General features: G+C 39.8%; 2 protein-coding genes across 2 annotated transcripts; one reads left to right on the forward strand and one right to left on the reverse strand.

The window, feature by feature from the left end:
* Positions 1 to 8,639: 8,639 nt before the first annotated feature.
* On the reverse strand, positions 8,640 to 10,540 carry LOC309825666 (PHD finger protein 20-like; the record flags this gene model as incomplete). The annotated part of the gene is given in 6 exon segments (XM_082659303.1): positions 8,640 to 9,320; positions 9,353 to 9,505; positions 9,509 to 9,809; positions 9,811 to 9,980; positions 9,982 to 10,105; positions 10,182 to 10,540. Coding segments are annotated over 6 exon segments (1,788 nt in total).
* Positions 10,541 to 35,591: 25,051 nt separating this feature from the next.
* Positions 35,592 to 84,965, forward strand: SLC35F2 (solute carrier family 35 member F2). The gene is made up of 8 exons (XM_082660798.1): positions 35,592 to 35,716; positions 65,364 to 65,539; positions 67,700 to 67,827; positions 77,919 to 78,078; positions 78,943 to 79,099; positions 79,646 to 79,698; positions 80,739 to 80,893; positions 84,523 to 84,965. Exons 1-8 carry the CDS (start codon positions 35,607 to 35,609, stop codon positions 84,706 to 84,708), a joined length of 1,125 nt encoding a protein of 374 aa, XP_082516924.1. The 5' UTR covers positions 35,592 to 35,606; the 3' UTR covers positions 84,709 to 84,965.
* The last annotated feature ends 36,864 nt before the right edge of the window (positions 84,966 to 121,829 follow it).

Genomic DNA, 121,829 nt, shown 5'->3' on the forward strand with positions numbered 1-121,829 from the left:
ACAACCATTAAGTAAATACTGATTTTCTTTTTCTTCTTCTTCTTTTTTCTTTTTTTCATATTTTTTGGCCGTGCTGTGTGGCAAGTGGGATCTTATTTCCCTGACCAGGGATCAAACCTGTGCCACCTGCAGTGGAAGTGTGGTGTCTTAACCACTGGACCGCCAGGGAAGTCCCAAATACTGCTTTTCTGAGGATGCCTGAGATAAGGACTGATCATCCAGTCCTCTGGGCACCCACAGCGGTTTCAGACTATGAGAGGGAGAAACTGAGACACATAAAAGAATCAAACTGACTTAAGGCTAACTCCTTGGGGAGCTAGAATCAGAAGCAGCACACTACCCTGATCTCAGAAGGTTGTTCAGATCATATTTCATATCTGAATTAGACTACAAATAATGGGAAATTGTGCCTCAAAGCCAAACAGTCTGGGCTTCCCTGGTGGCGCAGTGGTTGAGAATGTGCCTGATAGTGCAGGGGACACAGGTTCGAGCCCTGGTCTGGGAAGATCCCACATGCCGCGGAGCAACTAGGCCCGTGAGCCACAACTACTGAGCCTGCGCGTCTGGAGCCTGTGCTCCGCAACAAGAGAGGCCGAGATAGTGAAGAGGCCCGCTCACTGCGATGAAGAGTGGCCCCTTCTTGCCGCAACTAGAGAAAGCCCTCGCACAGAAACGAAGACCCAACACAGCCAAAAAAAAAAAAAAAAAAAAGAAATATAAAAATAAATTAAAAAAATAAAAAAAGCCAAACAGTCCACTGATGGACAGACACCTATGGGGATACCAGCTGTTTATGTATGCTTGCAAGTGCCTACTTAATTGGGAATTAAAGGTAATCCTGCCTTGAAATAGTCAAGGTGGGGCTTTTTTTGGCATTCCCAAACTGATTTTTGTGTGCACAATTAAAGCGGAAGGTTAAGTTCTTACCATGTCAGTCAATCTCCTGGATCTCTGCCTGCATTGTCTACTGGAAACAAGAGTGGTAAGAGTTCTTTTTCTCTTTTCTAAAATTAGATTAACAGGAAAAAATATTTGTAAGGCTAGCTTCTTGAACTCTTTGACTTGGAAAGACATCTAAATTGTTAAAATTTAGAGAGCTCTCAAGTTAAACTATTGTACCTATTTTAATTTGTATGCAGAAGCCCCCAAAGGCTTCAAAATTCCAAAATAGCTTCATTGAAGGATTTATTGTAGCAGGCTAATGAAGGATTAATAATATAAAAGATACCTAAAACAAACAAAAAGCTTTAAGAGTGACATAACTCCTGCTCCACTCTATCCTCCTTTACTTGAGTACTCATTCTAGTGATCCTCTCTGAGTTGCCCTTCCACTCTGAAGAGACTTTCAAACAGTTACCTTTAGAAATGAGACCACCTGAAACTGTAAGCTAGCTTCTTCAGATCAAAGGCCATAGGTAAAGAATAGTTAAAGTATTTCTTAAACCCAGGGAGGATCCTCAAAAATTTTTGTAATTGGATTACCAAGATAGGAAGATACTGGTCTGACTTAACTCCTAACCACACCTGAAATTCAGAGCCTGATAGGATTTTTTTTTTTTTTTTTTGGCCTCCCCTAGGCTAAATGAGTGGGGAAAAAAATTTCAGTGTAGGTGGATCGGTATGTTGGTCCTTTGATGTCACTGAGGTGGCCACCTGATTCTTTGAGGAATTAAAAACAGTTGCCTTGGTTCTACAAATCTAGTCTTTACAGGACAAGAGGGGTGGCTCCAGAAACAATCCAAAGCCCAACAATCCTTTTACCACTCCCCAAACCTCCCCTATTTATCTTAAGAGGCTTATAAGTATTGAAAAATAAATCTGGCCTTAAGAGAACAAAAGTTCTTCCTAGGAGGAACTTGCATTTCTCTCCCTATGCCTTTGAAATGCAAATGTTCTACCTGGTCTTCTCCAGGAACTCTCATCTAGGTCATCTTTTTAAAATGCAAATTTCAGGAAAGTAACTCTTATCAAAAGAAAAAATAAAAGGGAGAAAATGTGGGACTTCCTGGCATGTGCAGTTGTTAAGAATCCACCTGCCAATGCAGGGGACACAGGTTTGATCCCTGGTCTGGGAAGATCCTACCTTCTGCGGAGCAACTAAGCCCGTGCACCACAACTACTGAGCCTATGCTCTAGAGCCTGCAGGCCACAACTACTGAGCCTGTGTGCTGCAACTACTGAAGCCCGCACCCCTAGAGCCTGTGCTCTGCAACAAGAGAAGCCACCGTAATGAGAAGCCCGAGCACTGCAACGAAGAGTGGCCCCCGCTTGCCACAACTAGAGAAAAGCCTGCGCGCAGCAACGAAGACCCAACGCAAAAAAAAAAAAAAAAAAAAAAAAAAAAAAGGTGGGGGGAAGGTAATTTGGACTAGGACAAATCTTAAGTGTCTTCTCCATAAATATTAGTAAAAAATGGTTTAGCCATCTAAACAGGTGACTTTGATTTGTTCCATCTGCCAGAAACCCAATTTGAACTCAACCTACTTGTAACTAATGGATTTTGTATTATTGTACCTGATTCATGGCTGAAGTTTTGCAATGGAAACTATGGTGTCAGTGTGTGTGTGTGTGTGTGTGTGTGTGTGTGTGTGTGTAGTATTGTCAAAATTAATTTGTAAAAGAACTCTATTTAATTGATCTTAAAGGAAATTAAGCATTTATATAAATACTCAGAAATACGAAAGAAATTAACCCAAATGAATTTCAGGATCATATGATCTAGGATTAAGTTTTATTGAATGAAAACAACTTTAAGTTTGTTGGTTTAATTAATACAGACATGTCTTTAGAGTCATCAAAAGTATAATATTTGTATAATATTATATAGTATAATATATAATAATATAATAAATTATAATATTTTATTGTACCTAGTTTTACTAGAAGTGAAATAAGATCTTATTATTCCTGGCACAAAATTTGTCATTAAGAAAAATAACTTGATATGATGAAACTTTTAAGTAAATTAAATGTAAATGAGATAAGACATTTTAGGTGAACACTTTGGGAATAATTATGTTTTAGGACTGTCTACTTAAAATAGTTTCTCCAGATTTTTGGTAAGTTGAAACTGCTAAATTAAGTTAAATGATGAGAATTCATTGGATATCCAGATCATTTCCAAATAGGATACTGGAACATTAATTGCTAAGCAAGACTAAGTTTACCTGCTTTTGCTTACTAGAGAAAAACTAAAGATGTTTGTGTTCATTGGACACGTCTTGTACCCCACTGAAGAAAGAAATTATGTTACAGAATATGTTCATAGGTTTGCCAGTCAAGAAATGCTGGTATGACAGTTTATAATTATTTGCTTCTCAGTTTTCACTAGAAAATTAAACTTAAAACCTCAGTTGTTTTTTTTTGTTGTTGTTTTTTGTTTTTTGCTGTATGTGGGCCTCTCACTGTTGTGGCCTCTCCCGTTGCGGAGCACTGGCTCTGGACGTGCAGGCTCAGCCATGGCTCACGGGCCTAGCCACTCTGTGGCATGTGGGATCTTCCCGGACCGGGGCACGAACCCGTGTCCCCTGCATCGGCAGGCGGACTCTCAACCACTGCGCCACCAGGGAAGCCCAAAACCTCAGTTTTAAGGTTAAGAATTCTAATTAAAATATGTAATTAAAACTATTAAAATTAATAAGTAAAACATCTTTGTATGCAAGGAAAAAGAAGGTATAAGGAACAGAAATACATTTTTTCAAGGGAAAATAAAGTAATTTTGTCCTAAATCTGGTTATTTCTAAATGGGAAAGAAAATAAGGGCCAAATTTATATGGATATACAAAGTTGTTCTACAAAGTTCTAGGTTTATGAGAAAAAAAAAAAGAAACTTTAAAAAGGAATCCTATGTGTGGTCAGGACTAAGATTAGAATAAATTTAATTGAGTAAATAAAATTTAATATTAAAGGTAAAGTGGTATAAAGCCTGAATTTGGTTTTCTCTCTGTTAAGAGGACAAAGTTTTCTTAGAGTATTAATCTGCTTTTGATAACAGATTGTAAAATTTCTTTAGCTTCTAAGTAATCTGTTTTAACTTTCTGTATTTGTTTTGAAATCTTTTATTGTCACTTTGGTTAAGTGAATATTGTTCCACAGTTATCTATCATCTTATTCAACCAAGTGTTCTGAAACTTTTTTGATATTTTTGACGAACTTCCCCAAAATCAAATTCTAACTGAAGTTCATTTGACCTCTAGCTAACTTCAAGATTTTTCCAAAGACTCCTGGAACACCTCAAGAGAATTGGGTTTTTTCTTCTTATCAAAGAAAGATAAACCTTATTTGGTACATTAAATTACATGGTAAGCATTGTCAAGTGTGTGGTGATAAACCTTCTTAAGATATGGGTAAATGTCATTAATATAGATGTTCTAGAAATTATATAAAATTTCTAAAATTGAATAAGTCCTGGTAAAATGCTACTGATTCTAGTTATTATCTTAAAATATTGTATGCCACAGCAATTACCAAGTTTCTTTGTCAACTGCATTGTAATCAAAAAGTCTTTTGTCATTCACAGACAGTTACTGCTTTACTTTGATGCTTTTGCAAAAAATGTTTCATCTTTAAGAAGATTCATAGAAAGGACTTTTTGACAAGTACAGGTTTCTGATAACTTTCAGATCATACCACTGAACTGGGTAAGAAATTAAAGAATTCTAGTAGAAAATCTGATGGATTCATGAAGCTGTTAACAAAGGATAAAAATCAAGGACTAGTCACATAAAACTGAGTGAACTGATAAATATGGTTATAATTTTTTCATTTTGTCTGAAATATGACATTTTAATATGTGTTTTCCAGATATAAGGAAACCATTCCCCTCAAGCTATTATGACTTACAGCAATTTGGTAAATTATATCTTTGTAAGTAGAACTGAAACATTTATCTTTTCTTTCTACCTGATTCCTTCAGAAATTGGAAACTCTTAGGTTTCTGGGAACAGCAGCCTTATCAGATGAATAAAAAATGCTACCTCCTAGCAGCTGCAGGAATCTTAAGATATTTTGGGGACCTCAAGCAGAGGAATCCACCAAAATCTATAGATTTCACAGGTGGAATCTGATGGCAAGCCCTTGGTGTGGCTTTCCTGGTCTTGAGAGACTTTTTTTTTTTAACACCTTTATTGGAGTATAATTGCTTTACAATGGTGTGTTAGTTTCTGCTTTACAACAAAATGAATCAGTTATATATATACATATGTTCCCATATGTCTTTCCTCTTGCGTCTCTCTCCCTCCCACCCTCCCTATCCCACCCCTCCAGGCGGTCACAAAGCACCGAGCTGATCTCCCGTGCTATGCGGCTGCTTCCCACTAGCTATCTACCTTACGTTTTGTAGTGTATATATGTCCATGCCTCTCTCTCGCTTTGTCACAGCTTACCCTTCCCCCTCCCCATATCTTCAAGTCCATTCTCTAGTAGGTCTGTGTCTTTATTCCTGTTTTACCCCTAGGTTCTTCATGACATTTTTTAAAATTAAATTCCATATATGTGTTAGCATACAGTATTTGCCTCTCTCTTTCTTTAAAACTGCAATTTGAGATTCCTTATAAAAAGGTCCAGCACAGCCAATTTTTTTTTTATTATATTGAAGTATAGTTGATTTACAGTGTCATGTTTAATTTCTGCCATATAGCAAAGTGACTCAGTTTACACACACACACACACACACACACACACACGCACACACATATATTTATTTTCATATTCTTTTCCTTTTTGGTTTATCACAGGATATTGAATATAGTTCCCTGTGCTATACAGCAGGACCTTGTTGTTTATCCATCCTATATATAATAGTTTACAGCTGCTAATCCCAAACTCCCAATCCTTTCTCTCCTCTTCCCCTTGGCAACCACAGGTCTGTTCTCTATATCCGTGAATCTTCTTTTTGTTTGTTTTGTTTTGTACATATGTTCATTTGTGTCATATTTTAGATTCCACATATAAATGATATCATGCGTTATTTGTCTTTCTCTTTCTGACTTACTTCGCTTAGTATGATAATCTCTAGGTCCATCTATGTTGCTGCAAATGGCATTATTTCATTCTTTTTTATGGCTGAGTAATATTCCATTGTATGTATGTGTATATATATATATATATATATATATACCACATTTTCTTTATCCATTAATCTGTCGATGGACATTTAGGTTGTTTCCATGTCTTGGCTATTGTGAATAGTGCTGCTATGAACATAGGGGTGCATGTATCTTTTTTTTTCTTTCTTTTGTCAAGGTAATTTTTTTTTTTTGCGGTACGCGGGCCTCTCACTGTTGTGGCCTCTCCCGTTGCAGAGCACAGGCTCCGGATGCGCAGGCTCAGCGGCCATGGCTCACGGGCCCAGCCGCTCTGCGGCATGTGGGATCTTCCTGGACCGGGGCACGAACCTGTGTCCCCTGCATCGGCAGGCGAACTCTCAACCACTGCGCCACCAGGGAAGCCCAAGGCAATTTTTTTAATAGGTGGATAGTTTTTCTCAAAAGAAAACTTAGGTAGTGTACATATTTCTAAATGGTAACATTAATTAACAGTAATATTTGCAAATAACAGTTTCCAGTGCTCCAGCCTGGGGTTAATTCAACTTGACCCAGGAATTGGGGATGGAGCCCCTCAACATAGCTTTAAATTAGGGAAGCACACGGGGGTTATCAGAACTTGGAGTCACCCCCTGCTTCCCTAAGGACAAAGGTCACAATGAGTGAAATGGGATTATTTCCTTTACAAAAAGCATACAGTAAACTCAATAATGGCCACTTGGCAAAATTAGGGTAACTCAGTTTCTTCTTTCATCTTGAAAAAGACATGAGATTGACTCCCTTAAAGTTACAGCTTCCCCAGAAGTTATGCTCAAATGTGTTTTCAGGAAAGAAAAATCAGTAATCTAATAAGTCACCGTACCTCACAGTTGTGGCTACAGAAAATCATCCTGTTTCTTCCCCTTTCAGACAAGCTTCACACAGTTCTTATAATGTGGCCGTCTGATAAATTATGCTAAACATAGATGCCATGCATACTCCTTGAGCGTTTCTTCCCACACCAGAAACACCAATATTAGCAATGGGAAACAACCTCTTACAGAGGAATTGTGTCAGCTTTATTACAGATGTCATAGCCACATGTATTCCCTCTGATGGATGAGCTACAGCAGGTTAACTTGTCCTAAATTCATTTTATATCAAATGGTGAGCTAAATTACTAGACAAAGCATACCCTGAAACAGATCTTGGTACAGAGGGCTTTGTGACCGCAATGACCTGTACCTTAAAGCCTAACCATCCCAAAGGTCACCGGAGATACTCTCATTGCTTATTGAGATATTGGCTACTTCACGTTTACATAGTAAATATTTGCAGCATATAACATTACAGATTCATAAACCCATAATTAACTTGTGAGTGTTAATGGATAGATGTGCTTTGATTTTTGCCTTTAGTGATAGGAAAACTAAATGGTAAAACGGGTCACTCCTCAAAGCATGGAACATTTTCTTTAACTTTGCCTAGTAAGGAAAAACAAAACAATTACATGTGGAACCGTAATCTGGAAGAGTAACAAATATTGTCTCAAAAGGTACAAACTGTACCTGGACCTTAAGCAGCATAATCACCTTGATCTCACAAAATAATACGAACAGGAAATTTAAAGTGTTAAAGTATATTAAAACAATTCTGAAAATGCCAACTACTGAACATATACCCTTCGGGGAAGGAGAAAAGCGGCAGCAGATGTAGAATCTGGTTTGTTTACAACAATACAAAGTAAGGTAATTCCCCAAACCACATTCTTTGTAACAAATATTTACAGTGAGAGTTCAAATTTGGGGGAACCATTTGTTGGACATTAAATAGAACTGGTAAGCTGTCAAGAAATGGGTAGAAAGTGCTGTCCTTTGGGTTCCAGACCCTGCCTGCTTCAGTTTGGAATTCCTCCTAGATTCTTATTACAGTGAGATTCTATTTCTTCCACGGGCTGTATGGGTTCTGCTACAAAAGACACAACCCAGCCAATTCTGGGGTGAAAGCATACAAAACTTGTCCCCGGTACCATGAAGTCATGCAACAGAGGTAGTGAGAAAGTGAAGAGTTCTAAGAAGGCAGGGTGGCCAAGGCCTCTGCTCCTTCCCAACCTCCACAGAATGGTGAAGTCACGACTTTCCCACGAAGCTGGAAAAATGAAAATGATGCCTGCTGCCTAAATCCATGCCAGGCAGAAAACCAGAAGGCTTGGCATGTGCCCCAACCTGACAGAAAAGTCAATTAAATAAGCTGCAAGTTGAATTTACAACTGTTTCCGACTAAACATTTTTGGCTCTCATTCCATTTATCATCAGTGGCACGATTTCAAGTGAAGTTTGTGCAAAAAGACTCACTCTCCATTCAACAATGTGCACAGAAGAAGGGAATTCCAAGAGTCTATTTGCTACCTTCTTGGTAGGCTTCAAGATCAGAGTGCCCTCCCTTCCAGCAGCCAAAACGGCCTCTTTGTCCAAGTCCATCACACCCCTGCCCAGATCCCTGAAGTCAGTCAGTGTCACGTGCATTTGGCATGCTAGGTTTATTTATTTAAATACGTGAAGCTCCTCCTGCAGGTGCCCCAGGATTGTTCCCCCATTAGTGTGGGGGTGCCCAGTTTCATGTTGAGCAACAGAGTGCGATCTGTTGCACCTTGCCCAGGTCCATCAGCAGCTGCTTGATGCAATGCTTGAGCTGCGGAAGGCTGGCCAGAGGCTCCGGGGGCTCCAGCTCCCCAGTGTAGTCCAGCCAGCTCTCCAACACGTCCAGCTCCTTCTCAATGGAGCCCATCCTATGCATAACTTCGTCCTGAAGAGACTCCACATGCGTCAGCAGGTTAAACTGCCACTGGTGCTGGGAGCTCAGCAACCCCTCTCCGCCTCTGTCCAGCAGCTTCCGAGCGGGGTCTTCCTCAGGTAGGACCTTTCTGGAGACATATTCCCTCACCTTTGGGGAGCTGGGTTTGGGGTCACTGTCCCCTCTGCTCCTGTCTTGTTCTAGAGGCCGGCGCAGGCGCGGAGAGTGGGAATCGTCACCATTCTCGTGGAGGGGGTTGACTGCATCGTCAAGGGCAGAGCACCGGGTCTCCACCACCAGCTTCTGTTCCACAGCAGGGTAGTAGGTGCGGGGCTTCTGCAAGGGCAGGGGCAGAGGCTTCTCCACCGCCTCGTTCAAAGTTCTATAGCTTGGGGCTTCCTCCCTGCTCTTGGCTTCAGTGACATGGATGTGTTTGGAATGAGATCTCCCCTCCGCCAGATGCTGTTTCCAAGGCTGACACCACAGCTGCAGATCAGGATGTTCCCGGCTTCTTCTTCTTCAGACTCCTTGGTACTGGATGATGTGTTTTGCAAAGGATCAGTAGTAACCGTATTAACCAAATCTGATACAACCAAGTCAGGATCTAGGATCTCGTGGGTCCCATTAGTGGACAGCCTGGAGGACCGTCTCCTTGATAGGTCTTTGTCAGTGTTTTCTGAGTAGTTTTTTTACTTTTCCTGGGATGAATTTTTGTCAAGCCGAGGACGTTTTAATGGGACTTCACTTCTTTTTGATATCTTCCGTCTTCTCAATTCCAATGTTATTGGTTGCAAAGTTTGAGAGTTTGAATCCACAGCAGTAGGAGCTATGGAAGGGAGTCTGCCTCGCTTTCTTTTTGGCTCTCTCAAGTTTTCTTGTGGACTCTTCACAATATCATTTTCAGGTTTCTTATCCACTTGAGCATCTCCAGAATACTCTCTGTCATTTTCTGAAATGTTCTCCTTATCTTCCTTCTTGTTCTTGAGAAGGCTCCTCTGACACCTTCCCCTTTTCAGAACAGATTAACTTTCCTTCTTTATCAGGTTGTTTGGGTCTCTTTTCTGTCTTTAAGGCTTTGTCCTCTTTGTCTTTCTTCACATTGGCTGTGGCTTTTCTCTGCTCTTTAAACTTCTGTCTTTTATCAGGAGATGATGAAAGACTTTTTATGTTCTGTTTCTTTAGGCCTAGCATTACCCACAATATTCTGATCTTTCGAAAAAGCTTTGACATGAATATGTTTGACAGTCTGAACTACTCCATCATAAAATTTCACAGTGTAGGTACCTGTGCTGTACAGTATATCCTTGTAGCTTTTTCTTCTATGAGTTTGACTTGATTTTCCCCATATTAAGTGAGATCAGTCACCATTTTAATAAAAATTGTCCATCCTTGTTAACAGCAGTGATTTTGGCTGGGTAAAAACGACAATCAGACCAGCAAGCAAGGACCTGCTCATTTATTTGAAATTCAGATGATCTTTCCTCTTCATGTAAGCCTGCTTTCCTCAGCTGTATTTTCTCTAAAGGGCGTAAATAAGGACTTTCCCAGCAGAACCATTCATCAGAATGATGGTTCCAACGCTTGAAATGGATGAGTACTTTTCCTTCTTCATAATCAATATCTTCTATGTGAGCTGGATACCAGTTTTTTAATTGGTCCCAGGCTTCCAACTGGCCTCCCACTTCAAAGCTGATTCCTCGTCTGTTAGGTGGATGCTTTGTCATTTTCAGTCATCAATGGAGGCTGCCTTTATTCTACTCACAGCCCCGCTCCGGCTGCTCCGCTCCGGGTCCAACCGACTGAAGGACTCTGCGTGCTGCACACCACGTGACCCTGGGGACGCGGCCAGGCAATCCCCCGCCCCACCCCCCACATGCACCATCGACTGCACCGAGTGACGCAGCGCCTCAGTTGCCCCGCCCTCGGCCCCGCCCCACCCGCGCATGTATCTTTTTGAATTATAGTTTTGTCTGGGTATATGCCCAGGAGTGGAATTGCTGGATCGTATGGCAACTTTATTTTTAGTTTCTTGAGGAACCTCTATACTAATTTCCATAGTGGCTGCACCAATTTACATTGCCACCAACAGTGTAAGAAGGTTCCCTTTTCTCCACACTCTCTCCTGCATTTCTTATTTGTAGACTTTTTAATGATGGCCATTCTGACTGGTGTGAGGTGGTACCTCATTGTTGCTTTGATTTACATTTCTCTAATAATTAGTGATGGTGAGTGTCTTTTCATGCAGTGCAGCCAATATAAAAGAGCCTGTAGGATCAACTTATGTAAATAATCAGACCAAGTTTATTGAAGTCAGGAATATTTTTCAAACAAATTAGTCTTTTTTTTTTTTTTTTTTGCGATATGCCGGCCTCCCACCGCCGCGGCCTCTCCCATTGCGGAGCACAGGCTCCGGACGCACAGGCCCAGCGGCCATAGCCCACGGGCCCAGCCGCTCCACGGCACGCGGGATCTTCCCGGACCGGGGCACGAACCCGCGTCCCCCGCATCCCAACCACTGCGCCACCAGGGAAACCCCTAAAGATTTTAACAAATGTACTTTCATTTACTTATTTATTTATTTATGGCTGTGTTGGGTCTTCGTTGCTGCACGCGTGTTTTCCCTAGTTGCGGCGAGCGAGGGCTACTATTTGTAGTGCACGGGCTTCTCATAGTGGTGGCTTCTGTTGTTGCAGAGCATGGGCTCTAGGCACGGGGGCTTCAGTAGTTGTGGCGCATGGGCTCAGTAGTTGTGGCTCGTGGGCTCTAGAGATCATAGGCTCAGTAGTTGTGGTGCACGGGCTTAGTTGCTCTGCGGTACATGGGATCTTCCCAGACCAGGGCTTGAACCTACGTCCTCTGCATTGGCAGGTGGATTCTTAACCACTGTGCCATCAGGGAAGTCCACAAATTAGTCTTAATTTGGCCATATTTGGTAGAAATTAGGGTATTTTAGAGATAAAAAAGTGAACGTTTCAGTGGACATTAAGTTCTACTGTTGCTGTCTTTGAGGTTTCTTGTATTTACTGCCTAAGACTCACTTCCCAGTTGGCTCCTTGTTACTACGTTACATTGTTGTAAAGTTTAATTGAATTATTAAAAGGATAGTCTAAGTTTGTTTCTAAAGCTTATCACAGCAATCTATCTTTGGATGAATATCAGATGCCTCATGACCTGCAGATAGGAGATTATGCAAACTGGAAAACATATCAGATAAAGAACTCTGTACAGACATTGGAAGGAGCCATATCAGGTCTCCTTTCCTGAACTGCAGCTCCTTTTTCTGACACCCAACTTCCACTAACTAAGACCAACACTACCAGACCAGGACGTCTGAAACAGACAGCTGACACAAGATCCCAGATCAGGCCTGTACACTAATTACTTTGATAATTGCTCACACTTTTGCTTATGAACCAAATGTATTTCTTCCTTGGAAGAAATCATAGGTGAGTTTCAAAAATCAATCCAGTTGCTGGGTTTGTGGCCAATTGCCTACATCCAGCACCCTGTGTTCCCAGGTAGTCTCCCATACAGGTACTAATCAGGCACGATTCTGTTTGGCCTCCAAGATCAGATGAGATGGGCCACATACAGTACTCCTGGGTTACTGGTTACTTGTGGATTTCTCTTCTTCAAGGCTCTAATTGGATTGCCCTTACAGATTTTATTTTAGAAGAAAGAAACTCTAGTACTCTGTAAGATACTGCTGCCACCAGTATCACTAAGTGAGACCCTCTTACCTGGCCAGTTAATGGCACATGTTCTGAACCTGGCCATAAATACTCCTTTTCACTAGATGTTAAATATTGGATGGCTCTTAACAGGACCCAGGACTTATGGAACAAATTTTGGCCTTGGCTCTCCCCAGGTTGGTTAGGAAGATGAACAATTGGTTCCCCTTGGTCTCAAGGTCACCTAGGGGTAGGCCTCCAATCTGACTTTAATGCAAGTGCACTGGGTTTGATCAGTTTTCCAATGCTATGATCATTTGGCCATGATATATTTTTCCTTCACTTGGAAGAGAAGATATTATTACTCACATAGAAGCTTTAACAAAATGTACTCAGCCAGCTTTGAATGATAGTAATCAAGTTATCAGCTTGCTCAGTTTGGAAGTTTCCATGATGAAAAAGTGATCCTACAGAATCACATGGCCTTTGATATTCTATTTCCCAAGGGGAAACTTGTGCTATAATCCATGCTGAATGTTGGGTTTTATACCTGATATATCTTCTGATGTAACTCATCTTATGCCACATATGAAGAATCAATTTCCACTCTAAATGATCCTCTTCCCAGTTTAGGTGAAATACTAGAAAATTGGTTTGGTTTAGGAGGATCTTGGCTTAAACCTTTATTAGTGACATTGTTACTCTTATTGGCAATTTTGATTATTGTTTATGTAACTTATAAAGTTATAGATTCTTGCCTTACACACTGTATATCACCTACTCCTACCAAGACAATATCTAAACAACTTGAAACTATTGATCACATCTGTAGTACTCTATACATCAGTGAACATGCACAATGCACATGCAAGGTAAAATTAGCATAAGTCCTATTGGACAACTTGGAATTGACTGCTAGTCCTTGCCAAACATCTTATTGGTACAATCCCCTGAAAGAAAAGAAAGCACTGGGCTATTAAGACCTGACAGTGAGGAACATGATGGACGCAGGGCAGGTAATCAACCATCGTGGCATCAAGGGACCAAATATTTGGTCTCTTACTGCTTTCTTTCAAAAGATTAATGATCAAAAGGGGGAAATTGATGAAATAAAATCCATATTTTATGGCAAGACAAGAAAATTTAAACATATTTTCTCTGGCCATTTGGGCCTCTGCCCTCCCCTTTAGTGTGTATTGTGCATCTGCATTAACTAGACCTCCTTAGGAGATAATATGCCTTCTTAATCTTGTAAAAGGTCATGATGATCCACTATTTGATAACTCCTTAGGATATAACCTTCATTTTCAATCTTGTAAGAGGGTCATGATGACCCACTATTCACCTTGTATGTGCTGATCTGGATTGTGTAAACTGTCAGTATGTCATTTGACATATAACTGTTTGTCTCAAAAACATATGTAACTGTGCTTTGACCTCTAAGGGTAGAACAGTCCTCAGAGCTTTCTGAAAGACTGTCTCCTGGATTATAATCCTCTAGTTGGCTTGAATAAAATTTCCCATTTCTTTCTTAGAGTGACTATTGATTAATTTTTGTCAACACGGATTACTAGAATCTGTTTTTACCCACAGAACATTTTTGACTCCAAATATGTGGATTTTCCACATTAACAATCAATTCTCCCACTCTCCAGACACCATCTGGGTGTTCTGTAGCTCAATTCAACACTGACACTAACTATATGGAGTGAGCACAGACTTCACAGGTTAAGGGATCAGTCCCACAAGAAACTTTCCACTTCAGAGGCCAATTGCAAGTCTGGGCCTCGCATACTTCTGCATAGTCAGCTACAAAGTCAGGGGATTCCCATGACCCCTCCTTAGGTGTGATAGTTTACCAGAAGGGCTCATAGGACTCAGGAAAATAGTTTATTTACTATTATCAATTTATTATAAAGTATATATTATATGTATTATAAATGATATAATAAATAAAATTTATTAGAAAAGGATAAAGGATTATCAACAACAGCCAAGTGGAGGAGATGCATAGGGCAAGATGTGGGAGGTGGGTGGGTGGGCACAGAGCTTCCATTCTCTGTCTGGGTGCACCACCCTCCCAGCACTCCTTGTTTTCACCAAACTGGAAACTCTGTGAACCTCACTGTTTAGTGTTTTTATGAAGGTTCCATTATGTAGGCATGGTTGATTCATTCACTGGCCATTCATGATTAACTAAACTTCCAGCTTCTTTCTCCTCCCCAGAGGTCAGGGGTGGGGCTTAAAGTTCCAACTGTCTAGCCACATGGCTGGTTTCTCTGGCAACAAGACTGTATCTTCTGAGAGTCATCACATTAGCATAAACTCAGATATGGTTGAAAGGGGCTTATTATGAATGACAAAAATGTTCCTCTTACCCTTATCACTCAGGAAATTCCAAGCCTTTTAGGAACTCTGTGACAGGAACTGGGGATGAAGAACAAATATGTATTTCTTATTATATCACAATAACACAGAGGTATTATTACATTTTTGTATATGTCATTGATGGAAATATGTATTAATTTTCTCATGGGTATACACTTGTCAGTGGGATATTAGGGTCATGTGGTATGCATATGTTCAGCTTTAGCTGGTATACAGTTTTCTAAAGTGGTCATACTTATTTATATTACCACCAGGAGTGTATGAGAGTTCTAGTAGTTATATAGCCTCATCAATATTTGGCATTGTCATTTTAAGAATTTAGAAGTTCTGTTGGGTGTATAGTGGTGAAACTGTGCAACTCAGATTGGGACTTGAATGCACACACTTGGACTCGAACCCAGCCAAAACCCAGATTGGTACATGAACCCACGGTCTTTTTTTTTTTTTTTTTTTTTAACATCTTTATTGGGGTATAATTGCTTTACAATGGTGTGTTAGTTTCTGCTTTATAACAAAGTGAATCAGTTATACATAAACATATGTTCCCATATCTCTTCCCTCTTGCGTCTCCCTCCCTCCCACCCTCCCTATCCCACCCCTCCAGGCTGTCACAAAGCACCAAGCCAATATCTCTGTGCCATGCGGCTGCTTCCAACTAGCTATCTACCTTACTACGTTTGTTAGTGTGTATATGTCCATGACTCTCTCTCGCCCTGTCACAGCTCACCCTTCCCCCTCCCCATAACCTCAAGTCCGTTCTCTAGGAGGTCTGCGTCTTTATTCCTGCCTTACCCCACCCACGGTCTTTTAATTGAGATCACACACCTGGTCTCAGAACATAATGAAGCTCAGGTTCTTGATGTCTCATTGCAGAAAGAATTCAGTGAGAGACAGAGTGGTAAGTAAGAAGTGGATTTATTTAGAGAGAAACACTCTCCACAGACAGAATATGGGCCATCTCAGAAGGCAAGAGGTTCCGAAATATGGGGTGGTTAATTTTTATTGGCTGGGTAATTTCATAGGCTAATGAGCATGAGGATTATTCCAAGTATTTTGGGGAAAGGGTGAGATTTCCAGGAACTGAGTCACAGCCCACTTTTTGATCTTTGATGGTCGGCTTTGGAACTGTCATGGCACTGGTGGGTGTGACACTTCTTAGCTTATGCTAATATATTACAATGAAGCATATAATTAAGCTCAAGGTCCACTGAAAGTCAAATCTTTGCCATCTTGGACCTAGTTGGTTCTAACCAGTTTTTGTCATGTCCTATGGCTATGTCATTCTTTTAAAGGTTGTGCCCTGCCCCCTTCCTTTCTGTGTCATTGGAATGTCATTGCATTTCCTTGATGACTAGTAATGGTGAGTATCTTATAGTTATTGGCCATTTGGATATCCTATTTTGTGAAGTGCCTGTAAAAATATTTTGCCCACTTTTTATTTGGTTTGTTTTTTTCTTCTTGATTTGTAGGAATTTTTTTTATGTATTGTGGATTTGAGTCTTTTGTCAGATATGTATTATAAATATCTTCTCCCAGTCTGTCACTACTTTTTTTTCTTAAATTATTTTAATGATTCAAAACTTTTATATTATAGATTAAATAAATGCAGAATTACATTTCAGGCATGTTGTCAGTTAGACTGTGAATGACCCTCCAAACTAAACAAATAAAACATGAAGAATACGAAGTCATTTAAAATCCATTGCTAACTGATTTGTTAGGTAGCTAGTCAGACATGAATGGGTCTCCACCCCATCCTGGATGGGGTCATCTTTCCCTCCCCCACCTAATTATACAGGTAATTAGAGAATGCCCAGAGATCTTCCCTCTTCTAGTCAAGGACCACCACTAAGTTTCCAGTCTTATCAGGACCAAGCAAAATAAAACCACCCCCACAGGTTGGCACAGGTGCACCAAGACCTAAAACGTGACTCAAAGCAACCCGGGGTTCATTATGCTGTATTTGGAATACATTGGCATTGCATTTTTTGCCTCCCCCTCTCCCCCATGGGTTTTTCTTGGGTGCTTATGGATATGTGTCTGCACACTAGGAGAAAACTTATATAACCTAAAGCTGTCAATCGACTTCTCAGTCAAATGACACAGGACACAGTGAGGGACCACCACTCTAAACAACCCAACCCTACACCCATTGCGGGGCTGCTTCTGGTTTCCAGACAGCTCACTCTCATTTCTTTCTTGGGAGTGTACTTTTGCTTTGCTTAATAAAACTCTTGCTACTTAAAGCACTATTCACAATAGCCAAAATGTGGAAACAACCTAAATGTCCACCGACAGATGAATGGATAATGAAGATGTATATATATATACAATGGAATACTACTCAGTCATAAAAAAGAATGAAATAATGCCATTTGCAGCAACATGGATGTGCCTAGAGATTATCATACTAAGGGAAGTAAGTGAGAAAGACAAATACCATATGATATCACTTATATGTAGAATCTAAATTATGGCACAAATAAACCTATCTACAAAAGAGAAACAGACTCACAGACATAGAGAACAGACTTGTGGTTGCCAAGGGGGAGAGGGGTGGGGGAGGGAAATACTGGGAGTTTGGGATTAGCACATGAAAATTTATATAGGATAGATAAACAACAAGGTCCTACTGTATAGCACAGGGAACTATATTCAATATCCTGTGATAAACCATAATGGAAAAGAATATTAAAAAAAGAATGCCTATAGGTGTATAACTGAGTCACTTTGCTGTAAAGCAGAGATTGACACAACACTGTAAATCAACTATATTTCAATTAAATTTTTTAAAAATCCATTGCTGAGCTAGTAGGAAAGTAGCAACTCTGCAGAGAACTCCAAATGAAGTGAACTCAGATATCCTGTGAACTAATAATGTGCTAAAGCCAGTTTTTGCCCTGAAGGTTTCTGCTAACTCTTAAAGAATGTGAGCCTCTGCTTTGAAGACTTCTTTGTGCTACTTCTTTAAGTGTAAAAGTTAAAGTTCAGGGCATGCTTAAGGTGAGGGTCTCTGAAAGGAAAATCAAAATGGAGTCAGTATTGCTAAGAGTGTCTCTAAAATGGAACCAGGAAGCCATTAAGGAAGTGGACTTATGCACTGCTCATCTCAGTTTGGATGGAATCTGACACTTTGACCTGATGAAGTCATCCAGAGCACCTGCCAGAAACTCAAGATACTTATTGGACCCTTACACTAATATAACTTGTAATAGTTTACCTATTTATCATCAGACCCCTACTCTAAAACAGCTCCTGAGTTCTTAAGGACAAATATTTTCTAGCTTGCATCAGAGTCAATCACAGTTCTTGTCAGGCAACTTTTAACAACGCTGTTGCTTTTTATCTTTTTTTTTTTTTTTTTTTTGACTATGCGGGTTTGTGGGATTTCCGTTTCCCGACCAGGGTTCGATCACATGCCCCCTGCAGTGGAAGCTCAGAGCCCTAACCACTGGACCACCAGGGAATTCCCATGGCTTTTTATCTTTTTAAGCTTCTCTTTCTCTTCCTTGGAGCAGTAATTCAGGGTTACCTGAATTTGTGTCTCTCAAATTGCAATTCTTCTTTATTTTAAAATATTTATTTGGTTGCTCTGGGTCTTAGTTGTGGCACATGGGCTCCTTAGCTGTGACATGTGAACTCTTAGTTGTGGCATGCATCTGGGCAGATCTAGTTCCCCGCCCAGAGATTGAACCTGGGACCCCTGCATTGGGAGCACAATGTCTTAACTACTGCACCACCTGGGAAGTCCTTCAAATTGCAATTCTTTTTTTTGTTTGTTTGGTTTTATTCTGGGGATTTTTTTTTTATTCAACAGAAAGTCACAAAAATTATAATCATCCTCATCAGTTCACTCAGTCCCATGTAATTCATTTTTTTTCATCTTGATCTTTTGTTAGCACTTTTATGAATTCATCAGTTTTCCATTAGAGTTCTGAAAATTGTTACTCATTCAGTTCAGCAGTATAGTCAGTTACCAGAAATCTGTACTTGTCAGAGTCTTTTCCATGCAAATTGCAATTCTTAAGACCCCAAATAACTCTTTTTTTTAAAGATTTTTTTGATGTGGACCATTTTTAAAGTCTTTATTGAATTTGTTACAATATTGTTTATGTTTTAGTTTTTTTGGCCACAAGGCATGTGGGATCTTAGCTCTCTGACCAGGGATCAAACCCACACCCCTTGCATTGGTAGGCAAAGTCTTCACCACTGGACTGCCAGGGAAGTCACTAAACTCTTCTTATTTTTGTTGACAGGACCCAGTCATAAACCTTCTGAGTAAAGCTGGAGGCTCAGAGATCTATATTTGAAGTGTAAATGTGAATAAAAAAATAAATCTCATTATGCAGAAGAGATCAGCAAAGAGAGTTGCCTGTTTGAAACTTGGTGGAGATGAAAAATAGCATTCAAAGATTCATAACACAAGCTAGCCAATATGAGTTTTGCAATTTGAATTCATGCTACCTGTGTGTGACTCAAAAAACCTCCAGTGTGGAATTTAATTTAAAATGGTCCTAGTCTGGTAGCTCCCCCAGGTAGAAGTAACTCATCTTCGAGGGAATTCAGCTCTAATTTAGATATCAAAATATTCACAGATAGGGACTTCCCTGGTGGTGCAGTGGATAAGACTCCGTGCTCCCAATGCAGGGAGCCTGGGTTTGATATCTGGTCAGGGAACTAGATCTCACATGCATGCCGCAACTAAGAGTTCACATGTCACAACTAAGGAGCCGGCTAGTCATAACTAAGGAGCCCACCTGCTGCAACTAAGAGCCAGTGCAACCAAATAAATAAATATTTTTAAAAATTCACAGATAATATTCTGAAGACTAGAACAGTTTAAAAGAAATCAGGCACCATTAATGAGAAATAATAGAAGCAATGAACAGCAGGCATTCACCTATAAAATTCCAGCTTTGGGGATTTTAAGGCAGAATGTAAAATAACTTTACTTAATGTGTTTTTAAAAAATGAGGGAAGCTTGAATATATGAGGAGGAAACAAATCGATTTGCATAATAACCTCTAGAAATAATTGATATGAAAATCTCAAAATTGGTTTAAACCACAATCACATGCAATTAAAAAGAGAATTAACATTCTTGAGGATAGATTTGAAGTAATTATCCAGAATAACTTCAGAGACAAGGATATGGAAAATATGAAAGAAATGAAGAGATTTGGAGGAGAGAATAAGAAAGTCTGATCTACATTTAGAAGGAGTTTCTGAAGAAGATAATAAATAGGGAAAGGGCAATATCCAAAGAGATAATGCAGAAAAAAATTAATTATTAAAAAGTATTTTCAGGTCCAGGAAGCCCAACAAAGCCAAACAAATCCCAAGCAAAATAATCTACATCTAGATACATCATAATGAAATGCACAACCCCAGGGAAAAAGAAAAGGTAGTAAAAAGTAACAAGAAAAAAATCAGATCACCTACAAAGAAAAGGTAAATTAGATGGTTGGCTGGCTCTCAATTGCAACAGTGAAGACAGGAAAATATATTCAAAGTGGTGAGAGAAAATATTAGTCAATTTAAACTTCCATACCCATCAAAACTATCTTCAAAACAAAGAGGGTAAAATAAAGTTATTTTCAGACAAGCAATAATAGAGAGATTTTACCATCAAAACCACCCTCTAAAGGAAGTTCTAAAGATATAACTCAAGTAGAAAGAAAATAAATTCTTTTTTTTTTTTTTTTTTTTTTTTTGCGGTACGCGGGCCTCTCACTGTTGTGGCCTCTCCCGCTGCGGAGCACAGGCTCCGGACGCGCAGGCTCAGCGGCCATGGCCCATGGGCCCAGCCGCTCCGCGGCATGTGGAATCCTCCCAGACCAGGGCACGAGCCTGCATCCCCCGCATCGGCAGGCGGACTCTCAACCACTGTGCCACCAGGGAAGCCCAAGAAAATAAATTCTTGATGGAAGATCTGGCCACATAATTTTGGTGTCTCAGTGAAGGATTCTGAAAATGCAGAGCTCCTTGTTAAAAAATTAAGGATTTCAAGATGGTAACAGCAGAACATGAAATCAAGCATGGGGCCCTTCTGAGCAGTGGGCCCTATGTGACTGCACATGTCACAGACCCATAAATATGATGCTAATCAATAAGTCTGTGAAACAATAATAAATTTATCTACTTGTGAGGGAGAAAAAGCAAGCTAGAATTAAATTACTAGACAATATCATAAAAATTGGAGGAGTTATTAGAGTACTCTAATTTTCTTGTATTGTTTGGGAAGAGGATAAAAACTGATTAATTTTAAACTTTGTTAACTTTGCATGTTAGAATAGCTAGGACAACCATAAAAGAATAAGTGTAGAGTATATAACTTCCAAATAAGTAAAGGAGAAAAAACATAGCCAATCCAAAAGAAGGCAAGAAAGAGGAAAAAAAAGTGTCTCATGACACTTTGAGACAAGTTGAAACCACATAATAATTTGGTCTGAATAAATCCAAATATTCTGGTAATCACTCTATATGTAAATAGACTAAATTCCAATGAAATGACAAAGATTGTCAGATTGAAAGACAAAACAAAATCCAGCTATATGTTATTTCAAGAGATGTATAAACGTCATTATTATGCAGACATATTGAAAAGCAAAAAATGGAAAAAAAATGCCAGGCCAATACTAACCAAAAGGAAGCTGGAGAGACTATATTAGTATCAGGAAAAACTGACTTTAATATAAAAAGTTATTACTATAGATAAAGAGTACCATGTCATAATGATAAAATATTTAACTCACTAGAGATATATAACAATTTAAAATTACTACGTACCTGGTAACAAAAATTAAAAACATCCAAAGTAAAGATTGGCAAATCTACAAGGAGAAACTGATAAAGCTCCCATTATAGAGGGATTGTTTAACGCACTGGTTCAAATTTTAGTATACATACATCAGAAACCATGGAAGCCTTGTTAGAACACAGATTGCTGGGCCCACCTCTAGAGTTCCTGATTCAGTAGGCAGAGGGTAAAGTTTGAGAATTTCCACTTCTAAAAAGTTATCAAGTGCTACTGATGTTTCTGGTTTAGGAACCACATTTTGAAAGTCACTGGTTTAACAAATGTTTCAATAATTGATAGATCAAACAGACAAAAAATCAGTAGGAGATGCAATATTTGAAGAGCACCATTAATGTTTGGTTTAATAGACATTAGAATATTAGAGAATACACATTATTTTAAACACACGTGAAATATTTATGAAAACTGACTATGTAGTAGGTCTTAAAGCTAGTCTTGGCAAATTTCAAAGTTTTGGTAACCTATAGGCTACATAATCATTAATTAAGCAATTAAATTAAGACTCAATTACAGAAAAATAACTTAAAAATAGCTTATTATGCTTGGAAATCAAGGAATGTTTTAACTCATAGAAGAAATAGAAGAAATCATAATGGAAGCTGGAAAACACTTAGAATTGAACGATAGCAAAAATATCATCAACTTGTGAGATTCAGCTCAAAATTAATGGGCTTAGCATACAACTTAAGAAGTCAGGGATATAGAAGAATAAACCCAAAAAATGTAGAAGGAAAAAACAATATAGATTGGAACAAAAGTTAATGAAATAGAAAATAAATATAAAACAGGGAGGCTTTAAAAACATTTCCCTGAGGAAGGAACACCTGAGCTGAGTTTTGAAGTATAAGAAGGCACTAGCTAGCCTAAGCAGATATCGAGGGTTATTCTAGACAAAGGGAAAGCATGTGCAAAGGCATAGCCATGCAAAACGGCATGGCATGTTTCATGAACTTCAAGTAACCTGGTATGGCTAAAGGAATGGGTGCTGAGAATCAGTGCAGGAGAGTGAAGAAAGAAAAAGGTTGTGAGAGGGGAATTGAGATTAATACATTAAAATTTGTAGAAGATATGTATGAAGAGATTTAAAAAACTTTCTGGAGGGGGGTACCTGAATGCTCTATGGTTTAACCTCTTTGTTGAGCTCTAACATGATTATCAAGGCACTTATGGGGCTGTTCCTACTAGAAGGGCAAGACTCGCTTTGTGGGCAGGGGAACACTAAGTTAAATAAACAAGACAATTTTAGCTAATTTCTGAATTAGTTTGCTTGGTTTGCCATAACAAGGTACCACACTAGGTGGCTTAAATAACAGAAATTTATTTTTTCACAGTTCTGGAGGCTGGAAGTACAAATTCAAGGTGTCAGCAGGGTTGGTTTCTTCTGAAGCCTTCTCCTTGGCTTGCAGATGGCCATCTTCTCCCTGTATCCTCACATTGTCTTCCTTCTTAAAAGGTCACCAGTCATATTGGATTAGGGCCTACCCTAATTACTTTGTTTTATTATCTTTGAAAGATCTTATCTCCAAATATAGTCACATTCTGAGGTACTAAGCATTAGGACTTCCACCATATGAATTTTGGTGGGACACAATTCAGCCCCAAACACTCTCCACTCTGCCCACCCCCAAATTCATGTCCTCACATGCAAAATATATTTGCCCTATCCCACCAGCTTCAAAAGTCTTAACCCATTCCAGCATCAACTCTAAGTCCAAAAATCTCATCTAGATATTATCTTAATAATGTATGGGTGAGATTTGGGGTATGACTCATCCTGAGGCAAAATTCCTCTCTAGTTGTGAACCTGTAAAACTGAACAAGTGTAGAGAGGGTGGGAGGAAGACGCAAGAGGGAGGAGATATGGGGATGTATGTATATGTATAGCTGATTCACTTTGTTTTACAGCAGAAGCTAACACACCATTGCAAAGCAATTATACTCCAATAAAGATGTTAAAAAAAAAACCAAACTGAACAAGTGGTGGGCAGGCATAGGACAGACATTCTCCATTCCAAAAGGAATAAACTGGAGAGAAAAAAGGCATCACAAGTAAGTCCCAGCAAATCAAAAACTAGCAGGGGAAAATATCATTATACTTTAAGGCTTGAGAATAATCCTCTTTGGCTTGATGCTTTGTTCTTTAGGCCAGCCAGGGTGGCCCTGCCTTCCTGGTTTACCAGGGTGATGGCCCTGCCTTCTTGGTCCTGTTTGACTTTAACATATAAATTTGGAGGGAACACAATTCAGCCCATAAAAAATTTCTATGGTAAAAATATAATCAATCAATTTGATAGAGAGAGACTGGGAGACAATGGATTAATTTATGTCAGGGAAGTCTTGTCTGAATATGTGACATTGGACCTGAGACTATGCTGAGATTATGCTCCAATAATCTGGAGGCAGATTTTTCCAGGCAGAGGAAATAAGACAGGCTTGGAATTTGAGAAATAGAAAGAAGAGTACCATGTGCAAGTTGAAGAGACAGGCAGGAGTATTGTAAACCAGAGTGAGGAGCCTAAACTTTATTCTAAATATAACAGGCAGCATTGGAGGCTTGTAAGCAGGAGAGTGGCCTTATTTCATAGGCATTTTGGCATTAACTGTACAGAAGCAAGAATAGAATATGTAAGAAGATATGGGAGTCTACTGCAGTGGTCTAGACTAGAGATTTTAGTGGTTTGGCCTTCAGTGGTGGACATAGAGAAAAGTTAGTGAATTTAAGATATATTTTGGAAATGGAAAAAGACTGGCTATTGGATTGAATGGGGAGGATAAGAGAAAAGGAGCATTCTTAGCTTGAGAACTGATTGAGGTTCTCTATACTGGGATGGGAGTGAATGGGAAAAGAGTAGGAAATGGGGAAACAAAGAGTTTTGTTTGGGCCACTTTTGAGATGCCTTTAAGATTTCCTCATGGAAATGTCAAGTAAGCAGTTAGATATATGAATCTGGAGCTCTGGGGACACCAGTATTGGAGTTAAAAATTTGGGAGTTGTCAGCCTACGGATGGTATTTAAAACCATGTAACTAAACAATAAGGTATAGTTATGGTTAATTACATACTTTAAATTTCTTCAGATGATTTTTTGGTTCCCTTATTTAAAAAAAATTTTTTTTTGTTCAACCCCACGTCTGTTTCCTTTTCACCGATGCTTAACTAATTATTTCAGAGGTTGGACTATCTCAGGAAAAAAGATTCAGACAATAGTAGTGGCAATAGTATATATTTAGTAGGCCCTACAAACAAGATCTTTTACTTAAAAATTTTTTTTTTAATATTTTGGCCTTGCTGTGCGGCCTGTGGGATCTTAGTTCCCTGACCAGGGATCGAACCTGGGCCCCCTGCATTGGAAGCATGGAATTTTAACCACTGGACCACCAGTGAAGTCCCAAGATCTTTTAAAATAAGGGTTTTCTCCCAGCTTTACAGAGATATAATTAACAAAGAAGTTTGTATGAGTAAAGCATACAATGCGATGATTTGATATATGTATATATTCTGAAACGACTGCCACATTAAGGTTAGTTAACACATCCATCACCTCACATAGTTACCATTTTTTGTGTGTGGTGAGAACATTTAAGATCTACTCTCTTAGCAGATTTTAAGTTTACAATAAAGTATTGGTAACTTGTCACCTTGCTGTACATTATATCCCCAGAACTTATTCATCTTATAACTGAAAGTTTGTACTCTTTGACCAACATCTCCCCATTTCCCCCAGCACCTGGTAACAACCATTCTACTCTGTTTCTATGAGTTAGTTCAACTTTTTTAGATTCCACATAGTGGAATTATTTTAAGACCATGCAAAGTTTGTCTTTCTCTGTCTGACTTACTTCAGTTATCATAATGCCCTTGAATTTCATTCATGTTGTTGCAAATGGCAGTATTTCTTTTTATGGCTGAATAATATTCCATTGTATTAAAATAAGGCTTTTAAAATATGGGCTTTGAGATGAACTTAAATACAGATTACACTTGGAAAGTTCCCATTTACTTTTCATAAAAATGACTTCAGGAATTAGGGGGATCAAGATGGCATAGTAGGAGGTCATGGAGCTCACCTCCCCCCTATAAACACAGCAAAAATACATCTACATGTGTAACAATTCTCATGGAAAACTAACTGGAAAAACTGACAGAACTCCTATACAACAAAAGCTGCAGGAAAGATTGCCACATAATTGGATAGGATGAAAAAAAGGCATCAGGTTGGACCTGAGCCCCTGGGAGGGATCTGTAAGGAAGAGAAAGTCCACACAGGGGGACCCTCATTCTGGGAAGTGAGCAGGTCAACCCACAATCTGAGCATCCCAGTCCTAGGGTCTTGCCTGCAAGGCCTCTTGCCTGCTGGGAAATCTGCTGAGACAGACAGAAGGGCTGGAGAAGCCTGGTTTTTATTTGTGAGGAGTGCACACATGCTGGCTTGTTAACAATCAGGGCAGAAAGAGCATTGCACTGGCAGCTGCTGCTTTGCTGCACTTATCAATTCCAAGGCACAACACTCTGGCCCTGCTCACTCCACACCACAGCCTGGCAAAAGATCTGGGCAAAGATTTTGTCTAGCTATGTGGAGACATATTAGGGCGCCTGAGGTGTGATCCAGGTGAACCTTGGAGCCCATTGTCAGCATGTGCACAAGGTGGGGAGGGGCTGCCCTGAACATCTTCAGTGTATGCACAGGGCAGTACCACAAGAGGGCACAGTGGCTAAGCTCTGCATCTTGGGCAGACAAGCCATGGGCAGGAGTACTCAATGGTTTGTTTTCCAGTGAGGGCACTTAGGCCCTGCCCACTCCATACCACAGCTTACAATAGATCTGGAGCAGACAAGTCCTGGGAGAAGTCTGCCGCAGAGGCAGCCCAGATCTCGGGGCAGAAGAGCCACCTTAATTCCTGCAGTCACAATGCCCTGACCCCCTGTGCCCTGTGTAGTCACAATGCTACTCCAAACCACAGCCTTGCACTAGATCTGGGATGAACACAAGAGAAAAAGAGATGCAACATTGGGCTGCTTCTGAGTGGAACCACAGATGCTACACAGGTGGCACATAGGTCCTCTGTGATCATATGGGCTTCACTTCCTTCAGCAATCACATCCTTTGTGTCAGGCCTTGCACTCAAGGGCAATGGAGCCTGATAGAACCTGAGCCTCAGGGCTTCTACTCCAAAAACTGGGGAGCAGAACTTGCCCCTGACAGGGCTGTGATAGCAACAGAGCACAGAGGAAGCCCTGCCTCATTCCTGCACAAGGTTTAAATCCCCTAACACCAACCACACCCATTCTGCACGGCATCCATAACAAAACCAGCCCTCACACAAAAAATACTGGACACACACAGTCTACATAGGGATGGCCCCACATAAAAACACCCCTTCAAGACCAGAGTAGATAACTGGTTCTCTTAAATTCAGAGACAGAAAAAGTTAAGTAAAATGAAAAGGCAGAGGAACTACTCCCAATTAAAAGAATAAGAGAAATCTCCTGAAAAAACAATGAATGAAACAGACCTCACCAGTCTACTAGACCCTGAGTTCAAAAATGAGGTAATAAAAATTCTAAATGAATTTAAAAGATTTTCAATGGAAATGCAGATCACTTTAACAAGGAATTAGAAACCAAAAAAATGAACCAATCAAAAACAGACAATTCAATTGTCATGATAAAAACCAATAGAGAAGCAATAAGTAGCAGACTAAATGACACTGGAGAACTAACAAGTGATCTGGAAGACAGAATAATGGAAATCACCCAATCCAAACAGTACACAGAAAGACAAATTAAAAAAAAAAAAAAGAAGAAAGTAACATACAAGATCTATGGGATAATATAAAGCATTCCAACCTACGCATAATAGGGGTTTCAGAAGGAAAAGAGAGAGAGAAGGGGATTGAAAATGTATTTGAAGAAATTATAGCTGAAAACTTCCCAAACTTAAAGAAGAAGGAAACAGATATCTAGGTATAGGAAGCACAGAGGGCCCCAAAACAGATGTACCTAAACAGACTCACACTAAGACATATCATGATTAAAATGTCAAAAGTTAAAGATAGAGAGGATTATAAAGGCAGCAAGAGAAAAACAAAGAGTCAGTTAAAAGGGAATCCCCATAAGGCTATCAGCTGATTCCTCTGCAGGAACTTTATAGGCCAGGAGGGAGTGGCATTATATATTTAAAGTCCTGAAAGAGAAAAACCTGCAACCTACGGTACTCTACCCAGCAAGATTATCATTTAGAATAGAAGGAGAAAGAAATAATTTCTCAGAGAAGCAAAAACTAAAAGAATTCAGCAATACTTAACCTACCCCAAAAGAAATATTGAAGGGTCTTCTCTAAATAGAAAAGAAGCAAGAGTCTACGGGAAAGGGGAAATCACAATAGGAAAGGCAAACATATAAAAGGTTGAAAATCACTTAAATAAGCCAGAACATAGATTAAAAAACAACTTTAAAAATTGTAAAATGACTTTTAACTACAATTAATAGTAAAAACATAAGCATGAAGGTTTAAAATAGGACATCAAAGTCACAAAATGTGGGAGAAAGGAGGATAAAAATGTAGATCATTTAGACTGTGTTTTAACTTGAATGACTATCAGTTTAAAGAAAATAGATATAGTTATGGGTCAACATACTTGAACTCCATGGTAAGCACAAATAGAAAACATACAATACATTCACAAAAAACAAAAAGGAAAGAACTCAAGCATACTACAAAAGAAAATCATCAAACCACAAAAGGAAAAACAACAAGGAGAACAACAAAAGAGAACTACAAAGACAACTGGAAAACAAGGATTAAAATGGCAATAAGTACATACCTATCAATAATTACTTTAAATGTCAATGGACTAAATGCTCCAATCAAAAGACACAGAGTGGCAGATTAGATAATAAAACAAGAAACTATGATATGCTGACTACAAGAGACTCACTTCAGGGTGAAAGACACAAACTAAAAGTAAGGGGATGGAAAAAGATATTTCATGCAAATGGAAATGGCAAGAGAGTGAGGGTAGCAATAAACATATCAGACAAAATAGACTTTAAAACCAAGGCCATAAAAAAGACAAAGAAGAGCATTATCTAACGATAAAGAGATCAATACAAGAAGAGGATATTACACTCATTAACATATATGCACCCAATATAGGAGCACCTAACTATACAAAGCAAATACTAACAGACATACAGGAAGAAATTGACCATAATACAATAATAGTAAGAGACATTAACACCTTACTGACATCAATGGAGAAATCATAAGGCAACAGAGATCCTAAATGGCACAATTGACCAGTTGGACTTAATTTATATCTACAAGATCCTACATCCAAAAAAAAACAAAAACAAAAACGAAAACAAAACCAAAATACAGATTCTTTTCAAGTATGCATGGAACCTTCTCTAGGATAGAGCACATACTAGGTCACAAAACAAATCTCAACAAATTTAAAAGGATAGAAATTATTTCAAGCATTTTCTCTGAACATAACTGTATGAAACTAGAAATTAACACAGAAAGAAAACTGGGAATAGAATAAACACATGGATAGTGAACAACATGCTACTACAAATGGGTCAATGATGAAATCAAAGAAGAAATCAGAAAATACCTTGAGACAAATGAAAATGAAAACACAACCTTATAAAATTTATGGGAGGCAACAAAAGCAATTCTAAGAGAGAAGGTCATAGTGATACAGGCCTTCCTGAAGAAACAAGGAAAATCTCAAATAAACAACCTAACTTACCACCTAAAAGAATTAGAAAAAGAAAAAACAAAACCCAAAAGCCCATAGTCATCAGAAAGAAGGAAATAATAAAGATCAGAGAGAAAATAAATAAAATAGAAATTAAAAAGCAATAGAAAATATCAGTAAAAACAAGAACTGGTTATTTGAAAAGGTAAATGAAATCAACAAACCTCTAGCTAAGCTCACCAAGAAGAAAAGAGAGATGACCCCCCAAAAAAATAAAAACAAAATAAGAAATGAAAGAGGAGAAATAATAACTGATGCCACAGAAATACAAAAAATAATGAGGGAATACTATGAACAGTTATATGCCAACAAATAGGACTACCTACAAGAAATAGACAAATTTCTAGAAACATACGGCCTGCCAAAATTGAGTCAAGAAGAAACAGATAGTTTGAACAGACTGATCACTAGCAGTGAAATAGAGTCTGTAATAAAAAACTCCCTGCAAACAAAAGCCCAGGACGGGACAGCTTCACTGGGGAATTGTACCAAACGTAAAAAGAAAAACTTATACCTATCCTTCTTCAACAATTCCAAAAAATGGAAGAGGAGGGAACACTCCCAAATTCATTCTGTGAAACCACTATCACCTTGATACCAAAACCACACAAAGACACTACAAAAAAATATAAATTACAGGTCAATATCCTTGATGAATACAGAATCCTTAACAAAATAGTAGCAAATCAAATCCAACAATACTTAAAAAGATCATACACCATGATCAATTTGGATTCACTCCAGGGATGCAAGAATGGTTTGGCATAAGCAAATCAATCAATGTGATACACCACATTAGCAAAAGGAAAGACATAAACCACAAGATTATCTCAATAGATGCAAAAAAAAAAAAAAGCATTGGACAAAATTCAACATCCATTCATGATAAAAACTCTCACCAAAATGGGCATAGAGGGAACGTATCTCAACATAATAAAAGCCATTTATGGCAAACGCACAGCCAACATAATCCTCAATGGTGAAAAGCTGAAAGCCTTCCTGCTAAATTCAGGAACAAGACAAGGATGCCCAACTATCTCTATTCAACATAGTATTAGAAGTCCTAGCCACAGCAGCCAGACAAGAAAAACAAATAAATAGTATACAGATTGGAAGGGAAGAGGTATAAATGTCACTATTTGAAGATGACATGATACTTCATATAGAGAACCCTAAAGTCTCCACACAAAAACTGTTAGAACTAATAAATAAATTCAGCAAGATAGTGGGATACTAGATTAATATACAGAACTCTGCTGCAATTCTTTACAACTAATAACAAAATAACAGAAAGAGAAAGTAAAAGAAAATAATCCTTTTTAGAATTGTGTCCAAAAACAAAAACAAAACAAAACAAAACCAAGGAATAAACTTAACCAAGGAGATGAAAGACCTATACACTGAAAACTATAAAACATTGATCATGGAAATTGAAGATGATTCAGAGGAATGGAAAGATATCCCATGCTCTTGGATTGGAAGAATTTACATTGTTAAAATGGCTATACTACTCAAAGCAATCTGCATATTTAATGCAATCCCTATCAAAATACCCAGGACAATTTTCACAGAACTGGAACAAATAATCCTAAAATTTATATGGAATCACAAAAGGGCCAGAATTGCCAAAGCAATCCTGAGGAAAAACAATAAAGTTGGAGGCATAACAGGTTCAGACTTCAGACTATATTACAAAGCTCCAGTAATCAAAACAGCATGATGTTGGGACTTCTCTGGTGGCACAGTGGTTAAGAATCCACCTGCTAATGCAGGGGACATGGGTTCAAGCCCTGGTCCAGGAAGGTTCCACATGCCATAGAGCAACTGAGCCCGCATGCCACAACTACTGGAGCCAGTGTGCCTAGAGCTGTGCTCTGCAACAAGAGAAGCCACTACAATGAGAAGTCTGCACACCTTAATGAAGAGTAGCCCCCACTCACATCAACTAGAGAAAGCCCACGCACAGCAATGAAGACCCAACACAGCCAAAAAAATAAATATATAAATAAATTAATTAATTTTTTTAAAAAACAGCATGGTATTGGCACAAAAATAGACATATAGATCAATAGAACAGAATATAGAGCCCAGAAATAAACCCAGGCATCTGTGGTCAATTAATCTATGACAAAGGAGGCAAGAATATACAATAGAAAAAAGATAGCCTCTCCAACAAGTGGTGTTGGGAAAGCTGGACAGCTACATGTAAATCAATGAAATTAGAACTCTCCCTCACACCATATACAAAAATAAACTCAAAATGGTTTAAAGACTTAAATATAAGACATGACACCATAAAACTTCTGGAAGAGAACATAGGCAAAACTTTCTCTGACATAATTGTAGCAATATTTTCTTAGATCAGTCTCCTAAGGCAAAACAAATAAAAGCAAAAATAAATGGGACCTAATCAAACTTAAAAGCTTTTCATAGCAAAGGAAATCAACAAGACAAAACAACCTACAGAATGGGAGAAAATATTTGCAAATGATGCGAATGATAAGGGGTTAATATCCAAAAATATGCAAACAGCTCATACATAACTCAATATCAAAAAACCCCAAACAACCCAATTAAAAAATGAGCAGGAGACCTAAATAGAAAAATTTCCAAAGACATACAGATGGCCAACAGGGACATGAAAAGATGCTCATTGTCACTAATTATTAGAGAAATGCAAATCAAAACCACAATGAGGTATCACCTCACACTGGTTAGAATGTCTATCATCACTAAGTCTACAAATAATAAATGCTGGAGAAGATTTGGAGAAAAGGGAATACTCCTACACTGTTGGTGGGAGTGTAAATTGGTGCAGCCACTATGGAAAACAATATGGAGTGTCCTTAAAAAACTAAAAATAGAGCTACCATATGATCCAGCAATTCCACTCCTGGGTATATATCTGGAAAAAATGAAAAGTCTAACTCAAAAAGATACATGCACTCCAATGTTCATAGCAGCACTATTTACAATAGCCAAGACATGGAAACAACCCAAGTGCCCATCAACAGTTGATTACTTTAAGAAGATGTGGTACACACACACACACACACACACTGGAATATTACTCAGCTGTAAAAAAGAATGAAATATTGCCATGTGCAGCAACATGGATGGATGGACTGATATACTCAGTGAAGTAAGCCAAACAGAGAAATACAAATACTACAAGATAACAGTTATATGTGGAATCTAAAAAATAAAACAAATGAATCTAGGGAATTCCCTGGTGGTCCAGTGGTTAGGACTCCATGCTCCCACTGCAGGGGGCACAGGTTTGATCCCTAGTTGGGGAACTAAGATCCTGCAAGCCTCGTGGTGCAGCCAAAAAAGAAAAAAAAAAAAAAAAAAAGAATCTGTATACAAAACAGAAACAGACTCATAGACATAGAAAACAAACTTATGGTTACCAAAGGGGAGACGGAGGGAGAGAAAGACAAATGAGGAGTACAGGATTAACAGATACAAACTACTATACCTAAAATAGATAAGCATCAAGGATTTATTGTAGAGCACAGGGAACGATATTTGATATCTTGTTATAACCTGTATTGGAATATAATCTGAAAAAATATATAACCGAGTTGCTTTGCTGTACACCTGAAACTAACACAATATTGTAAATCCACTATATTTCAAATTTTTATAAATGACTTCAGTTTATCTTAAACGTTGGTTCCAGTTTAAGGGAGTCTTAAATATTGATATCTGCTTTAGAATTTTTCTTCTTTTTGATCCTTTTCAATAAAAATGTTGAAGTTCATTACTATTATGGTATTTTTAGTATTCAAATATGCCTCTCAGGGACTTCCCTGGTGGTCCAGTGGCTAAGGATCTGCCTTCCAACGCAGGGATGCCGGTTCGATCCCTGGTTGGGGAACTAAGATCCCACATGCCACAGGGCAACCAATCCCGTGCACTGTAGAGCCCCCGCACCACAAGTAGAGAGAAGCCCGCACACTGCAACAAAAAGCCCATGCGCCACAACAAAAGATCCCGCATGGAATCTCTCCTGGTGGCACAGTGGTTAAGAGTTCGCCTGCCAATGCTTTTTGAGAAGCATTTTCTGTTTAGAAAATACATATAACTTTGCGCATAACTTTAGAATCCACATTAGTGGTCGACTACGTTTCCTGGCCCCATTTTCCTGTGGGGGTAATATGTTGAGCCAAACATGACTTACTGAAAAATATCTAAATTGAATACTTTTCAAATTGCAAAAGTAGTATATGCCCATAGTAAAAACACAAAACAAAGATGTATAAAACAATTCTCCCTTATTCCCCTCCTCAACTCCCCCCCATTCCCACCACCCTCACAACTTAAACCTGTATCAATATCCTGGTGTGGGGCTTCCCTGGTGGCGCAGCGGTTGAGAGTCCGCCTGCCGATGCAGGGGACACGGGTTTGTGCCCCACTCCGGGAAGATCCTACATGCCGCGGAGCGGCTGGGCCCGTGAGCCATGGCCACTGAGCCTGCGCGTCCGGAGCCTGTGCTCCGCAACGGGAGAGGCCACAACAGTGAGAGGTCCGTGTACCGCAAAAAAAAAAAAAAAAAAAAAAAAAAAAAAAAAAAGCCTGGTGTGTATTCTTTCACACCCTTCTTTTGCTCATATAAACACAATTGAGCATAAAGATATGCATATAGATGTATATGTTTATATAAAGATATTAAGTTACTTGGTGTTTTTTACTAAAAAGGAATCATATTATACAATTATTCTGCAACTCTGCAACTTACTTTTTTCACTTGACAGTACCTCATGACCACTTACAAGTTAGTGTATATACTACATCTGCAATTGTTTCTTATGGTTGTTGCAACAAGTCACCACCAATTTAGTAGCTTAAAACAACACAAGTCTATTCTCCTACAGTTCTGGAAGCCAGAAGTCCGAAATCAGTTTTACTGGGCTACAGTTAAGGCTTAAGTCGGCAGGGCTACTTCCTTCTCAAGGCTCTAAACTTCTACTGGCTGACTTTATTCCTTGGCTTGTGGAGACCCCTCCATCTTCAAAGCTATCCCTCCAAGCTCTGCTTCCATTATCGTATCACCTTCTCTCTTCTTAAACAATTAAAAAAGAAATCATTTCATTTAAATTTTGGAGTTTCTGTAGTTGCTAAACTTGGGGTTCCTAAAGCTACATTTCATTTTTCAAAATCTATTTTCTTTCTTAGAATCTTCTCACAGCCTGCTCCCCACTCCTGCCGCCCGGACCTTGCCCGGGAAGGAGGTGGTCAGGAAAAAAACGGTCTCAACACCTTTCCTTTTGTCTTCCTGATCTCCTTTCCGGAAGTAGCAGTCTACCAGACCCACCAACGTCCTTTTTGTCAGTGAGTCAGGAACTTTTGGACCCCAGTTCCTAGTCCCTCCTTGGCCCGCAGAAGCATCGGAAGGCGTGACCCAGGCCCAGGACACCCTAGCTGAGCGCCAGGGGTTGACACTCTTCTCTAGCACCTCAGAGACAATTCTGAATATTGAAAGACAAACCAAACACACCCGTAAGGAAGGAGACACACCACAAGGACCAAGAAGACATGTTTCCGGCATCCCTTTACGGATAGGAAACATAGGATTTTACCTATGTTTTGCGAAAACAAGAAACACAGAACTAAGGCGTCTTCAGTTCTATTAGATGGGAAATATCTTTTATAAGTTAGTCAGAGGGAGGGAGACTAGGTCAAGAGAGGGGTCAGCCAGACCTTCCCAGTTAGCAAAGGTCAGGCAGTAGCTAAATCACTGCTTCTTAAGTTAGTACACGCTGGCATAACCTCGATTCACCTCATTTGCTGATTTTAAGTAAGGGACCATAAGAACTTGAAATGCATATTGGGTGTCAACCAACAGTGAAGCTCGACTGCCAAGGTGGAAAAAAAAAAGCGCCCTTTCTCCTCCTGCTCCTGGCCCCCCGAGGTGCCAGGTTGCAATCTGCAAATGTATTGTCTGGCCCTAGGGGCTTGACAGTTAATGATTTGCCGCAGAAGGAGCCCGCCGGCCGCGGTGCGAGAAGGACGCGAGCGAGCCCGGCAGCGCGGACTCACTGGCCGAGCCGAGCCGCCACCGGCAGCACAGGCACCGCCTCCCGTCTTCCGGGACCCGGCACGTCTAGGGGTTCCGGGCGCCGGAGACCGCGGGGCTCCCATGGAGGCCACCTCGCCGGCGGGATCCGCCCGCCCGCAGCCGCACGCGCAGGGAGCAGCGGGCGAGTCCGCCAGCCTGCTGCTCTGGATCAAGGGCAAACTCTTCACCTGGTGAGTGGAGGCCGCGCACGGCGACCGGCTGGGCGGCCGGCGCTGCTGGGAGCTCCCGGGTTCGCAAGTGGCGGCGGCAAGCACTGGGGTGCTGGTTCAGGCGGCTGAACATGTGCTGCAGGGATGTAGCTGTTTACTGGCTTTATGAAGCTCTTGGCGTCCCTCCCTTGACTCCCTCTTAGAAATCGTGGGGATGTATTTCAGAGGATTTGAGGGGAAATTCACTGTCTTGGCATTGTTAGGTCAATCCCCAGTGGCCTCCCAGCGGGGAGGGGACGAAGTCCCCAGGGATGCTGTGAAGGAGGGGTGCCCAGTCTCGGGCTTGGTAGGTGGGTGAGCTCCTCTTCCTGCCGCCGGTGCCCACATTCCCTGCTGCGGAGCCCGGCAGAGTGGGCGGGTGATCCCTCACTAACAGTTGAGTTCACCCAAGTGAGAAGTCTGTGTTGAGTTTTGTGGTGCCGCCCCGAGGAAATCCAGAGCCTGCCTCTTTCCCGGGCTGAGCGAGGCGACGTAGCCACCTTCGGGTCTGAGGTCCAGGGAAGCCTGCTTCTCTTGTCACTGTGTTACGTGGAAAATAGAGAGAAATGTGCTCAAGGGATCGGCAGAGACTCTGGGACAGGGAAAGCATTTCTGTGGTTACTGGACGACTCGCATCCTGGAAATACAGATAACTCAGGATCTAAATAATGAAAGCGAACGTTCACTGAGCATTCACTATGTCACGTACTGTGCTTAGCGATTTATATGGATACTATCATTTAATCCATACCATTTTATGAGATGGCACTGTTGTTATCCCTGCTTTGCTGATGGAGAAACAAAGAAGGCTAAGCAATTTCCCCAAGGCCATGCGATGACCTGTAAGGGGTGGCGCCTGCCAGCCCCAGTCTAAACTGGGCTTAACTACTCCTGGACGCTGGCACCCTTTTTTTTTTTTTTTTTTAAGGTTAACAAAGTGAATTTTCCTTTAAAGGTTGTGAAAACTGTCTTAAAAAGTCATACTATATTCAAAACTAGATCAATAATGGTGTATGTATTTTTTCATGTAAATAAGTTTTAAATAGCTGTGTGTGTTTAAAGGGCCAAAAATCACCTTGTATTATCCAGCTATATACAGTATGTCTGATAAATTTAGCCATAAGTTCTCAGCTGGGAGGCAGTGTAGTGTAATGTCTAAGGGTACAGATTCTGGACTCAAATCCTGTTTTTGTGCCACTTACCAGCTAGGTGACCTTGGGCAAGTCACTTAACTTCTCTGTGCCCCACTTTTCTTACTTGTAGAATGGGGATAATAACAGTACCTACCTTGTTGGGTTATTGTGGAGATTAAGTGGCTGATTACGCAGGAGTGGCAGACAGCCTTGTTCATGGTACTATGCATGGGTTAGTTTACACCCACCATCAGCCCTCCATTCCTGGGTGATAGGAAGATGTGGTGTTGCTTCAGGAGATGAGAAGCAACCCTGATGAGGAGACAGACAATATGGTGGATTAGTTGAGCAAGACATAACAAGGATTAGCAATAATTGTTTTTTTCCTAATGCTCTAATATTTTCAAAATCTGGTATGTTTTACCAGGAACATCTGATAGCTTCCTAGATAGAAGATTTCTTCTGTCTCTGAACAGACTTTCTTTGTGCCTCCCTTATGGATTTTTACTTTCTTCCCTGTGTGATAGCTATTTATGTGTATCTTGCATTCCTGATGGACGAAGTCCTTAACAGCAGAAATCAAGTCTTTTAAATTTTTGTATTTCCCACAACCCCATAAATGAATGAATGAGGGATGACTAAGGTTCTTGAGGCTTCCTTTCCATTCTGCCATACTCTCTACAGTCTTCCCTTTATTGATCTTTATTCTGAGGGTCTTGGGCTGGAGCTTTTTTTTTTTTTTGGTTGGCTGAGCTCTTTTGTTCATTAAGATTTTCAGTCCTGCCTCTGGCAACCATCCAAACATGAATTCTTGTTTGCAGTTTCTCCTTGTCTAACCCAGCAATCAGAAAAATGCAGTTTACCTGATATCCAGGACTTCTTATATTCGGTATTTTAAACTCTCAGTATTAAAACTCATCCCCTAAATTTGAGTTTAGCTCCATGAATCCCTAACCGTTATGGGATGGAGAGAGGTTGGTAAGTAGATGTGTTATCACTATATGGATAGGATATAAAGGAATAGTTTGTGACCACACAACTGGTTTCTACTCGTTTTACCAAAAGGGGGCAATAATACCTCTTTTGGCAACTGGGTACTAAATAACAGAGGAAAAGTTTAGGACCTTGAGCTGGTTCTGTTTTCATTATGAGAGGGATATATTCTAGGTAACACCAACTCCTGATATGCCTGCCTCAGTAGTAGACAGATAACTTTTTCTCTATGATTAAGAATATCAGGTCACTCGTTCAATAAAAATTTATTGAGGACCCACTACATGCCAGGCATTCATGATAATGAGCACTCTATGTTTCCAAGTAGATTCTGCTTGTAATTTCAGCTTTTGTCACTTATTGCTATCAACTCAAATGACAAATACTACGATAGGAGGATATGGATTTCCAGGAATACCTGAGGATATTTATTTAATCGTATGGATACTATCTAGCAGATTATATCCTAATGTATACTCTAATTCAAATATGAAAAAATGCATGTTTATTATAATGACTATCAAATTTATATCTCTAGCAAAAATTGTTAATTATTATTTCACATATTTGTCCTTTTCCCATCAAATAGATGGTAAGCTTTTTGAGGGCATAGGTTTTATCCCATTCTTTTCGTAGTACAGTGCAGGACATGTATTCATTCATTCAGTCTTTCATTCGATAAACCTTGAGCATCTATGATGTTCTAGGTTCTAGACTAGTCTCTGTGCTATTAAGATGAATAGGATATAGTTCCTGTTCCCAGAGAACTCATGATCAAATTATGGTAAGAAGTTATGATAAAAACATCATAAAAAAAAGAAGTTATGATAAGTACTGTAGAGGTGAGCACAAAGTACAGATGGCACAAAGTAGGCCAGAGATCATGTCCACCAGCATGAGGGAGCTCGACAGAGAAGGTGATCGGGAATTTGACGCATGAATGAGTTTTCCAGGTGGACTAGGTGAGGAAGGACAGTCCAGGCTTAGAGATGCCAAAGAGTATTTTGCTCAAGGAACTGCAAATAGCTTGGTTTGAGGGGGGCACAGTCTTGAGGAGGAATGAACAATAGTATTTGGTCAGTCTACACGTGTACTCCTTGTTACTGTCTAGTAAAGGGCCTGGCCCTTTGGTTCTTCTTTTCTGTTTGGTTTCCTCATTTCAAAGGTTAAGGCGCAGAAATTTGGAAGGAGTCATTTAGTGGTGTTTAACTGTACAGCCTTCATCTATTCACTCAACAAACATCTATTGAGCACTCACTGTGCACAACACAATCCTAAGCCGGTATGTAGCCCTCCTGAAAGGTACTGTAAATTGAAGAACTTTCTGTGGCCTTTGCAAGTGAGGGATTAGGGAGCTCTAGATCCTACCAGTCTCCAAAATATCTTCTCCCTTCCCCTTTAAATTTGCAAGATTAATTAATATCTGCTTCTTCTACTAGACTTCAGGAGGTAAGGAATCCAATCTAGTTTTGGTCACGATTGTATTCTCTGCCAAGTGTAGCGCTTACCTTGCAAATACATACACAATGAATACCAGATGTGACTATATGAATCCTTAATTCCAAATAGGAATTTTATAATAGATCACATCTCTTAAAAATTTTTTTTTTCTATTCAGCACTATATGTTTATGACCCAGTCATGTTTTGTTCCTCTACTCCATCGTTTTTCAATCTCAGCCTTATTGACATTTTGGGTCAAATAATTCTTTGCTCTGGGGGCTGGCCTGTACATCGTGGGATGTAGCAGTATCCCTGGCCTCTACCCTCTAGATGCTAGTATAGCACTCTCTCCACCTCCTTACCTCTGAGTTGTGATAATCAAAAATCTTTCCAGACATTGTCAGATGTTTCTTGGGGGACAAAATGACCCTTGTTGAGAATCACTGATCTAGCCTGTTGTTTCTAACTATCTGTGGTTCCATGGTCCTTCAGTGATGGACACTCAGATAGTTTCCAACTCCCAGCCACAAACAACACTGGTGAGCATTCTCATACATGTCCCCTTGTGTACTGGGGAAGAGTCAATGGCCAGGCCTGGCCAAGTCCCTCCAGGTGGCTTTAGGTAGAAGGGAGGGGATGAATCCCAGAATGGAGAATCCTTGGGCATTACAAAACCACTGTTGATTGCTTTTGTTTGGCACCCCTCCATCAGGCTGTTCTGTGACCATGGCTTTATCACCAGCTGCTCTGGAAGAAGGAGGAGGCAGTCTTTCTAGGTTGTAACCCATTAGCCCTAGGAGCTTGGAGGGAGGTGGGTGGAGGAATGGCTCCTGGCTAGAAAGCCTGAACCTTTTTAACTTCTCAACACTGCAGGAAGTTGTTAAAGGGATAGGCAGTAATGCAATGTAGGGGAGAGGTAAGGGTTGACATTAAAAGCCTTCCACTTGGCCTCTGGCTGTTCTGTGCCCCGGGTATAGTCCTGTCCCTCCCCCAGACCAGTTCTAGGAATAACCTTTGGGTTATTCCTGCTTATCTCTGCTCCTTTCTTCAGGTTGATTTGGAGGAATATGAGATGGCTGCCAGTGCTTATTTCCCATCTTGACAGCATTTCCAGAATATTTCTGGAGTCCACCTTCCCCTCCAATCCTTATTATCACTACTTCAGTTTAGGCCTTTATCATTACTTGGACTTTTGTTGTAGCTTCCATCCATGCCTCCACCTACCCTAAATCATCTTATTTCACAGGAACCAGAGTAATGTCAAATAAAATTAAAGGGTACCAATAGCTGCCATCAAATGAGAATTTACCACCTATCAAGGTATCCTACTAACATTTCATCAGTCCTTATATAAAAAGTTTTTTTAGTCCCTTTATAGCATAGAAGTAACTTGCCTGAGGGCACATGGTTAGTGAGAGGCAGAGTTGAAATAGTTTCATTTGATTCCAAACCAGACTGTTTTACAGTACTGTCTCAGAAATCTCACTGCATCATGTTCAGGCTGAAATCTTTTGGCTTCCTCCCATCACCTGCATCAGTGGTTTGCAAATTGAGGGAGCTCTTGGGGTTCCCTGGAGACTCCTCTTGGTCCATTATGGGGGCAAGTTAGGAAACAGACGCTGGTGGCTCCTGGGCTGGCCTCTGGCCCCCACCAGTCTGTTGCTTTGCCTGGTTTATAGTTGGGCTTCTGTGCAAGATGTTTGAAGAAAGGGTTCTGCAGCTAAAACAAGACTGAGAGCCACTGGTTACTGGATGGAGCTCAAGCTGTGGCTGTTGCTACTGCTTCTGGCTGTTGTTCCCCTCCTCCCTCCTTCATTTTCTTCTTTACCTGAACACAATTATTATATTTTTAGTGGGTTTTATTATGGTAAAATATATATAACATAAAATTTACCATTTTAAGCATTTTAAGTGACATTAAGTATATTCAAAATGTTGTGCAACCATCACCGCTCTCCATTTCCAGAATTTGTTTATTATTCCAAACAGAAACTCTGAACCTGTGTAAACACTAACTCTGCATCCCCCTCTCCCCTCAGCCCCTGGTAACCACCATTCTACTTTCTGTCTCTACAAATTTGACTATTCTAGATCTCTTATATAAGTGGAATCATGCAATATTTGTCCTTTTGTGAGAACTCAAGGTTCTTGACGTGAACTGTAAGGCCCCCTATCACTGGCCCACTTCCCTCTCCAAGTTTATCTCCCAGAACATCCATCTCTCATGTGGCGGCCCAGCAATAACGGCATGCCTCTGAGTCCCTTGCTGTCTGCATCTTTACACCTGTACCTCCCTTCTTGAATGCCTTCCTATCTGACCTCATGGCTGCTTAAAGACTCTTTGTAGACAGAATCAAGTCAGGCAGTCTTCTTCCCTGGCTCCTTGCTGTACTCTGTTGGATGCCCTTCCTCTATGCCCTTCAGTTACCTGTTTCCTAACTCGTTACATTTACCATATTATGACAAAAAAGGTAATTTTCACTAGCCATAGCTGTGGAAGAAGCGAACTGGCTCTCAAGGTAACTGCTTGTGTATATAAGTTTTGGTAAGTTTGTTAAAAAGTTATAAAGCTTCCTTATATTATTATTTACTGAGGAACATCAGAGAAAATGAATCATTTCATGCAGGTGAATTTTACAGAAAACTTATGACCCACTCTTTTAAAGTATTAAAATTTACTTTTAAACCCAATTAAAATGACACTGTTTATGTAATGGATTACTCACTTCTGTTAATTAATTTATTCATAATTTTGGGCAGCAGTTCTTCAACATTTAATTGGTTTGTATCAAACAACTTTCTAGGGTAGGCCAACCCATTGAATTACTTAGTGGGTCCATTTGCAACTAATCCTGGAGATTTTACCAAGGGAAAAAAACCCATTATTTAGAAGTCTTCATGGTATATTTAAAACAGATATATGAGACTACTTGCCTTTTAATAAACAAAGTGCATTCAACATATCACCTTTTCTTCATGATTCAGGATCATCATTATGATGATTTTCTTTTTTTTGCGGAACGCGGGCCTCTCACTGTTGTGGCCTCTCCCGTTGCGGAGCACAGGCTCTGGACACGCAGGCTCAGCGGCCATGGCTCACGGGCCTAGCCGCTCTGCAGCATGTGGGATCTTCCCAAACCGGGGCATGAACCTGTGTCCCCTGCATCGGCAGGCAGACTTGCAACCACTGCGCCACCAGGGAAGCCCCATTATGATGATTATGATGATTAAAATTATTATTCTGAGTGGTTGTAATATAATCAGAGGTTAATTTTTTGTCTTATTTTTTTCTGACTTCTTTCTGACAGTTTTCACACATGATTTTTTTCTGTATTACTGAGCATATCTCTGAAAGTCTGCATTCTTACTAAATTATGACTTCTAACCTGTTAATGCTGTAGAAACCAGGTAACCCAGTTTCTTAGAATTGCTCGTAGTGAAAGTATAAATAGGCCCTGTATAAAGATTTAAATGGTTTTTATTTTAATAAATTATAAAAACTTTAAGTCCACAAATTTTGGGACATTTTTTTGGATGGTTACAGGAGTCTATGTTAATTAAAGTCATCAGATAAGTAATATGTCATAAAAACTTGGTTATTTATGCTAATGATGCAGAGAAAGATTCCATGAGAAACCACCTTTGAGTCCCAAACTTCTTTCTAGTCATTTCTTGGAAACCAGAGTATTTAAGGAACGTTTTAACTCAGTTTTTTCAGTCCAACAAATCCTACTGAGAGCTTGAGGCTAGTATTATTGAGAGCTTGAAGCTTAGAGCTTCCCGGAGCAGTACTGAACAAAAGAGTTTAGGAGAATATTTCTTAAGCTTTTCACTGTGGTATCAAGCCAGAGATAAAAAAAATAATAAAAGCTAATCTTTGTTGAGTAAAGTTTACTTAGTATACCTAGAGCAACTTCACTATTCCAGCACCTCATGTGGATTAACTCATGTAATCCTTACAATAATACTCTGCAGTAAGTATTATACTATCATTGCCAGCCTACTGAACACATTTGGAAGCTGAGGCACTGAGAGGTTAAATCGTATTCCCTAACAGGATTAGTCACACAGTAGTAAGGAAAGCAACCAGGTTTCATCTCCTCCATCAAGTCAGTCTGGCCACAGAGCCTGTGCTACTAACCAGTGTGGTGACCCTGCCTCCTATGAGCTGGGCAATAAACAGAAAAAAAAGGACTTGGAAAATTTACTCCCTAGGGTTTTTGCTCTGGGTTATTTGTATCGCCTTGGGGTGCCAGAGAGTATATAAAGTCACACGATAAATATAATGCTCTTTCTGGGGCATCATTTAATTTATTTTTTAGATTTCAGTTGCACAGAAGTGGATTAATCATAATCCCTGGCTCATGACACCCTTTCGTTGTTGGCCCATGAATAAGTTAATTTTTTTGTGTGCAGTAAGTTCCTGTATACCTACAACCAGCCTTAAAGGTAATTTTAATCTACCTATTAGTCATCTCCTCCTTCATATCCCTTCTTCCCCAACCAAAGATAATCACCATCCTGAATCCTCCTTTCACCATTTCCTTGCTCTCATTTTGATATAGTTTGGTACCTCTATGTATTTCTATATATAATCTGTTGGGATTTTTTTACCCATTGCTAACTTTCATCCATATTGTTACCTTATGCTGCAACACACTCCCTTTTGCTTCATATAATGTTCTTTCCTGTGAGTATACCACACTTTATTTACTCATTCTGTTGATGGGCATTTGGGCTTTTTTCTGTTTTTTGCAATAGTGAACAGTGAGCATTCTTCTACATGGCTCCTATTGATCACTTGTAAGAGCTTCTTTTATACACACACATGCACATATACATACATCTAGGAGGGGAATTACTGGATTATAGGGTATGTGATTGTTCAACTTTATAAAATAATGCCAAACTTTTTCCAAAGTGGTTGTATCAATTTACACTCCCACTAGCTGAGTATGAGAGGTCCTGTGAAACAAATAACCTTTCTAACACTTGATATTATCAGACTTTAAAATTTTTGACAGTCAGATGAATGTAAAAGAGTATCTCTTAATTTGCATATCCCTGATCACTAATGAAGCTGGGTCTCTGTGTATGTTTATTGGCCTTATTTGTTTCCACTTTTGAGAAATACTCATATTACCTGTGAAATACCCATATTTTGCTATTACTTTTATATTAAATAGTGTCTCTATACACAATGCAATTTATATAGATTTTAAAGATACCACCAGAGAGTTGAAAACATTGGGGCTTGTATCAGGTTCCCCACTAATGCTCATTTACTTCTCCTTGCCTGATAGTGGGGGTTCAGTTGAAAAGGCTGAGAGTAGTTGAGAGTTGGGAGGTGTAAATTAGGAGCAAATGAGTCAGATTAAGGAGGGGAATGAGTTTTTCTGGTTTGAGGCCTGTGGAGTGTTGAAAGACTCACATGACTCACAGGAAATCTCCCTTACACCTCCATTTGCCTCCCAGGCCCAGTCCTCAGGAACTTTCTAATTCAGGTTTAGACTCCTGTTTTCTTTTGGTGCCTGGCTGGTGTTTAAATAGTGTATTAGTTTGATTGTTAGCAGAGAAATCCAGCTCACCACTGTTGTAGGTAAAATAGAGGGTTTATGACTTCACAGAGTTCAAGGAGGGTAAAAGTGCCAAACCACAGAGAGCAGAGAAGCAGCTGGAGGCAGGAACCCAAACCACAGTGGGATTCTCTGCCTGTCTCTTTATTTGTGCTTTGCTTTCACTGTTGATTTCATTCTTCTAACTGCAGACCAGATGATTATCTTCATTTGAGAATTACATTTTACAGTTTAAACCACACAAAACAGAAAAAAACCCCAAACCCTCAAGTTTTGAAGTCTGTATTTTTGTTTGATAATCCACAAGGGATGTACATTTAGATTTTCCAATGGTTAAAAAAAAAAAAAAAACTTCTTCAAACTTCCTATTCAGCCTCAGCCTCAATGGGCAGGCAGTATTAGCAATTAAAAATTTTATGGGTCGTGGCTTCTTGGCTGCCCATTGAGAACAGGGTTAGTCTGTTTTCTTCCATGCATTTGCCAGACTGGGCTGGGTAGAGAGAGGGCTGTACATCTGTCACAGGGTCATAAACTCTAGTCATCTAGACTCTTGAAACAGCAGCACACTCATTACCCAATACTAATCCCATCCTTCTGAATCTACCCTTCCCCCATCCCTGAGCCCAAATTGTCAGCCCTCCTGGAGCTCCTGTTCCTAGCCTTTGGAGGGTGTTCACATTGGTGCCCCTCTTAGAATTCTCACACAGGAGACTGGGGAGAGGGAGAATCCTGGAGGTAGAGGCCATATCCTCTACATGTTGCCCACAGTTTAGTGCTGCCCCCTCCCCTCTTGTAGGCTGTAGGACTCAAGTTTCTCTGACCTGTGTCCAAAGAGAATAGGTGAGTTGAATATGTGTTTCAGACTTTCTTATTTCAGCCAATCAAAAATTGGAGGACAGAGGGAGGATATCATAAATAGATTTTATGTCATCTTATTTTCATTAGAACACCCCTTATTAAAATAATTAATTGTAGAACATATAATCAAATGAGTGTGTTAATGCCCATTGTTAGAGATGCAAGGTAATTTGTATCAGTTGGTCTCCCTGTATGGTATTATAATCCTCAATATTGTATATTTTATTTTTGTTCTTATCAGGGAGGCAGTGTGTAGCATGAGAAAATACAAACTGAACAGCTAAAACTCAGTTTCTCACCTATTCAATTGTACTTGTAATCCCTTTCTTACAAAAGTTTTTGTGAGATTTAAATGAAACAACATATATAAGCACTTAGTATGGCACCTGACACACAGTTATTTTTATTAAGCCACCTCACTTTTGTTAGGATAATAATAAAGGATTTTTGAGTTCATAATAAATGCAAGTAGTATCCCAACTGTCCTCAGTTTCAGTTACACATGGTCAACTGAGGTCTGAAAATATTAAATGGAAATTCCAGAAATAGACAATTCATAAGTTCTAAATTTCGTGCTGCTCTGAGTAGCATGATGAAATCCTGTGCCGTCTGCTCCATCCCACCTGGGACTTGAATCATCCCTTTGTCCTGCGTGTCCTGCCCATTAGTCACTTGTAGCATCTTGGTTATCAGATTGACTGTTCTTGTGTTCAAGTCACCATTACTTTACTTAAAAATGACCCCCAAATGAAAGAGTAGTGATGTTGGCAATTTGGATATACCACAGAGAAGCCATAAAGTGTTTTCTTTAATTGAAAAGGTGAAAGTTCTCTACTTAATAAGGAAAAAAATTGTCAGCTGAGGTTGCTAAGATATATGGTAAGAACAAATCTTCTAGATGTGAAGTTGTGAAGAAGGAAAAAGAAATGTGTGCTAGTGTTGCTGCAGCACCTTAAACTGCAAAAGCTACAGCCGCAGTGTGTAATAAATGCTCAGTTAAGATGGAAAAGGCATTAAAGGCATTAAATTTGTACCATAAGATATTCTGAGAAGGATCACATTCACATAACTTTTATAACAGTATATTGTTGTGATTGCTCTATTCTATTAGTTACTGTTGTTAACTTCATTTATAAATTAAACTTTATCGTAGGTATGTAGGTATAGGAAAAAACATAGCATATATAGGGTTTAGTACTATCCACGTTTTTGGGCTTCCACTGGGGTTCTTGGAATGTATCCCTCATGGATAAAGGGGAGGGGGCTACTGTACTTCCAATATAACAATGATTATGAGCCACACTGCTTGGGTTGCTCTCCAGGTTCTACCACTTACTAGCTGTGTGATATTGGGCAAGTTGCTTAATGTCTTGTGCCTCAGTTTCTTTATCTATAAAGAGCTATAAAAGTAGTACCTACCTGGGACTTCCCTGGTGGTCCAGTGGTTAAGACTCCATGCTTCCACTGCAGGGGGCACGGGTTGGATCCCTGGTTGGGCAACTAAGATCCCACATGCTGCATGGCGTGGACAGAAAAAAAAAAAATAGTACCTACCTTTAGGATTATTGGGAGGATTAAATGCATTAGGATTATGAAATTGTGAAATTGTTAGAACAGTGCTTTGTACATAATGTGCACTCAACAAGTGTCAGATATTGTTATTACTACTGTAAACAATAACAGTGGTAACAGTAATAATAGTAATGGTAACAATAGTAACAACAACAATAATAACAGTACTAGATATTGTGTGGATATGTATATAAGGGGGAGGCACAAAAATATCCGTGACAGTTTCTGCATTTATAATCTAGTAAAACAAATACAACAGGCATATAAAACACTACAGACAGGATGTAGAAAATGGGAAGGAAGTTTACAATGCAAATGCCGTAGGAGTTGAGAGGACATGATTCTGGAACTGGGCACCCTTCTTACTATCTTTCTTCCCACAATTATTTGATTTTCTTAGCATAGAGGAATGGAAAGAACACAGGCTTTAGAATCTTGTTTGGATTTTAATCTAGTGTTACTATCTGTTTGTCATATCAACTTGGTTAAAAAACTTTGAACTTTTGCAAAATTTTGCCTACATTTTAGGTTTGTATGAAAATCCAGTAAGATAATATATGTAAAAGCTCAATACAGTGACTGACACTTGTCTCCCTTTTATTGTATAGACAGTGAGTATTAATGTTTCCCTTGTATTCTTGACTACCTAGGAATCATGCAGGACATAATATGTAAGGAAATCACTGGATTTCCAATTTTTACTTTTGTTGGTTTGAATAAATCTAGTTTGGTAGATTCTGTCTTGATGGCATGGTTTCATTTTTTTCCCAGCAAATGATGAAAGTGTTTTAATCCAGGATGGCTCCTGATCAACTTTGTCTGAAGTTACTTAATAGGCTTTTTACTTGATGTGATTATCTTGTTACTAAGGCCATTCATTGAGATTAATGTAAATAGTTAAATAATATTATGATTCAAGTATGATTTTAAGTGTCATATGCAACTAAGTTGACTTGGTGTATTAGTTTTCTAGTGCTGTCATAACAAATTACCACAAATTTAGTAACTGAAGACAACACAGATTTATTATCTTACAGTTCCTTAGGGCAGAAATCTGACACAGGTCTCACTGGGCTAAACGCAAGGTGTCAGCAGGGTTTTGTTCTTTTCTGGAGGCTCTAGGGAGAGTGGATTTCTTTTCCTTTTTCAGTTTCTAGAGGATACCTGCATTCCTTGGCCTTTGGCCCCTTCCCCATCTTCAAAGCCAGCCACTTTGCATCTCTCTGACTTTTCTTCTGTAGTCATACCTTCCTCAACCACAGATGGGAAAGATTCTTCCTTTTAAGGACTCATCTCAATGTACTTAACCATAATCACATCTGCAAAGTCCCTTTTGCCATGTAAAAGGAAAAAAACTTCTGACAACAAATGTCAGGGTGGGGGTGCGTGGTTTTCTCACATCAACCGATTCTTCAACTCTCCAGACACAAATTGGGTGTCCTACAATTTAGTTTGACACTATTTGGAGCTAGTGCAGATGACGCAGGTTAAAGACTCAGTCCCAAAAGATTGCCCCCGTCCCCCAACCTCCCATTTCAGACACCACTCACAAGTCCCAGGTTGTCACCTTGTACTTCTGACCAACCAGCTATAAATCAGAGGTTCCCATAACCTCCTTCTCGGGTTTGATAATTTGCTAGAGTGGTTCACAGGACTCAAGAAAAGTTTACTTGTTAGATTACCAGTTTATTATAAAAAGATACAACTCAGGAACAGTAAGATAGAAGAAATGCATAGGGCAAGCTATGGAGGAGGGGGCATGGAGCTTCCATGCCCTCTCCAGGTACATCACCCTCCCAGCACCCCAATGTGTTCACCGACCTGGAAGATCTCTGAAAACCTTGGTTAGGGATTTTATGAATGCTTCGTTATGTAGGCACGAGTGATTAACTCATTGATCATTAGTGATTAACTCAGCCTCCAGCCCCTCTCCCCTCCCTGGGGGTGGAGCTGAAAGTTCCAGCCCTCTAATCACTGGCTGGTTCCCTTGGCAGCCAGTCCTCCATCCTTAGGGGCTTTCTTAAAGTCATATTATTAACATAAACTCTGGTGTGGTTGAAGAGGGCCTGTTATGAATAACAAAAGATGATTCTTTCACCTTTATCACTCTGCAGCTATTTCAGGAATTGGGGACAAACAAACAAACAAAAAAAGGTGCTTTTCACTCTTATCATTTAGAAAATTACAAGGGTTTTAAGATCTGGCCAGAAAACAAGACTAAAATATGTATTTCTTATATCATAATATCACACTATGTAAGGTGAACTATTCACAGGTTCCAGGGTACTAGGACATGGACAGTTTTGGGGAGACATCATTCTGCCTACTACATTTGGTGATAGAGTCTAAAATTAGTTCCAATAAAAAAAAAAACAGCTTTAGAACACAAACACCACCTGGATGCTGGTAAAAATGTAAGCAATAATTCATAAAATGTCAAGGAAACCTTTTTTAAACCTTTTCTCAGCTCATCTAACCCACACCTTCTGCACATGATCAGTGTTTGAAATAACCAACCAAGAATTGGTACTCTTTTCAGGTTGTACCACAGGTTTGAAAGAGATTTGGTAGCTGCTAATTTCTTTGGATGAGCTGCATCTCTAGGCTCCAGGCATGCTGGAGAATTCACAATACCATTCCCTCTGCTGAGACCCTATAAGCGGATAGGGTAGGGGGTCCCTGGAGAAAGAGAACCAGGCATGGCTTTCTTGACATTAGAGAAAGACCTAAGCCATTTTGTGATCTAAGCCTGGACACAATGCCCTTGAACAGGTCTCAGTAATTAGTGATCTTAAGGGAACAAAAAAACAAATGAGTTCTTAGGCAAGAGAAGTAACAGTAGCAAAGAATAAATCAGTCATAAAGGCTCTCAGTTCTGTTTCAATGGTAAAGATAGCCTGAAGCACATTCTTGGGCTGTTTTACAGAATTGAGCCCCCCAACCCCACCCCCTGCCTAGTGCAGCTGGAACCTAAGGAATGATGATGTTGAGCTTTTCTGACCCACGAGATTTCGGTCAACTAAAGCTTGGACTCTGTCAACCTTTGTCCCAATTCTATGCTGAATTCTTCTCTGCTCAAGCCCCTTCATGAATATGCATATACCCTCAGCTTCAGACTTCCCCAATTTTGCTGTTGGGGAGACACTGCTTTGGGAAAGATACCTGTTGTTCTTACTTGCTGCAAGTAATAAATCCTTCCTTCTCCCACTCTTTGGCTTGGCAGTGTCTTTTAGCTCAAAACCCACTAAGAAGTGAACCCAGTTTTCGGGTAACAGAACAGCAGTTCCTATTCCCTTTCTGTTAACCTGAGCAACTTGACTTCATTCTTTGTGTCAGATGAAATATTACTTCATGAGGAAAGCCTTGCATGAAATCTCAAATTAGGTTAGGTCCCATCCCAATTGTTTCTTTACTGTTTTTCTTCACTGCTGTGTTGTGAATTTCATGAAGGCAGGCTCTCTATTATTTTTCTATATTCCCAGAGCCTGACATACTGTCAGGAAGTAAAAAAATATTTGCTGAATTGAAAAGGATACCATTAAGAAGATGGTAATAAAGGTCACCATGGGTTATTGCAATTGCCTGCCTTGTGGACTATTTCCACTAAGCAGTTTCTAGGTAGGAGTGGTGTACTACTGCAAAGGCTACCCCTCTTCTGAAAAAAGACACAGTTATTAACTTGATTTGATCATCCCTGAGATCATCTCCCTTGAACAAGCTGCAGCTTTCTACTCCACAGGTGCAGTTACCTTCAAATACCTCAAATGCTTTTCTCTCTCCACACTTCTCTATTTATGTGAGGATGAGTGTGTGTGTGTGTTTCTGCTTAACTCTGATTTTCTAGAGGGCTTGATATTGGTAGCCTTCTCTTTTATTGGCTGTGGGATGATACTGTGATGATGAAAGTTGCCAGGTATTGCAGAAGGTTATATACTTCAGTAGTGTGCATAGTATTTATTAAATTGCTTGGTGTGTGTTAGGATATATTTGTATACAAAATTCCAAGTAAAATGTAAAATAATCATAATTCTATGATAACTGATTTAATTCTATGCAAACCCAGTCTGCAGTTATTATGGAATATTTTATCTATTATAAAAATATGGGGAAATATAATATTGAAGACATAGTCAATGATCACATAAGAAGTCAGGCATTTATATAGAGAGATGGCACCAACCTGTATTTTTGCAGCCTCATCCATTGTCATCAAACATTTGGTTATAGGAAAAAAAGAAGAGATTAATCCTCTACTTTGAAGTTATTTTAACAGAATCATGTAGGAGGGAACATGGTGGGCTAGCAGAAGCACTCTACTTAGTGTTGGGGTTTTGTATTTTGTACCTAATTCTGCCACTTTTGAACAACATCGGTTAAGTGACCCATTTCACCTCTCTCAGTCTTGGTTTCTTCGTCTGTAACTCCACAGCACTGTCAAATGGATCAAAAATCAAAGAGAGTAGAGAGAAGTTTTTGTAAATTGTGAGGCACTATAAAAAACATAAAGTTAGGTATTCTGATGGGGTCCATTTATGTGAATGTAATAAATAAATAATATTTGATGATGATGGATGCCCCATTGGCGAGTCCAGGGAGCTTTAAGTCAGCAGTTTGGAAACCTTGAATTGTCAGCTGAGAATCGCAGGTAATAAGGAGGTTGGGGGAGAAGCAAAGGTGAGCTGTGAATCAACATTAGCACAAGGATTCAAAATGAGGAGTCAAAAAAGTCTTCTAATGTTATGTTCTCTTCTGGTCCCTTCACTTTACAGGTTTTCATAGAAAGAAAGGATTTTTTTTTTTTTTTTTTTTTTTTTTTGCGGTACGTGGGCCTCTCATTGTTGTAGCCTCTCCCGTTGCGGAGCACAGGCTCCGGGCGCGCAGGCTCAGCGGCTCCGCGGCATGTGGGACGCTCGCGGACCGGGGCACGAACCCGTGTCCCCTGCATGGGCAGACGGACTCTCAACCACTGCACCACCAGGGAAGCCTCTCTCTCCTGGCATTTTTTACCTTTACAGCAATTCAGCCTGCCCGTATTGATTCACATACTGGATAAACAAAGATGAATAGGACATTGTTTCTGCCTTTTAGTAGCCTACAACCTACCTGGGGAGCTAAACACATACTAAGTAGTGTATAATGTGAGACATTTTATTAGATCAGCAATCTTTAGGGTTTTCCTCCATTATAAACCCCTTTTCATTACTTCTCTGCCAGGAATTAATGTATATTGAAACTCCTGTAAATTGCATTTGTTAAGTAATAATGAATTTATTTTTCCTTCTCTCTCTTTTAACTAATCAGACACTAAAACTTCTGATAAGCAAGAGAAAATGAGTATTACCATGCTTAGTTGGTAACTGAAAGTAAGTAAATGTGATGTTTGGGTTTATCATGGGTAAATGTGGGGGTTCTGTTAGGCTTAAAAAATATGGAAACGTTTAAATAAAAATAGAGACTATTACCTGCTGTGATGTACTCATCACCCAATAATTATCAACTCATTTCATTTGCACTGCTCCACTTCACCCCTTCTGGATTATACTAAAGTAGATCTCAAGCATCATATAATATCATGCATAAATATTTCAGTATTGATCTCTGCAAGATAAGGGCTTAAGAAACGTAGTCATAGTACCATTATTCCCCCTAAAAATTAACAATAGTTCCTTACTATCATATATCTTGTCCATGTTCAGATTTCCCCAATTATAGCTTAATTTTAAAAATAGTGTTTTTAAACCAAGATGCAATAAGGCCCATGCATTTCAACGGATTGTTATATCTACATCTTTTTCTTCTATACGTTTCCTCTTCCTCTTGGCTCTTTTTTGTTGTTGTTGTCTTTTTCTTTTCTTGGCTCTTTTTTTTCTTGCAGTTTATTTTTGAAGAAACAGTTCATTTGTCATGGAGAGTTTTCCACACTCTCAGTTTTGCTGATTGTATCTTTCTGGTGGATGTACAGTATTTCCTTCTCAGAATACTGTTTTTAAATGCAGAAAATAAAATATATAGGATTATAGTGGAAACACATTACATCTGTTTAGGTATTAAACTATTAAAACATATTATGATGTTAATATATGTGCTTCTTTTCTTTAAAAAAAAACACGTTAAATAACAAGATCTCACAATGGGTCTTTACCATGATTTTGGAGTAGTGATGATATTTTGAAATTTCAGCAACAGTTGTCATATGATATGAAAATATCTGTGAATTCTTTGGCAGCAAAGTCATAGGTACTGCTAATACTTCTACAGTTTGTTACCCACGTTCACAATCGAAGGGAACGTATTGTGATGTATTTTTTTCCCATCCAAGTTCATGTATTTCCCAGAATATTTTCATGGACCTGATCAGTGGACCCCTGTTAAAAACCCTGTGGTCCTACATTTTTGGCAAGACTATTTCATAGATATTGTGTATTATCTTCAGGAGATGCATAACGTTTGCTTGTCTTTATTGTTGTTGTTGTTATATTAGGAGCTATCAAGTTTTATTGCCTAGATTATTATTTTATTAGGGGTTGTAAAATGATATTCTATTTCTGTCATTCCATTTTTATTTATTATATAAGTATTTCTACAAACTCCCTGTCATTAACTCATTACCCTGAGGTATAATTTGTATAGGAAGGGAGGGATTGCCCTTTGAGTTAATTCTAACTTTTAATAAAGTTCAGAACCATAGGGTTTTTAATATAACCTCTTCAGTCTTACATCTTCATCTCCTTTTTCCTGTACCCAAAATCAATACATTAATATCATTTCTTGTTTGCTTTATTCCACAGTATGCACACAGTCTCAAAATAATATCAACACTACCTCTAAAAAGTTTAAGATATTTTACAGTTCTTATTGTTTCTATGGTATATTCTATTAGGAATGTACTGTCAAATTAGTGTGTTTTAAAGTCGCTTGAAATAATTCCTTTCTATTTGGTTTTGCCACCAACTTAAGACATCCTTAAGTTCATTTAAAATTTTGTTTTTAATTTTATATGTAGCTTTTAAAAAAATTTAATTTTTGTTTGATAATTATGTAAAATACATGGCTCCTAAGACAAATCTATAAAACAAGACATATTCAGACATAATGTACCTCTTACTTTCTCTCTCTCCTGACCTATAGGTAACTGTAAAAAGTTACCTGTTTTCATTTAAAAATACTAACAAATATAGGTAAATGTTTGCATTCCATACCCATTTTCCTCCTCATTTGGTTCTTTTTTTAGTATCTCCTGGCCGTCATTTTATAGAGTGTATAGAGATATTTACTTTGCTTTTTATAGCTGCACGGTATTCCTTTGTGTTTATTAAGCTAGTCCCCTGAGACAGGAAGGCGGCAGGGCACAACCTTTAAAAGAATGACAGCCATTGAGGACACGACGTAAACCGTTTAGAACGAACTGGGTCCAAGATGGTGGGTAATTGACTTCCACTAGACCTTGAACCTCAGTATATGTTCATTGCAATACATCAGCAAGCTAAATGACACACCCACAGGCGCCATGACAGTTACGAGGCCGACCATAAAAGGCAAAAAAGTGGGCAGTGGCCCAATTCATGGAAATCCCCACCTCTTCCCCAAAATAGTTGGAATAATCCTCCCACTCATTAGCCTATGAAATTATCCACCCCTATAAAAACTGACAACTGCATACCCTAGTGCCTGTCATCTTCTGAGGTGGTCCACACTCTGTCTATGGAGGGTGTATCTCCCTGAATAAACCTTCTGTCACTTCACTATGGCTCACTCTTGAATTCTTTCCTGTGTGAAGCTAAGAACCCACACTTGGCAGCCGTCCCAGGGACTCGCCTGAGACCAGGGACATGACCATCCTCTTGTGCTCACTTTCTTTCCTGCAACAATATTTTTAGACATACAGGTTTTTTTCTTTAGATTTTCACTATTATAAATAGTGCTGCAGTGAATAGTCTGTATATATTTACTGAGCATCTACAATGAGTAAGGCATAATCCAACGGGGGAAAAAGAAAATTACCTTTCCCTACTTGCCTTCCTTTTGAGGTAATAATATATACTACTGCTCTTTCTATTCTTTGAAATTTGGCTTGCTTGGCCACTTTGAGTTTTGAATATGCCTTTATTACATCAGAATGTGTGTTCTTCAAAACTGCTAGCTACTTATGCTTATTAGCATTAGATGATACACTAATGGCTAAATTTTTGAATCATAGAAATGTAGATAAGGAAAGAATATAACAGGTCATCTAGGCTGCTACTCACTATATAAAGAAAAACTATCATATTTTAGCTTCCTTCCAGTCTAATTTAAAATACTCTACTAATAGACGCTGGATAATCTATGTGCTAAATGTGATGATTTATTCTTTCCAGATTTGTAATAGGATTTTATTTTTTTTATGTTGGGGGGTAGGAGTTTATTAATTAATTAATTTATTTTTGCTGTGTTGGGTCTTCGTTTCTGTGCGAGGGCTATCTCCAGTTGTGGCAAGCGGGGGCCACTCTTCATCGTGGTGCGCCGGCCTCTCACTATCGCGGCCTCTCTTGTTGAGTAGCACAGGATCCAGACTCGCAGGCTCAGTAGTTGTGGCTCACGGGCCTAGTTGCTCCGCGGCATGTGGGATCCTCCCAGACCAGGGCTTGAACCCATGTCCCCTGCATTAGCAGGCAGATTCTCAACCACTGCGCCACCAGGGAAGCCCCTGTAATAGGATTTTTATAGAAGTGCTCAAGTTATTATTCTATCCCGGGTATTTACAGATGGCGGTATGATAGATTTAAAAATCTCCCCAAGGAGACGGCTCCATAGATGTCTTTTAGCTTTGATACTAAATCTTGCCTTTAGATGATAATGTACAACCTAGCAGCACGGATTTGAGACATAAAGTGAACAAAAATGTGTGATTTGCATTCAAACAATGCATTGTATCAGTCATTTGACACTTTTTTTTTTCCTCAAATAATTCAGTGGTTTGTCATCTTCATTGTGTATTAGATGCATCTAGGGGACTTTTAAAGTAGACTGATATTTGGACGCCACCTCCTAAGAATGTGATTCAACTCGTTTGGGCTGATGTCTTAGTTCTGGTGTTGTTTTAAAGCTCCCAATGATTTTTAAATGTACCCCCAGGTAAAGGACTATCAATCTAACCTGACATTCCAAATGAAGGAGAGCTGAATAAATGAATCAGTCCTGTCATTGTGTCTTGTGTATATTTTATGTAAAGCTAGTGTTTGAATTAGGCAAAAATCCTTCATTCCTGAATCTTCCTGGAAATTGTTCACCTTTCTGGTCTATGATCAAGTGTCTCATTCTTTGTGAACGTTTTCCAGGCAGTCTTGACTTTTCCTTACCCTGGCCACGCATACAACTCTGTTTTGACACTTTCCCATTTTATTGTGGTTCTGTGTTGTGAGGTCTGTTTCCTCGACTAGACAGAAAGCTCCTTAGCACGTTCAACAATGGCAAATATCCTTGAAGCACTTATTCTGTGCCAGGCACTGTGTTACTCATGGAGAATATAATGTCCCTGTCCTCCTGGAGCTTAGAGTCCTGGAGGAAGAAGAACCACAAGCAGCATGGTAGGTGCTAGGATAGAGGGATATGGTATTTTTTCAGGGCACACAGCAAGAGCCTGCTGACCTGTTCTGGAGAGAAGTGGGCCTGGGACCATGAAATACATGGGCCTTCTAAATTCCCTGTGCTTATTAGCACATATTAGGCACCCAAGAAACTTTAGTAAGTACATGACTGAAGAGTTTACTGACTGATTAAATGAATAAAAGAAGTTATAGTTTCATTGGAAAGCATGTGCATGAGTATGTGTTTTGAAATGGAAGGGATGTTAAAATACGTACTTTAGCTTTTCTGGAAGAAAGAAGGGGGGAAATAAAATGCCTTAAAGTCTTTTCTTCTTTTATTCCTTAAATTCATACAATATATCCAGATAGTAATGTGGTCAGAAGTGATGTTATTTAGTTTATTTTCTACGTGTTTTCCCACCCCTACCCCTGATGATCCATGACTTGTTTGCCCTGCTTTCTGGTGTCCCGGCTCCCACAGCATGAAGCTGCCTTGGAAAATATGTCTTGGAGTTGGATCATATCCTGCCATTGAAGTTCACTTCAGTGGAGGTTCCGTTTGAAAAACAGTGGCAGGATATGTCCTATGGTTAGATGCATGTTGCTTCTGTCAGCTTCCCTTAGAGAGTAACAGATTTTATTAAGGTGTAGAGAGAGTCCCTTTGTTTAATTCAGAATTCATATGCATTAGGACCTTGTGAAATCCAAATGCTTAAATAGGAAGCCATAAGTAACAAAAATTGTTTTGAGGCCTATGGTATCTCTACGAGTCTGAGTGGTTTTCTCTTCTTTCGCCCTTGTTCAGCCTCCACCCCCTTCAGTTTCTCTTTCTTTCTGTCTTTCTAACTTGCTCTCATTCTTGCTCTCTTCCTCTTCCATTATAGATGAGGTCATTATGATTTGGAGCCAAGAGAAGTGCATTCCTGTAACTTTAAATCTCCATACTCAATTTATGACTTTTTTTTTTAGAAGATGGTTATACTTTATAGTTGGAGGACAGCTTGCTTAATTGTGCTATTTTTTAATGTAAATGTGAGCTTATTAGAGGAATTTTCTCAATTTGTGAACAGGGCTTACTGCTTCCACATTTCTTATTCTCACATATTTCACATTTATTATTGCTTTTGAGCCCATTATGTTCTGCAAAGAATGTTCTGAATTTGATAAAGTTATCAGCCCCTTGATTAGCTTTTTAGTGTCCTGTACTTTGGACATCCAATGCCCTCCTGACATACGGAGAAACAGTGTTAATACTGGTAGCAGGGAAATTAGGCTAGACCCTTTGTTTCCTGACTGCAAGGTGAGGTGCAGGGATCCTTTGAAGAAGGTGTTTCCTAATATAAGCTCTGTTATAAAATCTTGGAGAAGTGAAGGAGGGTAAGGAGATGAATGTAGGGAAAGGTGAGTGAGGACAAAGAGGTACAGGAGGTAAGAAGATATCAGCCGTGAGAGATGACCTCACTTACTATCCTAAGACCATGTTGTATAGCGGGCACAGCAGATGTTCAGTGGTCAGACAATTTGTGCACAGACTCTGCTCCTGAGATGATCTTAGGGAAGACACACCCCTCTTCTGGGCCACAGTTTCCTCAACTTAAAAAAGTGGGCATTAGCAACAAAATCTAGCAATTCTGAGACTTTGTTCCATGGAAGAGAGGAGGAGAAGTTTAAAGAAATGAGGTCATTAAACAATGAAATACCAGAAAATTGGAACCATTTCCTTGGCCAGGTACCCTTCCACACATGATTCCAGAGGGAAGTATGTGGTTGGGGACAATGACACAAAGTGAATGCACTTTTTCACTCTTTGGCTTTGGCCTATACTTCTGTAGGTTCCCAGTACACTATACAGGACCCAGTGGTGAATTTCTTATGCCTAGGATAGGGCAGCATAACATCCAGAATTGATGCAAACTATGCCTCCTTCAGGAAGAAATGAGCATAAGAGAAAGAGGTAGCAACCCACAGATCCAGTTTGCCTCATCAGCCTGTGACAGGTAGAACATCCCTAGAAAGAACACTGCTCTGGGGCTTCTCTGGTGGTGCAGTGGTTAAGAATCCACCTGCCAGTGCAGGGGACACGGGCTGGAGCCCTGGTTGGGGAAGATCCCACATGCCGCGGGGCAACTAAGCCCGTGCGCCACAACTACTGAGCCTGTGCTCTAGAGCCTGCAAACCACAACTACTGAAGCCTGCATGCCTAGAGTCCATGCTCCACAACAAGAGAAGCCACGGCAATGAGAAGCTCGCGCACTGCAATGAAGACGCAACGCAGCCAAAAATAAATACGTATATAAATAAATTTTTAAAACAAGAATACTACTCTGTGGGAGCAAGTCCTTAACCTCTTGCTCACCTGGGTGAAAATTTCCTTCAGTAGCCTAATAAAATGTCTTTGGGTCTGGCCATTTCCTGATATAATTTCTGCCTGTTGAAGGGTGAAGTTGCTTCATTTCCTTCCTTTTGAAAGTAACAGAGTAAACTGGAGTGATATAACCCTTTGAAGAGCATTTTAGCAAAACAAGTAAAGTTGAAGACATGCCCTAAAACCAATGATTCTACTCTTAAATATATCTCCAGAGCAAATGATTTCTTTAAACTTCATGACACAAATAGAAACTTCATGACACAAATAGAAACTCATGACACAAATAGAAACTCATGACACAAATAGAAACTCATGACACAAATAAAAACTCATTATAGTTGTAGAGTACTCTGAGTTCACTGCTTCCAGCAGATGTCTAGATGGTACCCATCAGGCCATCCTGAGTGTGGAGGAGATTATATGTTAGCACATAGTTTGCTAAAACCCAGAAAAAGTCTTAGATATGTATGTCAGGAGACATACATATGAATGTTTGTAGAGGCATTGTTTATAAGTGCAAATAGAAACTTCATGACACAAATAGAAACTCATTATATTTGTAGAGTACTCTGAGTTCACTGCTTCCAGCAGATGTCTAGATGGTACCCATCAGGCCATCCTGAGTGTGGAGGAGATTATATGTTAGCACATAGTTTGCTAAAACCCAGAAAAAGTCTTAGATATGTATGTCAGGGGACACACATATGAATGTTTGTAGAGGCATTGTTTATAAGTGCAAAAATAAATTGGAATACAACCTAATAATAAGGGAATGGATAAATAAAGTGTGATATAATCACATAGTGGAGTACTATACAGTAGTGGAAAGGAATGAACTAGAACTAACATCAATATAGAGGACTCTCTTGAACAATGTTTATCAAAAAAGCAAGTTGCAAAAGTATACATTTAGTATGATGCTGTTTATATAAAAAATTAAAACAGACAAAACAATTGTATACATTGCATAAGGATACTTCTGTAAATATGAAAATATATGGAAATGCATTGAATGTTAAATACCAAGTTCTAGAAAGTACTTATCTCAGGAGGGCTAAGAGATTGGGGAGAACACAAGGGGGATATGTTGATTTTGGCAATATTTGTGGAGAGAGAGAGTAGAGCAGGAAGAGCAGTTAGGAGAAATTTGCTGCAGTTCAAACTGTAGAGCGCTTCCTCCTTGAAATGCCACTTACTCTTGCTTCCAGAGTGTTTTTCCTTGTTTTCTCCCTGCGTCTCTCTGGCCATGCCCCTTCATCCCCATCTCTAATTCCTCTTCCTCCTCTGCCCCTTAAATGTTGCTGTTTCCCAGATTGATTTTTTAAAATAATTTTATATATTTATTTTTAAATTTATTGGCTGCATTGGGTCTTCGTTGCTGCACGTGGGCTTTCTCTAGTTGTGGTGAGCGGGGGCTACTCATCATTGCGGTGGGGCTTCTCACTGCAGTGGCTTCTCTTGTTGTGGAGCACGGGCTCTAGGCACATGGGCTTCAGTAGTTGTGGCACACGAGCTCAGTAGTTGCTCTGCAGCATGTGGGATCTTCCCGGACCAGGACTTGAACCAGTGTCTCCTGCATTGGCAGGAGGATTCTTAACCACTGAGCCACCAGGGAAGTCCCCCAGGAAGTTTCTTTTTTACCCTCTTTTCTTTTCAATTTTTAGGTATATGTTTTAGTGACCTCATTTATATCCCAACTTCGATTACCACTTTTATGATCATGATTCCCAAATTTATTTCTCCAATCCAGTCCTTTTTCCCAGCTCCAAACTGTCTACTGGACATTTCTTCTTGACTGTCTCATAATTAAACAAAATCCAGCATGTCCAAAATGGAGTTAATCTCTTTTCCAAATGTGCCTTTTCCTTTTGTCTTTGGGATCTTGATTAATTACATTGTTATCTACACAGGTGTCTGATCCAGAAAACTGGGTATTATATTAGGTAGATCTGTCTCTGTCAATTTTCCTCTTTAATTGGCTTCCATGGCAGGAATTAAGGGTTAGGTTTTGGTGTTCTGTGTTATGACATAATGTGCTATGACATATTTAGGGACCCAGGAATGCTCAATTCCTACCTTGCTAATCTCTTTACTCTCTCCTATTCAGAAGATTTCAATGAGCTTACCACCAGCAAAATAAGATACCAACTTTAGAACCTATTTTAGATCTCTTCTTAATCTCGATTCTATTGACTTTTCCATCATCTGCTGCTCTTGTTTTTCTCTTACACTCTGGGTTATAGCTACACCAACCCACTTGAAATCCCTGAACGTGCCATATTGTTTTAGAACTCTGTGCCTTTGTACCTGCTATTCCTTCTGCTTGAGATACCTTTCCTTACTGTGCCTGTCTAGTGAACCCCTGAGGTTCTTGTAAGTAGCCCATTTTTGTACTTGTCTGTCTGTGCCCTAATTACTAGTTTATATGCCTACTTATCCCCAATGGTCTCTGAGCCTCTGAGGCACAGAGAGTGCCTATTCAGTTTTGTATCTTCATGGCCTGGCACATGGTAGATGCTCTATAAGTATATATTTAGGGTTGACTTACCCAGCAAATTTCCCCTTTTTCTTTTTGCCTGTGTTAGGATTGTTTGAGATTAGTTGCAAATTACTGAAGCAAATATTCCAAAGAAAAAATACATTGTAAACTCTTAGAACAGATATTCTCTGTCTTCTGCAATTTGGGTATTTTCTATTTTGCTTAGAGCAACTCTGGAAGGAAGTATTTATGTAGAGAACATTTAAATAAAATTTGCAGTATTCTCAATCCTGGTCCCTGAACCTTCCAGGAACTATATGTCTTCATCATCTCTTTTAATTTCTTTTAAGTTTCTTTCAAGTTTTCACCCATATTGCCTTCTGCTCATCTCCCAAACTTGTTTAAGTTTCCCTGCTTCTTTAACAAGATAATAATTAAACAAACAAACAAACAAGCAAAAACCCTGTCCTCAACACTGCTGCTAATAAGCAGAATACTTCAAACTCTTTCCCCATCGCTGTTCTCCTTTTCATCATTAAAAAGAGAAAAAGAGCTATTTATGTTTGGTGCATTAATTTGCTCATATTCTACTCACTCAGCCCACTAGAATCTGACTTTAGTCATTACCACTAACAAAATGCTTTCCTTCCAAGCCATCTAGCAGCATCCAGCTTGCCAGTCCAACTGTGTCTATTTAGCCATGATGACATCTTTTCTCTCTGCAGTTTTTGACACTGTAGTATTGATGAGCTCATCCTTCTTGAAATGTTTTTCTACTCTTAGTTTCTGTATCATGGCACTCATAATTTCTTGTCTTTCTCTGACTATTGAACTTCATTGGATAAGTGTGGAAGTGTCTTATATTTGAGGTAACCATATATTTGGGCATATGTGGTAATTTCTTTATCCATTTACATTCACTTGACAAATATTTATTTATTAAGTGACAACAAAGTGCCAGCACTGGATATGTAGTGGAGAGTAAAACAGATATGGTCTTTCTGAAGTCCAGAGTTTCAACCTTGTATTTGTTATCTGTTGCTACTGTGTAACAAATTACCTCAAATTTAGTGGCTTAAAACAATACACATCTGTTATCATAGTTTTTATGGATTAGGCATCTGGGCATGGCTTAGCTCTGCCCTCTGCTTCAGGGTCTCTCATAAGGCTGCAGTCATGGTGTCGGCCAGGGCTAGAGTCTCATCTGAAGTCATGACTGGGGAGGGAATCTGCTTCCAAGCTCATGTTGATTTTGGCAAGATTTATTTCCTTGGAGACTGTTGGACTCAGGGTCTCAGTTCCTTGCTGGTTGTTGACCAGAGGCCACCCTTAGTTCCTTTCCATGTGGGCCTGTCTATATATAGCAGCTTGTTTGATCCGAGCCAGCAAGGAAGAGAATCAATAGAGTTGGGTAGCAAGATGGAAGTTATAACCTCAGGTAGTGTATCCATGGAAGTGGTATCCTGGTTTTTTTTTTTTTTAATTGAAGTATAGTTGATGTACAATATTATATAAGTTACAGGTGTACAATATAGTGATTCACAATTTTTAAAGATTATACTCTATTTATAGTTATTATAAAGTATTGGCTATATTCCCTGTGTTGTATAGTATGGTATCCCATTAATTTTCTTGTATTCTATTGGTTAGAATCAAGTAAAAGATCCAACCCATGTTAAAGTGGAAGAGATTACACAGAGTAAAACTACCCAGAAACAGAGATTCACTGGTGGCCATCTTAGAGTCTGCCTGTCACAAACCTCTTAATGTTTTTCTCTTAGACCTTCCAGCCACCTCAATTTCTAGTGTTCTCAAATTAAGCTCAGTACTCTCCCCTTGCCCAAACCTGCTTCTCATCCTGTATTCTGTGTCTTGGTCAGCAGCCTTATATCTATCCAGTCATCTAGTCCAGAAACCCAGAGATCATTTTCAATACCTCCTCCTGAGATTTAATGGATCACTAGGCTCTGTGAGTCTTTCACATCATTCTCTACTTAACATTCACATTTATGTGGCTTTAGTTCAGTCATGGATCATTATATTAACCTTCTAACCTTCAGTAGTCCTTCTCATAGTAACCAGAGTTATCTTTTTTTTTTTTTTTTTTTTTTGCGGTACACGGGCCTCTCACTTTTGTGGCCTCTCCCGTTGTGGAGCACAGGCTCCGGATGCGCAGGCTCAGCGGCCATGGCTCACGGGCCCAGCCACTCCGCGGCATGTGGGATCCTACCGGACCGGGGCACGAACCCATGTCCCCTGCATCGGCAGGCGGACTCCCAACCACTGCGCCACCAGGGAAGCCCCAGAGCTACCTTTTTACAGTCTGGCCTCTACTTACTTTTCCAGGCTTCTTGCCCTCCACTCTTTGCAATTGACCTTATGCCTTAGGCATAGGCCACTCGATATTTCCTGAACCCACCATTGCATGTTTGTGTCTCTACATTTGGTCCTACAGTTACTTCTTCCTGGGTTCCCTTCTCCCTACTTCTTCCTCTAGATATCTCTTATATACATACTTCCAAACCTAACTGAAAAATCACTTCTTCCATAAAACTCTTCTCAGTTTTCTCCCTGCCTGCTAACTCCCTCACTCAGAATTAACCAATAGTACCTGTGTGCTCTCTCAGCCCCTTAATCACACCACTGTTACTGTTGTAACAGTGTACACTGTTGTTGTGTAGTTTGCTTTCTGCAGTTTCGTAGTTGGCTGTTAAGGTACTTCTCTTTTAAAATGCCAAAGGGTAGGGTCTAGATCTTATTCTTCTCTGGATCCAAAGTGCCAGCCTCTGGAACAGTGATTCACAGTCTTGGCTGCATTTGGAATTACTTGGGGACCTTTGAACTCCACCGAGGTCTGGACCCACCCCCCGAGGCGACAATATGATTGGTCTCAGGTGCAGCCCGGGATATTAGCATTTTTAAAAGCTCCATGATTCTAACATGTAGGTAACATTGAAAGCCTCTGCTTCTAGTTGAAGGAACCAAGTCTCTGGGAGAATGAGAGGATGAGAAAATGTTAAACAATGAATAGGAAGACTTTAAAACTAGAGTTAAAGTTGAGCTTTAAAAAATCATACACACAGGGCTTCCCTGGTGGCGCAGTGGTTGAGAGTCCGCCTGCCGATGCAGGGGACACGGGTTCGTGCCCCGGTCCGGGAAGATCCCACATGCCGCGGAGTGGCTAGGCCCGTGAGCCATGGCCGCTGAGCCTGCGCGTCCGGAGCCTGTGCTTCGCAACGGGAGAGGCCACAACAGTGAGAGCCCCGCGTACTGCAAAAAAAAAAAAAAAAAAAATCATACACACATAATTCAAATAAAATATGACATAGCAAAGTAATCAAAAGGATCTCTAAATAAATCATCAGTGAACTGGGGGAATATGTATTTTTGTGGTAATGAGGGGAAAATTAGAAATGTAAAAGAGAATAAAACTGTAGTCTCTCAAAATCCAACGCTTTAATTTTTGTGCATATGAAGTAAGCGATAAAATGAAATAAAGAACCACCTGGAATTATTAGCATTTTCCTTTTGGTTTAGCCCTAAAGTGTGTGTGTGTGTGTGTGTGTGTGTGTGTGTGTGTGTGTGTGTGTGAAAGATATAACTTACTTGCCAGTTCCTCTGATTTCCTCCTTTGTTTTCTAGGAATATTTTGAAAACAATTGCCCTGGGTCAGATGTTGTCCTTGTGTATATGTGGGACAGCCATCACCAGCCAGTATTTGGCAGAAAGATACAAAGTGAATACCCCCATGCTTCAGAGCTTTATCAACTATTGCTTGCTGTTTCTAATTTATACAGTGATGCTGGCATTTCAATCAGGTATGTCAAATGTTGGAATTACCTTTTCAACAAATTATCTTCATAAAAATTTTTGGCTCTTGACATTCAAAAAATAAAATATGGGGCAAAATCAAGAACAGGAAACTACTGCTGTTTTTATTAAAGTTATTAGAAAAGTATGACACCTTTGAATTCTATGAAATTGGTGACTAGAGATTTGTGTATAATTCTCTGAAATTGTTGATTAAAATAAGTAGCACCAAACTGTAACGTAGGAGTTGTCTAAAAAAAAAAGTGTAGGGCTTCCCTGGTGGCGCAGTGGTTGAGAGTCCGCCTGCCGATGCAGGGGACACGGGTTCGTGCCCCGGTCCGGGAAGATCCCACATAACGCGGAGCGGCTGGGCCCGTGAGCCATGGCCGCTGAGCCTGCGCGTCCGGAGCCTGTGGGGAGAGGCCACAACAGTGAGAGGTCTGCGTACCGCAAAAAAAAAAAAAAAAAAAAAAGTGTAAATGCCATTACAAATTAGGTCTTCTATTTTTCCCCCCATGGTTGATAAATTTAAAAGACAGTATTAGAAACACTTAAAAAGTCAAGAACCTCACTATCCAAAATATGTATTTCCAGCTAAGTGGAGAATGCTAAATGGACCACCAATTGCATGTATTGATAGATCAAGTCTATGTTGTGAGAGAAACAAAACAAGGAATTGGCAAGGAATTAACATCTTATCACTGGCTGGTTAAGTTGTTTTAGAATCATTGTAGAATTATCATTTCTAGCTAACTATTTATAAATGGGAAAAACTAGGCTAACATTATTGCGCCAGGTATCATTTTAATTGCTTAACTCATTGAAGCCTCCTAACAAATCAAGTGAGTATTATTATTATCTCCACTTTATAGATGAGTAATCTGAGGCATGTAGTACTTAGATAACTTGCTGTAAATCATGCAGGTGGAGGCAGATTTCAACCTAGGCAGCCTGCCCCAGAGCCCATGCACTCACCACCATGCTGTATTAGGGGCTTCTTGTCAGATAAGAGCCATCCTTCCCACAAAAGAAGAACATGGTACTATAAAATAAATTAAATAAGATTGAATTCAAGAGTGTAAAGACAATGGGTAACCCAGACTGATAGGTAGGGTGCAATACTCCCATTTTCATCACATTTAAGGCAAATAATAAAATCACCAGTGTGCTATTTGCTAATCGTCTTTTAATATGAACCTTAATACATAATGGTATTTCTATGTGTCAGGATAAATAACTTATTTTGAAAGAAAATGGAAACCAGCTGTGGGAAGGGGTAAAGAGATATCTTAAGGGGAAATCTTCAAATTTGGCAAGAACTTTAGGAGTTGGAAATAGAACTGGTACATGGTTAATAGCCCCAGACTTTTCTCCTCTATGTAAGCATTGGCCTTTAGGAAGTCAGTGTGATTCATAAGTATATCAGTGTAGTCCTTCTAAGGGATGGTTATTAGGTGCGTTCCATGCCATCTTATCTTGGGGAAGACAAACTGTGTTTTCAGGATGTTCCTGCTGATTGGGATTTCATGATAATTATTTGGCTACGAGTCTCACTACCTTTATTTCCTTGCAGGTTATCTTACCCATAAAGCCTTCTTGTATATGTGCCAACTCTATATCTCCTTGTGATGCTAGATTCTACAAAGAAATGAATCACAGTTAACTTGAATAAATAGAATTTAGGGGATAAAAGGTGTTTCTTCAGTGGGGCCACTAAATCTTTTTTCCATACTTACCACTGGCTTAATTTTCTCTTGAAAGCACATCTTTTCCAAAAGAATGACCACATGCAGAGTTTTCTTTGAAGAAGCTCATGAACAGAGGTTAAATAACCAATGAATTCATAAGCAAACATTTCATTTCCTAGGGATCTGGATGTTATATTTCTGTTGCAGTAGGAAAGGGAATTTAACCACTTTTTTCTTATTTCCTTTCTCTTTGGTGTTTTCATTGAACACTTGGTCTATGATGACACCTTAGCTTGGGCCTCATACTAGAAAAAAATCTGACTGCTGAGCTGTTGCAGGAGTTTGGGTTATGAGTAATGGAAATTAGGAGGGTCCACATTCAAAATACATAGTAAACCCTTGCTTTGACTCTTTATCTCTAAATTAACATGCAAGGAATCATTTTAAGTACATGTACTAATCTAGATTTCTTTCAACCAGGTAGTGATAACCTTTTAAACATCTTGAAAAAGAAATGGTGGAAGTACATCCTGCTTGGACTAGCAGATGTAGAAGCTAATTACCTGATTGTCAGAGCATACCAGTACACAACTCTAACCAGTGTCCAGGTAAGGAGTCCTCTTACCAGTTTGGGTTTTATAGCTTTAAGAGAAGAATCTGAGCTCATATGCGCTCACCTAATTTTATTAAGAACCTGTTCATTTGAAGAAAACCTCAACACAGGTGGATGCTATCTGTTTTCCAGTGGAGCATATATGCTAATGAGTAAGGCTTCCTGGAATTACTGAAAATGTGTACAAGTTAATCAGTTCCCAAACTGCTAATGCTACAGCAGAATAGAACAGTTGCTATGAAAATAAACATAAATATTTAGTTGGCAATGGATGCTGTGATGTTGGCAAGAGTTCTGTTTTATGTGTTGCTTAAACATGGCATATAAAGTGGATATTACCATTGTGCTACAGAAAAGTTGGAGGTTTGCAAGTAAAGTGGATATTCAAGACAAAGGAACAATTAGAAGGAACCTATTAGACATCTTGGTTAGAGATGGTAGCCAAAAGTAAAACTTATATCTCTATTCCTTTTCTAGGTTTATTCTCACTGGATTGAAAGAAAAATGTTTCTACATAGCAGTACTTTTCAACCTGGTGGAGCTGAGGAAGATTGTTTAAGTTGTCTTAATGTTAGGGAGTTTGCTGGTGGCCTAGTGGTTAGGATTATGGGCTTTCGCTGCTGTAGCCTGGTTCCATCCCTGGTTGAGGAACTGAGATCCCACAAGCCGTGTCATGCAGCCAAAAAAAAAGAAAAGAGTTGTCTTAATGTTGGCAAACTGTGTGATGTATCATAACACTGACTCCCCATTGCTAACAACAAAATATCTTATAAATGGAGATGAAAGTAAGATAGATTCCAATACCAGGTTTTTGCGGTACGCGGGCCTCTCATTGCTGTGGCCTCTCCCCCTGCGGAGCACAGGCTCCGGACATTCAGGCTCAGCGGCCATGGCTCACGGGTCCAGCCGCTCTGCGGCATGTGGGATCCTCCTGGACCGGGGCACGAACCCATGTCCCCTGCATCGGCAGGCGAACTCTCCACCACTGTGCCACCAGGGAAACTCCTGAATTTAAGACTTTTGATGCATCACTTTTTTTTTGTTTTGGCTGCACAGCATGACTTGCGGTACCTTAGTTCCCCGACCAGGGAGAGATTGAACCTGCACCCTCAGCAGTGTAAGCACGGAGTCTTAACCACTGGACTACCAAGGAATTCCTGATGCATCACTTTTTTATATAAAACAGATATGGTCTTATCTTCAAATATTAGGAACATGGAAAAATTTAGCTGTCCAGTTTTCCCAGCACCACTTATTGAAGAGGCTGTCTTTTCTCCATTGTATATTCTTGCCTCCTTTATCAAAGATAAGGTGACCATATGTGCGTTGGTTAATCTCTAGGCTTTCTATCCTGTTCTATTGATCTATATTTCTGGTTTTGTGCCAGCACCATACTGTCTTGATTACTGTAGCTTTGTAGTATAGTCTGAAGTCCAGGAGCCTGATTCCTCCAGATCTGTTTTTCGTTCTCAAGATTGCTTTGGCTATTTCGGGTCTTTTGTATTTCCATACAAATTGTGAAATTTTTTGTTCTAGTTCTATGAAAAATGCCAGTGGTAGTTTGATAGGGATTGCATTGAATCTGTAGATTGCTTTGGGTAGTAGAGTCATTTTCACAATGTTGATTCTTCCAATTCAAGAACATGGTATATCTCTCCATCTATTTGTATCATCTTTAATTTCTTTCATCAGTATCTTATAATTTTCTGCATACAGCTCTTTTGTCTCCTTAGGTAGGTTTATTCCTAGATATTTTATTCTTTTTGTTGCAATGGTAAATGGGAGTGTTTTCTTAATTTCACTTTCAGATTTTTCATCATTAGTGTATAAGAATGCCAGAGATTCCTGTGCATTAATGTTGTATCCTGCTACTTTACCAAATTCATTGATTAGCTCTAGTAGTTTTCAGGTAGCATCTTTAGGATTCTCTGTGTATAGTATCCTGTCGTCTGCAAACAGTGACAGCTTCACTTCTTCTTTTCCGATTTGGATTCCTTTTATTTCCTTTTCTTCTCTGATTGCTGTGGCTAAAACTTCCAAAACTATGTTGAATAAGAGTGGTGAGAGTGGGCAACCTTGTCTTGTTCCTGATCTTAGTGGAAATGCTTTCAGTTTTTCACCATTGAGGACGATGTTGGCTGTGGGTTTGTCATATATGGCCTTTATTATGTTGAGGAAAGTTCCCTCTATGCCTACTTTCTGCAGGGTTTTTATCATAAATGGGTGTTGAATTTTGTCGAAAGCTTTCTCTGCATCTATTGAGATGATATAGTTTTTCTCCTTCAATTTGTTAATATGGTGTATCACGTTGATTGATTTGCGTATATTGAAGAATCCTTGCATTCCTGGAATAAACCCCACTTGATCATGGTGTATGATCCTTTTAGTGTGCTGTTGGATTCTGTTTGCTAGTATTTTGTTGAGGATTTTTGCATCTATGTTCATCAGTGATATTGGCCTGTAGTTTTCTTTCTTTGTGACATCTTTGTCTGGTTTTGGTATCAGGATGATGGTGGCCTCGTAGAATGAGTTTGAGAGTGTTCCTCCCTCTGCTATATTTTGGAAAAGTTTGAGAAGGATAGGTGTTAGCTCTTCTCTAAATGTTTGATAGAATTTGCCTGTGAAGCCATCTGGTCCTGGGCTTTTGTTTGTTGGAAGATTTTTAATCACAGTTTCAATTTCAGTGCTTGTGATTGGTCTGTTCATATTTTCTATTTCTTCCTGGTTCAGTCTTGGCAGGTTGTGCATTTCTATGAATTTGTCCATTTCTTCCAGGTTGTCCATTTTATTGGCATAGAGTTGCTTGTAGTAATCTCTCATGATCCTTTGTATTTCTGCGGTGTCATTTGTTACTTCTCCTTTTTCATTTCCAATTCTATTGATTTGAGTCTTCTCCCTTTTTTTCTTGATGAGTCTGGCTAATGGTTTATCAATTTTGTTTAACTTCTCAAAGAACCAGCTTTTAGTTTTATTGATCTTTGCTATTGTTTCCTTCATTTCTTTTTCATTTATTTCTGATCTGATCTTTATGATTTCTTTCCTTCTTCTAACTTTGGGGATTTTTTGTTCTTCTTTCTCTAATTCCTTTAGGTGCAAGGTTAGGTTGTTTATTTGAGATGTTTCCTGTTTCTTAAGGTAGGATTGTATTGCTATAAACTTCCCTCTTAGAACTGCTTTTGCTGCATCCCATAGGTTTTGGGTCGTTGTGTTTTCATTGTCATTTGTTTCTATGTATTTTTCGATTTCTTCTTTGATTTCTTCAGTGATCACTTCGTTATTAAGTAGTGTATTGTTTAGCCTCCATGTGTTTGTATTTTTTACAGATCTTTTCCTGTAATTGATATCTAGTCTCATAGTGTTGTGGTTGGAAAAGATACTTGATACGATTTCGATTTTCCTAAATTTACCAAGGCAAGATTTGTGACCCAAGATATAATCTATCCTGGAGAATGTTCCATGAGCACTTGAGAAAAAGGTGTATTCTGTTGTTTTTGGATGGAATGTCCTATAAATATTAATTAAGTCCATCTTGTTTAATGTATCATTTATAGCTTGTGTTTCCGTATTTATTTTCATTTTGGATGATCTGTCCATTGGTGAAAGTGGGGTGTTAAAGTCCCCTACTATGATTCTGTTACTGTCGATTTCCCCTTTTATGGCTGCTAGTATTTGCCTTATGTATTGAGGTGCTCCTATATTGGGTGCATAAATATTTACAATTGTTATATCTTCTTCTTGGATCGATCCCTTGATCATTATGTAGTGTTCTTCTTTGTCTCTTCTAATAGTCCCTATTTTAAAGTCTATTTTGTCTGATATGAGAATCGCTACTCCAGCTTTCTTTTGGTTTCCATTTGCATGGAATATCTTTTTCCATCCCCTCACTTTCAGTCTGTATGTGTCCCTAGGTCTGAAGTGGGTCTCTTGTAGACAGCATATATACGGATCTTGTTTTTGTATCCATTCAGCCAGTCTGTGTCTTTTGGTGGGAGCATTTAATCCATTTACATTTAAGGTAATTACCAATATGTATGTTCCTATTCCCATTTTCTTAATTCTTTTGGGTTGATTATTGTAGGTCTTTTCCTTCTCTTGTGTTTCTTGCCTATAGAAGTTCCTTTAGCAGTTGTTGTAAAGCTGGTTTGGTGGTGCTGAACTCTCTCAGCTTTTGCTTGTCTGTAAAGGTTTTAATTTCTCCATCAAATCTGAATGAGATCCTTGCTGGGTAGAGTAATCTTGGTTGTAGCTTTTTCTCCTTTATCACTTTAAATATGTCCTGCCACTCCCTTCTGGCTCACAGAGTTTCTGCTGAAATATCAGCTGTTAACCTTATGGGGATTCCCTTGTGTGTTATTTGTTGCTTTTCTCTTGCTGCTTTTAATATGTTTTCTTTGTATTTAATTTTTGATAGTTTGATTAATATGTGTCTTGGCATGTTCTTCCTTGGATTTATCCTGTATGGGACTCTCTGTGCTTCCTGGACTTGATTATTTCCTTTCCCATATTAGGGAAATTTTCAACTATAATCTCTTCAAATATTTTCTCAGTCCCTTTCTTTTACTCTTCTTCTTCTGGGACCCCTATAATTCGAATGTTGGCTCATTTAATGTTGTCCCAGAGGTCTCTGAGACTGTCTGCAGTTCTTTTCATTCTTTTTTCTTTATTCTGCTCTGCAGTAGTTATTTCCACTATTTTATCTTCCAGTTCACTTATCCGTTCTGCCTCAGTTATTCTGCTATTGATCCCTTCTAGAGTATTTTTAATTTCATTTATTGTGTTGTTCATCATTGCTTGTTTCCTCTTTAGTTCTTCTAGGCCCTTGTTAAATGTTTCTTGCATTTTCTCTAGTCTATTTCCAAGATTTTAGGATCATCTTTACTATCATTATTCTGAATTCTTTTTCAGGTGGACTGCCTATTTCCTCTTCATTTGTTAGGTCTGGTGGGTTTTACCTTGCTCCTTCATCTGCTGTGTGTTTTTCTGTCTTTTCATTTTGCTTATCTTACTGTGTTTGCGGTCTCCTTTTTGCAGGCTGCATGTTCGTAGTTCCCGTTGTTTTTGGTGTCTGTCCCCAGTGGCTAAGTTTGGTTCAGTGGGTTGTGTAGGTTTCCTGGTGGAGGGGACCAGTGCCTGTGTTCTGGCGGATGAGGTTGGATCTTGTCTTTCTGGTGGGTAGGTTCACGTCTGGTGGTGTGTTTTGGGGTGTCTGTGGCCTTATTATGATTTTAGGCAGCCTCTCTGCTAATGGATGGGGCTGTGTTCCTGTCTTGCTAGTTGTTTGGCATAGGGTGTCCAGCACTGTGGCTTGCTGGTCATTGAGTGAAGCTGGGTGTTGGTGTTGAGATGGAGATCTCTGGGAAATTTTCGCTGTTTGATATTACGTGGAGCTGGGAGATCTCTTGTGGACCAGTGTCCTGAACTTGGCTCTCCCACCTCAGAGGCACAGCCCTGATGCCTGGCTGGAGCACCAAGAGCCTGTCCTCCACACAGCTCAGAATAAAAGGGAGAAAAAATAGAAAGAAAGAAAGAAAGAAAGAGGATAAAAGAAAGTAAGATAAAATAAAATAAAGTTACTAAAATAAAAAATTATTAAGAAAAAAAAATTTTAAGTAAAAAAAAAAAAAGAGAAAAGAAAAAAAACAAAAACGGACGGACAGAACCCTAGGACAAATGGTGAAAGCAAAGCTATACAGACAAAATCTCGCACAGAAGCATACACATACACACTCACCAAAAGAGGAAAAGGGGAAAAAATAATATATCTTGCTCCCAAAGTCCACCTCCTCAATTTGGGATGATTCGTTGTCTATTCAGGTATTCCACAGATGCAGGGTTCATCAAGTTGATTGTGGAGCTTTAATCCGCTGCTTCTGAGGCTGCTGGGAGAGATTTCCCTTTCTCTTCTTTGTTCTCACAGCTCCCGGGGTTCAGCTTTGGATTTGGCCCCTCCTCTGCATGTAGGTCGCCTCAGGGCATCTGTTTTTTCACTTAGACAGGACGGGGTTAAAGGAGCCGCTGATTTGGGGGCTCTGGCTCACTCAGGCCGGGCAGAGGGAGGGGTACAGATGCGGGGCAAGCCTGCGGCAGCACAGGCCAGCATAACGTTGCACCAATCTGAGGCGCGCCGTGTGTTCTCCCGGGGAAGTTGTCCCTGGATCACGGGACCCTGGCAGTGGCGGGCTACACAGTCTACCCGGAAGGGAGGTGTGGATAGTGACCTGTGCTCGCACACAGGCTTCTTGGTGGCGGCAGCAGCAGCCTTAGCTTCTTATGCCCGATTCTGGGGTCCGCGCTGATAGACGCGGCTCGCGCCCATCTCTGGAGCTCCTTTAAGCAGCCCTCTTAATCCCCTCTCCTTGCGCACCAGGAAACAAAGAGGGAAGAAAAAGTCTCTTGCCTCTCCGGCAGCTCCAGACTTTTTCCCGGACTCCCTCCTGGCTAGCTGTGGCGCAGTAGTCTCCTTCAGGCTGTGTTCACGCCGACAACCCCAGTCCTCTCCCTGCTATCCAACCGAAGCCCAAGCCTCAGCTCGCAGCCCCCGCCCGCCCCGGTGGGTGAGCAGACAAGCCTCTCAGGCTGGTGAGTGTTGGTTGGCACCGATCCTCTGTGCAGTAGTCTCTGCGCTTTGCCCTCTGCAGCCCTGTTGCTGCACTCTCCTCCGTGGCTCTGAAGCTTCCCCCTCCGCCACCCGCAGTCTCCACCCACGAAGGGGCTTCTAGTGCGTGGAAACCTTTCCTCCATCACAGCTCCCTCCCTCTGGTGCAGGTCCCGTCCCTATTCTTTTGTCTCTGTTTTTACTTTTTTCTTTTGCCCTACCCAGGTACGTGGGGAGTTTCTTGCCTTTTGGGAGGTCTGAGGTTTTCTGCCAGCCTTCAATCAGTGTGCTATAGGAGCAGTTCCACGTGTAGATGTATTTCTGATGTATCTGTGGGGAGGAAGGTGATCTCTGCGTCTTACTCTTCCGCCATCTTCTCAAATTTCCAGAATGCCGTTTAATATTGTGCTAAGCATTTTCCTCAGCAAATCTCTTGGGTTTCGACTGGCATGGGTTAAAAAGCCAAGATAGGAAATATTTGTTAAGACAGACATAATAGGAGGCACGTGAAAAACCCAGAATTTCACAAAAATTAAAACCAGGAGTTACCTAGAAGATGCAGTTCATCACAAATAGTATTAAGTGTACTTTTAGCAATGAATAATGAGTATAAGTATATAGAAAATGGCATTTTTCTAGTCACATCTATCCTCATAATCTCACACACCGTTTAATTACTTGATTACAATTTGCAGAAACTTTGATCTCTGACTAATGACAATTAGAAGTTATGAATTGGTACAAGGTCTAAACACAGCTAAACAAAACACAGCTGGGTTATTGTGACTAAAGGTCATGCCTTAAACTAATCTCAAACAATTTCTTTCGTCTTAGCCTCTTAGAAAAACCTAAGCATTTGGTTGTCAAAAGTTATGCATTTATGGTCCTAGCAAGCCCTATTATAAAAAGCACATCTAACAACTAGAGGTGCTTGCAGCAGTAGAAAGTGCCTCTCATTGGAATTCTTCAAGCGGATTCTCTCCTTGAGTAAATCTCTGGCCTGGTTAATCTGAAAGGGTGGAAGTTATTTACTGATTGATTGATCACCATGCGTGACATGTGGGATCTTAGTTCCCTGACCAGGGATCGAACCTGTGTCCCCTGCAGTGGAAGCTTGGAGTCCTAACAACTGGACCACCAGGGAATTCCCCTTGAAAATGTGGAAGTTTAGATTGGATGGTCTTTGAAACTCCTTCTTAAGGATTCCTTCAAAGATTCTGTAATTGCAAATAGTAATGTAGTAGTTCTTGATGTGGCCATTGACATTGCTGGCCTAGGTTTCTACTCATGTCTCTTCTCACTTCACTGCCACATCTACACATTCTGTACCCACAGGCGGCTTCTCTCTCTTATGTTGCTCTATTCTTTCTAGAATGAATCCTTTTTAAAGCCCCTTCTCTAAGGCCTAATTCAATTTCACTTTCTCCTCTATACTCCACTGTATCTCTAATAAAGTCTAATTCATGTTTATATCCATGCCTTCTCCTCATTCCAGGTTCTTACTTAGTTCCTTGCTTACTGTGACTGTACAATAATTTTTAAAGATTAAATTAAATAGGGAGGCTCTTAGAGCTACAAGCATCAAACAGAAGACATCTGTCACCAAGAACACATTTTGAAAAGATACAATGTAGATAAATGACTGAATGTGATAGATATCAGATTAGAAGTCATGGAATTTTAGAGTGGGAAGGTACCTGTGAGATCATTTAGTCTGACCTCTTGATTTCAGATTTTGACTCAAAGGGTGACTAGCTAGAGATCACACAGCTGGTCAATGGTAGGTCTGGGGCCTGAGGCCTTGGGAGCTCTTACCAAATGTAGGTGCCTCCCTTATATGGCTACTCATTGCCCACCAAAAATTGTTTAAAATAGAGCAGATTTAAGTTTGACTTTAAGACACAATTTGAGGATAGGGAGTCTCCTGTAATAGTTTTTAGAGTGACTTTTTCCACTTTTTTTGTTTAAGGAATGTAGTTTAGACTTTGTTACTTCATTACGGCTGGATTCTGTTGGTGTCTTCCAGGACAAGCTATTATCATTTGCATCGTTTAATGGTTTGTTGTTCAGGCAGGCTCAATAAAGCACTTAAGAGATTGGAGTTCTAAAAAAAAAAAAAGAGAGAGAGAGATTGGAGCTCTGCAGCTGGAATAAATAACACAAGGCAAGGTACCCATTCCTATACTTAACATTGCAGTGAAAGGCAATCAGTAAACAACTGTGGACAGGATCAAACGGGCTGTTGGAGATTTAGGGGCCTGCCTTCTCCAAGACTAAACAGATACAGAGCAAATCAGGGACACGTTTAAAAAAAGAACAGGATGAGCAATCAAAAAACATCATCAGGAACATTATTAGTAAAAGGAATATATTTTATCCTTGAATGCACTTTACCAAATTTGTGACTTTAAGAATCCAGTGAATGGAATCTCTTTTTCTTTTATCTTACAAAGATTTTGGATTTACTATAATTTTGGCACTCTTAATCCCCCTGCCTTTCAGACTGGCAATATCAAGGGTGTAGCAAGTATTTTCTGGATGCAGGACCAACAGGTGATGGAGGAGTATATGACGAAGATGAGCAAGAGTATTTGCTGTGAGCAAGCATCTGTCTTATATGGTGGGGTTGGACACTTTGTCAAGGAGATGGTGTCTGTTTGCTCTCTCATAATAACCTGTACTTTTTTGTAGCTCTTAGCCCAATTGCATTTATATATTGGTTGTGTGATTCTTCTGTGTCTGTCTAGCCTTCTGTATACTCCTCTTTGTGTCTCTCTTGTTCTCCTCTATATTTCAGCTCCTCTCACAGTGTCTCCCACATATCATATACTTAAATATTTGTTGACTGACTGAATGGGCACATGTCTACTGGACTTAAAGATAAACACAGGTGGGAGTGTAGAGGTAAACTGCATAGGCTGTTGGGCAGAATTCCTGGGTTCATCAACTGGCTCCAACACTTTTATTTATTTATGGCTGTGTTGGGTCTTTGTTGCTACACGCGGGCTTTCTCTAGTTGCAGTGAGTGGGGGCTACTCTTCGTTGCGGTGCATGTGCTTCTCATTGCGGTTGCTTCTCTTGTTGCAGAGCACGGGCTCTAGGCACGCGGGCTCAGTAGTTGTGGTGGACAGGCTTAGTTGCTCCACGGCATTGGGATCTTCCCGGACCAGGGCTCAAACCCGTGTCCCCTGTATTGGCAGGCGGATTCTCAACCACTGTGCCACCAGGAAAGTCCTCCACCACTTTTAACTATGTGAATTTGGGCAACTCATTTAACCTTTCTGTGCCTTTGTTTTCCTCCTGTGTAAAACAGAGATTGCAGTTATAATCTCATAGAATTGTTGTGAGGATTAAATGAGTTAATCCAGGTAAGGCATTTAGTACAGGGCTGGCAATAATAAATGCTCAATAAACACTGACTCCTGTTATTACTTAATCATCTTGTAGCTAATGAGAGATGTTTTAAGCCATCTGTTTCTCCTTCCATGCAGCTTTTGGATTGCTTTGGGATTCCTGTGTTGATGGCTCTCTCGTGGTTTATTCTTTATGCAAGATACAGAGTGATCCACTTCATCGCTGTGGCTGTCTGTCTGTTGGGCGTAGGAACTATGGTTGGTGCAGACATAGTAGCAGGGAGGGAAGACAATTCAGGTGAGACTGTGTTACTTGTTTCTGGTTTAGTCACAGAAAAAGTTTTGCTTATGTCCTCACTTTTATTGTGCAAAGATAAAGTAAAAGGCAGAGAACGTGTCCTGATTAACTATCTTTAAAATTTTACTTTTAGATTTGCTTGCTTCTGGTACTATAACCATTTCCACAAAGCAGTCTTTATGTTTCTACCTGCCCTGAGCCCTTGCTGTGTTTTGTCACACTAAATGGTTTGTTTTGTGTCATGAGAGAGAAGTTTCTTTATATATTTGCAATAATCTTTTTTTGGCCCATACATTTGGATTAGTTACTGGAAATCCTACTGTAGATTCTTGGGTTTTGTTTTCATCAAAAAGGAGACTTTGTGTTCACTGAATGACCTCTTTTTTCAGTTACTCTGTGGATGAGAACATTTTGATATTCTTTATGTCAAGGTTCAGATAGTTGATACTGTAAAATCTAAATAAGGTCTATGATTTCACTCAATATACAAGTGACTTCAGTGTCTCCTTTGATTGAGAAAATTACCTTGCTTACCTAGCTTCCTTCCCTATAGTTTTCAATGAATTCCCATCAATAATTTCCATTAATTTCTCATGTCATAGAATCATTTTCTGAGGCCTTACATTATGGTATACACAACCATCTTCCAATCTGTTAGTCTCCTGAGGATCCAAAATAAGAAAAATGAAAGCAGAATTGTGCCAGAAAGTGAGACGAGCAAGAGTCTTTAAACTTCTAAAAATCAGGGTTTCTTCTTCTGTAAAATCTTACTTAAATAAATATGAGCCAGATAATTTCCTGGAAGCAAGCTGGAGTTTTCCCTAGTGACAAATGTATTCCTTTTTGTGGCTTATCTCCTTATAGGTAGTGATGTACTGATTGGTGACATCTTGGTCCTTCTTGGGGCTTCCCTCTATGCTGTTTCTAATGTGTGTGAAGAATACATCGTGAAGAAGCTGAGCAGACAGGAGTTTTTAGGAATGGTGGGCTTGTTTGGAACAATTATCAGTGGCATACAGCTGTAAGATTCTAAACTTATCCTTAAAAACAATATAAGCAAATATGTCATAGATGATTACTTTCCAGCTACTAATATTCATTGTTTATTTGGCCCAAATTCAAATTTGAAATCAGTAACTTGCTAAATATCTATTAGAAGATTTTTGAAACATCAAGAATTATGCCTCATTTTCTTATACATGTGTGATGCTTGATTCCTGCTTATAATGTGGTAGACTTTATATTACCAGTGAAGACTCTTTTTCAATTATTCCTAGAAAATATTAACTTCCTGTTCAAAGGGAACACATAGTGTAATGTTTTCCTCCTGTAGTTGACTACTGTAGAGTGCTTCTAAGGGAGTCAAACATGTGTTTATGGACTCCTCTGGGTTTTATTCTTTGTCATTTTAATTAAAGATAGTTATTTTTATACTCTAAGAAAAATTCAAAAGTCAACATAATTAATCACCTTGGTGAAGTACTTAAAGCTTGAAGCAATTTAATTGCTTATAAAATAGTAAAAATTAGTATAAAGATCTCTCTGTGACCTCTTGTTTTAATCACAGATTGATTGTGGAATATAAGGATATTGCCAGCATTCACTGGGACTGGAAAATTGGTATGTACATACATAATAATCCTTGTTAGTCTTTCCCCTGACACACATCAAGAAATAAATACTTCATTTTAGTAATACTATTAAACATTTTTATATAAAATCACAGAGTAATTTAGTACACAGAGAACTATAGTGGTTTATATTGAGTTTTCTCTGAGAACTTGTAAACAAACCCCCCCATAAAAGTTAATCCTTAATCTTTACCTTCAGGAATAGCCTTTCTTTACTAGGAATTCTGAACAAGACTGACCTTTGGTCACACTAACTTTCAACTAGATCTGTATCTCGAGTCCTCAGACTTCTTGTAAAGGTTGTCTGCTTGATGTAATTTGTGAAGTATTAACCTGAATAATCTGATGGTGTGTAATCACCACCACGTTCCATTGCTACTCTCATCTGATAGGAAAGATTTGAACCTTATTTAATGATGCGTGGAAAGAAATTAAGTACTACATGAAGTGTCATTGAAATTCATTTACCATGCTTGGATGATTTCATTCAAGTAAATAACTTAGATTGCCTGTGTGTGTGTGTGTGTGTGTGTTGAGTGAGGTTGGAGAAGTGGTTGTGAAGCAGAGATAACTGCTATAAGTAGTTGCTGACCCACATGACTAGCTCTTATGAGATGAACAAAAGATAATGGGCCTAACGACTATCTTTGATACCCTAAAAATACTTTATTTTGATTCAACCACACAAATCATGTCCAACCATGATGCCTTTTATCATTGGCATCTCTCTGCCCTGGGCAGGTGGATAACATGGGGTGATAAGAGCTGTTGACTTACACCATAAGCAAGATTCTATGGCCTCGATCATTTAACACTCTGTTGAATTTTTTAAGTTCTTCATCATATCTTGTTGTTATTTTTTCTGAGAGCTTTGTATGTCTCATTTGCAATACTTGCTGTTAACAAGGGGCTTTGTGGATAGTATGTTAAAGGATCAGGGAATTTTATATATCAGTCAAGCTTTAAAAGCACAGCACCTTTAACTTTTGGTTTCTTCCTATAACATTAGATATTCCATTTTTTTCACAGCCCTGCTGTTTGTAGCATTTGCCCTATGTATGTTTTGCCTGTACAGCTTCATGCCACTGGTGATTAAAGTCACTAGTGCCACTTCTGTCAACCTGGGCATCCTGACAGCTGACCTCTACAGTCTTTTCTTTGGACTCTTTCTGTTTGGCTATAAGGTGAGCAAATAGATCTTGTTCAAATCAGAACACTTTTTTGGTTTAAAAGAAGTAATGGGTTTCTTTAAGATTTTAGATCCCAAAATGAAACCTTCTCACCTTCTTGGCAAGAATTTCTTCGGACACTCTCACTCCAGGCAAATAGCATGTTAGTGTTATTATAAGAGTCTTGCTTTGAGAACTACTGCCTTAGAAATCCATCTTTCCGGGACTTCCCTGGTGGCACAGTGGTTAAGAATCCGCCTGCCAATGCGGGGGACACGGGTTTGAGCCCTGGTCCAGGAAGATCTCATATGCCGCGGAGCAACTAAGCCCATGTGCCACAACTACTGAGCCCATGAGCCACAACTACTGAAGCCCGTGCACCTAGAGCCCGTGCTCCGCAACAAGAGAAGCCACTGCAATGAGAAGCCTGCGCGCCACAATGAAGAGTAACCCCCGCTTGCTGCACCTAGAGAAAGCCCGCGTGCAGCAACGAAAACCCAAAACAGCCAAAAATAAATAAATAAATTTATTTGTTTATTTATTTATTTATTTATTTTTCTTTTTGCGGTACGTACGCGGGCCTCTCACCGCTGTGGCCTCTCCCGCTGCGGAGCACAGGCTCCGGACGCGCAGGCCCAGCGGCCATGGCCCACGGGCCCAGCCGCTCCGCGGCATGTGGGATCCTCCCAGACTGGGGCACGAACCCATGTCCCCTGCATCGGCAGGCGGACTCCCAACCACTGTGCCACCAGGGAAGCCCAATAAATTTATTTTTTTAAAAAAGAAAGAAATCCATCTTTCCATAGTATAAAGCTTGTTGACTTGGCTGCTATTACAGTCATTTGAACAAATAGTTAGAATGTCGGCTGTTGCTTGATAATTTTGATTTTAGCTGGGGATAGCGACTATATTTCTTTATCCGTGTAAAATTTTGTATCTGGGTGGAAATTGCTTGGCACTGATTTACACTGTTCCCAGGAATTGGCCAGGAACTCACAATGCCTAGTTCAGTGTGTTCTCAGAAATTTCTGCTTAAGAAGCATAAACCATTTTTGCTTTTACATGTCACAGGAACCAGCTGTTATCTTCACAAACTTGCTGGTTAAGGTATTCCTGAACTAAGACTGAGGAAGTATTTATAGCTTTTTGGTGGCATCATTAAAAAGTAACAAATGTCAAAGTGAATCAGGGAAGTGATCCTGACAGCCCTAGATTTTTTTTTTCTATGATAGCAATCATTAAGGGGTACAAAGTGGGCCTTAAAAGTGAGTTAAAAAAAAAAAAAGTGAGTTAGCTGTTCTGTGGTGCTGTTCTTGCATTTCACATGGCCACCACTAGGGGACCATGGTGTTTTTATTCTGCAGTTCAAGGCCAGTTGATGGCTACCCATACCCAGAGAAAGCTTGAGAGCTCTGCAGTATAACATGTGGCCCCGCTTACCTGTGCTTTTTTTTTTTTTTTAACTAAACATATTGAGGTAGCTTTAGTAGTTTAACTTTTACTTTTCCCTCATTAGTAAAATAATGTCCAAGGAGGAAGTAAGGTTAAAGAAATAAAAGCTTCAAAGTGAAAGTACACTTGTCGCTACCTATTATAAGCTCCCTTAATGTACATATTTGCTTTTTAACTGTATTAACTTTAATGAGAAAAAGCCTTCTTGTGTTGTCATTTTTTTGGCCACATGACTTACACTATTATTCTCAAAAGTGGAACATGCAAACTATAAGTTCCTTGCAGTTCTTTTGCTTTATGTTTCTTTGTCCCTGCATGTCTAGCAGCTCACTCATAACTCATATCAGATTTTATTCTTTTTGGTCAAAGGCTGTTTCAAGACTTGTAGAGCAAAGAGGAGGTCTGCTCTTATCTTCAGAGTAAATTACAGAGGTGGGAAATCATTCAGAGCATAAAGACGATATCTAGGATCTTAGAAGAAATTTTTAAAGACAGCATCATAAGTTCAATATATCACTAATTAAAAAAAATTATAGTATCTAAAATAACTTCGGCTCTGATATTTTAAAACACAGTTGAAAAAGACATTAAACAATTTCTGTATTCATTGGTGTCAGACTCTGCCTCCTCTGGATTGATCTTGAGTAAATACTCACTGAACAGTTTAGCCACAAGAAATTTCCTGTATAGATCCAGACACAAAGGGTAAAATTTTAAAAACAGCCTCTGATTCAGGAGACTTATTATCTCACTCCCTCAGAGTCTCTCTCTTCTAATAAAGGTGCCTCCATTTAATCATGTGCCTTCTTAAGAGGAACAAGATACTTTTTTCTTATAAACATTTAAAACCACCAAACCAAACAGGACATGTTTTGAATAAGTTACTTAGGTTTTCCCACAGGTAACAGTGAACATTCTGTTGGAGAGCATGATTGACCTTCATGATACTGACTTTAAAAGTTTAGGGTACTCTAAATAGCTTTAACTCCCTTTAATCTTTTCTGAATCATTTTTCCCCCAAAAAAACATTTATTCAATACCAGCTATGTGCTGGGTGCTGTGCTGAGATTGGATCCAAGAATGAAACCTGTGGAGGAAATTAGTTTGGCTGCTGCTCCGGTTGACATTATCACTGGCTTTGCATCATCACTGAATCCAGTGGAGGCCTTCCAGCTTTGGGGAGGGCTGTAGGTATTCCATTCCTTAAAAAGTTCTAACGGTTTAAGGTTAAGAACTAATTGAGCATCTATGAAACATTAACATGTTGAAGCCAATGGTGACCCGTAGAAGCCCACACCTGGAGATGACTATAATCTACATAATACTCATTTCAAAACCCATTTCATTTTTTCCTTCTACCTTTGGGAGTATGTCTTTTTTTAAAAAAATTAATTTATTTTATTCATTTATTTTTGGCTGCATTGGATCTTCGTTGCTGCGTGCAAGCTGTTCTCTAGTTGCGGCCAGTGGGGGCTACTCTTCATTGCGGTGTGTGGGCTTCTCATTGCAGTGGCTTCTCTTGTTGCGAAGCACAGACTCTAGGAGCGTGGGCTTCAGTAGTTGTAGTATGCGAGCTCAGTAGTTGTGGCTCACGGGCTCTACAGTGCAGGCTCAGTAGTTGTGGCACACGGGTGTAGTTGCTCTGTGGCATGTGGGATCCTCCTGGACCAGGGCTCGAACCCATGTCCCATGCCTTGGCAGGCGGATTCCCAACCACTGCACCACCAGGGAAGCCTGGGAGTGTGTCTTACTTTTTCTTCTCTCTCATCTTCTTTCTCTTCTCCTTCTCCAAACCATTCTGTTTTCTTATTGTTTCACACCAGTGTTGTAAGCTGTGCCTAGGGTCTGAATCTGGGTCTCTCATGGTACCATGCTAAATTTTTAGTCTCTCCACTAAGTAAGTGGGACTAGTTGTGAGGTGGGATGCAGCTGGGTTATCACAGAGAAAGGCAAAAGTCCATTTCCTAAAGATCCAAGAATCCAGTTGGCTGACGTGGTGGGTGATATGGGCAGAGCTCACACATTCACCAGTACACACACACAGAACGGTTTTGGTCATTAGCATCTCCTTGGGCAACTTTCAGAAAAAAAAATTATGAGAAGGTAACCCTCAAAGCTCTGTTGACAAAAGGCAGCAGTAAAGATGTGTATGTGAGGGAGCACTGTCCACATAGCCTATTATTTCCTCCTAGTTTTCAGGACTCTACATCCTGTCTTTCACCGTCATCATGGTGGGGTTCATTCTGTACTGCTCCACTCCAACACGCACTGCAGAGCCGTTTGAAAGCAGCATGCCACCAGTTACCAGCATTGGAATCGACAACCTGGGACTGAAGCTTGAGGAGAACCTCCAGGAGGCCCACTCTGCAGTCTTGTAGCTGGAGAAGAAGGCACACACGTACACCTGGGGTTTCCTGGGAAGCTGGAAGCTGTCACCTGGATAAAGCAGAGCCTACTGCCTTGGGATACTTGGAAAATTATCAGACTCAGAGTGAATACTCTGTAGCGTTGGGTTGGATCCAGTGGTTAGATTTTACAAAGGAATACAAAATAATGTATCAAAAGTAGAAATTCCAAAATAGGGCAGAAGCCAAGGCCAGAATTGGGTTTCTGTGTGTTTGAGGGCCAATACCTATTAGTGTCAGGGAGACAAGGAGTGGGGCCCACACTGGGGTCTTAGAGGTACAAGTAGGAAAGCAGGATTGGATAGATACCTGGGTGTGAGCCAGCCTCAGGACACAGCCTGAAAGCAGGCTGTCCAGGCTGGGCTAGGTAGTCAGGAGGAGGGGCAGCCCAGGTTGGTTTTGGAGTAGGTTTCCTCATTTGGAGGCACCTGAGTTTTGTCCTGCTGAGGCAGTTATTGTCCTTGTACAAGCCTCGTGGCCTTTAGGCCACTAGATGAGGTCTGGTGACTGATTGCACATGTTGGGAACATGGGTGGGCAGTACTTGAGAAATCCTGAGATACAACTGTGAGTACCATAGAAGCCGTAGAGTACAGTAAACCTAGGAACCTTCTCCCAATTGTTATTATGCTACTTCTTAGCAAATAATGTGCCATGAGATTTTTATGATACTTCTTCAATACAGAGTGTTAATATGTAGCATCATTATGATATCAACTACTAGTATGCCACTTTACAAAAACTCTGTATGTAAACTTTTTTAGGTAAAAATATAATAAAGAAATTGAGGGTAAGTGTTCATATTATTAAAAGATTTTGATTTCATGGAAATATATTTACTGTGTGGTTTTTTTGATTACCTAATTCCCCTTGTGGATTTTAAATGACTTAATATATTCAAGCTTTCCTCATATCCAACTTTTCAGAATCATGTCTTCTTAAGGCGAAGCAAACCTATCTATTTGGGGCTCTGCCAGAATGGAGGGGAAATCAGAGTAAGCTCCCAGATCATTTTCTGGAATAAACATTTAAAAATGTTTAATGGGTTTTTAAAAAAACCTTTTTGAGTGAAATAACCTTTCATTTCCTGCAGCCAATTAAAACTGATATTTGGTTTTCACTCCTTACCATTAACAACTGTCAGTGAGTGGAAAAAGATTATGTTAAAATGTTTGGCCTTTTGGGGAAGACTTCCAGTTTGATTAATACACTGATTATTTCTTAAAATATCTTGCTTAATAATAAACCGGTATATATAGGGATAGTGGTGAAGTAGAGAATCTCAGGTGACAATATCCCACATGTCTGTCGAGGCTAAGCTCAAATGTCATCTCTACTATGAAGCCTTTTTTAGGCCATCTGGGCTGGGTCCCCCACCTCCTCTAGGTTCCCAGGGCCCTTGCTTGTTCACATCTTCCTCGTAGCACTTACTGAATTGAGGTGTTGCTGTTTACCTGCCTCTCCTCACCACGGGTTGAGCTCTTCCAGGTCAACAGCCTTTTATCATCTTTCTAGTCCTTTGGTCATCTTACTTCTTCAGTGATTATTAAATGAACTTTGTCTTTGGTCTCAGTTCGGAACATTTAAGGGGAGATTGATCTAAAGTAAGGCCTTTTATGCAGATACATGTCTGTAGGGAGTAAGTTATCCTACCCTACTCTCTTTCTACCCATCACCCTTAATCCTGGTGTTTCCCCTTGCTTGCTCCCTTTGGAAAGGGGCAGAGGAGTTCCAATCTGGGCATCCCAAATTAAAACTCAGAATAGTGTTCCAAAGAAGCAATTCTATGAATGACATTCAGCAACTGAGTAATAGTACTGCAAGGCTGTGCAAGGTTTAAGGAAGTTGTGAAGACTGTCAGTTTAACCAGCCTGCATAATACCACTTTCATGGAAGATGTGTCTTCAAAAATCTGGCTTACACACGAGCTTCTTATTTATTTATTTATTTATGGCTGCATTGGGTCTTTGTTGCTGCGCGCGGGCTTTCCTCTAGTTGCAGCGAGCGGGGGCCACTCTTCTTTGCGGTGCGCAGGCTTCTCACTGCGGTGGCTTCTCTTGTTGAGGAGCGTGGGCTCTAGGTGCGTGGGCTTCAGTAGTTGTGATGCACGGGCTCAGTAGTTGTGGCTCGCGGGCTCTAGAGCGCAGGCTCAGTAGTTGTGGCGCACAGGCTTAGTTGCTCCGTGGAATGTGGGTTCCCAGACCAGGGCTTGAACCCGTGCCCCCTGCATTGGCAGATGGATCCTTAACAAGTGACCACCAGGGAAGCCCGACACACAAGCTTTTGAAACACAACACGTTCTTAAGTTGAAAACCTCCTATAAATTCTTTCTCAGCCTATTAGAGCAATATCGATTTTTCTATATTTTTTGTAGATATTCGTGCCATTAAAAAAAATATCCTGCTGAATAATATAATAGAGTTGCTAGGTCATTCCCTAGTGTTGTATAGGGGTAATAACTTGTGCAATTGGACTGTGGTAACACTGTAAGAAGAGAGAGCTTTGCTGGCGCCATTTTCGTTATTTGCGTTTTGAATCTAGGTTCTCTTTTGTGGATGAGTAGTTAACATTTCTCACCTTTCTGATACCAATGTCTCACAGAGAATTGGTATGTAAGATCAGTATTTCCAGCAGGTGGCGCTTTAACAATTATAAAAAAGACCTGTGACATAATCTTTCATTTTGTAGTGCCTCCATAACGTTCTGTTAAATCAAAGTGTTTTGTTTTAAAAGAGGGTATTATGATGACTGTCCTCAGCAGCGATTGCCTTTGATTAACAGTTGAAGAATGCAGGTGTCAGAAAAGTTGAAATATCCTTTGCAGGTCACATAGTTTGGTGGCTAGAGTGAATACAGGAACCAGGATTCCCTTCAGTTTAGTTGGCAGCCTGAAGTTCCCACTGCTTCATGAAACTGAGTTCTGAGGGGGCCGTAGTCCCTGTGGAATGTACCTCCAGTGAGTGGAACTGGGAAGATTTTCCATAAAAACTAGCTTGATGGTGCAGTTTTCTCTGCGGCTCTGGAGCCTGCCCTTTTAAGAAGCTGTAGACATGCATCTCTGTGAGGTGTTCTGTATGCCTAGTCACGATTCTCTTTTCTGTCGTTATTATGGTAATGTACCATTTTCATCCACATTTAATCACTTAGTATCTGGATATATCCTCAGCCCTCAAAAGATACCAATAAATCAGGGAAATTCAGCAAATAGCCACTTAGCTTATTAAAAGGCAAGAGATTTATGAGGAAATTAGGTAATGCTGAACATGCAGTTCTTCAATAGTATTTTTATAAAGAGTGTTTTGAGAAGTCTGTCTATGTATATGTGGAATATCGAGAGGAGTAAAGCCTCTTTAGGATAGCAAAATTTTACCTGTAGGATTTAATGTCCCAAAGTTTCTTCCCCCAATGCTTTCTTCATACACTTTGTTCCTGGTTTAAATATTGCCCTCTTTAGCAATCTTAAAGTGCAGACACTTCTGGAGAAGAAAATTGGAAAGGGGAGAGAAATGATATGAATAAAAAACATGGGCCATTTGAACAATTATTGGCTCCAACTTACCATAACAAGCATTCAGATGGTGCCATATAATCATCACTCAATGAGCTATTCTTCACAGCCTGCCCAGTGGGGAGGCCAGACTCTATATACCAGGTGAGATGTAGAGGACTTGCAGTGCTAGTAGCCGGAGCTTGGAGTCCCACTTTCCTTGACCTCAGATGTTGCCTTCTTTCTGCTTGGTGACAGTGCTTTTCCACTTTTCCCTGAGTGTTTCACATTCTTTCAGATTCATATTCTGACTTTGGTCTTGTGGTCCCATGTGGGACCTTATCCACCTTGGTCTTCATAAAAAGTCCGGTGCAGGTACCTTTACATGATGGGACACACACAGACACACACACCACCATCACCACCATCACCAACTCCTATGTAGACCACTCCCCCCGACATCTTATTTTTCCAGAAATTGCAGTTGTTGATAAGATTGGTTGCAGCAGTTTCAGGGAATCTGCCCTCACCCCTGACACACATCCAGAGGCATTTCTATAGAACTTCAGTTTCCTGGTCCAGCTGTTGGATTAAGTGTACAGGCATACCCCATTTTATTGTACTTTGCTTTATTGTGTTTTGCTGATATCACGGTTTTTTACAAATTGAAGGTTTGTGGCAACCCTGTATTGAGCAAGTATATTAGCACCATTTTTTCCAACAGCAATTGCTTACTTCATGTTTCTGTGTCACATTTTGGTAATTCTCACAATATTTCAAATTTTTTGTTATTATATATTTGTCATGGTGATCTGTGATCAGTGATCTTTGGTATTACTGTTGTAATTGTTTCAGGCGCCATGAACTGTGCCCATATAAGATAGTGAATTTAATTGATAAATGTTGTGAGTATTCTGACTATTCCACCAACCAGCCATTCTTCTGTCTCTCTCCCTCAGCCTCACTATTACCTGAGACACAATAATATTGAAATTTGGTCTATTAATAACCCTACAGTGGCCTCTAAGTGTTCAAGTGAAAGGAAGAGTCACATGTCTCTCACTTTAAATCAAAAGCTAGAAATGATTAAGCTTAGTGAGGAAGGCATGTTGAAAGCTGAAAAAACTAGGCTTCTTGAGCCAAACAGCCAAGTCGTGACTGCAGAGGAAAAGTTCTTGAAGGAAATTATGTGCTACTCCAGTGAACACATGAATGATAAAAAAGCGTAACAGCCTTATTGCTGATATGCCGAAGATTTTGATGGCCTGGATAGAAGATCAAACCAGTCACAACATTCCCCTAAACCAAAGACCAATCCAGAGCAAGGCCCTAACTCTCTTCAATTCTGTGAAGGCTGATACAGGTTAGGAAGCTGCAGCAGAAAAGCTTGCAGTTGACAGAGGTTGGTTCACGAGGTTTAAGACAAGAAGCCAGCTCCATAACATGAAAGTGCAAGGTGACTCAGTGAGTGCTGATGTAGAAGCTGCAGCAAGTTATCCAAAAGATTAGCTAAGATAATTCATGAATGTGGCTCCTCTAAACAACAGATTTTCAATGTAGATGAAAGAGCCTTCTGCTGGAAGAAGATGCCATCTAGGACTTTCAATAGCTAGAGAAGAGAAATCATTGCCTGGCTTCAAAGCTTCAAAGGACAGGCTGACTCTCTTATTAGGGGTCTTTTTGAAACAAGTTCTACTGTGGGTAAAATGCTATCAAACAGCATTGCGTGCTACAGAGAAATCATTCATGAAAGTAAGAGTAAAGTGATGCAGCAAACTTCATTGTTGCCTTATATTAAGAAATTGCCATGGCCGCCCCAAACTTTAGCAACCACCACCCTGATCAGTTGGCAGCCATTAACATTGAGGCAAGACCCTCCACCAGCAAACAGATTATGACTTGCTGAAGCCTCTGATGATGCTTAGCACTTTTTAGCAATAAAGTATTTTAAAATTAAGCTATATACATTGTTTTCTTAGACACGATACTATTGCACACTTAACTGACTACAAGTAACTTTTATATGCACTGGGAAACCAGAAAAAATTGTGTGACTCGCTTTATTGTGATATTTGCTCTATTGCAGAGGACTGGAATCAAATCCGTAATATCTCCAAGATATGCCTGTATATAGTGACTACTTGGATACAGTTGGTATACAAAATTAATTTGGTCTCCCATCAATTTAGAGCATTCAATAGGAGGGGGATGGTCAAGTCTTAATATCTGATCTGATAACTAAAGTGTGAGACATGCCAGAGCAGGGGGATTTGGCTTAGTTGAGAGCTAAATTTGGCAGGTAAGCACAGTCCTGAGAACTCTTTGGTCATGATGTAGAAACATGGTTCAAGTCCACATCTCCTTGTGGAGAGCAGTGCAGAAGGAATCTAGGCTAGGCCAAAGGACACTGTCTGGGAGATCTATTTGCAGAGAGCAGGGAACTCTCAAATTGCCTGGAGTTCAGTGACCACATGCTAATCCTTTAGAGGAAGGCTGGCTAGATTATGGGAGGACACTCACATAGGTCTCCCAAACAGGGAGGCAGGGGGCAGGGAGAAGAAACTGGGGAAGGTGTGAGTCCTAGGTCCCTGGTACTAGGATGAGTTCAAGAAAAGTAACTGGGGGCATCAAAGACAGACAACTCAATTTGGCCCTCAAATAGGCCTGTGGCCTTAGAATGTTCTTTAACCTTCTAACATGTACATTTCTCCAGTTGACTATCCTACCATTAAGCTCAGTAAATTGAACTGAAGCACATCATGGTTTCTATCCCCTTCACTTCATCATCTGCCTCACCTTTTAACATAGCAGGTGGAGAAATGTCCCTTTTAGAAGGTTAAAGAACATTCTAAGACCACAGGCCTATTTGGGGACCAATTTATAACAATTAAAAACAATACCTTTCCATTTGGTTATCCTCTTAATTTTCTTCCCTCGTTACTAATTTTGCTGTTTCAACAGTGATAGATAATGCAGTTGGGAATAATTCATGTGTTTTCAACTGAGTGGGACAAGAGAGGAAGGGCTACGAGCGCTCCGAGAAGGGAGAGAACCCTGTGGACTCCATCTACTAGGAGGAGGAGATGGACTTGAGCTGAAGCTTGGACAAAGTGTTAAGTACAAAAAGAAGAAGTAGAAGAAGGACTTGCCCCTAATATAATTAAATAATTATTATTTAGGTGCATGGAGAATTATGAGCTTTAAGCATTGACACTCAAGAACAACCATTTGACAGTACTTGATTTGGTAGCATTCAAGCCTGCCAGAGAGTGTTTTTAGACCTTAGGAATTTGAAAATAAGTTCTGAGCTTCAGTGTTTGGCTGCTTCCCAGACACAGGCCTGCTACCCAGGGAACTATTAGAAATGCCAGCCAGAATAATGTGCTGCTATATTAAACCCTGAGAGAGATGGAGTTCTTCATCTACAGCTTAAAAAAAACATTAACCAAAAAGCAACCAAACCAAAAAACTCCTGGGTGAATTGGAGTTCACAAATAGATTGGCAAACCTGACCAGAGAGCTCTTCTGGAGGAAACCATCAGCCTTGGGATCACAAAGCAGCTGGCATAGTGATTGTGAGCACAGCTGGGTACAATCCTGGCTCTTCCTATTGCTGAGTGAGCCTCAGGCAAGTGATTTCATTTGTGTGTCTCTGTTTTCTCATCTGAAAATGTGAAGATTAGGTGAGAGAATGCACGTCAAGTGTTGAGCACATGAGGTACTGCCCCTCTGGCAATGTTTGGGGCCCACTGTCCTCTGAGGGGGCCGGTTCTGCCTACCTGGGCTTGCAGTCACTCTCTTCATACACTTCCGCTATTTCAAGTTTCATAATCTCGCTACCTTCTTTGTTATCTTAAGACACCCAGCTGTTTCTGCAGTTGACAGTGAAGGAGGAAGATCTAAAAATAAAGGAAGTGCAAAGTAACTTGTCATTATTAATGTCACAAATATAAACTGCTCCATAAAATGGGGGCACAGTTACGTCTCATTTATTTTACTAATGAATTATTCTAGAACTCATAATCCTATTAGTAAGAAGTTCTCTTTTTAGGGGCTCTCCCCATTCCCTGAATTACCTGAAAACACAGGGGCTTCAGCAATTCCAAATGGTTGAGGGGTGCTTTCATTCAACTTTTGTACCAGGTAGGCTGGAGTGCTTATCCTGCATTTCTGTTCCAGATTGTCCTGATGGTAGATCCATTGCAATGTGGCACTTCATGCACTCCATCAACCAACTTTTCTTTTGTCAAATTGTTTATCATTGATAATTTACTCTAAATGCCATGATTTTAGCAATTGACCCTCAGTTTGTTTTTTGATTTTGGAGGAGTCGAAAGCCCTCCAAGTCCATATTCAATGATCTCCAGACCGACATGCGAATGGAAAATATCGCCAGGTATAGGGAGTATTCTTCTATTACTATATCTCCTACCAATACAGCAAATGATTCACCTATCAAATGTATAGCACAAGCAACTGCATTCCTCCATTCAGAATGTCCTACTGTATTTCTGTTACTTCCCTACCTTCAAGAAGGCTAAGGACCAGTTCAAGAAGTTTTCTTGTAAGTATCTGACCTCAGGTACAACTGTTCAAGTGACATATGTACCAGGTCTCCCCCATTACTTACATACTTCCCTACTGTGCTAACTAAAATGTGGGGTGCTACTACCTGGGGCCTTTTGAGATAACAGAGATTGTCAGTCCGGTGGCCTTCCATTAACAAGAATGCTTACTACAGCTTTAATCATAATAGCAAAATGTTGGAAACAATTGATCCATCAAAAGGAGAAAGGATTTATAAATTTTGGTATATTTGCAAATGTACTACCACTCAGAAATAAAAAAGTACACACTGATGATAAATGTAATAACATGAATACAAAATATTATATGAGTGAAAGAAGTCAGTAACAAAAGAGTACATAATGTATGATTCCATTTATATGAAGTTCAAAAGCTAATTTATGGGAATAGAAATTGGAATGGTGGCTGCCTCAAGGCAGCACAAGGGTTTTTGGAAGGGGCATGAAGGAACTTTCTAGGATAATGGAAATATTCTACATCTTGCCAGGGAGTATTGATTACCTGGTTATCTAATAGTCTTTTTTTTTTTTAACATCTTTACTGGAGTATAATTGCTTTACAATGGTGTGTTAGTTTCTGCTTTATAACAAAGTGAATCAGCTATACATATACATACATCCCCATATCCCCTCCCTCTTGCGTATCCCTCCCACCATCCCTATCCCAACCCTGTAGGTGGTCACAAAGCACTGAGCTGATCTCCCTGTGCTATGTGGCTGCTTCCCCCTAGCTATATATTTTACATTTAGTAGTATATATAAGTCCATGCCACTCTCTCACTTCATCCCAGCTTTCCCTTCCCCCTCCCCAAGTCCTCAAGTCCATTGTCTACGTCTGCGTCTTTATTCCTGTCCTGCCCCTAGGTTCGTCAAAAGGATTGTTTTTGTTTTAGATTCCACATATATGTGTTAGCATACGGTATTTGTTTTTCTCTTTCTGACTTACTTCACTCTGTATGACAGACTCTAGGTCCATCCACCTCACTGCAAATAACTCAATTTCGTTTCCTTTTATGGCTGAGTAATATTTCATTGTATATATGTGCCACATCTTCTTTATCCATTAATCTGTGATGGACACTTAGGTTGCTTCCATGTCCTGGCTATTGTAAATAGAGCTGCAATGAACATTGTGGTACATGACTCTTTTTTAATTAATGGTTTTCTCAGGGTATATGCCCAGTAGTGGGATTGCTGTGTCGTATGGTAGTTCTATTTGTAGTTTTTTAAGTAACCTCCATACTATTCTCCATAGTGGCTGTACCAATTTACATTCCCAGCAACAGTGCAAGAGGGTTCCCCTTTCTCCACATCCTCTCCAGCATTTATTGTTTGTAGATTTTTTGATGATGGCCATTCTGACTGGTGTGAGGTGGTACCTTATTGTAGTTTTGATTTGTATTTCTCTAATGATTAATGATGTTGAGCATTCTTTCATGTGTTTGTTGGCAATCTGTATATCTTCTTTGGAGAAATGTTTATTTAGGTCTTCTGCCCATTTTTGGATTAGGTTGTTTGTTTTTTTGTTATTGAGCTGCATGAGCTGCTTGTAAATTTTGGAGATTAATCCTTTGTCAGTTGCTTCATTTGTATATATTTTCTCCCATTCTGAGGGCTGTCTCTTCGTCTTGTTTATGATTTCCTTTGCTGTGCAAAAGCTTTTAAATTTCATTAGGTCCAATTTGTTTATTTTTGTTTTCATTTCTCTAGGAGGTGGGTCAAAAAGGATCTTGCTGTGATTTATGTCATAGAGTGTTCTACCTATGTTTTCCTCTAAAAGTTTTATAGTGTCTGGCCTTACATTTCGGTCTTTAATCCATTTTGAGTTTATTTTTGTGTATGGTGTTAGGGAGTTTTCTAATTTCATTCCTTTGCATGTAGCTGCCCAGTTTTCCCAACAACACTTATTGAAGAGGCTGTCTTTTCTCCATTGTATATTCTTGCCTCCTTTGTCAAAGATAAGGTGACCATATGTGCGTTGGTTAATCTCTGGGCTTTCTATCCTGTTCCATTGATCTATATTTCTGGTTTTGTGCCAGTACCATACTGTCTTGATTACTGTAGCTTTGTAGTATAGTCTGAAGTCCAGGAGCCTGATTCCTCCAGATCTGTTTTTCGTTCTCAAGATTGCTTTGGCTATTTTGGGTCTTTTGTGTTTCCATACAAATTGTGAGATTTTTTGTTCTTGTTCTGTGAAAAATGCCATTGGTAGTTTGATAGGGATTGCATTGAATCTGTAAATTGCTTTGGGTAGTAGAGTCATTTTCACAATGTTGATTCTTCCAATCCAAGAATATGGTATATCTCTCCACCTGTTTGTATCATCTTTAATTTCTTTCATCAGTGCCTTACAGTTTTCTGCATACAAGTCTTTTGTCTCCTTAGGTAGGTTTATTCCGATGTATTTTATTCTTTTTGTTGCAGTGGTAAATAGGAGTGTTTCCTTAATTTCTCTTTCAGATTTTTCATCCTTAGTGTATAAGTATGCAAGAGATTTCTGTGCACTAATTTTGCATCCTGCTACTTTACCAAATTTTTAGGATGCAAACAGTGACAGTTTTACTTCTTCTTTTCTGATTTGGATTCCTTTTATTTCTTTTTCTTCTCTGATTGCCATGGTTAAACTTTCAAAACTATGTTGAATAATAGTGGTGAGAGTGGGCAACCTTGTCTTCTTCCCGATCTTAGAGGAAATGGTTCCAGTTTTTCACCATTGAGAACAACGTTGGCTGTGGGTTTGTTATATATAGCCTTTATCATGTTGAGGTAGGTTCCCTCTATGACTACTTTCTGGAGAGTTTTTACCATAAATCGGTGTTGAATTTTGTCAAAAGCTTTTTCTGCATCTATTGAGATGATCAAATGGTTTTTCTCCTTCAATTTGTTAATATGGTTTATCACATTGATAGATTTGCGTATATTGAAGAATCCTTGCATTCCTGGAATAAACCCCCCTTGATCATGGTGTATGATCCTTTTAATGTGCTGTTGGATTCTGCTTGCTAGTATTTTGTTGAGGATTTTTGCATCTATGTTCATCAGTGATATTGGCCCGTAGTTTTCTTTCTTTGTGACATCTTTGTCTGGTTTTTGTATCATGGGGATGGAGGCCTTGTAGAATGAGTTTGGGAGTGTTCCTCCCTCTGCTATGTTTTGGAAAAGTTTGAGAAGGATAGGTGTTAGCTCTTCTCTAAATGTTTGATAGAATTCGCCTGTGAAACCATCTGGTCCTGGGCTTTTGTTTGTTGGAAGATTTTTAATCACAGTTTCAATTTCAGCGCTTGTGATTGGTCTGTTCATATTTTCTATTTCTTCCTGGTTCAGTCTCGGCAGGTTGTGCATTTCTAAGAATTTGTCCATTTCTTCCAGGTTGTCCATTTTATTGGCATATAGTTGCCTGTAGTAATCTCTCATGATCCTTTTTATTTCTGCAGTGCCAGTTGTTACTTCTCCTTTTTCATTTCTAATTCTATTGATTTGAGTCTACTCCCTTTTTTTCTTGATGAGTCTGACTAATGGTTTATCAATTTTGTTTAACTTCTCAAAGAACCAGCTTTTAGTTTTATTGATCTTTGCTATTGTTTCCTTCATTTCTTTTTCATTTATGTCTGATCTGGTCTTTATGATTTCTTTCCTTCTGCTAACTTTGGGGTTTGTTTTCTTCTTTTCTTCTAATTGCCTAAGGTGTAATGTTAGGTTGTTTATTTGAGATTTTTCTTGTTTCTTGAGGTAGGATTGTATTGCTATAAACTTCCCCCTTAGAACTGCTTTTGCTGCACCCCACAGGTTTTGGATCTCTGTGTTTTCTTTGTCATTTGTTTCTAGGTATTTTTTGATTTCCTCTTTGATTTCTTCAGTGATCTCTTGGTAATTTAGTAGTGTATTGTTAGCCTCCATGTGTTTGGTTCTTTTACAGTTTTTTTCTTGTAGTTGATACCTAGTGTCATATTGTTGTGGTCAAAAAAGATGCTTGATATGATTTCACTTTTCTTAAATTTACTGAGGCTTGATTTGTGACCCAAGATATGAACTATCCTGGAGAATGTTCCATGAGCACTAGAGAAGAGAGTGTATTCTGTTGGTTTTGGATGGAATGTCCTATGAATATCAGTCATGTCCATCTTGTCAAATGTGTCATTTAAAGCTTGTGTTTCCTTATTTATTTTCATTTTTGATGATCTGTCCTTTGGTGAAAGTGGGGTGTTAAAGTCCTCTAATATGATTGTGTTACTGTGCATTTCCCCTTTTATGGCTATTAGCATTTGCCTTATGTATTGAGGTACTCCTATGTTGCATGCATAAATACTTATAATTGTTATATCTTCTTCTTGGATTGATCTCTTGATCATTATGTAGTGTCCTTCTTTGTCTCTTGTAATAGTCTTTGTTTTAAAGTCTATTTTTTCTGATATGAGAATTGCTACTCCAGCTTTCTTTTGGTTTCCATTTGCATGGAATATCTTTTTCCCCTCCCTTCACTTTGTCTGTATGTGTCCCTAGGTCTGAAGTGGGTCTCTTGTAGACACCATATATACGGGTCTTGTTTTTATTTTTATTATTTTTTTTTGTGATACACGGGCCTCTCCCTGCTGTGGCCTCTCCCGTTGTGGAGCACAGGCTCCGGACGTGCAGGCTCAGCGGCCATGGTTCACGGGCCCAGCCACTCCGCGGCACGTGGTATCTTCCCGGACCAGGGCATGAACCTGTGTCCCCTGAGTCCATCGGCAGGTGGACTCTCAACCACTGCACCACCAGGGAAGCCCCAGGTCTTGTTTTTGTAGCTATTCAACCAGTCTATGTCTTTTGGTTGGAGCATTTAATCCATTTACATTTAAGGTAGTTATCGATATGTATGTTCCTATTCCCATTTTCTTAGTTGTTTTGGGTTTGTTATTGTAGGTCTTTCCCTTCTCTTGTGTTTCCTGCCTACAGAAGTTCCTTTAGCATTTGTTGTAAAGCTGGTTTGGTGGTGCTGAATTCTCTCAGCTTTTGCTTTTCTGTAAAGGTTTTAATTTCTCTGTCAAATCTGAATGAGATCTTCGCTGGTAGAGTAATCTTGGTTGTAGGTTTTTCCCTTACATCACTTTAAATATGTCCTGCCACCCCCTTCTGGCTTGCAGAGTTTCTGCTGAAAGATCAGCTGTTAACCTTTTGGAGATTCCCTTGTGTGTTATTTGTTGTTTTTCCCTTGCTGCTTTTAATATTTTTTTTTGTATTTAATTTTTGATAGTTTGATTAATATGTGTCTTGGCATGTTTCTCCTTGGATTTATCCTGTGTGGGACTCTCTGTGCTACCTGGACTTGATTGACTATTTCCTTTCCCATACTAGGGATGTTTTCAACTATAATCTCTTAAAATATTTTCTCAGTACATTTCTTTTTCTGGGAACCCGATAATTCGAATGTTTGTGTGTTTAATGTTGTCCCAGAAGGTCTCTAAGACTGTCCTCAATTCTTTTCATTCTTTTTTCTTTATTCTGCTTTGTGGTAGTTATTTCCACTATTTTATCTTCCAGGTCACTTATCTGGTCTTCTACCTCAGTTATTCTGCTATTGATTCCTTCTAGAGAATTTTTAATTTCATTTACTGTGTTGTTCATCATTTTTTGTTTGCTCTTTAGTTCTTCTAAGTCCTTATTAAGCATTTCTTGTGTTTTCTGCATTCTATTTCCAAGATTTTGGATTATCTTTACTAACATTACTTTGAATTCTTTTTCAGGTAGACTGTCTATTTCCTCTTTGTTAGGTCTGGTGGGTTTTTACCTTGCTCCATCATCTGCTGTGTTTTTCTGTCTTCTCATTTTGCTTAACTCACTGTGTTTGAGGTCTCCTTTTCACAGTCTGCAGGTTCATAGTTCCTGTTGTTTTTGGTGTCTGCCCCTGGTGGATAAGTGTTGTTCATTGAGTTGTGTAGCTTCCTGGTGGAGGGGACTAGTGCCTGTGGTCTGGTGGGTGGGGCTGGATCTTGTCTTTCTGGTGGGCAGGATCACATCGGGTGTGTGTTTTGGGGTCTCTGTGACCTTATTATGATTTTAGGCAGCCTCTCTGCTAATGGGTGGTGATGTGTTCCTGTCTTGCTAGTTGTTTGGCATAGGGTGTCCAGCACTGTAGCTTGCTGGTCGTTGAGTGGAGCTGGGTCTTAGCATTGAGATGGAGATCTCTGGGAGAGTTTTTGCTGTTTGATATTATGTGGAGCCAGGAGGTCTCTGGTGGATCAATGTCCTGAACTTGGCTCTCCCACCTCAGAGGCACAGGGCTGACACCCAACTGGAGCACCAAGACCGAAAAAAAGAAAGAAACAAGGAAAGAAGGAAAGAAAGAAACAAAGAAAGAAAGAAAGAGAGAGAGGGGGAGGGAGAGAAAGAAAGAAAATAAAATAAAGTTATTAAAATAAAAATTATTAAAAATATAAATATTAAAAAGTAATAAAAAAAGAAAAGAAAGAAAAGAGCAACCAAACCAAAAAACAAATCCACCAATGATAACAAGCACTAACAACTATACTAAAAAAAACAAAAACAGACAGAACCCTTGGACAAATGGTAAAAGCAAAGCTATACAGGCAAAATCACACAAAGAAACATATACATACACACTCACAAATAGCGAAAAAGGAAAAATATATATATATATAAAGAAGAAAAAGGAAGAGAACAACCAAATCAATAAACAAATCTACCAATGATAATAAACTCTAAATACTAAACTAATATAAACCTAAAACCAAAACAAATTAGATGCAGAAAGCAAACCCCAAGTTTACAGTTGCTCCCAAAGTCCACTGCCTCACTTTTGGGATGATTCATTCTCTATTTTGGTATGCCACAGATGCAGGGTACATCAAGTTGATTGTGGTGATTTAATCCGTTGCTCCTGAGGCTGCTGGGAGAAATTTCCCTTTCTCTGCTTTGTTCGCACAGCTCCTGGGGTTCAGCTGTGGATTTGGCCCCACCTCTGCATGTAGGTCACCTGAGGGCATCTTTTCCCACCCAGACAGGATGGGGTTAAAGGAGAAGCTGATTAGGGGGCTCTGGCTCACTCAGGCCGGGGAGAGGGAGGGGTATGGAATGTGGGGCAAGCCTGCAGGGGCAGAAACCAATGCAATATTGCAATAGCCTGAGGCATGCTGTGTGTTCTTCTGGGAAAGTTGTCCCTGGATCATGGGACCCTGGCAGTGGCAGGCTATACAGGCTCCTGGAGGGGGAGGTATGGATAGTGACCTGTGCTTGCACACAGCCTTCTTGGTGGCTGCAGCAGCAGCCTTAGCGTTTCATGCCCGTCTCTGGTGTCTGTGCTTATAGCCACAGCTTGTGACCATCTCTGAAGCTTGTTTAGGTGGTGGTCTGAAGCCATTCTCCTTGTGCACCCTGAAACAATGGTCTCTTACCTCTTAGGCAGTTCTAGACGTTTTCCCGGACTCCCTCCCGGCTAGCTGTGGCACACTAGCCCCCTGAAGGCTGTGTTCACGCAGCCAACCCCAGTCCTCTCCCTGGGATCTGAACTCCGAAGCCTGAGCCTCAGCTCTCAGCTCCCACCCACCCCAGCAGGTGAGCAGACAAGCCTCTCAGGCTGGTGAGTGCTGGTCAGCACTGATCCTCTGTGCGGGAATCTCTCCACTTTGCCCTCTGCACCCCTGTTGCTGCGCTCTCCTCCATGGCTCTGAAACTTCCTCACCACCACCCCACCTGCCCCCCGTATCCACCAGTGAAGGGGTTTTCTAGTGTGTGGAGACTTTTCCTCCTTCACAGCTCCCTCCCAGAGGGGCAGGTCCCAACCCTATTCTTTTGTCTCTGTTTTTTCTTTTGCCCTACCCAGGTACGTGGGGAGTTTTTTGCTTTTTGGGAAGTCTGAGGTTTTCTGTCAGCATTCAGTAGGTGTTCTGTAGGAGTTGTTCCACATGTAGATGTTTTCCTGATGTATTTGTGGGGAGGAAGGTGATCTCCACATCTTACTCCTCTACCATCTCGAAGGTCTCTCTCCAATAGTCTTTTTATGGCCATTTATTCCTTCTATTTAAATCTATCTCATCTTGCATTGCTCCTATTCTATATGACCCACCTGGGTTCTACCTTCCACCTTCCAGTTGTGACCTGTCTTGGTACTTCTCAGAAGGGGAAATCGTAGTGGGTTGTGAAGGAAGTGCTGCATAACAAGGATGACACAGACAGTTCCCTGTGGACCCTGGTATGGTGGTAAACAGCATACAATCCAGAAGTGTGGGTGTGGGATAGGACTTTCCAATCTTAGAATTCTCCTAGAGGGTTAGGAGCCTCCTGCCAAACAAGTAAGGAAATTTTTGTCTGCTTTTTGTGAGAGGAGAACTTGACACTCCAAATAGCAGCCTCCTTCAAGGACTTATTATTAACTTAATGAAGACAAACTGATATAGGTATAAATTTTTTTAATTATAATTTTAAATAAGTAAAAATCCTAAAGGTCAGTAATGGCCTCACAAAGATGTCCAAGTCCTAATTCTTGGAACCCGTGAATATGTGACCTTACATAGTAAAAGAAACTTTACAGATGTGATCAAGTTAAGGATCTTGAGATGGAGAGAATGTCCTGGTTTATTGGGTGGGTCCAGTGTAATCACAGGGCCTCCTTATAAGTGAGAGAGGGAAGCAGGAGAGTCAGAGAAGGAGACATGACAATGAAAACAGTATCAGAGTGATACAACATGAAAAAGACTTGACTGGCCATTGCTGACTTTGAAGATGGTGGGGCACCATGAAACAAGGAAGGTGGGTAGATTCTAGAAACTGGAAAAAGCCAAGAAAACTAGAGACTCCACAAAGGAACACAGCCCTGCCCATACCTTAATTTTAGTTCAGTGAGGACCATTTCAGCTTTCTGATCTCCAGAACCATATGACAGTAAGTTTGTGTTGTTTTAAGTCCCCAGGTTTGTGGTAGTTTGTTACACAGCACTAGAAAACATACAGCAACCATTTGTGGTTAATATACACTTGCATCCAGGGGTCAAGTGGTATAGGGGTACAAGAGGGCTGAGTGTCAGGCATCCTGGTTCTATTCTTATCAACTAGCTGAGTGACCATGGACAATTATTCTGTTCAGGTCTCTGCGCCCTGATCCTCTTCTGTAAAATGGGGATGATGGCAGCCTCATCTTTAAATTATTTATCTGAAATATGTGTTGATCAGTATCCTGAGCCCAGAGAAGAATCAGATTGAGGGAAGGGCCTGGGTTTTGTAGTTACTCAGACCTGTGTTCAAATCCCAGCTCTCTTATTTACTGGCTTAAATCGTAGGCAAGTTACTTAACCTCTTTGAGCCTTTTCTTCATCTGCAAAATGAGAAGGATAATCATGCCTATAACCCCATGGGATTAAACTGTCAACACATCTTAAGCTCTTAGAACAAGTCCTGGCATATAGCAAGTGCTCAGCACACTATTTGTTGTGTTTATTATCTCTGTGACCTTAGGTAAAGTTATCATATAAAGAAGGGCTTTTATTTACTTAGAATGTGGTTGTACTCTAAAAAATATGTACTTCGTAGATTTCTATGAGGATTAAAGAATGGTGCCTGAGGGACTTCCCTGGTGTTGCAGTGGTTAAGACTCTGTGCTCCCAGTGCAGGGGGCCTGTGTTCAATCCCTGGTCTGGGAACTAGATTCCACATGCATGCGGCAACTAAGAGTTTGCCTGCCACGACTAAGGAGCCCATGTGTCGCAACTAAGGAGTCCGCCTACCACAAATAAGACCCAGCGCAACCAAATAAATAAATAAATATTAAAAAAAAAAGAATGGTGCCTGACAGTAAGTATTCAAAAAAACAAAATAAAAAACCTCCCTTTTGGATAATGTGAGGGAATTCCTTAGAAACTTGGAATGGAATTGTGCGGTGGTTCAGTATTCAGGTTTTGGAGAAACACCTGGATTTGAATCTCATATATATATATTTTTAAGGGCGTATGCGTTTTTTTTTTTCTTTGTTTGTTTTAAAGATGTTGGGGGTAGGAGTTTTATTAATTAATTAATTAATTATTGCTGTGTTGGGTCTTCATTTCTGTGTGAGGGCTTTCTCTAGTTGTGGCAAGTGAGGGCCACTCTTCATCGCGGTGCATGGGCCTCTCACTATCGCGGCCTCTCTTGCTGTGGAGCACAGGCTCCAGACACGCAGGCTCAGTAGTTGTGGCTTACGGGCCTAGTTGCTCCATGGCATGTGGGATCCTCCCAGACCAGGGCTCGAACCCGTGTCCCCTGCATTAGCAGGCAGATTCTCAACCACTGTGCCACCAGGGAAGCCCTGAATCTCATATATTTTTTGTGACTTTGGGTAAGTTACTTAATCTCTCTGAGCCTCAGCACTCTCACCTTAGTAGTTTCACCTTCAGGATTAAGATTCAGAATGCGAAAAACTCAGCATGGTGCCTAACACATAGTAAACACTTATTAAAAGGTAGAAGGATGTTATCTGACTTTAGAGGTATACTTTCAGATCAAAAGTATGAAATGTGTGTAGTTGATGCTCAGTAAATTTCTGTTGAATTTATTTAACTCCAGAAAATAACATTTTTTGGGTGGATTTTCATCCTGAGGCTCATTTGGTCTTTTAAAATAAGTTTTCCTCTTATTAACACAGATGATTTATTACTGTTATGGAAAACTGACAGAATAAAGATAAGGAAATCACAAAAAATTTCCTCACAGCCTACCAACCAGAGATACCATCAATAACTTGGAGAATATTTTTCTAGATTTTTATGCATATGGATATATAATTAAACTTTGCACACATATATACACACAGATCTACATGTATGGAACTATATAGTACATAGCTATATAGTACAATTTAAATTTTCTTTTTTTTCATTCAGCAAGGTGTCATAGACATCTTTCTAAGGCAGAGAATATTAACCTTCCTAAGGATTGAATAGTGTTTCCTTCAATGGATAACCTGAGGCCTGGTAAATCAGATAACTGGACACTAGGTGGCTGTGTTGAAATGAAAATTTTGGAAAATAAACACTGATGGTACGCAGGAACAAGCAGGAACAAAAGGTGTACGGGACTTCGTTCAGCTGAATCCTGTTCCTGACATCCTGATAATGAATAACTGGTGAAAGGACATTAATCTGATTAAGACTATTACTTTGGCGGCTCCATATTCCCCCAGCTTGGGCTGCAGACATCAAGCTTCTAAGATTTGTAAGACTGCATTCTGATTTCTTTTACCGTCCATCTGTGAAACTGAAAATCTTCTCTACTTGCTATTTCTTTCACACTCTCTCCCCAACCCTGCTACCAGACACGACAGATGGATTGACACTCTTGCCGCCTCCCACCCCAAAAAGCAACCCTGATTCTTGCTCCATGACGGTTAGGCAGGAACTGGCTCCCTCTCTGGCCCAGGGCACTCTGGATGGTGCTTCACTTTGAGATTCCAAGTCTCCAAGATCTTGATCCAACTCTCCTGGGAATTTTTATTCCCCATAGCAACTGTGTCCACAGGGAGATAACAGATCAACCCAGACCTTCAGAATTCCAGCCTTCCTTGGATTTCTTTTGTTTTATTTTTTCTTTGTTTTTTTGCAGATACTTTCTACTTCTGATCCCAACACATAACCCCCACCCAGACACACACATACACACACACACATGTATTTGTGCAGAATGCTCTATTGGGAAGTGTGCAAGAAGCAAGTCTGGAGTTTCAGCTCTGCTAATAACTGACCTTGTGGTCTTTGTTAAATCCCTTACCTCCCTTACCCTATTTGTTCATCTCAGTTTTGTTGAATATGAGTAATAACAACAGCTGGCTCCACTCTGGGCTATTAAATATGTAGACCATATGTTTTCTTAGGGCCTTCCCAGCCCCACCCATAAAAAAATGAGAAAAAATATTCTGAAAGAATTTGATAATTTCTATTAAAAAAATAGCTGTCATAGGAAAAATCAGAACGTTATGAATTTCTTTATATTTATTTTGTGATTTACTTTGTTTTTATCTTACACCACACTGACTTCTCAAACCACTCCATAGTAGAGGCTCCTACAAGCTTAGTACCATCAAAATTCTCTGTGATTCAGGGCACAAGGGTATTTTCCAAGTCAGAGCCCTAACTACACGGTCTATTATAGCACTGAGTCATGGACAAAATTTCATCTTACGGGAAGTAGCACAAGGGGAAGATAAGTGGGTTTTTTCACACAGACTCTATGAAGAGCCACAAGTGACACTTGCTCTGGAAGCTAACCCTTTTGGTTTTAGCTGGAGAAAATGTCTGTCTTAATTTCAGCGCCTGAAGAGGGAGAGCTTGAGGAGATGTTTTGGGAAGGGACATTATTGAAGCATTAAGTGCAATCAAGCTTGCTACCTGGGCACAAGCAACCAAAAAGAGTGTTAACTAGTGACCCAAATAAAACATTGTCAATTTGATAACATTTGAGTCAATTTAATTCAATTCAATATATTTTGATTCAATTAACAGCTTTTGAGTCCCTACTGTAGCTAGAGTATGTGAAAGATGAAGAAATGAATTTGACTTCATCCCCACCATAAGGAGGTATAATCTAGAATAGACAAACATATACACAATTGTCTTCTCTACTGTACTCCAGTAAGCCCAGGGATTTGTATATCTTGTTCATCACCCTTTATCGCATTCCTGGAACATGGAGGAGCTCATTATTTTGGGGGGATGAATAAACATATAATCCATGCAAGGCAGAATGTGACAACTGCTATCAAAGAGTGATGTTGGAATGCAGAGGGGCAAGCGGTAATGCCAATTAAAAGGAAAAAGGGAGAGAGCTGAGGGAAAGAAGTATCTGAGCAGAGCTTTGAGGGATGGGTGGAATTTTGATGTGGGGGAAGGAGGGTGATAGAGATTGATCTCTTGTCTAAGAGGAAACATGATGAGCACAGGCAAGGAAGTAGAGAGAGACAATGGGAAGACAAACTTCAAAACAAAACAAAAGGAAGCACATATAGGCCTCCTGTGGCAGGCACAGCTTTAAGCACTTTAAAAGCATCGACTCATTTAATTCACAATAACCCTATGAGATACATGCTATAATTATCCTCATCTAACAGATGAGGGAACTGAGGCACAGAGAGGTCGAGTAATGTTCAAGGTCACACAACCACTAAGAGACAGAGCCAGCATTCAAACCCAAGCAATTAGTCTCCAGAGATTGTGTTAACCAGTTGTGGTGAATTGCAGGAGTGGGTGCAGATTGCTTTTCTGCGTCCAAGGCCTTGGACTGTGACTTCATGGTTCTTCCCATCATGAGGTGGAGTCTACTTCTCTACCCCTTGAGTTTGGACTGATTTTATGACTTGCTTCGGTCAATCACATGCAACAGAAGAAACACTGTACCAGTTCCAAGCCTAGACCACACATGCTTCCGCTCTCACTATAAGAACCTTTCTTGCCGCCAAGTGAATAAGCCGGAGTTAGCCTGCTGGTTGATGAGAAACATGTGTCCCAGTGTTTTGTTCTCTCTCTCTCTCTCTCTCTCTTACTTGCTGGCCCAGACAAACATGTCTGTGTTTTCTAGGACAGGCCCATGCTGTTCCACAGAGCTGCTGGGTCTGGCAGTACCTTTTTAATTCCCAGCAGTTTAATTCCCCATACTCCTTATTCTAGCCAATTCCCAGAACCACCCAGCTGAGCCCAGCCCAAATTGCCAACCCACAAAATCATGAGCTAAATAAATTGTGGTTTGTTAAAAGCAAGACAACAGGCCCCAAATGGAGTCACTTATGTTAAGCCTCACGTCACCAACTGAGACATATTTTCAGCTCTTCCAGAAATAGAATCTTAAACCAGTTAATCAGGAATTGCCTGATCCCCTAAAGGAAAGTGGCATCACCATAACCAATATGTTTTTTGCCTAGTATAACTACCTTGTTCCTGCTTCCTTCTGAATAAAGAAGTCTTTCATTTTGTACAGCTTCTCAGAGCTGCCTGATTCATGAATCACTGAATACAGCCAGTAAGATCTTTTAAATTTATTCAGTTGAATTTTTTTTTAACAGGTTGTCTTAAACCCCTAAGATTTGGGATAGTTTGTTAAGCAGCAAAGGCTAACACTATGCTGCTTCTAAATTACTCTCTATTTACTTTGTACAACACATTTTACAGAAGATTTGGCATGTTATTTTACATGAGATGGGACAAAGAAATCAGAGATTGTAGAGAGTTGATTTGCTCATGATCAAATTGCTAGTAGATGGAAGAAACAGGATTATAAGGTATAAAGTTTCAAAAATCAAAGGTCAAATGAGACTTCAACTAGTGCTGATAAGGAACAAAAGCTACTTTTGGTTCTAGACATGATAGTGAATTAACAGGACTGTTGGCTCTTTTTCTAACTGACATGATAGTGAATTAACAGGACTGTTGGCTCTTTTTCTAACTGAACCATAGTCATATCACAGAAATGAGAGAAAAGCACTAGGATTTGAAGTACTGGAGCAAAATCCATGAGAAGTCCATGAGAAACACTTGGGGGAATACAAAGTGATTATGACCTGGTATGGGAAGGAAAGCTCAACATGGGGTAGAAGACCAGGCTTCCAGTAAGACAGGGGAGGGAAATTTTGAGTTATGCTCTTTTATCCATTGCCCACAGTGGATCACTGACGGCTCTGTTGTAATGTAGAACAAAAATGTAGCAGCTCTAGTCCAGGACTTGAAGAGTCAGCAGGGTGATTGGCCGTAGTGTGGAGCAGATGACAATGATGCAGTCAGATTATTGAGCATCTGTTTGTTCCCTACTCCCTCCCATCTCCTCCTAAAAGAACAAACAACACCATTTTTCTCTACTATTATACTCGTGCTGCTTTACTTATGACCCTATCTACCCTAGAGTTAACATCAGATCCTACAAGTTAAAGGGCTTAGTCCCTCAAGACTTTCCTCATCCCCCTTCAGATGCCAATCACAAGCCCCAGATTGTCACCTGTACTTTTGACTGACCAGCTATGAATTAGGGGTTCCTTCAACAGTGGCAGCCTTCTCAGGTTCAATAATTTGTTAGAATGGCTCACAGAACTCAGGAAAAGAGTTTATGTACTGGATTACTGGTTTGTTATACAAGGATACAACTGTCAGATGGAAGAGGTGCATGAGGCAAGGTTTTGTAGGAAGAGACATGGAGATTTCATTGCCTACACAGGGTGGCCTTCCCAGCACTTCGACGTGTTCTCCAACCCAAAAGCTCTCTGAACTTTGGTTATAGTTTTGGGGGAGGCTTCATTATGTAGTCATGAATGATTAAATCATTTACCATTGGTGAATGAACTCAATCTCCATACCATCTCCCTTCCCTAGAGGTCAAGGGATGGGGCTGAATCCTTCTAATCACTGGTTGGTTCTTCTGATAACCAGCCCCCATCCTCCAAGAGTCATCACATTAAGATAAACTCAGAGGTGGCTGAAAGGGGCTTGTTATGAATAACAAAACACATTCCTTTCACTTTTATCACTCTTCTCGTTTAGGAAATTCCAAGAATTTTAAGAGCTTTGTGCCAAGTAGGATGAAGACCAAATATGTATTTCTTATTATAAATCACAATATCACACCTCCAGGATTGGACAATTACAATGCAGAGAGAAAAAAAATCTTTCGGGGAGATTTTTGAGAGATTTATGTAGCCTCTCCAACAACCTAGAGGTTAGCTCAGGGTCACCTGGTGAAGGTACAAAAAGTGGAATACCTTCTTCCCCCAACTCCCCAGGGTTAGTACAAACAAGAGTCTGGGCCACAGCTCCTCACTTTGGGTATATCACCAGGGGAAAATGAACTCAGAGGCAAAAATATCGAGATAATGGGAGTCCAGTCTGTTTGAGAGAAAGAATACCACCCAAATGACCTTTGCTAGAGGAAACAGAATTGATGTAAAACATGGACTAAGGCTTTATTTATTTAATTTTTGGCAGTGCCTCGCGGCTTGTGGGATCTTAGTTCCCTGACAAGAAATTGAACCTGGGCCATGGTAGTGAAAGCGCCTAGTCCTAACCACTGAACCTCCAGGGAACTGGAGTAAGGCTTTTAATTTAAGCTTAATAGATCTCTTCAAAGAAATAGAAGATGATATTTGTAATATTGAGCAGGGACAGAAAGCAACCAAGAAGACCCAAGTAGATATCCCGGTGTTAAAGAGAAAAACCACAGGCCCCAAATGGCACCACTTGTTTTAAAGCCTAGATTTAATACCTGACCTAATTGCAGTTTCAACCTTCACCAGGAATGTAATCTTAACCAACCAGTCTGGAATTTTCTGGTCAGCACCAATGAAGTAATCTGCTACATGGGTCCTCTCCATCCCCCAGAGGGAGACGAGGCATCTGCAGGGTAAAACCCTTGCCAAATTCCCTCCCCACAAAAAAGAAAATGTCCTGGCCTAAAAATAATCCTTTCTTTTCTTTTGCTAATAGGTCCCTTGCCCCACCCTTCTTCCTACAAAAACCTTCCATTTGTACAACTACTTCTAGTTGCTAGTGCCCTTTTAGTTGCTAGATGGGATGCTGCCTAAATTCACGAATCGCTTAATTAGATCTTCAGATTTACTCTGTTGAATTTTGCTTTTTAATATTGAGTATGAAAATATAATAGTTGAAAACTGGGTTCAGTAGATATGGCACTAGCCAGAATGAATACAGACAATAATTACTGAGCTGGCATGTCAGGTCAAGAAATTCTCCTAGAAGCGTAGAGTTAAGGCTCTGGCTCTACTCTAGGTTGTACCAAATCCCGGAGTGTTTGGTTGAAATAAATTTCTAGGCCCAAAATAGTGTCGTTCCTGCCCAGGGTGGCGAATACACATCAGCAAATCGAAACTTAGGTAACTTTCACATCCCTGTAAATGCACCAGTCGACCAGAAGCCCAGTCTAGTCAGCCAATCCCCAAATGCCAAGCCATCTTTGGGCTCTATTCTTATTTCCTTGTTCTTTATTCATTTTCTATTTTTATTTGTCTTGCTCCTTATTCTTTATCCTATAAAATCTTCCTGCCTCCTACTCTATTTCGTAGTTCTCTGGACTTTTGGGAATGAAGACTGCCCACTTTCTGAAGTTTCAAAGTTTGTATCACCTAAATTGTCTTCTTTAATCATTTTTAACAATTTATAGGAGCAAATTCTCTCTCTCATTTGTATCTATCTCCTCTCTATTCCTTAGATAAAAGAAAGAGTGTTTCTATATACTCTGTTCTGAACCTTATTATTTCATTCAACAATATATCTCAGAGATTATTCCATACCAAAATAAGAGGTCTTCCTCATTTCCTTTTATAGTTGCATACTGTATAAAATTGTGTGGGTGTGCTATCGTTTATCCAAATAGTTCCTTATTGATAGATATTTGGATTCTTTCCAGGCTTTCACTGCAACGAATAGCCTTGTTCATTACTGTGTTTTAACATAAAAGTGCTAAAACAAGAAAAAGGCACAAAAGACATAAGGACTGAAAAGAAAGAGATAAAACCAATCTATCTGATGAAATAAAATCCATATTTTATGGCAAGACAAGAAAAATTTAAATAAAACTTTTCTCTGCTTTTTTGGGCCTCCTTCCTTCCCTTTAGTGTGTATTGTATATCTGCATTAACCAGACCTCCTTAGGAGATAACATTTCTTCTTAAGCTTATAAGGGTCACTTTGTATGTGCAGATATGAATTGTATAAACTGTCAATAATTTTGATGTATAACCTTTTGTCGCAAATATGTATATAACTGTAATTTGACCTCTAATGGGCAGAGCAGTCCTCAGATTTCTGAAAGACTGTCTCTCAGTTTATAATCAGGTTGGTTCAAATAAAATTTTCCATTTCTTTCTTAGATTGACTACTGATTAATTTTTTGGTTGGCCTCTTCAACATGGAAATATATTAGAACTAATAATATTTGACAAAATTATTGGTTACAAGGTCAACTTATAAAAAAATCAACACTGTTTCTCCAGGCCAGTAATAACAAACTTGAAAATAATGTAGAATATAAGATTCTGTTGACAATAGCAGTAACATTTGCACAAAAGCATAGGTAATTAAAATAAGTGAGTACAGACTGAAATAGAAGCTTTGAATTAGATATTCATGCAGAAATAGATATATCTTAAACATGGTGTTGAAGTGGTAGAAGAAACAGATTGAAATTATATTAAAAGTACATAAACATACAACACCACAAATTTCATGAGGATATATGCCTAGTTCAGAATATTATATAAAATACATTATAGTTAGTGACTTTGTGGGGTCAGAAATGAAGGCAAAAAATAAAGAGATTAAATAGAGGGCTTCCCTGGTGGCACAGTGGTTGAGAGTCCGCCTGCCGATGCAGGGGACACGGGTTCGGGCCCCGGTCCGGGAAGATCCCACATAACGCGGAGCGGCTGGGCCCGTGAGCCATGGCCGCTGAGCCTGCGCGTCCGGAGCCTGTGGGGAGAGGCCACAACAGTGAGAGGTCTGCGTACCGCAAAAAAAAAAAAAAAAAAAAGAGATTAAATAGAGCAAGAGAGGTGTTTTGCCTGGACTGATGATGATAATGTGTTAAGAATTAAGATTATATTTAATTTAACTCTTCACCTAAGGTCAAACCAAACCAAACCAAACCAAACCTCATAAATAGACATCCCTGCAAATCCACAGGGATGAAGCTCATGTTATACTGGGCAAGTGAAGATTACAAAAATGGATCATTAGAAATCACATGGCATGTTGAGAAGCCCTATGACAGATTTTCCAAGCATGTAATTACTCTGTTGGGATAAATTCAACAATTTGTTAAATCAGGGTCTCCGTGCCTTAACTGAAATGGCAGATGTGGTACCATGAGATCTTGCTTCCTCATGAGATATGATCATAAGAAACGACTGGATTTTTTCACATGGGATCTGGTTAGCAAAATGTAGGGGTTTTCCATTATCGTGTGGTGACTGTCACTCCCCAGGATTTAAAGTGGGAAGCAACTGTCTGTGATGTTGAGTCACAAAGATTCATGAGTGGAGTATTTCTGCCTGGTGGAATATTCCACACAAATACCACCTCTTGTTGATGGAATTCACATCAGGGCCCCTCTGCCTGATGGTGTTTAGAATGTGCACAGTCCTAAAGAAGATTGAATTTCAATTGGCTTAATCCATTGGACTAAAATTATGAGCTCTAGCCACTGTGGTCAAAACAAGGTATCCAAGGGAACTGTGTTCCTTTGACTCATAATATATTATTTTTAGAAGGATCCTATTAAATGGTCACCCTGTCCAGTTCTCCATCTGATGCTTGACACTACTTGGCAAGATTCCATTAATTAGTCATTTAATTATGACTGAACATTCTTGTCTGGAAAACTCATTAAGCAGCAACAGGGATTGCATTACATTTTTCATATATTAATATATTTATTAACTCAACAAATATTAATTGAACACCAACTATGTGCTAAACATTGGCACAAGGTTGAACAAGACACAAATTTCCTACTCCATGGGTCTTACTATCAAGTTAGAGAGAGGAATTAACATATAGATAAAGAAGAATATGCCACTGAATAATAAATATATGATGAAAATAAAACAGGTTGGTGTAATAAAGAATGATGGGGCAAGTAGTGGGATGGCTATGGTAAGTGGAGCAGAATGGAAATGAGGCCAAAATCTTGGCTCTCTGTGCACCAATGCCAAACAGAAATATGGAGTCAGAGTTATGGAGGAGAAAGAAAGAGTGGCTTTATTTCTTTGCCAGGCAAAGAGGGAACGCAAGTAGTCTAGCGCCTCAAGAACTCTGCCCCCCTCCCTGGAGAATAGGGAGAGGTTTTATAGTTGGGGCTTGTGGTCAGGGGTAAGTGAAAAGGATCAAGGCAGTGACAGTCTTGCATCCTTCTTCTGCAAAGTTTCAAAAAGGTAGGGTTGCTGACAAGATTAGGGTGTGTGCAGGGTCTCAGGTGGTGGGTCTCCTAATCTTGATGAGCTTCTCTTGTCCCTTTAATCTTGCCTCAGGTGGTTTCCTCGCTGCTGCTCCTCCCTTCATTAGCAACTGTTTGAATCTGCCCTTTGGAACTCAGGGAAGGTCATGGAGGCTGGAGTCTTGCCTACAAGAAATGGGGGACAAAAAGGCCTCCATGCCCAGGAGCCCCACAGGGCTCTGCTCAGTTTCACTCTCCCCTTTTCTTTGATACTCCTCAATCTTGAGGAGAACATATGTTGGATGAGAAAGGGAACAATCGTTTTGGATAGAGATGTTAATCATAAACTCAGCAGAAGAACTTGGTTTTAGGGGGGTTTAATCCCTACTTTGGTTTTCTCTTTCCCCAAATCTGTCAGGGAACAGGGCGACAACTGCTCTAACTACTTCCTGCTGAGATGGGGCATAGTCCTGCCTAAATTTTGGGGAATAGATACCGAATTAGAAACATTTGAGCTCCAAGTCCTGGATCCGAGTCTTATATGATTAAGATTTCAATCCCTTGTTCTGCCACTTTGGTGCAATATATCCAGTTAGAGGTAAGAGAAGTGTCAACTTTAGTAGACAGAATAGATTTCATTTTCTTAGGAATTTAGGAGAATAAGTCTGAAGCCAGTTGTTTCCAAATCATTCCCTGTATGGGGAAAATCCATCAAGGCAATCCTGAAGACATGGACATAGGAAGTTGACCACATATCTAGCAGTTAGAATTATTGAAAGAATCAGTGTATGAATAAAGTATGAGAAAGGATAAGAAAACAGAACTTTCATTCTGCTTGTCAGAACAAATACTTAAAGTTTCCCAAAGGGTGAGATGTCTGCTTCCCAGGAGTCTGATTGCTGACTGTAGGCAGGCTTGGCTGGTCAGCACCTGGTCTTCTGCTTTGAGGGCATGCAAGGGAGCTTTCAGGTGAGGGGGAGACCTGTGGAACACAAACTCATGCATAGCGATTAACAATTGACCAATCTGTTGAACAAGAGCTTGCCATAACTGGCAAGACCTTGTCCCATTTTAGATGAGTTTTTTTGCATAGCTTTGTGAGAGTTTTCTTAATAATGTCCTTAAGAAGGGTTTTTGTAACTTCCAATGCTTTTTCCAGTTCTGGCTGGAAAGGCCTCTATTCAACCTTGATCAGTTGAAGAGAATGGGGGAATTTTAAAATCTTTGTGGAGTCTGATATAGTTCAGAAAATTCAAGTTTGCAAAAAAATTGGAATGAATGCATTTGAAATCACATCCACAGTGGTCATCTAGTTTTACCATAGTTACTCCACTTTGACTTTCAAATGCAGTCCCCTCCTCAATGTTAAAGCAGATGTCACTGTTAATGATTTCACTGCTTTTCTAGATATGAGAAGATACTAGAATTTTGGATCATAAAATCTCCTGAAAACATTAACTATCTAAAGTCCTGTTGTGCCAGGTTTTCTCAGAGCACAGAATGCCTCATTCCTGATATCCACCCTGAATTCCTTTCAGGGGGTGTTGAAGGTCAGTGACCACAGTGGACATTGACTTAATCCTTGCAGAGGCAGATGGCAAGTGCCAATTTTCAGGTGGCAGGGCCCCTTCAAGGTCATAAATTTGACCGTGGTTTGGGAGGCATTTCATGACCATTTCATCCCACAGTGCTAGAAATGCTCATTTCCAGGTTTGGTGAAGATTTCACTGACAGGCCACTCGATGTGCTATTATTGGACTAAGCCTTTCTTGCAGCAAAAGTCTCTGGACCACCTGCCTTACTAATCTCTTATGGTCCAGGAAAATATTCCCTCTTCTTGCTTCTTCCCACATGTAGAGTTACACTATTACAATCATTGATCTCATATGGAACTACACATCATTTCATCAGAGGCTCAGTCACACATTTGGTAATGTAAGAAACAACAATTTTGTAAAACAGACAAACTGCAAATAACATAGTAAAGTCATAAGTAAGAGTTAAGCCAAGAACTTCCATTAGGCCCAGTATATCCCAGGTCATCTGACTTAGTCTGTTCTGTACCAATCCTTATCTCTAAGGGAAATTATGTATTGGCACTGTCCATAAGGCACCCAGCTTAATATCCTAATGTTACTAGACTGATTATGATTAGTATGATTTAATAGTTCCCAACATAGAGGTGACTTTAAACTTAAATTACCATAGTTAGCTGTTAACTACATAAATCCATCCCATAATTGTAGGAAGTTTATTCTTTGGCTGAAATTTTGCTTGTTGCTCTGAACTTGAGTAGTAGAGGAAAATTCATATTTATGGCCAGAGTCAGAGCAGGCGTTATTAACTTGCTAGGTGAGGGGATTCCACCTAGTAATATCAATAGTGGCCTGAACATGACTATAATTTTTCTTTTAAAATAAATTTCCTATGAACCAACCAATTAGAGCCTTGGAGTGGAGAAATCCACCAAGGTAACCCAGAATTACTAGACACAGGTAATTGGTCACAAATCCAACAATTGGATTAGTTTTTTTTAAAAAAAATTAGCATAGGATTGTGCCCATGATAGGAAAACATTTGATTCATATGCAAGGGTCCAAGAAGTCAAGAAAACATTGTAAATGATCATACAAGTCAGGTCCAGCATCTTGGGTAAGCTATCTACTTCTGATGTTGTCTTCTTTTCGTCCTGGTATGAGTGTAGTTTCTCCTTTGTTTGAGCATTGTTTTAAGATGATTTTGAGGTCAGCCACCCTCTCTAGAGGCCAGTCTGGTGCAGGGGCCCTTTGTGAGTGAAAATTAATCCTACGGGCAATTCCCTTCAGTTTTACTATGCATGAGCTAGTTAAGAGTACCTGATATGGGTCCTTCCATCTGGATTGGGGATAGTCCTTTAAATTATGTCTTTTCCAGTATGCATAATCCCTGGTTGCTGGTTGTGGGGCATCTGATCTTCATGCAAAGACAGATTACTAAGAAGAGCTTCAGAGACAAACAGTGTCCTTTTAATAATTAAACTTTACATTAATATGTGGGACTCGAGGGACATTGTTCCAGCTAATGATTAAGAACTCTCCAGACAATAGGGGCTTCTTAGACAATGGGTGAATTTCCAGGATGTCCGGCCCCCTTCCGAGAAGGAGGGAGATAACAAAATGTAAAAAAGGTGTCTGTCAAAGACCAATCAGGCAGCTGGGGACAAGTTCCCTCTCTGGTCCGAGCCTAAGCCGGGACCAATCAGCAGGAGAACACAACCAAATCTATAATTTACATACGGGGAAGTGGGAACCTATAAAACTGACATATTTGCGCCCAAAAGGGTTCCTTCTTCGACCTCCTACGTGAGGACCAAGGAACCCCGGTGCACCGGCCTTCAATAAACCTCTTGCGTTTTGCATCGGCTTCCGACTCTTGTTGTTTCCTGGGCGAGTCGAAACTTCTAGGAGACCGCGCAGGTCTAACAAATATAACATAACAGCAAGGAACTATCTGGGAGGGAGACTTAGTAAGTACAGACCTCCATTAACAAAGGTGGAATTTAATATTCACTGAAACATAATCTTTTTCTCTCTAAAATTACCCTCTTTTCTACCAAATGTAACCAAATTAAGACTAATTTGTTTGCAAAATAAGTCTGGTATCAATAAATTTGGCCTGATGATTTATATAACTGTAATTGATTATATAGACTTTTTACTTACTGAACTTTTATAAGGAGTCTCTGACTGGATTTTTAAAAGACTTCTCAGGGCTAGGAAAGTCACGCCAAGGGCTTATCACAGATTTCACCTAACAGATCTAGGTGAATTCCTTCCTTTTCAAGGTTCCCAAAATACCTTGAGATTTCTGCACCTGTTAGTGAGGTAGCCTTCCTAATTTATCTGATAAAGCTGTTGGGAACCTAAGAGTTTCCAATAACTGGAGGGAGCAGATAGAGAGAAAAGATAAAGTTTTCAATTTTGTTTACGAAGGTAAAATTTACCAAATTACTATAAGTCATAATTAGTTTGAAGGGAAGGTTTTCCTTGCACCTGGAAAACACAGATTCAAATTAGTAATTTTTCAGATAGAAGCTATAAAAATTATAACCATATTCACCAGTTCACTCAGTTCTATGTAACTAATCCTTTTTGTTAACAGCTTTATGAAGCCATCAGGTTTTTCATTAATATTCTTCAATTTCTTACCCAGTTCAGCATTATGGTCTGAAAGTCAAAAACTTGTATTTATCCAAAAGTCTTTTCTCTAAATCTTCTTGAAGAGAAAACGTTTTTGCAAAGGCATCAGAATAAAACCATAAGTGTATAATGACAAAAGACTTAAGAAGGCATGTTTAAAATATGATTACAATACAATTGACAAAGTAACTTGGTTACTACTGTGACATACAACACTTTAAGATTGAATTATGACTGATAATATTTTACCAGGACATGTCAGATCTTTAGGAATTCCATATAATTTCTAAAATATATATATTAGTAGACATTTACCATACAATAAACCCAAAGATTTATTACTCATTTGACAATACTTCCCCTGTACTTTTAACATACCAAATGAACCTAATTAGTTTAATATCTGTCTTTGGGATGTTTCAGGGACCCTTTGAAGCATCCCAAAGTTAGCTAGAGGTCAAAGGACTTTATTTTGATTTAGGAAGTTTTGTCCAAAAAAAAAAGTCAAAAAGGGTTTAGAACACTCAACCAGATAGGATCACAGGTCACTGTGAAACAATAGCTATTCACTTAGCCAAAGTAACAAAAGATTTCAAAGGCAAATACAGAACAGATCACTTAAGGGATAATGAAATTTGAAATCTGTTATCAAAGGCAGTTCAACATATTAAGAAATCTTGTCCTCTTAAGAGAGAAAAACCAAATTCAACTTTTGTACCCACTTATTTTATTTTTTTATTTTTGCTGTACGCGGGCCTCTCACTGTTGTGGCCTCTCCCGTCGCGGAGCACAGGTTCTGGACGCGCAGGCTCAGCGGCCATGGCTCACGGGCCCAGCCGCTCCGCGGTATGTGGGATCCTCCCGGACCGGGACACGAACCCGTGTCCCCCGCATCGGCAGGCGGACTCTCAACCACTGCACCACCAGGGAAGCACTGTACCCACTTATTTTTAAAATTCATATTACTCAATTAAATTTATTTTAATTTTAGTCAATCCTGACCATGCGCAAAACTCTTTTCTTGGGGTCCACTTTCCACAAATCTTTTTATCATTTCTGTATCCATCACTTTATTTCCCATTCAGAAACAGCCAGCTATAAGTCAGACCTGCTTCTTTTTCCCTTAATAAAATGAAATTCCATTCCTCATGGCTTCTTTACTGAAAACATACATCCTACTTTCCTACTCTATACTGAAATGCTTCCTTTATTATTTCTATTAGCTTTAATTACATGTTTAAATTAGAATCCTTAGCTCTTAAAACCGTAATTTCTTGTGAAAACTAAGAAGTAAGCAATTATAAACTGTCCTTTACATTAGCATTCTGTAGACTGGTGAACATAAATACCAGTGATATTTTCTAAAAACATTTGCTTTCTTTAGAGAACGTGGCACCAAACATCATTAATAGTCCTAAATACCTTTTGTTTCTCTGTAAAAGGAAGCCAATGTTCAGTAATTAATGTTTCAGTATCTTATTTTATTTGGGAATGAGCTAGCTATTCAATAAGCTTCCATCACTTAATTTAGCACAGCTCTAGAATTTTAAGTTACCAGAATCTGGAGAGACTATTTTAGTCCTAAAGCATATTTATTCTTAATAGAGTTTATCTAAAAGCTCTTATCTCATTTGCATTTTCTTTTCTTAAAAGTTTCCTCACATGGAGTTACTTTCCTTGCTGACAAATTTGCAACAGATATAATAAGGTCTTATTTAACTTATAGTAAACCTAGGTGCAATGAAAGTATTATAAGATATGTCTATATAAATTAGATCAACAGACTTAAACATTATTACCATGTACTAATTTAATACTAATATTTCCCAGTTCACGTGAACCTGAAATTCATTTAGCTTAATTTCTCTTCTATTTAGAATTGTTTGATTTGTAAGTGCTTATTTTTCTTTAAGCCAATTAGAGTGCTTTACAAATTAACCTCAGCAGTAATATCCAAAGACAAAGACACATACTGAGACAGACACAACGAGAGATCTCATAGCTTCATTTTCCAAACTTAGTCATGAATCAGATATCACAATATAAAACTCACTAGTCTATAAATAACAGTTGGAATAAGAAAAAAAATTTTAAAGGCTTCTCCCCGCACCCCCCTCCTTTTTCTTCTCAGTCTCAGGAATTGGAAATCATCTAGATTAGATAAGTGTTCCTGAGAGCCATGGTCTCAAGGCACAGGGAGAGAAAAGTAAGTTCTCCAAGTAGGACTTGTTCCCTCAGGGTCAGAATTCTGAAAAAAAGTATTTTAACAAGCTACTTTTCTCTAATTGTACATGCAAAAAGAACTGATTTTGCAATTTCCAAAAAAAGTTTTTATCTTAACCAATTTTCGCCAGAGTCTAAAGAATATTGTGGCCACACTGTCAAAAATCCTTTCTTTCTCCATGGTCATAGTTTCATAGCTAAAATTTAGACCACCTAGTGCTTAAATTGGCCCTGATAACAGGGGCAGACTGGCTGATAAAATGTTGTCCCAGCAGGGATAATCCCTCTGGGGAGATGGTGTCTTAGTTTGATCAGAAGTATCTGAAGGAGTACAGAAACTTGCAGGAGTAGAGGGGAAACTTGGTTTCCCCTTAAGAGTTGGGAAAAGTTAGAAGGAGATCATTTAGAATGTCAGGAGCTAATTGTAAGGGACCCATTTTCAGGCCATTTTTCTTTTTGTCACTGAATCATAGCTATAGGTCAACCAGTCATTCAAAATTTTTCCCAAGGGACTCTCAGGTGGAACTTTAGAGGAAGTGCTTCCCATTCTAGCTTAAGCAATTAGTAACAGATGTCTGTGCACTCCAACCAAACCAAACCAAACCTCACCAGCCGGAAGCCACACTCAAAACAAAAGGCAAAGAGAAGCCCAGAAATCAAAAGCCAAATGGCAAAAATGCCCCAAACATGACTTCCCAGTCCCACTAGACCTGTGACCTTTGTCCAAATTGACACCTTACAAACAGAATTTCCCTTCACAGGGATAATTCTCCAAATTGGAACTGAAGTTCCCCAAACGGACAAAGTAAAAAAATCCCGGTGTGCACTCCGTGGGACTTAACCAAATTGCTGGCAGGTGTGTCACAATGTACCAAATGCCCTCTTTCTGATCCTTCAAGAGTTAATGCCTTCTCGGAGTAGAAGCCTGGGCTGATGTGGGAAAGGGAAAAGGAAGGTGTCCTCAAGGCAAAGAAAGCCTCAGCAGCTGCTAGGGCAACCTCTCCCCCATTCTCCACTGCAGCCTTGGAGTTCCACAACCGAGAAGGCAAGCTGGGTGTGATAGGGGAGCGGCCCTATGGCAGGGGAACCCTGGCAGTCTGACCTCAGAGAAATCCTCCAACCCTCTGCTCTTCTTGCGGAGGTTGGTGTGGGGAGAAATCCCTGAGGGTCCGATCAAGCCAAGGGGCCCTATGAGGCTGCCTGCCTATGAGTCTATCCCAGACAAGCCCTGAAAATTTGATGCCAAAATCTTGGCTCTCTGTGCACCGATGCCAGACAGAAATATGGAGGCAGTTATGGAGGAGAAAGAAAGAGTGGCTTTATTTCTTTGCCAGGCAAAGAGGGAACCCAGTAGGCTAGCACCTCAAGAACTGTGCCCCCGTCCCTGGGGAATAAGGAGAGGTCTTATGGTTGGGACTTGTGGTCAGGGGTAAGTGAAAAGGATCAAGGCAGTGACAGTCTTGCATTCTTCTTTCTTCTGCAAAATTTCAAAAGGGTAGGGTTGCTGACAAGATTAGGGTCTCCGGTGGTGGGTCTCCTAATCTTGATGAGCTTCTCTTGTCCCTTTAATCTTGCCTCAGGTGGTTTCCTCACTGCTCCTCCCTTCATTAGCAACCGTTTGAATCTGCCCTTTGGAACTCAGGGAAGGTCATGGAGGCTGGAGTCTTGCCTACAAGAAATGGGGGACAAAAAGGCCTCCATGCCCAGGAGCCTCACAGGGCCCCTCTTGGTTTCAGAAAGACCTCTCTGAAAAGATAACATTTAAACTAAAATCTGAAGAGCAAGAAGGAGTCAGTCATAGGAAGTTTTAGGAGAAAAGCATTAAAGACTGAGGCAATGACTGGTGCAGGGACTCAATGGCCAGAAGAAGAAAATCTTGTGTGTTGAAGGAAGAAAAAGACCTTGTCTTGAGGGGCATATATTTGCTAGTCATTTGTTTTTTCCATTTTGTGAATCAGATTATTTATTTATGTTACTTACCTTAAAAAATGGATGTCTTTTCCTTTTCCTATATGTTTTCAGGTGTTCCTGGTATAACCTAGAAATTAATTCCTTATTGGTTTTATATGTTGCAAACATTTTCTAATCTGTCACCATACCACTGCACGGTATGGTATGCTTTGTTGAACAGAAATCCTTTATTTGATATAGTCAAATCTCATCAACTTTACTCCTTATGGTTTTTGCTTTCTAGCTCTTTTTTTAATTTTTTGGCAGTGTTGGGTCTTTGTTGCTGCACATGGACTTTCTCTAGTTCTGGTGAGTGGGGGCCACTCTTTGTTGCAATGTGCGGGCTTCTCATTGCGGTGGCTTCTCTTTTTGCAGAGTATGGACTCTAGGCACGCGGGCTTCAGTAGTTGTGGTGCGTGGGCTCAGTAGTTGTGGCTCACAGGCTCTAGAGCTCAGACTCAGTAGTTGTGGCACACGGGCTTAGTTGCTCTGTGGCATGTGGGATCTTTTTGGACTAGGGATGGAACCCGTGTCCCCTGCATTGGCAGGCAGATTCTTAACAACTGCACCACCAGGGAAGTCCCTGCTTTCTAGTTCTTGTTTAAAAAATCCTTCACTAAGTTTGTAAAATATTTTGTTAATTTTTCTCTTATTTGCTTTACGGATTTACCTTTCACATATGTAACACATTCTGGAATTTACATTAATAATGTGAAATGTAGATCCCCGTTAAATTTTTTTGCATATCATAAGCCTGTTGGGGAGGGAGAAATTTTCCCCTCTACCCTTCT

This window comes from Grampus griseus, assembly GCF_964374135.1.
Source record: "Grampus griseus genome assembly, chromosome: 8".
Taxonomy (NCBI): Eukaryota; Metazoa; Chordata; class Mammalia; order Artiodactyla; family Delphinidae; genus Grampus; species Grampus griseus.

Excerpts from the sequence above, each read along its gene's own strand:
- SLC35F2 (XM_082660798.1), top strand. The coding sequence starts at position 35,607 with ATGGAGGCCACCTCGCCGGCGGGATCCGCCCGCCCGCAGCCGCACGCG. Across the intron at positions 78,079-78,942 it reads AGGGAGGGAAGACAATTCAG|GTAGTGATGTACTGATTGGT; the intron begins GTGAGACTGTGT and ends ATCTCCTTATAG. Across the intron at positions 80,894-84,522 it reads TCTTTCTGTTTGGCTATAAG|TTTTCAGGACTCTACATCCT; the intron begins GTGAGCAAATAG and ends ATTTCCTCCTAG.